General features: G+C 37.3%; 1 long non-coding RNA gene across 1 annotated transcript; it reads right to left on the bottom strand.

The window, feature by feature from the left end:
- Positions 1-16150: 16150 nt before the first annotated feature.
- On the bottom strand, positions 16151-65131 carry LOC128640201 (uncharacterized). Its single transcript, XR_008399306.1, has 2 exons — positions 65025-65131; positions 16151-16871 (listed from the first exon to the last, which is right to left on the bottom strand). It is a non-coding gene; the product is annotated as an uncharacterized LOC128640201 (long non-coding RNA).
- Positions 65132-126077: the final 60946 nt, after the last annotated feature.

Here is a 126077-nt window from a genome sequence, read left to right as displayed (position 1 = left end):
AGGGGGGGAGAGAGAGCGCAAAAGAGAGGGGGGAGAGCCCAAAAGAGAGGGGGGAGAGAGAGAGTGCAAAAGAGGGGGGAGAGAGTGCAAAAGAGAGGAGGAAGAGCGCAAAAGAGAGGGGGAAGAGCGCAAAAGAGAGTGGGGGAGATAGAGCCCAAAAGAGAGGGGGAGAGAGAGAGCAAAAGAGAGGGGGGGAGAGAGCGCAAAAGAGAGGGGCATGAGAGAGCATAAAAGAGAGGGGGAGAGAGAGTTCAAAAGAGAGGGGAGAGAGAGAGCGCAAAAGAGATGGGGGAGAGAGCTCAAAATAGATGGGGGAGAGAGAGAGCGCAAAAGAGAGGGGGAGAGAGAGCGTGCAAAAGAGAGGGGGGAGAGAGAGAGCGCAAAAGAACTAGACTGACTTTGTTAAGTGGGATCAAACTGATATACTTCAGCAAAGTTCTTCTCTTTGAAAAGCATTATTGGGCTAAAAAAATCTGCACCCAGGTGGTAAATCACCATAGAGCAAGCTAAGAAGTTATTAAAGGGACACTGAATCCAAATTTTTTCTTTTGTGATTCAGATAGTGCATGTAATTTTAAGCAACTTTCTAATTTACTCTTATTATTAATTGTTCTACATTCTCTTGCTATTTTTATTTGAAAAAAGGCATCTAAACTTTTTTTTTTTTGGTTTAGAAATCTGGACAGCACTTTTTTATTGGTGGATAAATTTATCCACCAATCAGCAAGAACAACCCAGGTTGTTCACCAAAAATGGGCCGTCATCTAAACTTACAGTCTTGCATTTCAAATAAAGATACCAAGAGAATGAAGAAAAAATTATAATAGGAGTAAATTAGAAAGTTGCTTAAAATGTCATGCTTTATCTGAATCACGAAAAAAAGAATTTGGGTTCAGTGTCCCTTTAAGCTGTTTTTCATTCCTGATAGAGGGCTTATCTCTCTGTATGTATAAAAGTAAAGATAAAATAGTTGAAGCCTTTGATTTTATCTCTGATATTTATTGATAATTATCTTATAATCTTTAGCTACATTTGTCTCTAATTTACTTAAGGTAAGCGATGCACAAATTCTTAAATTGTATTTTGATTTATTTCTGTTTACGTTATAAAGTCTTGAAATAATTTGATGTCCTCAGTTGGGAAGAATTCCAACTTTTCCCATCCCTAATGACCACTGGTGCTCTATATTTTCTCAATTATTGCATTTCAGTGACTTGAAAAATGATTTCCTAAACTGCATTAAACTTGCTATTTAAATTTACTTTTCTGTTAGAGTAATCTCTAATTGTCTTTTTCCCTCTTTTTCTTTAGCCTTAATGTAACCTATGTAAGAATGTGCATTGCATATAGAATACTGTATGGATACACATATGGAAACACACACACACTCATAGACACACTCATAGTCATAGACACACACACACACATACATACATACAAATATAACACACATATACATACACACACATAGACAAATATATACTGTATATATTCACGCACACGCCCCCCACATACATAAACACACACATATACATACACAATAAAACACGTACTACCTATACACTCACACATAGACAAATACATATACATACACTCATGAGCACACACCCACTTTCGTATAGAACCACAAACAAACACACATATACATAGACACATGTACATACATAGTTGCATTTAAGTAGATTAGTATATTAAGTAAGGAGCCCTGACTCATTGGCTCATGGAACTTGTGAATCTTTGTGCAAGATCATTTATTTTGATGGAGTTTTACAACACCAACCCAGGTTATTTGTAAATGACTGTTGACGTTTCCTTCCCTCCTAGCTTAACACATAACTAAAAAAAAATGAATGACATAGAATTACTTCACTCACACAGAAATTAACAAAATTTGGCAGTTACTTGTCAAATTAGCAGATGTTTGAAATACCCTAAGTAACTGAACCACTTGGAATTTCTAATAACCAAAAGTTCTGATTCAATGAATTGTGACAATGTTCAGCTATTTAGTAATACACATGATTGTAATAACACAGCCTTGTAATATAACCCCCTTAATGTTCCTTTATGACATATGCCTGTTATCAAAATCTAATAAAACATACAAGAAAGGTAGAAGAGGTTTCTCAGTGGACCTGTTGAATAATTCACGCTGTGCTTCATGCTGTTTCCACCTGTATTCATATTAACACAGTGCCCGTTCATCTGTATTAAAATGAACATGTACATAATATATCCTGTAGTCCTAGTAATAATAATCACATTCAGATGCATTATTGGGCTAAAGTGTCAATGTTGAGGGTTTAGTGACACTCTTATGTTAAAGGGACATGAAACCCAATTTTTTTTATTTCATGTTTTAGAAAGAACTTGCAATTTTAAACAGCTTTCTAATTAACTTCTATTATCTAATTTGCTTCATTCCCTTGATATATTTTGTTGAAAAACATATCTTGATAGGCTCAGTAGCTGCTGATTGGTGGGGCACACGCCTCATGTGATTGGCTCATCCATGTGCATGCTATTTCTTCAACAAAGGATATCTGAAGAATTAAGCAAATTAGATAATAGAAATAAATTGTAATTTGGTTTAAAATCGTATTCTCTACCTGAATAATGAAAGACAATTTTTGGTTTAGTGTCCCTTAAATGCTGTAGAATCTCACAAGCTTTATACTATTATATATATCCAGCCCTGCACACTGTGACTGTGTATCTCACTAAACTGTTCATTAAACTAACCACTTTGGAAAACAGAGCCTGCAGTTCCTCGTTTTTCTTTTCTTCCAATACTATATATATATATATATATATACACAGTGGGGGAAAAAGTATTTAGTCAGCCACAAATTGTGCAAGTTCTTCCACTTAAGAAGATGAGAGAGGCCTGTAATTTTCATCATAGGTATACCTCAACTATGAGAGACAAAATGTGGAAACAAATCCAGACAATCACATTGTCTGATTTGGAAATAATTTATTTGCTTATTATGGTGGAAAATAAGTATTTGGTCAATATCAAAAGTTCATCTCAATACTTTGTTGTATATCCTTTGTTGGCAATGACAGAGGTCAAAGTTTTTTGTAAGTCTTCACAAGGTTGTCACACACTGTTGCTGGTATGTTGGCCCATTCCTGCATGCAGATCTCCTCTAGAGCAGTGATGTTTTGGGGCTGTCGCTGGGCAACACGGACTTTCAACTCCCTCCAAAGGTTTTCTATGGGGTTGAGATCTGGAGACTGGCTAGGCCACTCCAGGACCTTGAAATGCTTCTTACAAAGCCACTCCTTCATTGCCCGGGTGGTGTGTTTGGGATCATTGTCATGCTGAAAGACCCAGCCACATTTCATCTTCAATGCCCTTGCTGATGGAAGAAGGTTTGCACTCAAAATCTCACGATACATGGCCCCATTCATTCCTTCATGTACACGGATCAGTCGTCCTGTTCCCTTGGCAGAGAAACAGCCCCAAAGCATGACGTTGCCACCCCCATGCTTCATAGTAGGTATGGTGTTCTCTCTCCTCCAAACACGACAAGTTGTGTTTCTACCAAACAGTTCTACTTTGGTTTCATCTGACCATATAACATTCTCTCAATCCGCTTCTGGATCATCCAAATGCTCTCTAGCATACGTCAGACCGGCCTGGACATGTACTGGCTTAAGCAGGGGGACACGTCTGGCACTGCAGGATCTGAGTCCCTGGCAGCGTAGTGTGTTACTGATGGTAGTCTTTGTTACGTTGGTCCAGCTCTCTGCAGGTCATTCACTAGGTCCCCCCGTGTGGTTCTGGGATGTTTGCTCACCGTTCTTGTGATCATTTTGACCCCACGGGGTGAGATCTTGCGTGGAGCCCCAGATCGAGGAAGATTATCAGTGGTCTTGTGTTTCTTTCATTTTCTAATTATTGCTCCCACAGTTGATTTCTTCACACCAAGCTGCTTGCCTATTGCAGATTCAGTCTTCCCAGCCTGGTGCAGGTCTACAATTTTGTTTCTGGTGTCCTTCGATAGCTCTTTGGTCTTCACCATAGTGGAGTTTGGAGTGTGACTGTTTGAGGTTGTGGACAGGTGTCTTTTATACTGATAACAAGTTCAAACAGGTGCCATTAATACAGGTAATGAGTGGAGGACAGAGGAGCCTCTTAAAGAAGAAGATACAGTTATGTGAGAGCCAGAAATCTTGCTTGTTTGTAGGTGACCAAATACTTATTTTCCACCATAATATGCAAATAAATTCTTTCCAAATCGGACAATGTGATTGTCTGGATTTGTTTCCACATTTTGTCTCTCATAGTTGAGGTATACCTATGATGAAAATTACAGGCCTCTCTCATCTTCTTAAGTGGGAGAACTTGCACAATTGGTGGCTGACTAAATACTTTTTTTCCCCACTGTATATATATACAACTCCAATAGGTAAGTCCAGCACCTTTCTTTCTTTGTTATTTCAGCATATATTTCAACATATTTATCCTTTCTTGACTAGTGCACGTACGCTTAGTGAGGTCTGCCAGCCTCACATATACATATATTGAAACAAATGGGTAGCGTCAGCACTTTTTAGTAAAAGTATCCATGCTTTATTGAGGTAACAAACAAAATAAAAACAGCAACGTTTCGAGTCAACACAGACCCTTAGTCATGCTATGGATTATGGGAAATCACATTCTTATATAGAACCTGTATGTTAATTGACCTTAATTGCTAGAACCATTCTTAGTTTCCATTTTGGATTTTTTGTTCCCTAACAGGTCAGAATATTCAACAGTAATCCTTATACAAAACCATAGTTTTTTTTATATATAATTGCTATATAACTTAGCTATATTATATATCTAGTGAACTTAACCCCAAGACTATACATCTGCAAGAGTAGTTTTTAAAAAAATTACAAAATTACAAAAATCCAATTAATTAAAAACAACATTATAAAAACAGGTGAAGATCATAGTCTTTGTTTAGACCATTCGGACTGAGGGTTTTTAGATGCTGTATCCACCATACGTCCCTTTTTTTCAAAAGTAACTCTCTGTTACCCCCTCTCATTTGCTTAGGTATGTGGTCAATTATTTGGAATCTTAGCTGACTGACAGAGTGTCCTGCATTTAAAAAATGGGATGATACAGGGAGTGTCATATCCTTACATCTGATGGAAGATTTATGGGCACTAATCCTGTCTTTGATGGGGTTAATGGTCTCACCCACATAGCCCCGCCCACATGGACACTTAAGGATGTATACCACATGATCTGTGTTACATGTATAGAGACATTTAATTTCACGTTTTTTATTATTGTTTATCTGAGCTATGTATTTCCCTCTAATCATAGAGTTACACAGCACACAATTAAGGCAGGAGTTTGATACTTTATTGGCTGTAGTGAGATAATTTATGGTTTCTTTTTTATTTGTTCCCACATATGATTTCACCACTAGGTCTCTAATATTTTTGACCCTTTTATAGGAGTTAATGGGTGGCTTACAAAATTCCTCAATCTGTGGGTTAGTTTTGCTCAATATATACCAATGTTTTTTGATGATTTTTGAAATTTCATTGCTAAATTGGTTATATACTGAGGAAAAGATGAGTTGTTTTTTGTCGCTCTGATTTTTGTTGGAATGTGTAGTATCTATTAGATCTTGTTGGATACTCTGTGTCTCACTGATTTTAGATTTAACTATTTGTTCACAAGTAGTTATGATAGTTTGTGGGTAGCCTCTATCTATGAATTTTTTACCCATTTGCTTTAATCTTACTTCCTGTAGATCCTTCTCCTTTACATTATGCATAGTTCTGAAACACTGGCTCTCAGGAATAGCATTAAACACCCTATCTGGGTGATAGCTCTCAAAATGAAGTAGTGTATTACGGTCTGTTGGTTTACAATATAAATCTGTTACTAGAAGTCCATCTTTTTTATATACTAGAGTGTCAAGGTAACTCACTTTTACCTGTGAGTGACTAACAGTAAACTGTAAACTACTAATGCTATTGTTGAGCTCATTTACAAAATTTTCTAAGGTCTCCAATGAGCCCCCCCATACGCCAAATATATCATCTATTTACCGTAGCCATACTTTACAATTTCCTTGATAGTTACTATTTGAATAAGCATATCTGTTTTCAAATTGGCTTACGAATATGTTGGCGTATGAGGGGACTACATTGGAGCCCATGGCCGTACCCTTCTTCTGTATGTAGTAAGAATCTTGAAATAGAAAATAGTTAAGATGTAAGATAATATTGAGCATCAGTTCTATGAAATCACATTGCATATTAGTATACCCCTGATCTTTCTTAATGAGGTCTAATACAGATTGAACTCCTGACTCATGTGGGATTGATGTGTATAGACTCACTATATCAAGTGAGAATAGTATATCATTTTCACTAACTGCCACTTTATCTATTTTAGTCAAAAAATCCCCTGTATCCTTTAAAAAGGATTTCTGGCTTGCAGCTATGGGATTAAGAATCTTGTCAAGGAAGATAGCAATATTAGCAAAGATGGATTCAGTACTAGCCACTATGGGTCTACCTGGTGGCTCTTTCAAATTTTTGTGAATTTTAGGGGTAGTGTAAAATACAGGTGTAATCGGATCTTTCTTTACTAAAAATGTAGCTAGGTCTTTGGTAATAACTTTGTTGGCCTGGGCTTTATTAACTACTGCAGCTATCTCTTTTTGGATGTCAGGTAGTGGGTCCTGATCTTCCATTAAGTATACTCCACCATCTGATAGTTTGGCTAAGATTTCCTGTATGTAGTACTCTCTATCTAGCAGTAGCACTACTACAGCTCCACCCTTGTCGGAATTCTTATTCTCAATTAAATCGTTATTAGACAGATCTTTCAGGGCCTTAGGTTCTGCTGTAGTAATATTTGTACTCATTCCACATTTTGATGTTGTATGCAATTTATTAATATCAGCTTGAATAAATGTTATATATGTTTCTACCCCGAGTTAGACGTACTGGGTACAAACCTAGACTTGTTTCTCAATCCTAAAGGCTGAGTATCAAATATCCCTCTCTCATCCAGTGTATTATTAGGTCTATTACAAATACCAGTTTCAAGTAGATTACCAAAATGTGCTTTCAACCTCAAATTTCTAAAGAAACGATATAGATCTTTTTCAAGGGTGAATTGGTTTGCATATATTGTGGGACAAAATGATAGCCCTTTATTAAGAACACTTAATTCATCTTTGGTCAGTTCATATTTAGAGATATTAATAACTAATGTCTCTGTTACATTTTCCTTCAAAGCTGACATATTATGATGGCTAGTGTCAATAGGTAATGCAAAGTCTATAGAAACTGGTGTTGTAATTTGTACGTTACCATCATCTTCACTTTCTATAGTTTGCAGTAATGGATGAGAAGTCCCATTTATTTCTTGCGGCCCCTTGGAAAACGCCTGTTCCTTAACCTGTTGGATTGTCGGTGGTAAGTGTCTCTGGCACTTGTGCTTCCATCCTCCCCTCCGGTATCGGCGTCTGTCCCCATGTACAAAAAATCCTCTGATGAGGATGAGTCGCTATTCGCTGTTGTGATTTTCTCCATTGTGTGTCTTGCTCCTCGCCATGCGCCGCGTCCTCTTCCTGGTCGCCTCCTTCCGACGTCATAGGCTTCTCCCTCATTGGTCCAGCGTTACAAGTGATTTGCTTTGTAGTCCTCGTCGTCCCGGCTGAATTTCTGCCTCTTGATGTCCTTTAACTCTTTCTGGTAATCGTCCAGGATTTTATCAATCTCCTTCTTTGTTTTGGCCAATTCATCTGCAGTAAAGTGAGTGTTTATTTTGTTTTCACTTTCGGACACAGTAACTTTTTATGTCTCAATTTCTTCCTGGAGGGATTCAACCGTCCATACAATAATGTCGAATGGGCATTTATTTAAAATGCATTTGAATCTCTTCTTGTATTTGTCATTGTTAGTCATTATTGTAGGTCTTAGTTTTATTCTTAGGCCTCTTGGAATTCGTCTCACCCGAAAATATTCAGCCAAAGTGACACTATGCAATTCATATGACAGTAGTTTTTTCCTTGCCTTTTCCCAGTTTCTAACGATATTGGTGTTTGATGCACCTTTTAGAAAGTCCCTTGGACCTCTTGCCAGAGCTGTGATTCTTGAAGCATCTATGTCCGAATATGAGAAAACATCCATGTCTTCATCTGTTACCTCCATATTATCCTCAGGTGCACGTAACTTGCAGCAGGTAAGTCCAGCACCTTTCTTTCTTTGTTATTTCAGCATATATTTCAACATATTTATCCTTATAAATAAAAAAGAAACCATAAATTATCTCACTCCAGCCAATAAAGGATCATGCCCCTGCCTTAACTGTGCGCAGTGCCACTCTATGATTAGAGGGAAATACATAGCTCAGATAAACGATAATAAAAAACGTGAAATTAAAGGTCTCTATACATGTAACACAGATCATGTGGTATGCATACTTAAGTGTCCATGTGGGTGGGGCTATGTGGGTGAGACCATTAACCCTATCAAAGACAGGATTAGTGCCCATAAATCTTCCATCAGATGTAAGGATATGACACTCCCTGTATCATCCCATTTTTTAAATGCAGGACACTCTGTCAGTCAGTTAAGATTCCAAATAATTGACCACATACCTAAGCAAAGGATAGGGGGTAACAGAGAGTTACTTTTGAAAAAAAGGGAGGTATGGTGGATACAGCATCTAAAAACCCTCAGTCCGAATGGTCTAAACAAAGACTATGATCTTCACCTGTTTTTATAATGTTGTTTTTAATTAATTGGATTTTTGTAATTTTGTAATTTTTTTAAAAACTACTCTTGCAGATGTATAGTCTTGGGGTTAAGTTCACTAGATATATAATATAGCTAAGTTATATAGCAATTATATATAAAAAAAACTATGGTTTTGTATAAGGAGTACTGCTGAATATTCTGACCTGTTAGGGGACAAAAAAAATCCAAAATGGAAACTAAGAATGGTTCTAGCAATTAAGGTCAATTAACATACAGATGCTATATAAGAAGGTGATTTCCCATAATCCATAGCATGACTAAGGGTCTGTGTTGACTCGAAACGTTTGTTATGTTCCTGTCCCTTTAAATCAGGGTGTTCAGGTATTGACATCCCTATTTAAGGCCCCTCCTCCTGTCTACCTATGCTTGGTAATTTGTACTCACTTAGCTATATGCTGAGCAACAACGAAGACACCTTGCTGATATTCCTAACCAAGGAATTTACTCCTAACAACTACAGCTGCTGTGTGCTTTCCAACTTTGGATCGTCATATACCAGGTCTCTCTGTTTTGTCCGGAATCTCTAAAGTATCTCTTACTTGTTAATTCAGTTTCTTCCGGCTTCTACATTGAAGCTGTGAATCGGCGTCTGACGTCATCGCAAGTCTCCGGATCCTCTCTCACTCTGGGTGCTAACAAACAACTCCTGTGCTTAACAGCAACTCACCTTGAAGCTGCGGTAACCGTTACTATTCCTTACTCTCTGAAGTTGGTAACGTATTATACCTTAATTCACTTACTACTTTGAAGGACTATCCTGCTTGTTTTAAAGTGTGACGCTTATGCAAATGCCGCTACCGTTTACTATCTGATTGCCTGTAACATCTAACGATTCAGCTTGATGAACTGTGCTTAACTATTCTATGTGCATTATCAAATAATCATACTATTGTCTGTGAAAAGACTGTCTGCTGTTTATATGAATACTAACAACGTTATAGACTAACTAAGGACTGCCTGTTGCCTAAAAAACATCATTAACTGTTATAGAGCTCTCCTGCTTACTATATTAAAGAAACACCTCCTGGTTGCAACCTGTGTTTCTTGAGGCTGACATTTACCTACTCATTCTTAATCTTGTCCTTATCTAATTCTTTCTATTTATCTGCTATCTCTGTAATTATCTGCATATTGCAACCTGGTATTGCAATCGGGATAATATACCTTTTAATCTTATTTCTTTCACTCTGCATCCATGCAGCAGTGACCCTCAGATCTATGAGCAAAAACTAGGTTCCTGATTACATCTAATGAACCTAAAGGTTTGGTGTGAGACTGAGTGGTCCTGCAGTTAAGGATATAATATACTTACACATAACATATTACCAAGCCTATATATATCCTACAGCATGGATATCACTGAACTTACAAACCGTGTGGGTTCCCTTGCACAAAGCATGGACCATATGCTATAAGGCCTCAGAGAAATTAAAATTGAAAATGATCACATTAGGAAGTTCATTAATGAACACTTATCTAATAAACCTGCTCCTATTGAATTAACACCTGAACCAATTGTATCCCCACCTGAAAAATTCTTTGGTGACAGGACTCAGTTTAGAGAATTTAAAAACTCCTGCACTCTGTACTTTTCTTTAAAACCCCGAACCTATACATCTGATCGGGTCAAAGTTCTAACGGTCATTTCATACCTAAGAGGAGAGGCTAAATCCTGGGCAAACGCCTTCTATGAGAACAATGACCCCATATTAGACTCCTTAGATGCCTTTTTCTCTGCCATGTCTCTATTATATGAAGACCATCATAAGCAGAATACTGCTGAGACTGCCCTTAGGAGCCTACAACAAGGTAAAAGAGCAGTAGAAGAATATATCACGGACTTTAAAAGATGGGCACCAGACACCCAATGGAATGAACCTGCTCTCAGAAATCAGTTCAGAACAGGTCTTTCTGAAACATTAAAAGATGAATTAGCCCGTGGTGCAGTTCCTGTGGATTTGGAGAATCTCATGACCTTATGTATCACTATTGATAGAAGGATGAGAGAACGTAGATCTGAAAGGGCAGTATCTGATCCTATTGTCAAGAAAATCCCGGTATACCATCCTGTGGTCCCTGCGCCATCTAAATCAAATGACGAACCTATGGAAGTTGCTGTTATGAGGGGTCCTCTAAAACCAGAGGAAAAAGCCAGAAGGAAGCTACATAACTTGTGTTTATATTGCACAGCAAAGGACCATGGCGTTAGAGACTGTCCTGCTCTTATCAGACAGAAGAGGGGTAAGAATCTTCAGCACCAAAATTGCCTTAACAAATTGTCTGCTCTTACCACTCATTTACCAATTTCTGTTTTCTTGCAGTGGCGTCTACAGAAGACAAAGACCCAGGCCGTTATTGACTCTGGCGCATCTGGGAATTTCATTGACCAAGCATTTGTTACAAAACATAAAATACCCACAATAAAAAAAGATAGTGCACAAGCCATAAGATTGGTTGATGGATTTTTTATGAATACAGGGCCTATCACGCATCACACTACCCCCTTGCAAGTTACCACACAGACAGGCCATACTGAGACATGTACATTTGACGTTTTGCCTTCTAGTTTATACCCGTTAATTTTTGGTATCAATTGGTTGATAAAGCATGATCCTGATATATCTTGGAAGCAAGGTGTTGTGAGTTTTAATTCCACTTACTGTATGGAAGTCTGTTTTCCCAAAGCTTCTGTGTGTTGTATGACTGATCATGTCTTACCTGAATGTTATCAAGAATATTCCGATGTGTTTGACAAAGTAGAAGCTCAGAACCTACCCCCCCCATAGGTCTTATGACTGTCCGATAGACTTACTACCGGGCAGTTCTATTCCTTTTGGTCATATATACCCTATGTCACAACCTGAATTGGTTCACTTGAAACAGTATTTAGAGGATAACCTTAAGAAGGGATTTATAAGACCTTCCACCTCTCCAGCGGGTGCTGCAATGTTTTTTGTTAAAAACAAGGACGGATCACTTCGTCCTATTATCGACTACAGACAACTTAACAAATGTACCAAGAAAAACAGGTACCCACTCCCACTCATCCCTGAACTTATAGAACGGTTGCAAGGAGCTAAAATTTACACAAAATTAGATCTTAGAGGAGCTTATAATTTGATAAGAATGAGGAAGGGGGATGAGTGGCTAACAGCTTTTCGCACACGTTATGGACTGTATGAATATACAGTAATGCCTTTCGGTCTGTGCAACGCTCCTGCAACGTTCCAGTGTTTTATAAATGACGTATTTCATGACTTACTTGATGTCTGTATGGTCATTTATTTAGATGACATTTTGATCTATTCTGACAATATAACAAACCATCACACCCATGTCAAGCTTGTTTTGTCCAGACTCCGTACACACCATCTCTATGCTAAGTTAGAGAAATGCATTTTTAATACCACTACTATTTCCTTCTTAGGATACCATGTTTCCCCTTCTGGTATCGCCATGGAAGCAAACAAAGTGGAAGCTATTACTAACTGGAGCACCCCCAGTACAAAAAAAGATGTCCAGAGATTCCTTGGGTTTGCAAACTTTTACAGGAAGTTTATCAAGGGCTTTTCTGAGATTGCTAGACCCTTGACTAAATTAACTCAGAAAAAACCTGGTTTCTCTTGGAATATTCATGCTGAGAACGCCTTTAATGTTTTAAAGGAGAGGTTTGTAACAGCACAGATACTCAAATTCCCAGATCCCAGTTTGCAGTACACGCTTGAGGTCGATGCTTCTGAATACGCTCTTGGAGCTGTACTCTCACAAAGAGTTTCACCCAAGGAAGCACTGCATCCAATATCATATTACTCTAGGGTAATGAGCTCAGCCGAGCTAAATTATGCTATTGGTGAAAAAGAGCTTCTCGCAATAAAATCAGCACTAGAGTTTTGGAGGCACCTCCTTGAGGGTACTAAACATACTATTCTTATACTTACGGATCATAGAAACCTTGAATATTTAAAAACCAGCAAAACGTTAACTTCTAGACAAGTTAGATGGAGCCTCTTCTTTTCAAGATTTGATTTTACCATCACTTACCGCCCGGGTTCCAAAAATACAAAAGCAGATGCTCTTTCAAGGAAAGATCCAAAACCTCAACATTATATACCTCCAGATTCTATCATTCTACAAAATAAATTCATTGGATTAACTTCAATCACTGAAACCTCTATAAAAGAATATCAGGGAGCAGATCCAACACTCCCATTAGCAGATCTACAAAAACACCGTAGCAATCTGTATTACCATGGAAACCAGATATACATACCAGAACCTCTACGTAATGAATTAATGCATTGAAAACATGATTCTCTTTTATCAGGACATCCCGGACTTCATAAAACACTACGCATACTTCAAAGAGACTATTGGTGGCCCAATATGAAAATTTCTGTCTTGTCTTATATCCGGTCCTGCTCTGTCTGTGCTACTTGCAAACATACTAGAACTCGCCCTTATGGTCTCCTTCTCTCGTTACCAGTTCCCGATAGACCCTGGAAGGACATAGCAATGGACTATATAGTGGAACTACCCCCATCCTCTAACCATAATACAATCCTAGTCATTGTTGATCTGTTTTCTAAAATGGCTCATTTTATTCCACATATCGGTTTGCCAACTGCCTCCGAAACAGCCTTACTGTTTCTAAATCATGTTGTAAAGTTACATGGACTACCCGACTCTATCACGTCTGATAGAGGATCTCAATTCACCTCTAAGTTCTGGACTCAGTTATGTTCTATCCTCAAGATTACTAGGAGATTAAGTACTGCTTATCATTCCCAGACTAATGGTCAATGCGAAAGGACTAACCAGTCCCTTGAACAGTATTTGAGATGCTATTGTACCAACCAACAGGATAACTGGTTTGCTCTGCTGCCTACTGCAGAATTCGCACATAATAACATGACCAACGCATCCACAAAGACTTCGCCATTCTATATTAATTATGGTTTTCACCCTTCATATCATCTTTTCCACAGAACTGATTCCTTGCTACCTACTGTTGATCAGACTGTTAACACTATTGCTGAGGGCTTCTCTGTTCTCAAAACAACCTTGCAAGAAGCTCAAGCTTCACAGAAACACCATTATGATTTAAGGCGCTCAAAACCCCCTCTTTATAAACCTGGGGATAAGGTTTGGCTCAGTACTAGACACCTGAAACTTTGTATTCCAAGTAAAAATCTTGGAAGTCTTTTCATAGGTCCTTATGACATAGTTAAGGTTGTCAATCCAAATTCTGTGACTCTTCAGCTGCCTCCTTCTCTCAGGATACATCCTACATTCCATGTGTCCCTCCTGAAACCTTTCTCTCCGATAAGAGATCCCCCTCATCCTTCGTTGACTAACCCTCCAGTTGTGGATGATGTTGAGTATGAGGTGGATTCTATTTTGGACTCTCGCTTATATCGCAATCAACTCCAGTACCTGGTACGATGGTAAGGTTTTGGGGCTGATGAGGACTCCTGGGAACCGTATTCTAATTTGTCGGCACCTCGTCTTCTTTCAATTTTTCATCGGAGACATCCGGACAGACCCAAGCCTTGATCCGCGGAGCGGCTCTTTTTAGGGGGGTGTCCTGTTATGTTCCTGTCCCTTTAAATCAGGATGTTCAGGTATTGACATCCCTATTTAAGGCCCCTCCTCCTGTCTACCTATGCTTGGTAATTTGTACTCACTTAGCTATATGCTGAGCAACAACGAAGACACCTTGCTGATATTCCTAACCAAGGAATTTACTCCTAACAACTACAGCTGCTGTGTGCTTTCCAACTTTGGATCGTCATATACCAGGTCTCTCTGTTTTGTCCGGAATCTCTAAAGTATCTCTTACTTGTTAATTCAGTTTCATCCGGCTTCTACATTGAAGCCGTGAATCGGCGTCTGACGTCATCACAAGTCTCCGGATCCTCTCTCACTCTGGGTGCTAACAAACAACTCCTGTGCTTAACAGCAACTCACCTTGAAGCTGCGGTAACCGTTACTATTCCTTACTCTCTGAAGTTGGTAACGTATTATACCTTAATTCACTTACTACTTTGAAGGACTATCCTGCTTGTTTTAAAGTGTGACGCTTATGCAAATGCCGCTACCGTTTACTATCTGATTGCCTGTAACATCTAACGATTCAGCTTGATGAACTGTGCTTAACTATTCTATGTGCATTATCAAATAATCATACTATTGTCTGTGAAAAGACTGTCTGCTGTTTATATGAATACTAACAACGTTATAGACTAACTAAGGACTGCCTGTTGCCTAAAAAACATCATTAACTGTTATAGAGCTCTCCTGCTTACTATATTAAAGAAACACCTCCTGGTTGCAACCTGTGTTTCTTGAGGCTGACATTTACCTACTCATTCTTAATCTTGTCCTTATCTAATTCTTTCTATTTATCTGCTATCTCTGTAATTATCTGCATATTGCAACCTGGTATTGCAATCGGGATAATATACCTTTTAATCTTATTTCTTTCACTCTGCATCCATGCAGCAGTGACCCTCAGATCTATGAGCAAAAACTAGGTTCTTGATTACATCTAATGAACCTAAAGGTGAGACTGAGTGGTCCTGCAGTTAAGGATATAATATACTTACACATAACAACGTTGCTGTTTTTATTTTGTTTGTTACCTCAATAAAGCATGGATATTTTTACTAAAAAGTGCTGATGCTACCCATTTGTTTCACTATATATATATATATATATATATATATATATATATATATATATATATATATATATATATATATATATATATATATATAATATATATATATATATATATATACACAGTATATATATATATATATATAATATATATATATATATATATATATATACACAGTATATATATATATATATATATATATATATATATATATATATATATATATATATATATATATATATATATATATATAAAAGAGAAAGTGTACTATAAAATATTTTCCTCTTTGCTGTGTTCCAAATTATACATTTTACCTATTGGAGTGTATTAATTTTTTTTTTAAATCCTTTTCCTTTATTTTGTCATTTAAAATATCTAATTTCTCCTGTTGCATCCCTTCAATAATGAGCATTTCAGTACTGCAGTATTGGTATAGAAAAGTTGTGCAAACAAGAAGCCGCAAAATAAATCACACTCACGGGTGGGATAGGAAAGACATGCTAAAATATTCATTTTCAATTGCTATCTCTAATTGTTGGCTTTTGTTTATAGAGACATAATTGTATATATAGGGATAAGATAAACATCTGCTCTCCCTGCAAGTCCAGCCTATTGTAATGATTGTAATTTTAACAAGCAAAAACAGCTAATTCATATAAAAAATAAACATAAAGGGACAATTTCATGTACATTTTATACTCTGCAGCTGGTATAACAAGTAATTTGAAAAACATCTAGGGGAAACAGTTTTACAGTAAGTTCTCTGATTTACTGTTGTACTATTTACACTATGGGTCGATTTATCATGCCCCTTATGCACCTTAAGCTTACTCAAAGTAGGTGATGCACAAATGAATACACAACAAAAACTACTACATCTATTATTTTGTATGACCTCTATGATTTGTATGGACAGCACCAAGTCTTCTAGGCATGGAATAAACAAGTTGGCGACATATTGCAACATCTATCTTTTTCCAATTTTCAAGAACGACCTCTTTAAGAGCCTGGATGCTGGATGGAGAGTGATGCTCAACTTGTCTCTTCAACTTGTCTCTTCAGAATTCCCCATAGGTGTTCGATTGGGTTCAGATCAGGAGACATACGTAGCCACTGCATCACTTTAACCCTGTTCTTCTTCAGAAATGGTGAAACAGTGGCCTTAGATGTGTGTTTTGGATCATTGTCACGTTAGGAAACTGTATGATGACCAAGGGCATGGAGTGATGGTAGCATCTTCTCTTTCAATATAGAGCAGTACATCTGTGAATCTATAATACCATAAAAGAAATGCAGCTCCCCAACTAGCAGCGCTCATGTAACCCCACAGAAGGACACTGTCTGCCACCACCATGTTTCACTGTAGAAACCATGCATTTTTCATTGTTCTCCTCACCTTTGCGATGCCATACAGTTTTGAAGGAGGGAGAGAGAAAAGAGAGAGAGAGAGAGAGAGAGAGAGAGAGAAGAGAGATACATTATACTAAAAAACATCAGATATATTTATAAATATTTATTTATAAATAGAGCATATTCTTCTGTGTGAAGAATACTCAAATGTGAAATATTCATATTTTCATGTCGGGTTACGGCATTTGAAAATATGCAATCATTTAGCACGAGTAGGGTGTTAGTTTTTTCATTAATATTCATATTAATAATTTTTATTAGATAGTGTATACATGAATGTAACACTTTATTTAATGTATTTATGTGGTGTTTGGTGCACTTTTTTTAAACTCTTTTCCCATTATGCTAGGTCTCCACTCCTACAAACCTGACGCACACTAAATTTGCTTGTACTCGAGAGAACACTTTACTTTCAACTTGTAATATGTGTGCAAGTAAGAGCGGCCACGATATTACTTATCGTGACTCGCACTAACAATAGCATGCCACTTGTAATCTGCCCCTGAGTGTATTTACATTTTTATTTTCAGGTTTTATAATGATTGACAATTTCAATTAAATCACCAAAGTCCTGCAAATTGATACCTGGAAATTAACTAAAGCATTTTCAAAACTATGGCATCATTAACCATAGCTAAATAACAATGGGTTTTAAGCGTCATTTTTTAGATGGCTAGTGTTCTAAATTGGAGCGACACATTTGCCAAAAGTTTACATTTGGCAGACAATACAAACCCTGAAACTTTGAAGTAAATTATGTTGTAGTTTCAGTTTTTGATACATTGAAATGCTTTGATTTTTTTTTAAAAAATGTTTTGGTCTCCCAAGGCACAGAGCCAAAAGACTTTTATTACCTTTAGAAAAAAAAGATGTTCTTAGATCCTTAGGCCTAGATTTAGAGTTCGGCGGTAAAAGGGCTGTTAAAGCTCCGCAGGCTTTTTTCTGGCCGCACCATAAATTTAACTCTGGTATCGAGAGTTAAAACAAATGCTGCGTTAGGCTCCAAAAAAGGAGCGTAGGGCATTTTTACCGCAAATGCAACTCTCGATACCAGAGTTGCTTACGGACGCGGCCGGCATCAAAAACGTGCTCGTGCACGATTCCCCCATAGGAAACAATGGGACTGTTTGAGCTGAAAAAAAACCTAACACCTGCAAAAAAGCAGCGTTCAGCTCCTAACGCAGCCCCATTGTTTCCTATGGGGAAACACTTCCTACGTCTGCACCTAACACTCTAACATGTACCCCGAGTCTAAGCACCCCTAACCTTACACTTATTAACCCCTAATCTGCCACTCCCGCTATCGCTGACCCCTGCATATTATTATTAACCCCTAATCTTCCGCTCCGTAAACCGCCGCAACCTACGTTATCCCTATGTACCCCTAATCTGCTGCCCTAACATCGCCGACCCCTATGTTATATTTATTAACCCCTAATCTGCCCCCCACAACGTCGCCGACACCTACCTACACTTATTAACCCCTAATCTGCCGAGCGGACCTGAGCGCTACTATAATAAAGTTATTAACCCCGAATCCGCCTCACTAACCCTATCATAAATAGTATTAACCCCTAATCTGCCCTCCGCCGACACCTACCTTCAATTATTAACCCCTAATCTGACGACCGGAGCTCACCGCTATTCTAATAAATGTATTAACCCCTAAAGCTAAGTCTAACCCTAACACTAACACCCCCCTAACTTAAATATAATTTTAATCTAACGAAATAAATTAACTCTTATTAAATAAATTAATCCTATTTAAAGCTAAATACTTACCTGTAAAATAAACCCTAATATAGCTACAATATAAATTATAATTATATTATAGCTATTTTAGGATTAATATTTATTTTACAGGTAACTTTGTATTTATTTTAACTAGGTACAATAGCTATTAAATAGTTAAGAACTATTTAATAGTTACCTAGTTAAAATAATAACAAATTTACCTGTAAAATAAATCCTAACCTAGGATATAATTAAACCTAACACTACCCTATCAATAAAATAATTAAATAAACTACCTACAATTACCTACAATTAACCTAACACTACACTATCAATAAATTAAATAAACACAATTGCTACAAATAAATACAATTAAATAAACTAGCTAAAGTACAAAAAATAAAAAAGAACTAAGTTACAGAAAATAAAAAAATATTTACAAACATAAGAAAAATATTACAACAATTTTAAACTAATTACACCTACTCTAAGCCCCCTAATAAAATAACAAAGCCCCCCAAAATAATAAATTCCCTACCCTATTCTAAATTAAAAAAGTTACAAGCTCTTTTACCTTACCAGCCCTGAACAGGGCCCTTTGCGGGGCATGCCCCAAGAAGTTCAGCTCTTTTGCCTGTAAAAAAAAACATACAATACCCCCCCCCCCAACATTACAACCCACCACCCACATACCCCTAATCTAACCCAAACCCCCCTTAAATAAACCTAACACTAATCCCCTGAAGATCTTCCTACCTTGTCTTCACCATCCAGGTATCACCGATCCGTCCTGGTTCCAAGATCTTCATCCAACCCAAGCGGGGGTTGGCGATCCATAATCCAGTGCTGAAGAGGTCCAGAAGAGGCTCCAAAGTCTTCATCCTATCCGGGAAGAAGAGGCGATCCGGACCGGCAACCATCTTGATCCAAGCGGCATCTTCTATCTTCATCCGATGACGACCGGCTCCATCCTGAAGACCTCCACCGCGGACCCATCTTCTTCCGGTGACGTCCAACTGCAGAATGACGGTTCCTTTAAGAGACGTCATCCAAGATGGCGTCCCTCGAATTCCGATTGGCTGATAGGATTCTATCAGCCAATCGGAATTAAGGTAGGAATATTCTGATTGGCTGATGGAATCAGCCAATCAGAATCAAGTTCAATCCGATTGGCTGATCCAATCAGCCAATCAGATTGAGCTCGCATTCTATTGGCTGTTCCGATCAGCCAATAGAATGCGAGCTCAATCTGATTGGCTGATTGGATCAGCCAATCGGATTGAACTTGATTCTGATTGGCTGATTCCATCAGCCAATCAGAATATTCCTACCTTAATTCCGATTGGCTGATAGAATCCTATCAGCCAATCGGAATTCGAGGGACGCCATCTTGGATGACGTCCCTTAAAGGAACCGTCATTCTGCAGTTGGACGTCGCCGGAAGAAGATGGGTCCGCGGTGGAGGTCTTCAGGATGGAGCCGGTCGTCATCGGATGAAGATAGAAGATGCCGCTTGGATCAAGATGGTTGCCGGTCCGGATCGCCTCTTCTTCCCGGATAGGATGAAGACTTTGGAGCCTCTTCTGGACCTCTTCAGCACTGGATTATGGATCGCCAACCCCCGCTTGGGTTGGATGAAGATCTTGGAACCAGGACGGATCGGTGATACCTGGATGGTGAAGACAAGGTAGGAAGATCTTCAGGGGATTAGTGTTAGGTTTATTTAAGGGGGGTTTGGGTTAGATTAGGGGTATGTGGGTGGTGGGTTGTAATGTTGGGGGGGGGGTATTGTATGTTTTTTTTTACAGGCAAAAGAGCTGAACTTCTTGGGGCATGCCCCGCAAAGGGCCCTGTTCAGGGCTGGTAAGGTAAAAGAGCTTGTAACTTTTTTAATTTAGAATAGGGTAGGGAATTTATTATTTTGGGGGGCTTTGTTATTTTATTAGGGGGCTTAGAGTAGGTGTAATTAGTTTAAAATTGTTGTAATATTTTTCTTATGTTTGTAAATATTTTTTTATTTTCTGTAACTTAGTTCTTTTTTATTTTTTGTACTTTAGCTAGTTTATTTAATTGTATTTATTTGTAGCAATTGTGTTTATTTAATTTATTGATAGTGTAGTGTTAGGTTAATTGTAGGTAATTGTAGGTAGTTTATTTAATTATTTTATTGATAGGGTAGTGTTAGGTTTAATTATATCCTAGGTTAGGATTTATTTTACAGGTAAATTTGTTATTATTTTAACTAGGTAACTATTAAATAGTTCTTAACTATTTAATAGCTATTGTACCTAGTTAAAATAAATACAAAGTTACCTGTAAAATAAATATTAATCCTAAAATAGCTATAATATAATTATAATTTATATTGTAGCTATATTAGGGTTTATTTTACAGGTAAGTATTTAGCTTTAAATAGGATTAATTTATTTAATAAGAGTTAATTTATTTCGTTAGATTAAAATTATATTTAAGTTAGGGGGGTGTTAGTGTTAGGGTTAGACTTAGCTTTAGGGGTTAATACATTTATTAGAATAGCGGTGAGCTCCGGTCGTCAGATTAGGGGTTAATAATTGAAGGTAGGTGTCGGCGATGTTAGGGAGGGCAGATTAGGGGTTAATACTATTTATGGTAGGGTTAGTGAGGCGGATTCGGGGTTAATAACTTTATTATAGTAGCGCTCAGGTCCGCTCGGCAGATTAGGGGTTAATAAGTGTAGGTAGGTGTCGGCGACGTTGAGGGGGGCAGATTAGGGGTTAATAAATATAATATAGGGGTCGGCGGTGTTAGGGGCAGCAGATTAGGGGTACATAGGGATAACGTAGGTGGCGGCGCTTTGCGGTCGGAAGATTAGGGGTTAATTATTGTAAGTAGCTGGCGGTGATGTTGTGGGGGGCAGATTAGGGGTTAATAAATGTAATATAGGGGTCGGCGGGGTTAGGGGCAGCAGATTAGGGGTACATAAGTATAACGTAGGTGGCGGTTGGAAGATTAGGGGTTAAAATTTTTAATCGAGTGGCGGCGATGTGGGGGGAGCTCGGTTTAGGGGTACATAGGTAGTTTATGGGTGTTAGTGTACTTTAGGGTACAGTAGTTAAGAGCTTTATAAACCGGCGTTAGCCAGAAAGCTCTTAACTCCTGCTTTTTTCAGGCGGCTGGAATCTTGTCGTTAGAGCTCTAACGCTCACTGCAGAAACGACTCTAAATACCGGCGTTAGAAAGATCCCATTAAAAAGATAGGATACGCAAATGGCGTAGGGGGATCTGCGGTATGGAAAAGTCGCGGCTGCAAAGTGAGCGTTAGACCCTTTAATCATTGACTCCAAATACCAGCGGGCGGCCAAAACCAGCGTTAGGAGCCTCTAACGCTGGTTTTGACGGCTACCGCCGAACTCTAAATCTAGGCCTTAATATAGTTGTTAATTTTTTTTTGTAATTGCAATTTAGAACTGAAGTATATAATCAGTAATAACATACAAATTGAGTGTGCCTACACAGCACAGGTTTTCTCTTTTTTTAAGGAGAACTTGAGAAGTCATAATTTTATTTTTATAAAGAAACACCTGTTTGTATTAAAAAATAATATACCATTTGTAATAATCACTTTGTAAATACTAATTTTAACAGATATGATTTTGTTTTTTAAATATATATTTTCACAGTGCAAGACAGTAAGATAGCCCTCATTAGCAATGTAAACTATGAAACTGGTGGTAACATAAAATGCCTTTCAAAGACTTTAATAGAGATACGTTTGTTAGCTTCCGTTTACAAAGTTTACAACAATAATGGAAACTAGATCTAAGTTTGTAAGATTACTTATTGGCCAATTGAGGAGACTCATGTGCCTCTCAATGGTACAGGTATATGATAACATGGTTTGTGCTGGTTTTATATGAAGGGTTATTGGTGTGCTAAAAGAGCTTTAATTGAAAAACAAAATCACACAAATATACACAAAGCTCTTTATTTGAAATAGGCAGACTTCCTCTTTGAAATCATTGCTCACAGTTCCCTCTAAACTAAAATTGATTACCAGAACTTGATTTATTAGTATCTATCATTATATGATATGACACCTTAGCCAGCCAGATAATATATGTCAAAATTTATTAGCTATGTATCATGCCAATCATTTATGTAATGCGTAGAAGGATAACTGGAAAAAAATATTTCATTGCTCTTGTAGCTTTAATGCTTATACCGTTTTGAACATATTAGCTGCAATTGTATTGTTGTGAATATTATAATTATTATTATTATTATTATTATTATTTCAGAAGTGTACCCGCAAAGGGTATTATGTGTTTAGACACAATACATATTATGAAACCTCTATATCATTCTGTTAATGTAACTCAATATATTTATATATAATAGTGGTTACCAACTTTTCAGGGGCAAAGTGTGCAATTTAATAACACTCCGAATTATATCATTTGCAAAGGATAATATATATAAAACCCTAATCCTTTTTGTTCGCATTTGTCTATTAATTAAACTGAGACCAGATCAATAAAAAACAGTTTACTAAAAGAATTATTAGAAATAATAAGCAATATTTGAATAAAACAAATTTAATAAACATACATCATTACAATGATTTAATGATTATCAGGTTAAAACTAGTGAAAATTATCACTAAATTATTTTAATTGCAGTAGCTTGCATGTATAATAGAGAAACAGAAATGTTATTTAAATTCTCAGCATAGCTGGAAAGAATCAGGTAAGCTAAAAATAGAGAATAAAGAAAATTATATTATTACCAGATTCCTGATTGACCCAGTGTTATTGTGGACAGATAAGACCAGGTTAACAGGAATTACCTAATAGTTGTGACTATAAAGGGCAACCAGCATTAACTCACCTGATTCAATAAGAAAACTTTAAATATAAATGTAAAGAGCATAAATCATTTTTACAAAACTGTTTCATGTGGGTTTATTTCATATCCAACATTGTTGGATCCTTCACTGGGGTTCAGTGTAAAAGACCCTCTTAGGTTACCCCTGGTCCATTATCCTGACTTATTTATCTGGTCAGCTTAGGCTCCGATCTCCACTGTACAGGGTGTGGTCATCATGCATGCTCAGTGTGGCCCCTTGTGCTGTCTGTTTGTGTCCCTTTTTGTGGTTGAGTGTATTTTTGGAAAACTTTTAACTCCACCCCAACTAATAAAGTTAGGATCACTTAAATGATTGACTAACACTAATTACACATTAAATAACATTTTTGTTATTGAGCAAAGATTTAGCAGTCAGAATATTTTTCTGTGGGAAGATGGCCCTATTCACTAAACTATAATAGGCAAATATGTATTTTGTAAATATGTTCTGAAAAACAACTCAGTATCTCTAGTTGACTGTTAATCAAGGTCAAACCCCACTAATGCTTAGACATAGGGGCATATTTATCAAGCTCCATATGGAGATTGATACCCTGTGTTTCCGATGAGCCTTTACTCAATATTGTTGGATCCTTCACTGGGGTTCAGGGTGAAAAGAACCTCTTAGGTTTTTCCTGACTTAATGTTTAATGCATGTGTTTTCCTTACAATGCACACTGAGACAATCCTGTTTCAAAAAAACAAGTACCTATGACCTGATCTTGAAATTAATCACTGCATTAAAACTTACATAATTGGTCTATAGGGAGGGTGGAGGTTCCATTTGTTGCTTCTTTCCCTTTATAGTGGGCATGTCCTATAAATTTAATCATGCATAGCCTCAGTTCACTATTAGGGATGTGTTTTTATGTCTGCCAGGTGACATCAATAGCTAATAATTACTTTAACGTCTTCACACAGTAATAGGGGTTGGATGACTCCAAAGAATACTCCTTATTTGAAAGAGGAGATTTTAATTTTTCAAGTTCTTGTAAGTTCGACAGTATTAGTGGTCACCTGACAGTGATTGTTAGCACCAGTTTTGTATCAGTGTTCATGCATAATGCATCAATAATAAATACACAAAGATAGATTAAAAGGACGCTTAACTCAAAATTAAGCTTTCATGATTCAGATAGAGCAGCAATTTTAATCAACTTTCTAATTTACTTCCATTAACAAAACGTGCACTGTCTTTTTATATTTATACTTTTGAGTCACCAGCTTCTACTGAGCATGTGCAAGAATTCATAGAATATACGTATATGCATTTATGATTGGCTGATGGCTGTCACATGATATAGGAGTAGTGGAAATATACGTAACTTTGAAATTTGTCAGAAAAAAAATCTACTAATCATTTGAAAATCAGACTAAGTGCTATCACAGTTTCTTTTTTCATACATTTGTTGATTATTCAAATCTACTGTATTTACTGGTCCTTTAAATATAGTGAAGTATATAGTGTCTGTTAGATTATGTGCCTCCCTGATAGAGAATACTGTTTTAGGCTTATATTACAAGTGGAGCACAATTGTTAAGGAATGGAGCATTATATTGCATTTAGTCTCAAGCAATCAAAAACTTATTACAAGTTGCTAGTTAAACATTTTAACCTAAGCATTTTAATGAATCCAATACCTATAAAGCCCGCCCTGTGCTTTTAATGGATAGAGCAAAGCTGATGGAACATGCTCATTTCTCTTGTATTACAAGTTAACGGATACGTTTTGCACTTGTGCGCAATCCAGCAGGGCTTCAGTGAGCTGTCAGAAGGGATTGGTATTCAAACCTCTCCATCTCAGCTCCCTTAACCACTAAAAAAACCCAAGACCCACCGTTTGAAAGCTAATCAAATTCTTTTTCAAATGATTTGTATCCCTTAAATAGTGCCCATTTTTAATGCACTAAACATATTAGTACCCTTCTAACAGGCCATCACAAAGGCTTAGAGACCCCCAAGCCCCATTTTTAAGCCCCCTGAGCTCCTCTTAAAAATAATGCCCTTTTATAAGTTTTAATATTCAGTTCACTGTGGTAATAGTGATCACCTAGTGTGAATAAATGTCAATTTCTTTGCCTAGAGCAGACATCCTCAAACTTGGTCATCCAGAGGTTTTGGAACTACATTTATGCTCAGCCAGCATATCAACTGGCTGAGCATCATGGGAAATGTAGTTCCAAAACCTCTGTAGGGTCAAGTTTGAGGATGACTGGCCTAGAGGCTCATGGGAGCCTCTATGTACAGATCAAAGTTATATTACTATACAAAACGGCCCTTATTTATATGAGTATAATTACTTCTTTTTACTATAGAGTTTAGGAAAAAATATAAACACTTTATTTTTTTATAAGCTTGTTTATTAAAAATTTAATTAAAAAATGCATTTTTAACACTTTTTGTTGCAGGTTTCTTACACGTCATAAAGAGAAAGAACAGCCAGAAAAGAAGTATCCCCTAAGCACTCCAAGGAGAAAAACATCCCCAATTTACACAATTAGGCAGTCCCCAAATTTATCATACAGCAATACTCATAAATGGTAAAAAAACATTTAAAAATGAAAAGTACTGATGAGTCCAGGGCCAAGCAAAAAAGAAAAAGTAAGAGAAAAATAAATAAATATTCAAAAAGGGAAAAAGCACAATAGGGTAACTAAAGATCCCTCACATAAATCTATTAGTGACTATTATGTACTCCGCACTAGAGATATAAAGGGATGGCAATCTACTAATACTATCATGTCCCCCCACCGCAATTATTTAAAAAGTACTGGGTGTTCCCGTGCTACTATCTCTCAAGACACAAGCACAAATAAGGCACAATCAGAAAAATATTAATAAACTGGCCGAACATGGCTCTGAACCCACCAGAAAAACCTGACGCAAGTTGCGCATACAGCTTTTTCAAAGGCCACACGTTATGATACTGTATAGACATACAATAATGGTATAGTTCGAATCTGCTGGGTCTCATTAAATATATATATATATATATATATATATATATATATATATATATATATATATAAAATATGTGTGCTTTTCTCACTGAACAATGTCCTATACTAGGGCCTAAAATGTGAGCTGCATCTAAAAACTGCAAACCAGCTCAGCACAGGGGTGGAAATGGATCAGAAATACTTATGTAGACCAGCACCTCTATTTTTTTAACTACATTAATAAAAATAAATGTCATATTTTTTTTAATTGCAAGAAGGTTTTTTTGCAATGTATTTTACTTTATATTTCATGACATTCAATACATCATAAATATAATAACACTCAAAACACCCTCATAGAGTATCTTATAAAACTAAATGAAATGAGCGTTTATTCATTTCACATCACGTTTATTTTTTTGTTATTATTGCATAGAATTGTTTTATTTCCATAGCATAGAATTATTATTGAATACAATTTTTTTTGTTTCCATATTATTAACTGTTTAAACAAAAGTTTTTTTTTAAAACAGAAATAAAAACCTACTTTGTATATAGTTGTATAGTTCTGTTCCCACCAGAAATCTAGCAAACAGAAAATGCAATGAAATTTTATTTTTTATGACTCACTAAGGGACCATTGAACACTGGTGAATGAAGCATTTATAGAATGCGTTAAAAACAAGTATTAAAGGGACACATAATAAATGTCATGCACCTTCTTCTAATCATGAGTGCTGCCATTTTGGAACCTAGGATACAGTGAATGTATCTGGAGAAGAGTTGCTGCACTGAAATGTAGTGAAAATAAATATTTCAACATGGTGGCACCTGTGACTAAAGGGAGGCAGATAATAACCTCAATACTATACTTATAAAATGTATTTAGTGTTTAATGTCCCTTTAAGAAATCTATCCCACTGCCTAAGGCTAGGAACTTATTGTTCCATATTACACATCCCCATTCAACCGTGGCCGGACTGTTATTCGATGGACATTTGTCTGACTGACATTTGTGTGACGGATAATATTCCATCAGATAATAGTCCAGCCACGAGATAGATAGATAGATAAAGATAAATACAGATCGATGGATAGATTAGATAGAACCACAAGAAGGGACACAGTACTAACGCATTCTGTACGTGCGTTAAAAGCACGTCATGGGGGGTGGGACCCATGGTTTGGTTCTCAGAGGTTTTTGCGGCCTGCTGAGACTATAATTAGAACAGAGCACTCCGGAGCGTATCCTAATTTGGCCGTCTCTCGGACATACAGTATGTGTGATGGACAAATGTGCCTCCGCATTCTGTCCATTCGCATTCTGTCCGAAAACCCCATTCAAGATCAAAATATCAAAAATCTCTATTTTACATAAAATAGAATATGAAATCAAATTGACATTGGAGCATTCCTTTCACAAAATAATCTCTGTTTAAATATCAACATTTTCATTCTAACTTTAATATTGTCAAATTCAGTTTCTTCTATATAAAACCCCCACATACACACATAAACTGATCAATTTAATATGAAAATGAACTTAATAATATCTATACTCTGTATTTCAAAACAGCGAAAGATAAACCATTTTTATTTACAATTAATATATTAAAATTCCCTAGTTAAGGTCAATATTGGCATAACATAAACACAGCAAAAAATAACTTTGTGTTTATCATCCAATATGGTGGTGGGTAATTTTAGTGGGTTTTGCCCATTAATAAACAAATGTTACTTTAAAAAAAAAAACTTTCAGGTTACTCAATAGTTTGAAAAGTGTTGTCCTGGGTTTATCGAGTCCTCTCACAGTGTTTGTATAACTTTACCCTGTTAAATGAGTCAATAAGTATTGTGAATATGAATTGTGATCAGAAAAACATGACTGGTGTATGTTAAAATTTAATGGAAAAAGTGCTGTAGATAAACAGTAAAAACAGCCAATTGTGATTTTGTGGACATAGAAAACAGCTAATCAGCAGCTATTAACATATCAATATTTATTAAACATTAGATTATTATTAACCCCATACTTTTTCATATCTGAGACCATTATTTTTGATCCTCCTGTCAGACCCTAAGTGTTGCTGGAGCTGCGTGGCACTTACAGTCTGGTGGTCATAGGAGCCATGTTGTTCTGAAGTCTGGGCCGGGTGGCATGCTAAAAGAGGAAGGGCTACTGCAGCAAGAAACTAGGGCCACTCTTAAAACGCTGCTCCATTTCCTGTCCGCCTGCTCTGAGGCGGCGGACAGAAATAATCAGAAATCAACCCGATCATATTCGATCGGGTTGATTGACACCTCTTGCTAGTGGCTAATTGGCCGCGAATCTGCAGGTGGTGGTATTGCACCAGCAGTTCACCAGAACGGCTGGTCTAATGATAAATGCCGAGAGCATATGCTGTTAGCATTTATTGATGTGCAGCGGACATGATCCGCAGTATCGGATCTTGTCCGCTCACACAATAATAAATAGGCCCCTTAAATAGTGTCAGATTAGCGTGACCAGCAGTCTGGCTGTTTTTCTACCTTGCTTGAATACTTTTGATATCAGATGGATCTTCTGGTTCTGACTCCTGGCCTGTCCACGGATCATTCTTCGCACAATCTTATCATATGCCATAATTATGACAAAATATACAACCCAATTCCCAAAAATTGTGAGAGTATGGAAAATGCAAAAAAAAGAAAAAAAAAAGAAAAAAAGTAATTTGAAAGTTCAATTCACCCTGTACTATATTAAAAACACATTATTAACACATTATTTTATGTTTTACTTTGTGAATTTAATGCATTTTGAAAATATACACTTGTTTCAAATCTGATGACTGCAACACATTACAAAAAATTTGGGACAGGGGAAATTTAGGACTATTAGTGATGTGACAAGTTGAAATAAGAAGGTGATGTGAAACAGGTGAGGCAATTGTGTAATCACAGTATATAAGGAGCCTCCAAAAAAGGCCTAGTCCTTCAAGAGCAAGGATGGGTCAAGGCTCGCCAATCTGCCAACAGATGCATCAGCAAATAATCCAACACTTTGAGAAAAACATTGCCCAAGACAAAATCGGTAGGATCTTGGGCATTTCACCTTCTACAGTTCACAATATAATTAAAAGATTTGAGGAATCCGGTCAAATCTCGGTGTGTAAAGGGCAAGGCTGAAAGCCACCTCTGAATGCGCGTGATATCTGATCCCTCAAACATCACTGTTTCAAAAACCGTCATGAGTCTGTAATGGATATCCTGACATGGGATTGGGAATACTTTGGTAAGCCTTTGTCAGTCAAGACAATTCATGCTGCATCCACAGATGCAATGTAAGGCTTTACTATGCAGAAGCCATACATCAACGCTGTCCAGAAGCACCACCAACTTCTCTGGGCTCGGTCTTATCTGGAATGGACAGTAGCATAGTGTAATCATGTTTTGGGGTCCGAAGAGTCAACCATTTAAACAGTTTTTGGAAAAAAAAGCCGTTGTATTCTCCGGGCCAAAGAGCAAAAGGACTATCCAAGCTGTTATCAGCATCAGGTCCAAAAGCCCTCGTATGTCATGGTATGGGGGTGTGCCAGTGCCCATAGTATGCTTGCACATCTGTGAGGGCACCATTAATGCAGAAAGATATGTATATATTTGGAGCAACATATGCTGCCATCCAGACGTCATCTTTTCCAGGGATGTCCCTGCATTTTCAAGCAGGACAACTCCAAGCCACATTCTGCCCAGATTACAAACGCATCGTTGCGTAAGCAGAGAGTGCAGGTGCTAGCATGGCCTGCCAGCAGTCCTGACCTGTTTCCGATTGAGAATGTGTGGTGCATTATGAAGCGCAAAATAAGGCAACTGTCAGGGTGCCAGGAATCAGACTGAGACGAGAAGAGCAAAAATAATCACACCTTTATTAATAGCAAAAAATAATAAAAAGTCCACAAGTCAAATAACAAGCCAGAAATCAAAACCAGAACTGGTAGTCAGACGAGCCGAGTCAGGAGCCAAAGCAAATAGTCAGACGAGCTGGAATCAGGAACAAGGAAAACAGCAGAGTCGGGAACAAGTCAGGGATCAGGAACCAGGAAGGACATCAGGCAGCCAGGTAATACACAGGAACTCTCACAAACAGGTCTCAGACAACGCAAAGGCAAAGCATACTGAACAGAGGCCCTTTAAATAATAAGTGATGACATCACAATTCTGAGACTGCATCCTGTCTCACATGGATGATGCACAGCAGTTTGGCCATAAAAGGAAGTGCAGGAATTGAGCAGCATCCCCCACAATGCACCAAGTCAGGAAGAGAGGTGAGTAAAATGGCAAACACAACAGGGAAAAAACCCTGACAGAACCCTCCCCTCAACGACCCCTCCCCCGCAGGACGACAAAAGGCTTATTGGGGAAACGGGCATGGAAGGCACAGAGGAGGGCGGGAGCATGAACATCAGAGGAGGGAACCCAAGAACGCTCCTCCGGACCGTAACCTCTCCAGTGAACCAAATACTGTACACGGCCCCTGGACATACGAGAGTCAATAATGCTGCTGACCTCATACTCCTCATGGTTGTCAACAAAGATAGGATAGGGATGAGGCAACACAGTGGTAAACCGATTACAAACCAATGGTTTCAAGAGGGAGACATGAAAAACATTGGAGATGCGCATAGCAGGAGGAAGGTCAAGAGCGTAGGCCACAGGATTAACCCGTCGGAGTATTCGAAAAGGACCAACAGGAGGACAGCCAAACTCTCTCACCAACCTGGTAGGAAGGTGCGGGCAGACGCCTACGATCAGCCTGGAACTTTTGGCGCTGCATAGAACGATGAAGACAATCCTGAATCTGCACCCACGTGGAACGGAGTTGCCGTAGATGCTCCTCCAAAGTCGGAATACCCTGAGACATGAATGAATCTGGCAACAAGGATGGTTGAAACCCATAATTCGCCATGAACGGGGATATCATGGAGGAAGCATTAATAGCACTATTACGAGCAAACTCTGCCCAAGGTAACAGTTCAGACCAATTATTGTGGTGATCTGAGACATAGCAATGGAGGAACTGTTCCAGAGCTTGATTAGACCGTTCCGCAGCCCCATTGGATTGAGGGTGATATGCCGAAGAGAAGGAAAGCTGGATCCCCATTTGAGCACAAAAGGAACGCCAAAATCTGGAGACAAACTTGCTACCCCAGTCCAACACTATCTCCTTGGGTAACCCATGTAAAAGGAAGACCTCCAGGGCAAAAATTGAAGCAAGCTCCTGAGTGGTAGGCAGCTTCATCAAGGGAATGCAATGTGACATTTTAGAAAAACGGTCAACCACCATAAGGATAACAGTATTGCCATTGGAAACAGTAAGCTCGACAATGAAGTCCATGGAAAGATGTATCCAAGGACGCTCACCATTAGCAATAGGTTGAAGAAGACCCACAGGAAGACATCGAGGAGTCTTATTCTGTGCACAAACTGAGCAGGAGGCAACATACGCAGCAACATCAGAACGAAGACCTGGCCACCAGGTTCTTGCCTGGGTGACCTGCGGCTTTAGGATAGTGGTAAGTGTGCAAAAGATTAGTTAGAAAATTCTCAGGAACAAAACACTTACCACTAGGTTTCTCAGGAGGTGCATTGGTTTGTGCAGCCAGGATCTCCTCCCCCAAAGGAGAAGTCAAATTAGTACGTATGGTAGCCAAAATATGGTCAGGAGGTATAACAGGAGTAGGTACAGACTCCTCCTTGGACAGAGGCGAAAATTGTCGAGAGAGGGCATCAGCCCTAACATTTTTACTACCAGGCAGGTAGGAGACCACATAATTAAACCGAGACAAAAATAGCGCCCATCTGGCCTGTCGGGGCAACAAACGTTTTGCTTCAGATAGATAAGTTAAATTCTTGTGATCAGTAAGAATGAGCACTGGCACGCTAGTACCCTCGAGAAGATGCCTCCATTCCTTAAGTGCAAAAATTATGGCCAGTAATTCCCTGTTGCCAATTTCATAATTGCACTCCGCTGGAGACAATTTCTTAGAGAAGAAACCACACGGATGCAAGGAACCGTCATGCGTAGGACATTGAGACAAGAGGGCACCTACTCCAGTCTCAGACGCATCGACCTCAAGAACGAAAGGCAGGACAGGGTTAGGATGAGCCAGAACTGGAGCAGCAGCAAAGGCAGTCTTAAGACTATCAAAGGCCTTAATGGCAGTAGGTGACCAATGGAGTGGATCATTCTCTTTACGGGTCATGTCTGTGATAGGTTTGACCAAGGAAGAAAAGTTTTTAATAAACTTTCTATAGTAATTGGCGAACCCCAAAAAACGTTGAATAGACCGAAGACCAACTGGGCGAGGCCACTGCAGAACTGCAGATAACTTGTCAGGATCCATGGAGAACCCTGAAACGGAGATAACATTAACCTAGGAAGGTTACTTGAGTCTGATGGAACTCCCATTTATCGAGTTTACAAAACAGGCCGTTCTCACGTAGTCTCTGAAGAACCCGTCTAACATCAGAACGATGAGCCTCAAGTGTGGGTGAGTGTATGAGGATGTCGTCTAAGTACACCACAACACACTGTTGCAACATATCTCGTAGGACATCATTAATAAATTCCTGAAAAACAGCAGGAGCATTACATAGGCCAAAGGACATAATGCCCACTCCTGATGTCAAATGCTGTTTTCCATTCATGGCCCTCCTTAATCCTAACGAGATTGTACGCTCCTCTCAAATCAAGTTTAGTAAAGACCGTAGCTCCCTTGAGGCGGTCAAAGAGTTTCGTAATAAGCGGAATAGGGTAAGCATTCTTAATGGTAAGATGATTAAGACCCCTATAATCGATACATGGTCTTAACTCGCCACCTTTTTTCTTCACAAAGAAGAAGCACAGCCCCTGCAGTAGAGCAGGATTTGCAGATAATCCCCCGCGACAGAGCATCGGCAACATACTCCTCCATAGCACAATTCTCTGCAACAGACAGAGGGTACACCCGGCCCCGAGGAGGAATGGCTCCGGGTTGCAGGTCTATGGCACAATCGTAGGACCGGTGAGGATGCAACGTACCAGCACGCACCTTGTCAAACACGTCTAGGAACTCCTCTGGCAATTGAGACACCGAAGAAGTTCACAAGACTTTAACTGGTTTCTGAAGACAAGAGGAAATACATTGCGGGGACCACGACAAAATTTCGGACCTGCGCCAGTCGAGACTGGGATTGTGCTTTTGGAGCCAGGGATAACCCAGAACAACCCGAAAATGGGGAGAGTTTATCACCTGGTACTGGAGGGTTTCAAAATGGAGAGCCTCAACAGCCATGGACAACGGAGCAGTTTCGTGAGTAACAAGTGCGGGCTGAAGGGGCCTACCATCAATGGCCTCAATAGCAAGCGGAACGGACCAAGGCAAAACAGGAATGGAGTGCTTTGATACAAAAGCACTGTCAATGAAATAGCCCACAGCACCGGAGTCAACAAGATCCTGGGTGACTATGGAGGAGTCCACCCAGGAAAGGACAACCGTGACCAAAGGTTTCTCCTTAAGCGGTTCTGGGGACAAGGATAAACCACCCAAGGTTTGCCCCCAATAGGACCTTAGGTGTGAGCGTTTCCCGGCCGTGTAGGACAAGACTTCAAAAGGTGGCCCTGTAACCCATAATAGAGGCAGAGCCCCTCCCTCCTCCTAAAGGCCCTCTCCGCCGCAGAGAGGCACGTGAATCTCAGCTGCATCGGCTCAGCAGTACCTGGTGACTCAGGACCAGGAGGCATGGGAGGAGAGGGAGGTATGGGTGGGAACGAATACGAAGGAGACAGTGGAACAGGAGGCTTCCGCAAGCGCTCCTTGAAAGAGGGCCTCTCTCTGAGTCTGATGTCAATTTGGATTAAAAAAGACACCAATGCCTTGAGATCCTCTGGTAAATCTCTGGCAGCAACTTCATCTTTAATCGCATCAGAGAGCCCATGAAAGAAGGCAGCAACAAGGGCTTCATTGTTCCAACCTACCTCTGCGGCAAGCGTACGGAACTCAATAGCATACTGAGCAACAGATCTTGTACCTTGCTGAATGGACATGAGTTGTTTAGCAGCAGAGGATGAGCGACCCGGAACATCAAATACCCTTAGAAAGGAGGCCACAAATTCAGGGTAATTTGAAATCACAGGTTTATTAGTCTCCCACAAGGGATTAGCCCAGGCAAGAGCTGTGTCAGAGAGTAACGAGATGAGAAATCCCACCTTAGCTCTGTCAGAGGGAAACGCCTGAGGTAACATCTCAAAATAAATGCCCACCTGGTTCAAAAACCCTCTGCACTGAATAGGATCGCCTCCATATCGCTGAGGTAGAGGTGCAGAACCGGACATGCTCCTGGTAGGCATAGGTGCAGCAGCGGAAACAGGATCAGCCATAACTTGCGGGACACTTTGGTCCAAATGTGCAGTGCGAGTCAGCAGGGTTTGCAGGGCTAGTGCAAATTGATCCAAGCGGTGATCCTGTACATCTATCCTGGAAATTATGGCAGGTAAAGGTGGATTATTAGCACTATCAGGATTCATGGCCTTTGCGTAATGTCAGGGTGCCAGGAATCAGACTGAGACGAGAAGTGCAAAAATAATCACACCTTTATTAATAGCAAAAAATAATAAAAAGTCCACAAGTCAAATAACAAGCCAGGAATCAAAACCAGAACTGGTAGTCAGACAAGCCGAGTCAGGAGCCAAAGCGAATAGTCAGACGAGCCGGAATCAGGAACAAGGAAAACAGCAGAGTCAGGAACAAGCCAGGGATCAGGAACCAGGAAGGACGTCAGGCAGCCAGGTAATACACAGGAACTCTCATAAACAGGTCTCAGACAATGCAAAGGCAAAGCATATTGAACAGAGGCCCTTTAAATAATAAGTGATGACATCACAATTCTGAGTCTGCATCCTGTCTCACATGGATGATGCACAGCAGTTTGGCCATAAAAGGAAGTGCAGGAATTGAGCAGCATCCCCCACAATGCACCAAGTCAGGAAGAGAGGTGAGTAAAATGGCTGCCAGCAGCACATGGCAAAGACAACAGGGAAAAAACCCTTACAGCAACGAAGGCCCTATACCGTTGCAAAGCTGAAGACATGCATAATGGATAAATGGGGGAAAATTCTGCTTGCTAAACTTAACCCACTAGTGTCTTCAGTGCCCAAAAGCGTAATAAGTGTTATTAAAAAGAAAAGGGGATGTTACACTGTGTTGAATAGTCGATTGTTGCTGTCATCAGATTTGAAATTAGTATATAAAGGGAGTGCAGAATTACTAGGAATGTTGTATTTTTGAGGATTAATTTTATTATTGAACAACAACCATGTTCTCAATGAACCCAAAAAACTCATTAATATCAAAGCTGAATAGTTTTGGATGTAGTTTTTAATTTGTTTTTAGTTATAGCTATTTTAGGGGGATATCTGTGTGTGCAGGTGACTATTACTGTGCATAATTATTAGGCAACTTAACAAAAAACAAATATATACCCATTTCAATTATTTTTTTTTACTAGTGAAACCAATATAACATCTCAACATTCACAAATATACATTTCTGACATTCAAAAACAAAACAAAAACAAATCAGTGACCAATATAGCCACCTTTCTTTGCAAGGACACTCAAAAGCCTGCCATCCATGGATTCTGTCAGTGTTTTGATCTGTTCACCATCAACATTGCGTGCAGCAGCAACCACAGCCTCCCAGACACTGTTCAGAGAGGTGTACTGTTTTCCTTCCTTGTAAATCTCACATTTGATGATGGACCACAGGTTCTCAATGGGGTTCAGATCAGGTGAACAAGGAGGCCATGTCATTAGATTTTCTTCTTTTATACCCTTTCTTGCCAGCCACGCTGTGGAGTACTTGGATGCGTGTGATGGAGCATTGTCCTGCATGAAAATCATGTTTTTCTTGAAGGATGCAGGCTTCTTCCTGTACCACTGCTTGAAGAAGGTACCTTCCAGAAACTGGCAGTAGGACTGGGAGTTGAGCTTGACTCCATCCTCAACCCAAAAAGGCCCCACAAGCTCATCTTTGATGATACCAGCCCAAACCAGTACTCCACCTCCACCTTGCTGGCGAGAGTCGGACTGGGGCTCTCTGCCCTTTACCAATCCAGCCACGGGCCCATCCATCTGGCCCATCAAGACTCACTCTCATTTCATCAGTCCATAAAACCTTAGAAAAATCAGTCTTGAGATATTTCTTGGCCCAGTCTTGACGTTTCAGCTTGTGTGTCTTGTTCAGTGGTGGTCGTCTTTCAGCCTTTCTTACCTTGGCCATGTCTCTGAGTATTGCACACCTTGTGCTTTTGGGCACTCCAGTGATGTTGCAGCTCTGAAATATGGCCAAACTGGTGGCAAGTGGCATCTTGGGAGCTGCACGCTTGACTTTTCTCAGTTCATGGGCAGTTATTTTGCGCCTTGGTTTTTCCACACGCTTCTTGCGACCCTGTTGACTATTTTGAATGAAACGCTTGATTGTTCGATGATCACGCTTCAGAAGCTTTGCAATTTTAAGAGTGCTGCATCCCTCTGCAAGATATCTCACTATTTTTGACTTTTCTGAGCCTGTCAAGTCCTTCTTTTGACCCATTTTGCCAAAGGAAAGGAAGTTGCCTAATAATTATGCACACCCAATATAGGGTGTTGATGTCATTAGACCACACCCCTTCTCATTACAGAGATGCACATCACCTAATATGCTTAATTGGCAGTAGGCTTTCAAGCCTATACAGCTTGGAGTAAGACAACATGCATAAAGAGGATGATTTGGTCAAAATACTCATTTGCCTAATAATTCTGCACACAGTGTATTTTCAAAAATACATTAAATTCACAAAGTAAAACATCAAATAATGTGTTAATAATGTGTTTTTAATATAGCACAGGGTGAATAGAATTTTTAAATTACTCTTTTTGTTAGTTTTTTTGCATTTTCCATACTGTCCCAACTTTTTCGTAATTGGGGTTGTAAGTACATAGTGATTACTTTTATTTTTTTCATTAATTGCATATTGGTTTTCACAGTCCATCATGAAAGAAAACAATATTCAAACAAAGCAAAGTAAAATAAAGCAGCAAATTAATTAAATATTTTTATGTTTTATCCATTTATTGCATAGTTATTCATATTACAGCTGTATTATAGACAGTGATTTGTTTGTACCAATATCATGATTCGGGAACTCTGCCCAGTCTTCATCTTACAGCACTTAATAAAAGCCCTAGTTTGATCAAGACAGACGTGTCCCATTCTACACCCTACCCACCCATCTCTCCCACCAGACTCACCCTCCAGAATAGTCTCAGGGAAATGTTGGGGAATATGCTATACAACTCATAATGTATTGTGACTAAAAAATCCTTAGAGATCCTGTATTTTCAAAATGTAAACAAAATATTAATACAGTATAACAAATGCAATAGTCTTGTATTTTTATAAAGTAAAAAATGTGAAATAATTTACATTTACTGTAAATTTAGTTTCACCTGTGATTTTATCTTGTGTAAAAATAAAAAAAGGAAAGAAATAAAGAAAGAAAGAAATGTGAACTGATCTGTATTACTAATGCAATGTAAGGTACCAGCTGAAAGGTACTCCCTCCACTAGTTCCTGGCCACTAGTCGACATCATGTGGAGAGGTGCCCAAGCTTTTGGTAAAGTCAGTAATGGAGCTAAGGTATAAGGCAAATATGTGGTCAGGTAAGCAAAGTCAGCAACAATCAAGCAGTGTGGCACAAAATCAGAATCCAGAAGAATAGTCAATGAGAGTTAGGGGTCTAGACAATCTTGCAACATAATTAGGAATCAGCAGGCAGGAGAGTAGTCAGGAATCAGGCATAAAGTCACAATTAAAATCCAGCAATAAACACAGTAACAGCACACTTAGGAAATCAATCCAATAAATTGGTAAGAATACAGGAAGTGCTGGGTATTAATGCACTGGCAGGCAGGTGGAACCACAGAGTCCAAAAAAACAGAAAACTGGTTTGAAAATATCTAACAAAAAAGCAAAAGCCTACCTGTGGCTAAATGGTAAAGCTTCAGCGTTAGTAACTGGAAAACCCAGGTTCAAAACCCACTTAGCTATTTTTAATACGCAAGGATGTGACAGTGCAATTTAATTTACTAGATATTGTATCTTATGCTAAACAAAATAAATGGAAATAAAAATAAAACAATCATTTTTAAATATAGTAAAATATTGATTAATAATTTTTCATGTAGAAAGCAAATCCATCCTACAGCTATATATCTACCTTTGGGAAGAATGATATATATATATATATATATATATATATATATATATATATATATATATATATATATATATATATATATATATAAAGTGTTCCGGAGCTCTGCACTCACTGTTCCAGTAAAGAATAGATGTGCCCGGGGTGCATCAGAGATAAGCATACATCGTAAAGAAGGACGCACTCACCGGGACTTAGCAAAATATTGTAATTTAATACAAATCTTATACAGTGACGTTTCGGGGTGATAAGCCCCGTCCTCAGACCTCTGAGGACGGGGCTTATTACCCCGAAACGTCACTGTATAAGATTTGTATTAAATTGCAATATTTTGCTAAGTCCCGGTGAGTGCGTCCTTCTTTGCGATATATATATATATATATATGGTATTTTACATTACAGTGCATTTAATTTTATATTTTAAAACATATTAGGTTTATAAATCATACCTTTATAATAAAGCACACATCTCTGGGTCTATATTAGCTTCCCACCTCCTATAAGATGTTGCAAATTAATGAAAAAAGTGGAAGAATTTTGAACCCAGAGAATCAAAAATGAAAAAGAACAACATTAACAGGACAAATAAACCAGTATTACAGCACAAGGCAAAACAATACTTTGTTGTATGTAACTACACAATATTAGTATATACTGTATAAGGGTCAATCAAAATCTTTCAAATATTGGATCCTAATAGTGAGGTTTCAGTTTCAGATTATATGGGAAGAATGTTTTTCAGGTGATCATAATTAAAAAGGGATTCAGTAAAACCTAACAGCCATGAATAAGTTTTAACTGGAAAAGTTGCCAAAAATATATTTATTTATTTGTTATCAGACTTGAAACCCAACAGAAACTGATATATAGAACAACTATTTCACAACTCTTGAGGTTACATTACAGTTGTTACAGTGTGTAAGTGAAATCATCATTTCGAGGTGTGAGATTACCCAATTGTAATCCAAATCTATCATGAGAAAAGGTAAACAACCTTGATTTATAATATCCAGAAAGTTGTGTTGACATTTTCTTACACTATTACTCAGTTTTTATGACATTTTTGCAGCCACATTATAGCAATGGAGGAAACCTTGTCCCTTAGCGGTTTCAGGATTTACAGCGTAAGAACGATTAAAATCCCATTCTAGAATATAAGATCCGTTTTGGTCCATTTCTCCTAATAAAAACTAATTCTCTGCAGTGTTCTTCTTGATTTCTGATGTAAATCTCTCCAAACCGGAAAATGTTGCTTTCTCAATCAATGATTGGATTTTTTTTTAAATATTAAAAGTGACAATATAATCATTTAGCAAACACATCCGATTTTTAAACATTGTCGTGCCTTTCAATTTTTTTTTTTAAAAAGAGTGTGATCTTGTCACCAACAAACGGCAAACAGTGAAATCCCAGTAATAAAGATGGGATTGCTGATTGAAATCCCATTTATGAAGACAACAGTAATGAAACTGGCAATTATGACAATGAGAGTGTGAATTGGGGATGGGCGAATGTTTCGCAACATTCGAAAAATGAAACAAATTTTAACACATTTTTTAATTCAAATCATATTTCGAATGTTTACATAGCATCGATTTTTGAATGGTCGGTTTTGAATTTTACGATTACATTTAAAAATATACTTTTCGAAAAATTAAAATTGATATATTTGTAATAGTATTTCTATAATGCTTTATTTAAATGTAATATTCAAACTAAGCAATATTCGAATTCTAAAAATTTGAATTTATATGTTTGTAATAGTATTTCTAATGCTTTCTTTAAATGTAATATTCGAATTATGCAATATTCGATCGAAATAGAAACATTTGAATTGATATATTTGTATCAATTATGTATCAATTTACTAGATTTCCTACCACTTGAACTATTGAACTTCTGAATAGTATTTGTTAAATAGAATGTTAAATTCGAAATTTCGAATGAGGACATTCAATCTAATTATAAACATTCAAATTCGAAAGTGACATTCGAAAACTGTAAATAGCATTCGATTATAGAATTTTTAAGAATATTTGTTCATATCAACATTCGGATTTGCAATTCGAATTTCGGTAATAACATTCGTTCTAACATTCAAATTCGGAAATTGACACATTCGCCCATCTTTAGTGTGAATTAGAAACAAACATTTACAGACCGTCCATTTCTTGATGTTACGGTTGTAATTTCCATTCTTATATCGCTTTTCCTGCAGATCCCGTTAGCTATACGAGATTTTATATATAAAATACATACCTTATATTAATGCGTATCCTGCCCACTGCAGACTGACTATACAATAGCATTGAATAGAGCTTTAATGAATCTAGATCATATATACAAATACACCTTGTTTATGTCATCTGTTGCCATTGTGGAGTGTTTGGCACACGTGCAACATAATGTAGTTATTACAAATAGTCTTGGAACATTTGCAAGTTTGCTTTAAAAAGACCATTTTGGATTCTATCAAGTGCCTTTACGTGTTGATTTTGATAAGGGTAAAATGGCCTTGAAAACCTGTTGTATCGTGAAAGTGAATTGTGATTGCAGAGAGAATTTAATAGGCTGTACACATTGGTAGAAACAGAACAAAAGGCATATATGTCCAACGGCCAATCAGCAGCCAATCAGCAGCTAGCTCCCATTAGTGCATTATTGCTCCAGAACCTACCTATGTATGGTTTTCAATAACCGATACCAAAAGATTAAAATTAAATTTATAAAGGAAGTGAACTGGTAAGTTGTTTAAAATCACATGATCTATGAGAATCATAAAAGCTTAAAGGTATATGAAACTCAGCATTTTTCTTTCGTGTTTCAGATACAGCATGTAATTTTAAACAATGTTCTATTTTACCTCTTTTATACATTTTTCTTTCTTCACTTTGTTTCATTTGTTGAAAAATGGGAAATTCTTTTTTTTTAAGTTAACAAAGTGATCACAATCTTTCAGAGCTTAAAAACAACAGAGATTTATACCTGCCATAAGATTCCATCTCCATTTTCCCCACAACAGCATCTTGAACTATCAATAACGGATGCTGATCAGCAAACACTGGAACAGATACACCAATCAAAACAGCCGATAAAATCTAAAATAGCAGGGGCTATTTTTACTTTAAATCAGAAACAACATGACCAGCATGCAACATGGATCCAATCAGCGAGTTATTACTTTTATAGGGAGTTAATTGAGCATGCTTGTGTGTTTTTTTTTATTATTATTTTGTTATTAAAATACATTTTTAATGTTACTTAAAGGGAAATGAAACCCATTTTTTTCTTTAATGATTCAGATAGAGCATGCAATTTTAAGCAACTTTCTTAATTCCTTCTATTATCATTTTTTCTTCATTCTCTTGTTACCTTTTGTTGAAAAGCAGCACTATTTGGCAGCAGTTTTGCAGGAATGTTATCCATTTACAAGATCACTAGATGGTAGCACTGTTTCCTGCCATGTAGTGCTCCAGATGCCTACCTAGGTATCTCTTCAACACAGAATATCATGGGAACAAAGCAAATTTGATAATAGAAGTTAACTGGAAACATTTTTAAAATGGTATGCTCTGTCTGAATCTCAAAATACATGTTTTGGTTTTCGTATCCCTTTAATTCTGATATTAGTGTCCCTTTAAAAAAATGTCAAAGATTCTCACAGGCTCAACTAATTATTGTGTAAAAATACCTTTATCATGAGGCAAGAATTTATGTTTTTGACAATTGTTTTATATAAGAATGAAACAAAACTGTATCACTGGTGCCGTCATATTTTTTTTTTAATGTTTTCCCCAAGGGTATATATACACACATACACATATAAATAAAAAAATGATATATATATATATATATATATATATATATATATATATATATATATATATATATATATACATATACAGTATATATATATATATATATATATATATATATACATACATACACACACACATACACATATACAGACATATATATATATATATATAGATAGATAGATAGATAGATATAAATAGATAGATAGATAGATAGATAGATAAGTGCATTGGAGCCCTTTGCCGTTAAGTAGATGTAAACATGTAAAATCATATTTATACAATATTCATATTTAATAACGTTTTTAACTATGTATTTACTGTAAATATATCACATTCCTATGTCCTGCACATAGCAAAAAATGTTCTATGTATTTCTAAATAGATATTCCTATACATATATATATATAGGGAGTGCAGAATTATTAGGCAAATTAGTATTTTGACCACATCATCCTCTTTATGCATGTTGTCTTACTCCAAGCTGTATAGGCTCGAAAGCCTACTACCAATTAAGCATATTAGGTGATGTGCATCTCTGTAATGAGAAGGGGTGTGGTCTAATGACATCAACACCCTATATCAGGTGTGCATAATTATTAGGCAACTTCCTTTCCTTTGGCAAAATTGGTCAAAAGAAGGACTTGACAGGCTCAGAAAAGTAAAAAATAGTGAGATATCTTGCAGAGGGATTCAGCACTCTTAAAATTGCAAAGCTTCTGAAGCGTGATCATCGAACAATCAAGCGTTTCATTCAAAATAGTCAACAGGGTCGCAAGAAGTGTGTGGAAAAACCAAGGCGCAAAATAACTGCCCATGAACTGAGAAAACTCAAGCGTGCAGCTGCCAAGATGCCACTTGCCACCAGTTTGGCCATATTTCAGAGCTGCAACATCACTGGAGTGCCCAAAAGCCCAAGGTGTGCAATACTCAGAGACATGGCCAAGGTAAGAAAGGCTGAAAGACGACCACCACTGAACAAGACACACAAGCTGAAACGTCAAGACTGGGCCAAGAAATATCTCAAGACTGATTTTTCTAAGGTTTTATGGACTGATGAAATGAGAGTGAGTCTTGATGGGCCAGATGGATGGGCCCGTGGCTGGATTGGTAAAGGGCAGAGAGCTCCAGTCCGACTCAGACGCCAGCAAGGTGGAGGTGGAGTACTGGTTTGTGCTGGTATCATCAAAGATGAGCTTCTGGGGCCTTTTCGGGTTGAGGATGGAGTCAAGCTCAACTCCCAGTCCTACTGCCAGTTTCTGGAAGACACCTTCTTCAAGCAGTGGTACAGGAAGACGTCTGCATCCTTCAAGAAAAACATGATTTTCATGCAGGACAATGCTCCATCACACGCGTCCAAGTACTCCACAGCGTGGCTGGCAAGAAAGGGTATAAAAGAAGAAAATCTAATGACATGGCCTCCTTGTTCACCTGATCTGAACCCCATTGAGAACCTGTGGTCCATCATCAAATGTGAGATTTACAAGGAGGGAAAACAGTACACCTCTCTGTCTGAGTGTCTGGGAGGCTGTGGTTGCTGCTGCACGCAATGTTGATGGTGAACAGATCAAAACACTGACAGAATCCATGGATGGCAGGCTTTTGAGTGTCCTTGCAAAGAAAGGTGGCTATATTGGTCACTGTTTTGTTTTTGAATGTCAGAAATGTATATTTGTGAATGTTGAGATGTTATATTGGTTTCACTGGTAAAAATAAATAATTGAAATGGGTATATATTTGTTTTTTGTTAAGTTGCCTAATAATTATGCACAGTAATAGTCACCTGCACACACAGATATCCCCCTAAAATAGCTATAACTAAAAACAAACTAAAAACTACTTCCAAAACTATTCAGCTTTGATATTAATGAGTTTTTTGGGTTCATTGAGAACATGGTTGTTGTTCAATAATAAAATTAATCCTCAAAAATACAACTTGCCTAATAATTCTGCACTCCCTATATATATATATATATATATATATATATATATATATACAGTATATATAATCATGTGTGTGTCTATATATGACCAAAATACCATCAGATATATGTAGAAGTATGTATTTATGAAATAGAACATATTCTTGTATGTGCAGAACATGGAAATTGAAATATTCATATTTTCATGTCGGGTTAGTGCAAATGAGAATATCCAATCATCTTTGCGTGATAGTGGGTGTTGGGTTTTTCTCCACCTTTTTCTCAATTCACTTCCATAGGGGAATACGTGAACACGTATGTAATATTCTAACTTTGGATTTTTGTTCTTGTCGGTTAGTGCGAGAGTGAAAACAGTTTACTGTGAACGAATAACATCAGGGCAACCCTAAGAGCACACAAATCTTACTTCTAGCGCAATTAACGCTCAATTGGCGCTCCACTCATAATCTGGCCCATAATTGTTTAAAAGTTTAATTTATTATCATTTCTTTTTTATTATTATAATTTATTTGTATAACACCTCATAATTCCGTAGAGCTGGATTTGAACATTATTTTTAACTTTTTATTATACCAAGAAAACTTAAAAAAAAGAAAGAAGAAAAATGCAGTGAAAACAGCTAGGTCATATTACTTGAAATAGGCCAAACATACTTTTTCAAGAGACCAAAGGGTCAAGTTTATTAAGGTGCGGACGGACATGATACCCTGTATCGTATCATGTCCGCCGCACATCGATAAATAAATATGCTGTTGGCAGGGGGTGTCAATCAACCCGATCGTATCCGATCGGGCTGATTGCTGTCCGCCACCTCAGAGGTGGCGGACGAGTCAAGGAGCAGCGGTCTTAGGGCCGCTGCTTCTTAACTTCCGCTTCAGGCAACTTAAAAATATAACACCAACATGTCAGGCAAAAATAAAGACAATTCAAAAACAGAATCACTGAGTTTGAAAAAAAAACAAACCCCCTTGTGTCAGTATTTTGTTGAAACATCTTTTGCTTTAATTACATCCTTTAGTATGTTGGGATATGTCTCTACTAACTTTGCACATCTAGACTGTGCAATATTTGCCCACTCTTCTTTTCAGAACTGCTCCAGTTGTGCTACATTTGATGGTGACTGTTAGTGGACTGCAGTCTTCAAGTCATGCCACAGATATTCAATGGGGTTTAAGTCTGGGCTCTAACTAGGCCATGCAAGGACATTCACATTTTTCTCCTTCAACCACTGTGTGGTAATTTTTGCTGTGTGCTTTGGGTCATTGCAATGTTGGAAGATAAACTTTCTTCCCATTGACAACTTCCTGGCAGAGGGCAGCATATTTTCCTCAAGAATTTGACGGTATTTTTCCCCATCCATTATTCCTTCTATCCTGACAAGTGCCCCAGTACCTGCTGCAGAGAAACACCCCCATAAAATGATATTAACACCTCCATGCTTTACTGTAGGTATGGTGTTATTTGGATGGTTAGCTTATTGGATTTCCTCCAGACATATTGTTTAGTGTAGAGGCCAAATAATTAAATCTTAGACTCATCTGACCATAACATCTTTTTCCATGTGACCTCAGAATCTCAAAGGTGTGTTATGGCAAAGCTCATTCGTGACTGCATGTGGCCTTTCTTGAGGAGTGTTTTTTTTCTTGCATCCCTCCCATACAAGCCACATATGTGGAGAATTTATGATACTGTTGCCACATGCACACAATGACCACTCTTTGTCATAAATTCCTGCAACTGCTTTAGAGTTGCTGTGGGTCTCTTGGTAGCCTCTCTGACCAGTTTCCTCCTGGCTCTTACATCCAGTTTGAAGCAATGTCCTGATCCAGAGAGGGTCTGTGTTGTACCAAATACCTTCCACTTCTTAATTATAGACTTCATTGCGCTTCTAGGCATTGATAAAGCATTTGATATTTTCTTGTATCCATTTCCTGGCTTGTGCCTATCCACAACATTATCCCGGGGATCTTTTGACAGTGCCTTGCCACCCATAGTTGATTGTTTGCTTGAGTTGCACTATTAGGGACTAAGATGCTCCAGGAAAGCTTTTTTCATGCTGAGCTAATCAATATGCCCACATCTGATCACAGTTGAATGTCAAATGGCTTTGTGTGTGCCATTGAGAAGGTGATTAGCTACACCTGATTGAGTTTACAAGTAATTTTAGGAGAGGGTGATCTTTTTTCCAACTCAGTTATTCTGTTTTTGATTGCCTTTATTTTTGCCTGACATGTTGGTGTTATATCGTTCACTTGGATGTTATAAGTTGAGTAATTACAACTGGATAAACAAAAGCTGTGTCTGTCTTTATTTCAGTCTGCAAAGCAACAAACTGTGATTATTTTTAAGTGGGGGTGATTCTTTTCAATACCCATTGTTTGAGAAAGATTACAAATATTGAAATATGTCTTTTCTGAGCGTGCTATGGTCTTTTCTCAAGCAAATTTACACAACAATCCTTTCCGAAATCGAAAAGCTGTAATTTCCACAACATGAGAGAAAAAAAGAGAGAAAAAAAAGGGAAAGAGAGAGAGAGAAAGAGAGAGAGAGAAAGAAAGAGAGAGATTTAACTATGGAGGTAATGAAAGTGCAGGGAGCCTGTATCCAGAAACAAAATTAAAGGCCTGCTCCTCTGCAGACATGTAAGCCTAGGAGGGTTTGCAACAATGTTGCAGGTTAAGGGGATGAGTCAGCCTTATCTTACTTAAGTGAGAGGAGTATCCATCTCTGCCTCTTTCTTCTTCCTGGAGACCTTGTAGAATCTTGTCCCTCCCTCCTTCCCCTTGCTTTGTGCTAAGTAAAAAAAAAAAAAGAGACAGAGTTTAAAGTGAGTTTTAGCCCTGACAAGACCTTTGAGAGGTTGAGGGGTAGCGGCAAAGTGAGGGTGATGGCTTCCATAGGGTTGTTGACTTGGGATAGGGTTAGTTGGCTTAGTCTTGGTAAGCCCTTACCTGTTTGTGTAGCTTTGACTCTACCCTGGAGTATAGTGCTGTATTGCTTTATACCCGGGTGCCTTATTGGTTGGAGTAGTCCGAAAAAATGTGTATCTCCTAATGGTGAGAGGTCATGGCCCAAGTTACAGTAAAGGGTCCGCAGGGGTGACAGTCGGGCTAATGGGCGGGGTGATGTCCCCAGGTCATGCCGTGGGAGTGACCCTGCCCCACGGGCCTGCTGGTTTAAGATCCTCTAGGGCGTTTGGTACCATCTGCTAGGGGGTCCACCCACATTCCAAGAGCGGGCCATGACCTCTGATCATATGGGGTTTTCAACAGCCTTGTATGCCGCTACCTATGCTTTATTGTTTATTAGTTATTTATTTATGATAAACGCTGCCAGGATTGGTCTTTAACCCAGCTCTGTGTGTCTGTATTTATTTATTAGAGTTATAAGTTAGAAATTTATTTAAGTAGGGTAAAATGTCTAGTAGGAGCTAAGCCCTTTTGAAAAGATTTTACATTACAATCTTATGCACATTAAACAATATCTCAGATGGATTTTCAAAGAGTTATTCACATATAGATCTCGAGATATCTAGACAAATATATATATATATATATATATATATATATTCATATACATATCTTGCCATAAATAGAAATATCTGTCCAAAAATCATCACATATATAGAGAAATATTTATTTACAAAAAAAAAGAACATATACCATTAACAAAACATTTTTGCAATATGAAGTATTCGGATTTTCATGTACAGTTTTCACAACAGATTAGGGTGGGTTTTTTTATTGTTTGTCTTCTCCATTGACTTCAATAGGGGAATACGTGATATGGCTTTTTGGACTACGTGGGTTAACGCGCACGCAAAATAAGTTATTTTGCAACTTATAATACCTGAGCAATCCCAAATGCGCAAAAACCATAATGCCCTAGGTGTTTTCGCAAATGCGAAAAACAGATTTGCTGTAACAACTTGTAATCTTGTCCTTTGTGTTTTCTAGTCACTAAAATGTTTTAAAGGACAGTCAACACCAGAATGTTTGTTATTTTAAAAGATAGATCATCCCTTAATTACCCATTCCCCATTTTTGCATAACCAACAGTTATAATAATACCTCTGTAATTACCTTGTATCTAAGCCGTTGCAGACTGCCCCCCTTATTTCAGTTCTTTTGACAGACTTGCATTTTAACCAATCAGTGCTCACTCCTCCGTAAATATAGTGCATGAGCTCAATGTTATATTTATAAAACACATGAAATAAAAACCTCTAGTGGTGAAAAACTGTCAAAACGCATTTAGATTAGATGCAGCCTTCAAGGTCTAAGAAATATGCATATGAACCTCCTAGGTTTAGCTTTCAACTAAGAATACCAAGAGAATAAAGCAAAATTGGTGATAAAAGTAAATTGGAAAGTTGTTTAAAATGACTTGCCATATCTGAATCATAAAAGTTTTTTTTGGACTTGACTGTCCCTTTAATTATTATCTATATTTTTTTATTTTTTTGTACTTCATTTTAATGGGCAACTTCAAAATCTGTTGAAAACTCCTGGTTGCTGCTTCTAATACCTGTAGTGTAAATTCCTTTTTTTCACCAAATAAAATATTAATATTTATGATTTAAATGCTTATTTCTACTTACATTAAAGTCCACAAGAATCAAAACTTTAGTAATAATATATGAATATGCAATAGTGACATTCAGTATGCAAATGTTACATTTAATGCAGGAACATAATATTTATTTGTAAAAAAAAATAAAAATAATAATTTTGAACATTCTGCATTTATATATAAATACCTTATTTATAATTGATATGTCCAAACATTCACTTATCATTAGTATGAAGAAATGTGGGAATAAGACAGGATATTTCCTCACAATTCTGATGTACTATAATTACTCTTAAAACATATTCATGTTTTAATTTTTTGGCACTTAAAAAAAAATCTACATACCAATACATTTACAACTGTCACTTGGTTGCAGAACTCTGCACATTGTGCTAACAAACTACTTTAAAACACTGGTGAGTATATTTATCCTGTCCCTTGATTGTGACAAATTAAGTCTAGCTGTAAATGAGTCTGTGCACTAAACTAAGCAATCACTGTTTAGTTGGTAGCTGAGTCAAGCAATTTGCAGCATTTTGTAACATAACTTCCAGAATTTAACAACGCACACAGGGGTCTGTTCTTTAAGAGGCCAATGGCAGGTGAATTGAAACATTTCAATTCCTGCCACCAAAGGGATATGAAACCTCCCAAAAATATTTTCAAATTAAAGGGACAGTCTAGGCCAAAATAAACTTTCATGATTCAGATAGAGCATGTAATTTTAAACAATTTTCCAATTTACTTTTATCACCAATTTTGCTTTGTTGTCTTGGTATTCTTAGTTGAAAGCTTTACCTAGGAGGTTCATATGCTAATTTCTTAGACCTTGAAGGCCACCTCTTTTCAGAATGCATTTTAACAGTTTTTCACCACTAGAGGGTGTTAGTTCATATGTTTCATATAGATAACACTGTGCTCGTGCACGTGAAGTTATCTGGGAGCAGGCACTGATTGGCTAAACTGCAAGTCTGTCAAAAGAACTGAAATGAAAGGGCAGTTTGCAGAGGCTTAGATACAAGATAATCACAGAGGTTAAAAGTATATTATTATAACTGTGTTGGTTATGCAAAACTGGGGAATGGGTAATAATAAAGGGATTATCTATATTTTAAAACAATAAAAATTCTGATGTAGATTGTCCCTTTTATTTTTGAAAAGTTTCCAATTGACTTCTAATATCAAATTTGCTGTCTTTCCATGTTTCTTTTGCTGAAGAGATACCTAGGTATGTGTCTGTAGTACTGCATGGCAGGAAATAGTGTTGCTTTCTAGTGCTCTGCAAATGGATATCATTCCTGCAAAGCTGCTAACATATAGTGCGCAAAAAATGGGCAGGCTCCTAACCTTGCGTTCTTGCTTTTCAACCAAAGACACTAAAAATGTTTTTTATAATAGAAGTAAATTAGAAAGCTGCTTAAAATTGCCTGCTCTTTCTTAATCATGAAAGAAAAAAATGTAGGTTTCATATCCCTTTAACTATTCATTATGAAGGGCTAAACCCAGTGAGTATCTCCTGCAAGAAGAGGTGAGTAAGCCCTGCACAAAGCATTGTTAATCCTTGGGAGGGAGGGGAAAAAACAGGAGTCCTCAACCAGCGCAGTGGGAAAAAAAGAGAAACCTGCTACTTCCTGCTGCCTTCTTTTAAAGGTAAGTCCAGGACTTCCCAATACCCTGCAACATTGTTGCCAGCACTGCAGCACACTCCCATTCCGCCTTAACCCTTAAGGCTGCTTCAAGCCCATGCTGGGCTCTACACTAACCTAAGGGATTAAAGGCCCACATTGTCATTAACTGTGCAGCCAACACTTAACTTAAAAACTAATATAACTTAACATGCAAGCGGTCGCGTTTATTCAACATGACAACAGGTACCGACTGTGGGATGGCGGCGTATTGAGTCACTATTCTACTCAAGTTAAACAAGAGGTCAAGGCCCTGACCGGAAAGTGCAACGGAGCCCTTGGAGCTCCGCCCACTGCAATGACACTAAGGGACTTGCAGGGAGCTCACGTGACCTTGCCTATTTGAGAAGGACACCATAGGCACACACCTAGAGTTCATAGGCTGTTCCTTTCAGCGTTGTCATCCACCCAGTTAGTTGTCGTAAGGTGTAACCCAGGGGCCACGACCTCCCACCACAAGAGGCACAATGACAAAAATGACTCTTGCTGCCACCCTCTGAATTCAAACACTACTGCCTTAAAGGTGGGCCGCCAAAGCGAGGCTTAAATGATTTAAAAACAAATCCATACCTACATCGTTCAGATGAACTCCGTCAGGTCTGAATACATTTTTCTTGTCGGCCGTAATATTGTCATGTCGAATCACAAAGCCATTTGACTCGCTAACCAATCTTCCCACCACACTATTTACCTTCTTGCATACTCTGAAGGCTGCCCCTAAGGAAGACATGTGTCTCCAATAAAGACGTGTGACTACATTGGACCACCCTATCCTTACCCCTGGGACCCAGGCTCTAAGCCATGCTATATCTGACTGCATAATTTCCATCAGCTCCAGAGCAGGAATAGCCCCTAAATCATTCCCACCAAGATGAAACACTATGATATGTGGGACACACCATCTCCTATGTTCCTCCTGTAGCAAGGCAGGAAGATTCTTCCAGCCAAGTCCCCTCTTACTCAACCATCTCAGTAATGCCCTTGCAGGAGAAAAAAACAGGTTTTGCCCTATGGAGGAATTAAGTGCTCTGATAGAGACCCAGTGGATGTACGAATGTCCTATCATCCACACTCAAACCTCTCTGGAACTGCCTGAAATAAAGACACATAAATTAGATTTGTACAACAAAATGCGTCCCCAAACAACTATTACAACAGCTCAACAACTCTTACAGCCCCTATTAAGAAAGAGGCTTAATATACAACTTAAATTTAGATTAAATCTCCATCTACCCAACCTGCAAGTGTTGTTACCAGAAGCCCTGCAAGCTGCAGCAGATGTGGCCGCACCTATACAAAAGGAGTGTGGCGCGATTCGAGCATGTACTAGCCCCACATTGATCACTGCTTCATGCAACACCGTGCTAAACTGAAAACGAGACAATGATGTTCCGTCTTTGTGCACAAAAAATTAAACACTCCCTGCCAGTCGAACTTTGAGATATTCTGACAGCAGTTCCACCGGACAGCACTCCTTTGTGAGCTACACACACAGCGACAGCCAAACCCCGTGATTCCTGGTCAACTTTGGACCTTGGTATAAACAACACCGCAACCTTTTCAGATAATCTGACATGGTTAAACTGCATGCCTCTCCCCATGCTGAGAAACAAATTCCCCAACCCTTAGAGCCATGAAAAACGCCACCGCAAAGGCCACCTTGAAAAGAGAAACTTCTTAATTCAACGTACAAACTGTCGACAAGACTTGTAAAAGCTTTTACAACCTCTTGAACGTAATGGGTTCCCTCCTATCAACCCTGCTAATCTCTACACGTCCCCAGCCATGCAGTATTTTGTGAATCAAAAAGGAACCAGCAGGGTTTGTCAAACCCAACGGCCAGTAGAAAAACCCCAGTGCTTTGCACTGACCCTTTCTTCATCTCCCTTGCTCTCAAGAATGTTAACCATTCCAACACCATTACCTGACCCACAGTAAATACATCACCCTCATGTTAACGACAGAAAAGCTGCCACTCTTCCAAATGTCTTACATATGTAGACCAAGTTTTTGGAGCCAGGGAAAAGTTCCCTAAAGACCCCCCAGTGAAAGCGAGACAGCGCATCAGCAATTACATTTTCCACCCCTGGCACGTGCTTCGCCCTAAACTGAATATTAGCTTTTAAGCATCTTAGCAATAAGAACCTCAAGTACCTGACTACCAAGGGTGAGGAAGCGGACAAACTGTTGATGGCATGCACAATACTCAAGTTGTCAGACCAGAAAATCACAGAGCGATTGCGTAACCTGTCTGTCCAAAGCTCGACCGCCACCACAATGGGGAAGAGCTCCAATAGTGTCAAGTATTGGGTAAAGTTGCATGTGTGCCCACTCCCGGGCCATGCCCCCACACAACACTCTACCCTAAAGTATGCACCAAAGCCAATAGCTCCCAATGCATCAGTGAAAAGATCAAGGTCATCATTAGACACAACCCGGTCGTGCCAGAGTCGCACATTATTAAAGACCCTCAAAAATCTCTCCCAGACCGCCAGATCCTCTGCCATGTCCCAGGATACTTAATCTTATCCTGTGGATCCTTACTCATAGCCCATGGGTACCTATGCCTCTGAAGAAGTGCCTCCAGCCATCTATTGAAGACCCGACCCATGGGAATTACCCTGCATGCAAAATTAAGCAATCCCAACAAGGGTTGCAAATCCCTCAACAACAAAAACTGCATGGTGGTGGTCGTCCAAACCGCCGCCAGCAGATTGCTTAGCTTATCTTCTGGAAGACGATAAAGCTGAGCTTCAGTATCAAACTCAATCCCTAAAAAATTAACCTCGTGCAGGGGCCCTGAGTCTTGTCTTCTGCCAGCGGCACCCCAAATTTTTCCATCAGAAGCCTCATCACCTTCATTAACCTAGCACATTCACTGCACTCACTGCCTGCAGCCCAATGCAGAAATGAGCTGAAAGCTTTAAATAGGAAGCAAGACAATGCACACCCCATTGGTAAGCCCCTATCAACAAAGTAACACCCCTCCACTTTACAGCCCATCAGCCAAAAGACCGATGGGTGTAGAGGAAGTAGCACTATACCCACTGCCGAATCAAACGATTGGTAATGCACCAAACTCAGAGTGGGGTCAATTGCATCATTGACCGATCGGACCTTAGGGTAGGACAGATGTTGAATCAGATGGAACTTACCTGATTTCTTTTTAGGTACGACCCCCCCCCTAGGGGGACACCACCAGATCAGGTAACGGCATCTCACAGAAAAGACATACTATCCTCCCCAAACTCACCTCTTTGCCCAACTTTTCATGCACAGCATCTGGAAACTGGTAAGCTGACTTTAGGTTCCTGTGCGAGGGGAACCCAAAACTGCTTGCAAAACCAGAATAAAAAAACCAACCCTAATACCTGATAAAAGCAGGTGGGCCGCTTGCCAGTCCGGGTATAACTGCAACCACGGCTCAAGGGAATACGCCCTCAATGGCGTGGGTGCCCTTACCTAGAGCTGCTCCTTTAGGACCAATTCTGTCACCAGACTGCTCCTTTTTACAGGTAACAGGTGGCTAAGACCCTGAAGCAGCGCTACCATTTCTCAAAGGTATCGGGGCGCTTCACCTTCTTAGGGCCAGTCCCATCCTCACTCTTTTCTTTTGTGTGATAGGCTTCAACTGATAATTCAAAAATATTCATGTACCTACCCTCATGAATTTTCTTAACAACCTTAGGCTTTAAGTGCCCATGCAGAGAATGGATGGTGTAGTGGTATGTGTCCCCCTGTACCGCTGCCATGAAACTCAGTGCATTACCCTCTTGGGCTGTAGTTGTGGTCGCTAGTGACGACACCCCCATCAAAGATCCCAGCACCCCTCTGCTCAACTGAACTTGGCTTGCCACCAACTGCTTCAGCATCCTAAACATATGTTTCTGCCCCTTTCTCTCCAACCCCAGGGCACTCTCACTCTCAGACCCTGAGTCATCAGAAGAATCAGGAAAAACAGAATGTACATGTGAAAAAGCAGACATCTTACCTGCACTGCACCCAGAAACTGGGACCACCACTCCCTCCTGAAGACCCTTAGCAGACATCGTTGCCAGGGATGATGAAAGAGGACCCACCCCAACTTAAGTTTCTATAACCAGAATGTTTATTTTTTTTTATTAACATGCGATACTTAAAGGGATAGAAAGGTCTAAATTAAATTGTGCAGGGGGGGGCATTACAGTTTTAAATAGAAGCAATTTTGAAATATACTTCCATTATCAAAAAATGTGTCTAGTATAAATTATTACTGTTTTTCAAAAGCATATGCACATATGCGGTGAAGGTAGTGCACCAGCTTTCAACGTCAGAGAGCTGGCGGTGGTGTGTATTGCTTCTGTAAAGACTTAATTTGTGCCATACAAGCCACTGCTGACTTTAAGAGGTGTGGTGTTTAAATACTGTGGGACCGGCACCAGTGGAGGCTCCTCCATAGGAGCACAGGCGCATGTGAACGCCTTTGAGAAAAAAAAAAAGAAAGAAAATAATTTTTTTGCTGAATAAATATAATTTTTCCAATAGCCCCCCCTATTGGAAAAATTATATTTATTCAGCCAAAAAACGTTCCAGTCTAGACTCTAGTTTAAAAAAAAAAAAATCCCTTTTTTTACCGCATGTGTGATAGAGAAGTTTAGCCTGCCATAGCCCTTTGCACATTTTTTTTAAGTGCCTGCTGCACCGCCCATAACATAGCCTATACCTTTGCTAATCGCACAATTTTCAGTGTGTGAACTGGGCCATTTCTATGTGCGGACAGCAGGGGGAGCACTTTTTTTTTAAAGTTTCCTTCTTTTTTTTTTAGTTGAGTGCGTTAGCGATGCTCAGATTTACCAAGACCATAGAGGATGACTTTGTGGGGTAAGTACCGGCATGGATTGCACAGCCCACAGGGTATTTTTATTACAACCCAGGTTACAGCACGTTGGCTCACAAAACTACAGGGGCTTAGCTAGCTACTACTGGGGACAACACAGAACAGCAGCAGCCTTAAGTATGTGTCAGTCTGCATAGGAACTGACAGAATGGGCCTTCATTTTTGTGTAGTTTGTTTGTGCACAAGCCTAATATATTGCAAATGGCCATACTCCTCAGATGCATGGTTTGCTAATGTCCTTATGGGGGTTGTGAAGTTTTGCACTTGGCACTCTGGAGAATGGGATAAAATGTTCCCGCTTTCAGCACTTTGCGCACATTCTCCACCTTTACCTCTCACTGCCTCTGAGCTCACATCATGCAGCAGGTCTTAGTTTCTTCTCTGCACCTGCTTCTAGTACTGGAGGGGAGTAAGACCTGTAATGGGAGCGCTTTGTTAGTTTTATTGGGATTACCATGACCCTCAGGCTAATTTTTTGGGAAAAGATATGTATTGTTCTTTCTTTCCTATCTTTGGCTCCATCAACACTAAGGTCTCTGCAGCCTATACTTGACAAATAGTCTTATGTGAGTTTACCCTGTATCTCACTTTTCAAGCTTTCATTTTATGCTGCACCTATATGGACCCTAACTTAAAAAACAATCCTAGTCTTATTTTTATTAACCCCTTAATGACCAAGGACATACGCCACACGTCCTCAAAAAAAATACAGTTAATGACCGAGGACGTGTGGCGTACGTCCTTGGTCTGGAAAGCAGCTGGAAGCGATCCTGCTCGCTTCCAGCTGCTTTCCGGTTATTGCAGTGATGCCTCGATATCGAGGCATCCTGCAATAACCCCCCTTGGCCACCCGATGCAGAGAGAGCCACTCTGTGGCCCTCTCTGCACCGGACATAGGTGGCCGGTATCGGTGGGTGGGAGCAAGTCTGGGAGGCGGGTGGGCGGCCATCGATGTGCCGAGTGGAGTGGAGGGGGCGGGATCAGAACAAAGGGGATCCCAGAGAAACATTTACAACCATTTGTGCCATAATTGCACAAGCTGTTTGTAAATGATTTCAGTGAGAAACCTAAAATTGAGAAAAATTTAACGTTTTTTTTTAATTTGATCGCATTTGGCGGTGAAATGGTGGCATGAAATATACCAAAATTGGCCTAGATCAATACTTGGGGTTGTTTACTACACTACACTAAAGCTAAAATTATCCCTAAAAGCTCCCTACATGCTCCATAATTAACCCCTTCACTGCTGGGTATAATACACGTGTAATGCGCAGTGGCATTTAGAAGCCTTCTAATTACTAAAAAGCAATGCCAAAGCCATATATGTCTGCTATTTCTGAACAAAGGGGATCCCAGAGAAGAATTTACAACCATTTAAGCCATAATTGCACAAGCTGTTTGTAAATAATTTCAGTGAGAAACCAAAAGTTTGTGAAAAAATTAGTAAAAAAGTGAACGATTTTTTGTATTTAATCGCATTTGGCGGTGAAATGGTGGCATGAAATATACCAAAATGGGCCTAGATGAATACTTTGGGATGTCTACTAAAAAAAAATATATACATGTCAATGGATATTCAGAGATTCCTGAAAGATATTAGTGTTCTAATGTAACTAGCGCTAATTTTGAAAAATAATGGTTTGGAAATAGCAAAGTGCTACTTGTATTTATGGCCCTATAACTTACAAAAAAAGCAAAGAAAATGTAAACATTGGGTATTTCTAAACTCAGGACAAAATTTAGAAACTATTTAGCATGGGTGTTTTTTGGTGGTTGTAGATGTGTAACAGATTGTGGGGGTCAAAGTTAGAAAAAGTGTGTTTTTTTCAATTTTTTCCTCATATTTTATAATTTTTTTATAGTAAATTATAAGATATGATGAAAATAATGGTATCTTTAGAAAGTCCATTTAATGGCGAGAAAAACGGTATATAATATGTGTGGGTACAGTAAATGAGTAAGAGGAAAATTACAGCTAAACACAAACACAGCAGAAATGTAAAAATAGCCTTGGTCCCAAACGGACAGAAAACGGAAAAGTGCTGTGGTCATTAAGGGGTTAAGGTTGTTGGTACATTTGGTACTACAGTAATTTGCATAGCTAATAATACAATTAATATTTTGCTGTACAATAGAATATATCTACTTGTGAATATATACTACAGTATTTTGCACAACTGGTACTACAATTTATGTATTGCTGTGCAATAGACTACATTTGCTTGTGAGGGAATGCTACAGTATTTTGCATATCTGATACTACAATTTATATATTGCGGTGCAATAGAATACATTTGCTTGTGACAGAATACTACAGTATTTTACATAACTGGTTCGTGAACCTAAATTTGAATAACCCACGAGCCACCACTGACCGGCATTAACAGCATATGTGCATATGCCGCTGAAAAACATGAATAACCATTATTAGAAGCATTTTTGCTAATTGAAGTATATCGCAAAAATGCTTCTATTTAAAACTGAAATGCACTCATGCACTTTTCATGTTTGACATTTCTATCCCTTTAAATAGCACTTTAGCATTATTAGGAGAAGGCTTTATCTTAGTACAAACATCATAAACATAGCACCAATATTACTTTTTACATTGAAAAGTATATATATTGTCTTTCAGTAGATCTTAGCAGAAATAAAATAGATGAAACTTTACAAATGCAGTTTTGCTTTAAGATCCTTTTGTTTCTACTACAAATAAAGATATTGTTTTATCCATTACAAATTTAGGACCTATAATACAAAAATACTAATTTTAGATACAGCTAATGTTTTATAAAGCATTATGCAGTTTTACAGTCCTGTGTAAATCAGTGTACAAGTGTCACCTTAAAAATTACCCAGGCGGTATCCCTCTGGGACATTACAATTAACGTATCACTCCTATAGTTAGTGACAGCTCTGGATTATTTTAAGTGCATTTTAGAGAAAACCCATCTTTACTGAAGTGTAAAGATTGTAATAAAGACAATACAATGTTATGAAACTGTTTAAAATCCTTCACTGAACCTTGCTCCTACAGACTTAACATGTGGGGAATCTAATCTCGCGGCTGTTAATTAGGGGCTTAGTGTAATTGTACCAATGGGGTACTTGGCATAATAATTACCATTGAGGGATGCATGCAGAGTTCAAACATTCCCACAAAATGCAGATATGTCTGATACTGTACTGTAATCACCTTTATATGTTGACTCCTATCCTGGAATTTACCCAAATTTTTTTTTTTTTTTTTTTATATAGCATTTTTTTTAGAAAGATTAAAGGGTTAGCTATACATAGCAATACACACTGACATTAAAATTAAATGGAACGACTAAAAACTATAACACCTTTTCAGCAACAAATCTAACATCTTTTTCTCCATTTTTAAAGACTTTGTGTGTGTGTGCGCGTTTATAACAGCAATATCTATTATACAACCAGCTTTTTACATTATCTATAATGATTTTAGTTATTTGGACAGATGTTTTTAAACAATCTGCCTTTTAAAATATTTTTAAATCCAAAAGATTATAAAGTGGTAATTTATATTCTGTTATTTTCACATACATTGTTATGCATATGTTCATGCACAGTGTGTTAAAGCAAATTGACATTGTTACTTTTCTATATTATAGTTGATGTGGTTTGATGCCGGTAATGATAGATAGATAGATAGATAGATAGATAGATAGATAGATAGATAGATAGATAGATAGATAGATAGATAGATGATAGATAGATAGATAGATAGATAGATAGATAGATAGATAGATATATAGATAGATAGAAGGGTGAGCAGATGGATGGACAGACTGACAGACAGACAGACAGACAGATAGATAGATGATAGATAGATAGATAGATAGATAGATAGATAGATAGAAGGGGCGAGTGGGCGGTCAGACAGATAGAGATAGAGGTAGAGATAGATAGATAGATAGATAGATAGATAGATAGATAGACAGACAGACAGATAGAGGAAGATGTAGATAGATAGATGATAGATGGAAGGATGAGCGGACAGACAGATAGAAGAAGAGATAGATAGATACAGAGATAGATGAACACAGATCAGTCTTCACAGGTCTCTCATAAATAAATATATATATATGTATATGTGCGTGTGTGTGTGTATGTTGTGTTTAGATATGTGTATTATTTCTGGATATGTCCTGCTACCATTCTTAAATACTGGTCCACAAGGAAACAGGAAAGAATCTTAGTTACAGGGAGAGAGTCTGGCAGCAAATAGGAAAATATATGTACAAAAAAGATTACATTAATGCCATTGATACTAAGAAGAACTAGGTCCAGTGATATATAAAAAAGAATATTGTGAATGTATAGAAGATACAGATGGTTTAGGACCAGTAGAAAGAAAGGAATAAAAAAAGTATAATTTCACATGTCACTAATATTTATCTTGTGTTTGTGTTTATCCTTTTGAAAGGGACCTCTATTTTGTAATTCTAAAACATTTTCAGTCCAATTAGCCATATGCATGTCGTTCAACATCTGGAGTGTAGGAAAACATTTAAATTATAATCTCCTCTATGAATTCTATGTTTGTCATTGACAGTCATCATTAATCAACAATTCACATCCCCCCCCCCCACACACACACACACATACATTTTTAGGGGTCAAAACTATTGGTTTAGAACTGGAAATGATAACATATGACTGTGTCTGGGAAATGGGATAACTATCAATGTTCTGCTTTATCTTTTATAATGAAAATCAAGTTCAATATGTATGACAGCTTGGATAATCACATATAAAAAGTGCCTTTTAGTCTTTTATTTCTACAGTTATTTGATAACCTATTCCACGAAGAATAGGAAGACAAGTCAGTGTGACTTAAGATTCCTTTTGATGTTCTTTTTTTTTTTTTTTTTTTTAAGCTTTTAAGATAATCTTAGGGAATCATCAAACTATAAAAAGAAATCAATAAAACAGAAAATGTTCCCATCACCCCTAAGAAAATCCATAACTTCTGCATTTTAATAGAGAGGATGCACTAGCCATTTTCACTCATATGTGCTGCTTTGATTTGGTTCTTTTCTCTTAGGGAATTTTGACTTCCTTGAGAAAGAGATTATTGAATTGTGTGTCTCAGATAGGTTCCTTGATCACTCCAATGCCGTATGTTTAAAACGTTCTAGTCAACTCAGCTGTTCAACGCTTGTAAAACCATTAGGGAATGCCATGTTAATATTAATTAGTTGGGTTTTTTTGTACAGGAATTTCAGTTGCGGCTATGAAGACAGCGTGTAGAAAGTAGATTATACCCAACGTCAGACATTAAGACAAACATATTTAGAACAACAATTATGATAATTGCAAAAACACTAGCACAGAGAAATAAGTAAATCTGATTAACAGCACTTCTGCATGATCAAATATAAATCTTGTGTCTTTGCTGTAACCTGGTTTAAAACATAAGAGGCTTAAATATGTATTATCAGATCAGTACAAGCTGAACGTATTGTACCTAATAATATGGGGCATTTCAGGGTGTGTTGTAAAAGGATCGTACAAGAAACATAATCCACTTAAATTAAAAATAGACCCAGAAAGATCCTAAAGGTAGATGGGGAATCTGTAAAGATGTAGCATTATCAAGCAGTGATGCAACAAATTGTACACTTGAGTAGGAATAATACAGAAAACTATAATTAATTGCATATTACTTGTAATAAAATATGCTTAAAATAATTGCATATCCAATGTGCCTACCTATGTTTTAGATCACACCTATATATATATATATACACACACACACACACACATATATATATATATATATATATATATATATATAGTTATTTAATTGTTTACACCTTTATGCTAAGAATGACATGGGCAAATATTACCATCAATTAATTGTTGATTACCAAAATGATTTTCTGACATTGCTGTAATTCTATTTAGCTTTTGTAAATGAATATAATTGAATACTAGGATAATATAATATATAAAATATATATGATCAGATTATTTATTATGTGTACTGTCATATTCTATATTAAAAACTCATTTTGTTTGGTCTTGGTTCTTGGATGCTTTAAGTAAAAAGAAAATATTATTATAAATTTAAATTTGAAACAGATTCAAACTGATAATATAGCAAATAACTTGGCAATTAAAAATTTAAGAAATGTTCAATACTGTAAGCAAATTACTTTTTTTTTTTTTACATATGAACATAAAATAATTTTTAGACCCTTGCATGCAAATATGAATTTCTTTCTTTTATATAAGTAAATATAGATATGGTATTAAGAATAGATACAAAAGTTATGGCTTTATATATTCAATGTTGTTGCATGTCTTGACATTTGACTAAGGTTATCTAATAAACTGGGCATAAACAGTGCCACATAAGGCAATGCATGAATATATATATATATATATTATTATTATTTTTTTTTAAATGTACTTTTTAATTAGTAAATATATTTTGACTTTTTTATTATCATTTTAGTTTTATTATGATCAAAAAGATATCAATATATTTTTACTTCAAACTGTACCATGCGTGTTATAGTACTTCATGGGATATTACTTGTTTTTAAATTGCTCTGGAGTTTAAAAATAAGGAAAACCATTGAGAAGCGTTGATGTTGAGTATGTCTGTTTTACACTGCAGTAATAAAGCCCGCCACTTTTAAATGATCCAGTGATAATTAATTAACAGGGTATCTGGCTACAAATTGTGTGATTCTAAACTAAGCTGACATGGTGTGTGTGACATTTAACTTTTCAGAGGCCCCAGAAGCGCGTTTCAGGCCCCTCTGATGGTGAATGGGCGAACAACTTAATTTCCTTATGAAAAGTACCTCTTTCAGCAGTTAAATTTGACATTGCTAGGGAGCAATTGATTTTCCTGCTTTCACAGTGCTGTCAGGAAATCAGGCTTGTAAATGCATTGTTTGTAGGTTTGCAACATGCCATAATTAAAATAGAGATGCTTCAATTTACTCTATAGATTGCAAGCTCATGAGGACAGGATCTGCAGCGGCCATTTATTTGTATCTACTGGCTTCTTGTATGTTGTCTGTTGAGTATAGTAATAAACTTCTATAGTATATTTACTGTACAATTATTATATTATTTGATACAGGGCACTGTGTTTTACAGTACATTCAAGATTACTTAAAATTATTCTTTTTTTTTTTATAAAATAGGAGCTGAAAATGTAAAGTTATCAGATAAAATAAATGCACTGGTAATATGTGATACAATTACGGTGTTCAAAGATAAGTATAGCAAAGTCAAATAACATGCAAATGTCTACTCATTTGATTGGCAGTTTCACTTTAAAATTTTACATTTTCTTCAAATTTCAGGAGTGCATTGCAAATTTAGGTATATGTCATATTCTGAATTAACATGTATGTTTTGTCTTATCTGCTAAATGTGTGGCAGAAAATTAAGTTTAGACTTTGTAGATTGTGTGACAATTTGACAGTACTGATTATTTCCCCATGAACCATAAATCATTTTACATTTATATTTTATATATTTTTGTGGGACTTTGCTCTCTCCCTCTAAATAGTGATCTCTCTATCTATCATCTATCTATCTACATACATAAAATGTGTGTGTATATATATATATACTCTATATATATATATATATATATATATATATATATATATATATATATATATATATATATATATATATATATATATATATATATATATATATATATTATACATTATAAATAAATCACCAAACTTACAGAACTGACACTGTTTAAAAAAAAAAATGTATACTATTAAGTAGGTTTTGTAAAAATGGATTTCCTTTTTATTTATTTTTCCTTCTAGAATAAAACATATATTTATCTTTTCTGTTTTATTATCAATATATTTTTTATATGAAATGAGGAGTTTAATTTACTTCCTAATAAAATATGTTTCCTAGAGAAACTACAGCCATCTTACAAACTCCATTCATATATCAAAGAAAAAATAAAGACATTACAAATGAGTATAATACACAAAACATTAAACATTTTGCTATGTAAAAAAAAAATATTCTTGAGTAGTGTTTTGATTCACCCTTTAAACTGTCGTGTAAAAAAAAAACCCACTTAAAATTAACATCTTGTTTACATCCTTTAACCCAAGCCAGCATAATTTAATTGCAGTTAAAGTGAACAGTTTTTTTTTTTTAATTAGAACAGTTTACATTTAATTGTTTTAACAGCATTTATATTTTCGTGTGTTTAAGGTAGTCCACATATGTAGCATTATATTTTCTTTCTTAAATTGAATTATATTGTTAAAATTTAAATATAATACTCCTTGATATAATTCTTTTTTCTTTTTTTTTCTAAAGCTAAGATCAGAATTAAAGCAGAAATCTTGTTAAAATACCTGTGCTTAAGTTAAATAGTCTCTGCTTTCCTTGATCAATGTATTTGTTGTCCATTAAATAATTGAAAGCAGACGTCTCAGACAGACTCTAATTTGACTTAGGAAGGCAGACAATAGCATTGAAAACGTACTATTCCACGAAGAAAAAAAAATACACCAGATGTTTTCATTTTTTATGTAGTAGAATATACCACATCTGTACAAATAAGATAGTTTATCTGTGGCACACTGTGATGTTTGTTTGTGGTTTTTTCTTTTTTTTCTTTTGCCCCTTAATTTAAAAAGAAAGCTGAAGTTAATTCGTGTTTCAATCCAGATCAGTAACACTAGGCTCTCTCATTTAATTAAGATCCATTGCAAAACATCTGACTGTTTAATGAGAACTAATAGCATGCTTATTTTAATCATACAAGGGGCATTATTAGAATTTAAACTCTGATTTGGCAGATTATGCATTTAGGGGGGAAAAAAAGATAATTTTTAAAGAGATGTATTAGAAAAAAAAAATTAGATTTTACTTAAAGAAAGACACAGTTATATGTATTTTAAATGACACATCACAACATTCTGGATAGCTTTAAACTGAATTAGAAATGGGTAATCTGCAGCCATTAACAAATTGCACAATAAAATATTAGTTTTAATAACAATCAATATTAGGATGTACATTAACAGTCATACCTAATTAATATTATTAGTATTGGGCTATATTTCTAATCACAGTGCATGTTAGAATTTGGTCTGTCAGTGTTGCATGGTAAATGTACAAATCTGTCCCATTGTTACGCATAATCTATTCATCACAAACCTTTGATTAACTCCTTGCAAGACTAGATTTCCTATTCAAATTTACTATATCTGATCAGACTGCAAAAGACATTATGCACGATTTATTTAGGAGACGTGTTGATAGTTTTATGGCTTTTCTGTGTTCACTCAAGCTTAGATTTCTAATATTTGTAACAGGCGGTGAAAATTCACAAAATTATTTATTGTAGTTAGGTATAAAGGCTGTAGAATTATACTTACATTTTCTCAGGTTCTCTCTGTCCTCTCTAGGATTTTGAAAACTTAAAAGGTATGTGTTACAAACCTTAAAGCAACATGCAAACAGTTAAATGGTGAGCGTAGGAGGGTTTTTATGGTTGAATGTGGTTGGGGTACTTGTTGGCAGACTGAAAACACAGCCTGTAAACCAACTGGCGACATAAGGAAATCAGGACTTTAATTCTACAAACATTTGTTTCAGTTCAAGATCTGCAGCAGTAACTTTTAGCTGTTGATAACATTCTTCTGATATTTACTAGCGATAAGATGCTGCACAGCGCCATCTGCTGGTTTCCATGATTTATTTTCTTTCTTTAACACATATGTTACTTCCATTTAACTCATTACAGTCAGGTGTCTTAGTCAAACATAAAAAAAAATAAAAGATGTGCAAGTACAATGCAATCATTTTGTGAAAATAATTGCCCCTACTTTTCAGAGGATCAATATTTCCACACCGTATCTATTGGTTCATATTGGTAAAGTAAAAATGACACCTTAAATATTTATCTCTCTGACTCTGTTGTGCTATTGCATTAACATACATTTGCCAGTTTGCAGCAATCTGGTTGTTTACAGCCTTGGCTAGAAATGTAAAAACTAGGTTTAGTTTCAATAATGTAGAAAAAAAATGCTCTGTTTTTTTTATGTTAATTACTAGGAAGTGTTAGATCATTGAGGTTATATGCAGTCTAGTGTCATACTTATTGCTTTGACCTAGTTTAATGCTTATTATTGAGGCCTGCCTCTTATTGTCCAAAAAAAAAATACCCATCAAACTACACATAATGGACTATATTACAAGTGTAGCACATTTGTTTGCGCCCTATCCATAAGGGGTATATTGCAAGGGTTTTCACTCATCGGACCTACCGCTCGTAATACAAGTTGAAAGTAAATGTGATTGCGTCAGTTCAATCACAATTTTTGCTAAAATAACTGTTTTACAAAAAATGTTGCACAAAACGCATCATAATACATTTCAAAGTACACTTACTCTCATAACACTGTCTAATAAAGATTATTAAAAAAAAATATTGCACAAAAAAGTTATAAGGGCAAAAAGATATAAAATATTGGGTGTTAGAAAAAATAAGCTGGCAAAGGACTTTAACAGAGATTCATACATATACATGTCTAAAGATGCCTATGTATATATACACACACAGTATATATATGTAAATATGTGTACATAGGCATTTATATGTGTATATATGTATTTATAGACATATATACACAAATAAACACATAAATACATATGTATCCATATATAGACATATATATAAGTGCATTGGAGCCCTTTGCCATGAAGTAGATGAAAATATGTAAAAACATATTTATGCAATATTAACTTTTAATAAAGGTTTCACTATCTATGTATTTACTGTAAATGTTTCACATTCCAATGTTCTGCACACAGCAAAATATGTTCTAATTATTTATAAATAGATATTCCTATATTTATCTGCATATATATCTTTACCTATATATAGCACCAAAATATCAGGCAATTCCTCTCTGAACAAGGAACATAGCAACCCCAGACAATCGTTTCGGCCTTCATTGGACCTCGTCAGTGAGGTGTAGCCATATTCCTCTAAGCACACTGAGCAAGGAGTCCACATCTGGTTGCCCCTTTTTTTCCCATAGGGAGACTAAATACATACAAAGAGAAGTGCACTCACAGGAACGAACAACCAGCTCAATACCATTGTTAGACTGTTCTAATGTGATTTATCACCTGGGTGTAACTTCTTTTAGCCCAGTAATGCTTCTCACATAATAGAACTTTCCTGTAGTATATCAGTCTGATCCCGCCTATAATGGTCAGTCCAGAGCCGAAATACCAAGCAATTCCTCTCTGACCAAGGAACACAGCAACCCCAGACAATCATTTCAGCCTTCATTGGGCCTCGTCAGTGAGATGTAGCCATATTCCTCTAAGCACACTGAGCAAGGAGTCCATGTCTGGATTCCCCTTTTTTTCCCATAGGGAGACTAAATACACACAGAGAGAAGCACACTCACAGGAACGAACAACCAGCTCAACACCATTGTTAGACTGTTCTTTGGCAATTTACCACCTGGGTGCATCTTCGTTTAGCCCAGTATGCTTTTCACAGAGTAGAACTTTCCTGTAGTATATCAATCTGATCCCGCCTATTACTGTCAGTCCAGCACCAAAATACCAGGCAATTCCTCTCTGAACAAGGAACACAGCAACCCCAGATGATCACTTCGGCCTTCATTGGGCCTCGTCAGTGAGGTGTAGCCATATTCCTCTAAGCACACTGAACAAGAAGTCCATGGTTGCCCCTTTGTTCCCGTAGTGAGACTAAATACATACAAAGAGAAGTGCACTCACAGTAATGAACAACCAGCTAAATACCATTGTTAGCCTGTTCTAATGCGATTTACCACCTGGGTGCAACTTCTTTTAGCCCAGTAATGCTTTTCGTAGAGTAGAACTTTCCTGTAGTATATCAGTCTGATCCCGCCTCTTATGGTCAGTCTAGCACCAAAATACCAGGCAATTCCTCTCTGAACAAGGAACATAGCAACCCCAGACGATCGTTTCGGCCTTCATTGGGCCTCGTTAGTGAGGTGTAGCCATATTCCTCTAAGCACATTGAGCAAGGAGTCCACGTCTGGTTGCCCCTTTTTTCCCCATAGGGAGACACACACAGAGAAAAGCACACTCACAGGAACAAACAACAAGCTCAATACCATGGTTAGCCTGTTCTAATGCGATTTAAAACCTGGGTGCAACTTATTTTAGCCCAGTAATGCTTTTCACAGAGTAGAACTTTCCTGCCTGATCCCGCCTGTTTCTACCTATCTACTTTTGTATAAATATATATTGTACCAAAAAAAATCTGATATTTGTAGAAATATTTAGTTATAAATAAATGGAACATATATTCAGTTATATAAAGAACATAAGAATATGAAATATCCATATTTTTATGTCGGGTTAGTGGCAATGAGAATATGTGATCTTGTTAGGTTTTTTCCACTAGGTTTTGTTCCACTTTTTTCTCCATTGACTTCTATGGGGGAATACATGAATGCGCATGTGATACTCTAAGTTTGGATGTTTGCGCTAGTCGGGTTACTGCAAAATACAGATCCACCTGTAATCAAGCCCAATATCTGTTTCTACCTATCAAAAGTCACGAAAAATATATTATTTATACTAATAGACATGACACTGAATGTTATAATTCTGGCCTGTGCTTTGTCAAAAGCCTTGCAACTCAATAAATAATAATAACTAGTAAAAGTATAAAATATAAAAATAGTATTATATAATTACATTGCATTATGTGTTTTTCTTTTAAATGGCTGTCTTCTTCTTTTTAATTTTTCTTACTTGACATATTTACAGAAGATGAGATGATGAGAAGATGGATTGAGTTTAGAATGTGAGTGCAAGTTAAATGGTGCTCGTATTACAAGTTGAAAGTAAACCGATTTATGCTAGATTGATTACCTCAACCTCAGAGCTCTGGCTAACTGTTTTGCAAAACTAAAAAGTGTCACAAAACACATACAAATAAATTACAAAGTATAGTTACACTAATAATAACACCATCTAATAAAAATTGTAAAAAAAGAGAGAGGTAGAAAATAAATATGTATGCATGAATAAATAGAACACATTCTGCTATGTGCAGAACATTGGAATGTGAAATATTCATATTTTCATGTTGAGTTAGTGCAATTGAGAATATGCGTTCTGTTTTGTGCGAGATTTCAGTTATTAGGTTTTATCCACTTTTTTTTCTCCATTGCACAACCAACACATATATATATATATATATATATATATATATATATATATATATATATATATATATATATATATATATATTATTATACTTTATAACATGTAAACATCAAATTTTCTGCCTGTTTCTAAGCCACTATAGACAGCTTGACACTGTACTAGTTGGCTAAAATGCAAGTCAATAGATAATAAATAAATAGCTATGAGATAAAGGGGCAGTCTGCGAAGATTTAGATACAAGGTAATCATAGATTTAAAAAGTATATTAATATAACAGTAATAAGTATGCAAAAGTGGGGAATGAAAGTAACATACAATTTAGAGGTATCCCTGAATCTGTGTCACCCTCAGAACTTTAAGACTATCTCTCAGATCTGTTCCAGGAGCTACTCGGATCATTTGACATGTCCCCCAACACAGTGAAGAGATGCCACAGAGCTCTCAGATTTAGATCAATATCACCTGAAAAACTAAGAGACGTTATAGTTTGTTTCCACAGCTATAGCCTTAAAAACCGGATCCTGCAGGTGGCTTTCTGTAAGCCTCCTCTAACTGAAAAATTTCGGGATATTCAAATGTTACATGACCTTTCTCAACACACTCTCCAGCAAAGAAGATTGTTTTCTCCCATAACTGAAGTACTAAGACGAGATAACATTAAATACAGATGGGGGTTCCCAACTAATATAGTCATCACAAAGGACAATCAGACACACAATGTTACCAATCTAAGTCAGGGCTTTACACTAATGGAGACCTGGGGCTTACACCCACCTGCAGGCAATACCCAACCACCTCCCCTAACCAAGCACGACTTAGAGCCTCAGCTCCAGAATGATAGGTAAAAGAGCAGAGACCAAAACGACAAAAACACCAGATTCCTCTACAGGACAAAGTCCCTTGATTGTTTCTATCTCTGAACTTTGCTACTACAGCACTTTATGACTAAAGAGACAATAGAGCCTATATTGTTTTATATTTGTCCTCTATGTCTTAGTAAATTTTCATATGTTTACAGATGTTGAATTTAATAATGTTATGCATGCATTACAGTTGCTGTTATTTATTCTTCTTATTTATTGAATGTATATACTTTGTGGGGGTATACCACTCTGGCCTTATGGTTAAATCTAGGCAACTGCCCCCATACAGCCCATGTGTCAGGCTCCATTTGGTGGACTATTTTCACCACATTAGTTTTTGTTTTATTTCTTTTCTTTTTTTTTCTCTCTGTTTATGCTGCATGTTACAATGATGTATATGCTCTTTACCTACCCTATCCCCTCCCTCCCCCTCCCTTTCCACAGGCTCCTGTTATACTCATACCCTAACTCTCAAGTATATGGCTAGTGGGAATAATATAAAGTTCCTCACACACAATGCTAGAGGCTTAAATTCTCCAGGTAAAAGAAACATCTTTCTCAGATCATTATCACACTCAAACCCAGACGTAGTCCTCCTACAGGAGACACACTGGATGGACAATGACACCCCTAAACTTCTCACTAAACACTATACTAATGATCAGAAAGACCCACTCCTAGAGATAACTGAAATGATAATCTTTCCTCTAAATTTAGATCCCTTATGCTTAAATTCAGATTATATGATACGTGGCGGGCCTTCGACGCATTAGATAGAGACTTCACACACTTCTCGCACCCACACTCAGTTAACACCAGTCTGGATTATATTTTCAGTCAGGCCCAAACCCTAGACCATATTAAAGTGGTCGATATACACATTTGTCCATGGTCAGTCCATGATCAGGTTTCTTTCACACTATGTGAATCCCAAGACAAACCACACCCTGCAGCATGGACCATGCCACATAATATTCTATCAGATATCTCTTTTCATGAGGAGTTGAGGAAGAATTTGCGGGAGCTCATTCATTTAAATGACAACCAAATGGTTGCCAATGATACCCTTTGGGGAGCCCTTAAAGCCTCAATCCGAGGCCTAATTATTAAAAAGCAAGCCAGCATTAGGAAGGCTCTCGGGTTACCCCTATCACAGGCTTTTAGTGAGTTTAAAAACCTAGAGAGGCAGAATCGGACATCCCCCTCCACAACGCTTACTAACGCAATTAGAGATTTAAAAACCCATATTTGTAACTAAGAACTAAAGCGTACACAACACCAACTATTAAAGACCAGACATCTTTTCTACTACAAGGGGAATAAGGCCGACACTCTGCTCGCAAATAGAATTAGACACAAAGAAAGTATATCTCGTATACAATCACTGAAACATAAAGGCAAAAACTACTAGCCTACCCAGTCAAATAGGCTCCCTTACGAGGCATTATATAATATACAAACATCAGAACACCCTACCCCTATTCCTAGGACTAATATCCAAAAAACCCTTAAAAGACTTAAACTTCCCATCTTATCTGTGGAGCAGCAAGATTCCTTTAGGGAACCCATATCCTTAAATGAGATCAAGCGAGTTATCAAATACCTTAAACCGCTCAAGGTGTCGGGCCCAGATGGATAACCATCACTCTTTTATAAAACCTATATTACAGAACCCTCCCCTAAACTCCAACGCCTATCTCATTTCTCTGGCACACAGGGCTCCTTTTGCAAGGAGTTCCTGGAGGCCACCATTATCCCTATTCCAAAACCAAATAAGGACCCTGCCTTGTACCCCAGTTATAGGCCCATTCCCCTCATAAATACAGACATTAAAATTATAGCTAACCGTATCTCAAATCTACTCCCTACCCTAATTAACAAGGACCAGGTGGGCTTCATTTCTAATCAGGAAGGACCTGACAATACCAGGCACCTGCTCAATATAATCATGGAGGCTACTAGACTCAACAAACCCTTCTCAGTTATCTCATTGGATGCTTAGAAGGCATTTGACTGTGTCCGAAAGGATTATTTATGGGAGGTCCTTGAGGTTTTTCATTTTCCAGAAGAAACACAATCTCACTCTGCTCAGCTCCCTTCTTGCTCTCCAATGGCACAAAGCAGGAATGCCCACTGTCACCCCTCTTGTTCGCTCTCACTATAAAACCCCTAGCCGAGCCCACTTTACAGGGAATCACCTTACATGGTACTTCACATAAAATTGCACTCTTCACAGATGACATTACAATCTTCACCTCCTCTCCCAAATATACTATTCCAGCCCTATTATCCCTACTAAAATTATTTGGAGATATGTCCTACTATAAATTGAATCCATCAAAGACGCAACTATACTCCTGGGGCTTTTCCCCAGACTACATACATGACTTAGTAAAAACATACGATTTTAATTGGAAACAAGAAAACATCAAGCATCTAGGGATCTATAGTTCTAACACTAATGCACAACTGATTCATGACAATTATATTCGTCTCCTGACTGAATTGCGTTTCTTAGTGACTAAATGAAATTTTCAAGCTTTTTCATGGTTGTGCAGGATTACTGCTCTTAAAATGTCATTTTTGACAAAATTAACTTACCTTTACCGGTCCCTTCCCATTAGGCTCCCGAGGTATTTGTTGCTGCAATTTCAAAGTGGTTTTACCAAATATATCTGGCAAGGGAAACCAGCCAAAGTCGCTCACAAAATTCTTCAATTTCCTAAATCACATGGGGCATTGCCTCACCTCGCCATCAGTTATCAGATATTATGAAGCCGCCATGTTGACTCACATATCTCAATGGGGCAACAAGAAACTCACTAGCAAATGGAGCATGATAGAGCAGGCATCTCTCCCCAACCATCTCAAACTACGAGACCTAATATGGATTCCCCCTCATTGCTGACAAAATCTAAATATAGATAACAACATTATCCTTGAATGCTTATATTTACGGGACAAAATCAGACATTATCCAGGTGTTGCCCCACATCCATCTCCCATCCACTCCACTGCAGGTCTTCTTCTGGGTCTGCCTGACTCCCACCCTAATTAATGGTCCAACCAGGTCTCTCTCAAGTATCTGACTTGATGGTTAATCATACCCAAAACACTTACTCCACCCTTACCCAAATAGGTGGTTCCCAAGCTGTCCCTCCTCAACTACACTTCGAGAATTCTAGATTCAAAAGCATCCTTAGATCCTGGGGCTTTTGCCCATCTCTCCCCTGTCCTCTGACCACTTGGGAAGCCATGTGGCAAAGATGCGGGAGACTATACAAACCTATATCACAACACTATCTGCTCATGGAAGGGTCAATCCCTGACAACAAAGCAACCCATCTAGCTAGATGGGAAGACATTTTAAATACTTCTAGCCCACCACAAACTTGATCCAAGTCCTTTTGACCTCACTGCTAAGGCATTGCACAACTGAAATATTTTACAAACTGTTCACTCACTGGTATTTTATACCTTTGAGATTGTTTAAATGAACTTAATTCCTACACCCCATTGCTGGAGGTTATGTGGACAACCAGGATATTCCCTACACATTTTGTGGAGCTGCCCCAAACTCAAGACGCTATGGAATATGACTTTTATAACTCTAGCTAGACTAGGTATCCATATACCAAGATCGCCAGAAACAGCTCTACTGTTTACGGTTACACCCCCTTCCCAAACACCAGAGCTACCTCTGTATTTACCTGTTATCTGCCACAAAATTAGCTATCGCAAGATCTTGGAAAAAGGACACCCCTCCGAGCTGGAACTCTATTCTAGACATTATGGCATATATTAACTCTATGGAAAGAAATATTTTCTTTACTTTGAACAGCATAGACCTATTTGAACAAATATGGGAGGATTGGGCTGCCTTATACAAAGCAAATTGGTATCCCAAGGTAATTATGTAGTATAAACTAGAACCTATCTATATATTGTCATATACTAATGGATAGGAGCCTATAACCCCTACTCCCTTTCCCACCCTTTTCCCATTTCCCCTTTTTAAAACCTTGATGTGTTCCTTATATGTACCTGTATTTTTTTTTTGCTTACTTTGTTGCTGAGCCAAGCAGAAATATCTGCGACAAGCGAAAATTGTGAAAATCTTTGGTATGACTTTGTCTGTTCCTTATTACTGTACCACATTTTTCATTGTTCATTTGAATTATATGTATTTTACCTTTTCAAGCCACCTTCACTACCGGGAATTTCAGAGAAAAAAATGCCCAAAAATATTTTTAGCATTTTTCCTATCACTCCATTTAAAGAGAAATGAAGCTTTTTTTATTTTTTTTATCTACCTATCAAAACTATATATTTATTTTAAGTAAGTTTTAAGGTGTTGATCTAGGTCCATTTTGGTATATTTCATGCCACCGTTTTGCCGTCAAAATGAAATGGTGTTAAAAATATTCCACTAATTGCAACTGTGCACGACACTCCTGAAAGGGGTTAATTAGCTAGAAGGGGAATAGTATTTTAATGCAGAAATTTCCCTCCCACCTGACACTTCCCACCTCGCTGCCCCTTAAAGTATTTTTCATAAAAATAGCAATACCAGAACATGGGACCATGAGCCTAAATTACAGACTAGTAATGATTTGCAAAAGCAATTATTTAAAGAATGTGTGATTGTATCATGCTCTACAGAACAGGTTCAGGGGTTTGGAGCTTGTCATGCAGTACTTTTTCTATCGTACCACATGCCGTATATATACGTTGGCGCTGCAGGAAGCTCCATCATTCTCAGCTGTTAAGTTACAGCCAAAAGCTGGAGTTCCTGAGCTGCAGGCATCCGTCTTCATTTGGAACCGGAGCACGATTAAAGTGTTATGAAACTAGAGGAGTGTTAAAGAGCAAGTCCTTCACTATCGGAGGCCTTCCTGCTGTCTTTGGATGCAGAGAAGGCCTTCCATAGAGTCGAATGGTCTCACATACTAACCACACAAGGTAGATTTAATTTTATTGGATCTTTTTTGAATTTTATAAAAAAATTATATTCTAAAGCAGAGACTTATATAATTATTAATGGCAAGATATCTAAACCAATCCCTCTATACTGAGGCACCCACCAAGGGTGCCAGATGTCACCTATATTATTTAACCTGTCACTATAACCTCTACTCCACCTATTGAAACAAATACCAATTGGTATTAAAATAGAGAATTTTGAAATTAAATCAGCTTTATACGCAGACGATTTATTGTTATTCGCTGCAAAGCCACAAAACCCCATAAAGGACATAACAGCAAACAATGAAATGTTTGGAAATGTATCAGGATATAAAATTAATATTGCATAAAGAAATGCATAAAGAAAATGAAGGGTTTGAATATCCATTTGAAGTAGAAGAAGAACATATAACACATTTAGGCATAAAGATAACTAATAACCCAACTAGAATGTATAAATTGAATTACCATCCTATAAAAAGACAAATCGATAGAGATTTGAAGATTTGAAGTAAATTATATTTAAATCTAACGGGTAGGATTTAATTAATAAAAATAATGGTACTATCCAAATTGTTATATCTAATGCAGTTGCTACCTTTTCTGCTAAATAAAATAGACCTATATTATATTAAAAAAATAATTAGGAGCTTTATTTGGAGGAAAAAAAAACAAGAATAAAATTAAGCAAACTGCAAGTTTCCCATGAACAGGGTGGCTTAGGACTGCCGAACATTCAATATTACAATTGGGCACTATTAACACGTTATATAGTGGATCACAGGAAAAGGACTGGTAATATGGTAAGAATTAGTACAGGAAATGGCAGATCAAGTAGCTTTGTTATACCTACCATATACAGATAAAAAGGAGTTAACGATAACTCAAAAAACAATGTCCTTATAAGGGACTCAATATGGACCTGGAAAAAAGTAAATAGTTAGGTTCAGAACTTAAGCTCTATATACCTATACAAGGCAATCCTAATTTGACGCCATTAAATCAATTTCCTTTTCTCTTAGGAGAAGGAAACTCAATAATAAAATTCATAAAAGACATAATGGCTATGGGAAAAGCAAAAATAAAATCAAACACAGATCTATCCAGTTAGTACAAAACGTTTTAAGGACAAATTCTACCATATCTACAGATTGAACATTATATCCAATCAGAAAACAATTATAGACAGACGAAACTAAAAATATACAATGCTAACTATATGCCAGAAAGGGACATATACATTAGGACTACTATATAAACAACTATTAAAGAAAGAGTCAAAAATTTGTTTAAAGGGAATAACAGAAGGCTGGGAAAAAGTTACAGATATACAAATAACTGAACACATGATCCTTAGCAGTATCAAAAATGTAAGATACACAATATTAGATATGGGATTAAAGGAATCTAATATGAGACTTCTTCATCTTGACTATATAACTTCCACCAGAAGGGCAAAAAGGGATAACAGCATAAACCAATATGCTCGAAATGCAGCAAACCAGATCCTGACATAACACACTATCGGCTAGATTTAGAGTTTGGCATTAGCCGTCAAAACCGGCGTTAGGGGCTCCTAACGCTGGTTTTGGGCTACCGCTGGTATTTAGAGTCAGTCAGGAAAGGGTCTAATGCTCACTTTGCAGCCAAGACTTTTCCATACCGCAGATCCCCTTATGTCAATTGCGTATCCTATCTTTTCAATGGGATCTTTCTAACGCTGGTATTTAAAGTCGTGGCTGAAGTGAGCGTTAGAAATCTAACAACAAAACTCCAGCCGCAGAGAAAAGCCAGGAGTTAAGAGCTTTCTGGGCTAACGCCGGTTCATAAAACTCTTAACTACTGTGCTCTAAAGTACACTAACACCCATAAACTACCTATGTACCCCTAAACCGAGGTCCCCCCACATCGGCGCCACTCTATTAAAATTTTTTAACTCCTAATCTGCCGACCGCACACCGCCGCCACCTACGTTATTCCTATGAACCCCTAATCTGCTGCCCCTAACACTGCCGCCCCCTATATTATATTTATTAACCCCTAATCTGCCGCCCCCAACGTCGCCTCCACCTACCTACAATTATTAACCCCTAATCTGCCGACCGGACCTCACCGCTACTCTAATAAATGTATTAACCCCTAAAGCTAAGTCTAACCCTAACACTAACACCCCCCTAAGTTAAATATAATTTAAATCTAACAAAATAAATTAACTCTTATTAAATAAATTATTCTTATTTAAAGCTAAATACTTACCTGTAAAATAAATCCTAATATAGCTACAATATAAATTATAATTATATTGTAGCTATTTTAGGATTAATATTTATTTTACAGGCAACTTTGTATTTATTTTAACCAGGTACAATAGCTATTAAATAGTTAATAACTATTTAATAGTTACTTAGTTAAAATAATTACAAAATTACCTGTAAAATAAATCCTAACCTAAGTTACAATTAAACCTAACACTACACTATCAATAAATTAATTAAATAAAATACCTACAATTATCTACAATTAAACCTAACACTACACTATCAATAAATTAATTATATACAATACCTACAAATAAATACAATTAAATAAACTAACTAAAGTACAAAAAATAAAAAAAGAACTAAGTTACAAAAAATAAAAAAATATATTTACAAACATTATAAAAATATTACGACAATTTTAAGCTAATTACACCTACTCTAAGCTCCCTAATAAAATAACAAAGCCCCCCAAAATAAAAAAATGCCCTACCCTATTCTAAAATAAAAATTGAAAAGCTCTTTTACCTTACCAGCCCTTAAAAGGGCCTTTTGCGGGGCATGCCCCAAAGAATTCAACATTACAACCCAACACCCACATACCCCTAATCTAACCCAAACCCCCCTTAAATAAACCTAACACTAAGCGCATGAAGATCTTCCTACCTTATCTTCACCACGCCGGGTATCACCGATCGGTCCAGGCTCCGAAGTCTTCATCCAAGCCCAAGCAGGGGCTGAAGACGTCCATCCTCGGGCAGAAGTCTTCATCCTATCCGGGCGTAAGAGGAGATCCGGACCGGTAGAAATCTTCATCCAAGCGGCATCTTCTATCTTCTTCCATCCAACGACGAGCGGCTCCATCTTCAAGACCTCCGGCGCGGATCCATCCTCTTCTTCCGACGTCCTAACACAGAATGAAGGTTCCTTTAAGGGACGTCATCCACGATGGTGTCCCTCGAATTCCGATTGGCTTATAGGATTCTATCAGCCAATCGGAATTAAGGTAGGAAAATTCTGATTGGCTGATGGAATCAGCCAATCAGATTCAAGTTCAATCCGATTGGTTGATCCAATCAGCCAATCAGATTGAGCTCGCATTCTATTGGCTGTTCCGATCAGCCAATAGAATGCAAGCTCAATCTGATTGGCTGATGGACCTCTTCAGCCGCCGCTTGGATCAAGACTTCAGCCGGAGGATGGACGTCTTCAGCCCCCACTTGGGCTTGGATGAAGACTTCGGAGCCTGGACCGATCGGTGATACCCGGCGTGGTGAAGAAAAGGTAGGAAGATCTTCAGGGGCTTAGGGGGCTTAGAGTAGGTGTAATTAGCTTAAAATTGTTGTAATATTTTTATAATGTTTGTAAATATTTTTTATTTTTTGTAACTTAGTTCTTTTTTTATTTTTTGTACTTCAGTTAGTTTATTTAATTGTATTTATTTGTAGGTATTGTATTTAATTAATTTATTGATAGTGTAGTGTTAGGTTTAATTGTAGATAATTGTAGGTATTTTATTTAATTAATTTATTGATAGTGTAGTGTTAGGTTTAATTGTAACTTAGGTTAGGATTTATTTTACAGGTAATTTTGTAATTATTTTAACTAGGTAACTATTAAATAGTTATTAACTATTTAATAGCTATTGTACCTGGTTAAAATAAATACAAAGTTGCCTGTAAAATAAATATTAATCCTAAAATAGCTACAATATAATTATAATTTATGTAGCTATATTAGGGTTTATTTTACAGGTAAGTATTTAGCTTTAAATTGGAATAATTTATTTAATAAGAGTTAATTTATTTAGTTAGATTTAAATTATATTTAACTTAGGGGGGTGTTAGTGTTAGGGTTAGACTTAGCTTTAGGGGTTAATACATTTATTAGCGTAGCGGTGAGGTCCGGTCGGCAGATTAGGGGTTAATAATTGTAGGTAGGTGGAAGCGACCTTGGGGGCGGCAGATTAGGGGTTAATAAATATAATATAGGTGTCGGCGGTGTTAGGGGCAGCAGATTAGGGGTACCTAGGGATAATGTAAGTTGCGGCGGTGTACGGAGCGGCAGATTAGGGGTTAAAAAAAATATTCAGGTGTCAGCGATAGTGGGGGCGGCAGATTAGAGGTTAATAAGTGTAAGGTTAGGGGTGTTTAGACCCGGGGTACATGTTATGGTGCTAGGTACAGACTTAGGAAGTGTTTCCCCATAGGAAACAATGGGGCTGTGTTAGGAGCTGAACGCTGCTTTTTTGCAGGTGTTAGATTTTTTTTCAGCTCAAACTGCCCCATTGTTTCCTATGGGGGAATCATGCACAAGCACGTTTTTGAAGCTGGCCGCGTCCGTAAGCACCGCTGGTATTGAGAGTTGCAGTGGCGGTAAATATGCCTGCACGCTCCCTTTTTGGATCCTAACGCAGCCCTTCTGTGAACTCTAAATACCAGCGGTATTTAAAAGGTGCGGGGGGAAAAAGCCAGCGTTAGCTACGCGGGTCGTTACCGACTCTATCTAAATCTAGCCGTATATTTGGCTCTGCCAAAAAATATGCCAATTCTGGTGCCAGCTATCATCTCTACTTGCAAAACCTACAATGTTAAAATTACATTTAGACTTTAATAATATCATGTTTTTCGATTTATCAAGCAAAATAACAAAAAAAGAGAAAAGGATCACTATTATGATTATTCTATTACCTAAAAATCTTAAATATTTAAATTATGGACGGAAATAAAAAAAGCCGACAATTAATGTAATATATGGCGCCAGATAAATATAGAGAAAATGGATACTTTAATGGATATTAATAATAGAACAGAAGTTTTCTTGGACAAATGGTCTCTATATATAAAAACCCTGCCTGAAGCCAATCAAAAAACAAAGAATATTTTAAAGAATTACAAATTTTGGGAGAGTGGAGCAACATCACTTAAGCCATATTCATGGCACGAATTAGGCCTAAAGGCAGAAAGATTAGATTCCTAATAACATACACTCCTTACCTCTCTTGGAAAACTGTAACAATATTGAATTGTTACTTATGTGCATGCTTTAATACTGTAATACAATTGTAACAAGTAAAAATTATATTATGTATCATTGTTTTTAAAGGGACACTGAACCCAAATTTTTTCTTTCATGATTCAGATAAAGCATGCCATTTTAAGTAACTTTCTAATTTACTTCTATTATCAATTTTGCTTCGTTCTCTTGCTATCTTTATTTTAAAAGCAGGAATGTAAATCTTAGCAGCTAGCCCATTTTAGGTTCAGCACCATGGATAGCGCTTGCTTATTGGAGGATTACATTTACCCACCAATAAGCAAGCATAACCCAGGTTCTCAACCAAAAATGGGCCGGCTCCTATGCCTCACATTCCTGCTTTGTAAATAAACTGCTAGATTACGAGTTTTGCGTTATGAGTGAAAAAGCAGCGTTATGACTCTTTTTCACTACCGCTGGTATTATGAGTCTTGCAGGTATATCTGTACCGCACACTTTTTTGGCCGTAATGCATTGTAACTACCGCAGCTTTCAAAAAGTCCTTTTTCAATGGGACTTCCATAGCGCCGGTATTACGAATTTGCCTGTACGGCCAAAAAGTGAGCGGTACAGCCTATACTGTCAAGATCCATACCGTAAACTGATAGTCAGTAGTTATGGGTTTTATGTTACAAAGCAGTAACATAAAACTCAAAACTAAAGTGCTAAAAAGTACACTAACACCCATAAACTACCTATTAACCCCTAAACCGAGGCCCTCCCACATTGCAAACACTAAAATAAAATGATTAACCCCTAATCTGCCGCTCCGGACATCGCTGCCACTATAATAAACATATTAACACCTAAACCGCTGTACTCCCGCAAACACTAGTTAAATATTATTAATCCCTAATCTGCTGTCACCTACATTACTGTTATTAACCCCTAATCTGCTATCTCTAACATCGCCACCACTATACTAAAGTTATTCACCCCTAAACTTAACCCTATATCTAACCCTAACACCCACTAACTTTAATATAATTAAAATAAATCTAAATAAAAATTACTATCATTAACTAAATAATTCCTATTTAAAACTAAATACTTACCTGTAAAATAAACCCTAAGCTAGCTACACTATAACTAATAGTTAAATTGTATCTATCTTAGGTTTTTATTTCACAGCTAAGTATTTTATTTTTTATTTTAACTAGGTAGACTAGTTACTAAATAGCTATTAACTATTTACTAGCTACCTAGCTAAAATAAATACAAATTCACCTGTAAAATAAAACCTAACACCTAACTTTACACTACAATTAAATAAATTACATTAATTAAATAAAATTAACTAAATTACAAAAAAAAACTAACACTAAATTACACAAAATAAAAAAAAATTCAAATATTTATACTAATTACATCTAATCTAATAGTCCTATCAAAATAAAAAGGCCCCCCCAAAATAAACCCCCCCAGCCTACAATAAAATACCAATTGCCCTTAAAAGGGCCTTTTGCGGGGCATTGCCCCAAAGAAATCAGCTCTTTTACCTGTATAAAAATAATACAAACAACTCCCCAACAGTTAAACCCACCACCCACACAACCAAACCCCCCAAATAAAATCCTATCTAAAAAAACCTAAGCTCCCCATTGCCCCAAAAAGGGCATTTGTATGGGCATTTCCCTTAAAAGGGCATTTAGCTCTTTTTCTGCCCAAACCCTAAGCTAAAAATAAAACCCACCCAATAAACCCTTAAAAAAACCTTACACTAACCCCCAAAAATCCACTTACAGTTTTTGAAGACCGGACATCCATCCTCAATGAAGCCGGGAGAAGTCTTCATCCAAGCGGCAAGAAGTGGTCCTCCAGACGGGCAGAAGTATTCATCCAGATAGCATCTTCTATCTTCATCCTTCCAAAGCAGAGCGGCTCCATCTTCAAGACATCCGGCGAGGAGCATCCTCTCCTACTGACGGCTCTTCCGGAAGGAATTCTCCTTTAAATTACGTCATCAGAGATGGCGTCCCTTGAATTCCGATTGGCTGATAGATTTCTATCAGCCAATCAGAATTAAAGGTGAAAAAATCCTATTGGCTGATGAAATCAGCCAATAGAATTGAGCTTCAATCCTATTGGCTGATCCAATCAGCCAATAGGATTGAGCTCACTTTCTATTGACTGTTCCAATCAGCCAATAGTATGCAAGCTTAATCCTATTGGCTGATTGCATCAGCCAATATGATTTTTTTTCACCTTTATCAGCCAATTAGAATTCAAGGGACGCCATCTTGGATGACGTCATTTCAAGGAGAATTCATTCTGGAAGAGCCGTCGGAAGAAGAGGATACTCCGTGCCGGATGTCTTGAAGGTGGAGCCGTTAATTGATGGAACCATCAATAAAAAGAAATATTAAAAAAATGAGTCAAAATAATAAGTCATTCACTCCACTAAAAAAAACTTGAAATTAGGGACAGATTAAACATGTTTGGTTAGATTATGGGGTAAAAGGTAACCAAACACATTTGAACCTTCAACAATAATATATAGAATATATAGAATATAATTGTTCACTGTTACATACTTACTCAGGTTGAAGTCTTATATAAAATGGATAACATATAATAAGTATTAAGGAGCATTGTCTGATATAAACGATCTGAGGCTTGTAGTATATGTGTACCTTAACCTACTCTGGATCTTTGGAACCCATTTGAATTCACATATTTTTTCTTTCTGAGGTTTAAAAAAAGGCCCGCATTTGTAGACTTTTTATCTTCTGAGTAATACCATGGCGTAGCTTTTGTGTATCAGGAAGAGATAACGTCTCCAAGCATATATGTGGACCCCAGTACTCGTAAGCTATTTCAGTCGGTAGGATAGTGTCTAGTCTGTCCCAAACAGAGTAGTGCTGAAGATTATTTTGATTACACAGCTGGGAGCTGTCTTCCCGTTCTCTGTAGAAATGTCCAGTGTTGGATCGTAGCCTCCGTATCGGTTCAAATGCTGGTTTGCCGTTTCGGTCTAGCAGGGAGTATACTTTAATCTCTGCCATGTTTTTGACAAAGTCCTCACTTTTATAAGTCAGGGAATCGGTCAAAGTAGGTACTCCTCGATTTGTCAAAAATATCCTAGGACAAAGCTTCCTCAAGGGATTCTGAATTGATCATTATAATAGAGCAAAGAGTGATTAAAAATCCCAAAATCTAGATTCAGAGAAGGAGCTCCTGCAAAGTACGTCCTGGCGCTCCATTGATCAGCTCCATCCCCATGACAAAAATATTTTAATATTTTTAACTGCAGCACTTTTATATATATGATAAAAAAAATTGAGCACCTTGTCCCTTTAAGATGCCTAACTTATGTATGAGATATGAAAACCTAACTAATTAAAAGACTGATTTGCTAATAGATAACCATTAAAAAACAATTTTTTTTTTGATGGATTAGAATTTCAAAAACCCTGTGATAAACCACGCAAAACACTTCTTCAGATCATACAGATCTTCTAATGGTTTGAAACTGACCCCTTAAATATCCCAAAATCTACTAGGGTGATTCACTTCAAAATGTTTAAAATTAAAAACCAAAATGTCAAACAGACATCCCAAACATTAGGAATGGACGAATGTGTCTAAAGTACAATTTGTTTGGTTGAACGAATAGTCCTGTAGACAAACGAATGTTGATAAGGACAAAAACCACTTACAATTTGTTAAACAAATGTTATTTCCGATTTTCAAATGCTACTTTAGTTTTTGAATGTTCATAATTAGATTAAATATCCAAATTGGACATTTCAAATGTAACACTCGATTTAACAAATACTATTCAGAAGTTAAATAGATAATGTGGTAGGGAATTTAGTAAATTTATACATAATAGATACAGTATATTGATTCAAATTTTTCTAATTCGAATATTGCATAATTTATCATTTTTTATTTAAAAATAGCATTAGAGATATATATTGCTTTAGGTTTTTCTAACTCGAATGTTGCATAATCCAAATACTAAATTTAAGGATAGCATTAAAATACTATTACATTAAATTAATGTTAGAATGTTGTACAAGCATTCAAAATTCAAACGAATGAACAAATGAGTTAAAATGCGTTTCATTTTTTCAGTGTTGCTATACATTTGCCCATCCCTACAAACTATCTTGCATGATTGTCACAGGTTAAGAGGTTTGCCCTCTGTCCCAACCACACCTCCTATCCTCTGCGCAAATGTACCAGGTTCTAGGGACTTCCCCAGCTCTGTCTATGCCATGTCCTGACTCCAATCAAACATGACAATATAATCTAAAAATGTGCATTGTTTATATTGTTACACATTTGCAATAAGGCTTCAAACTAATGTTTTCAGCCACCCTTCAATACAGCATCACTTGCAGAAAAAAGGAAAAAACAGAATGGAAAAAGCTCTAATTATATTTGTGTAGTTAAATAATGCTTAAAGGGACAGTCAAGTCAAAATTAACTTTTATGATTCAGATAGGCCATGCTATTCCCCATGAGTTATTTATGAGTCAGCACTGATTGGCTAAAATTCAAATGTGTCAAAAGAACTGAAATAAGGGGGCAGTCTGCAGAGGCTTGGCTACAAGGTAATCACAGAGATAAAAAGTGTATTAATATAACAGTGTTGGTTATGCACAACTGGGGAATGGGTAATAAAGGGATTATCTATCTTTTTAAAAAATAAAAATGTTCTATTAGACTGTCCCTTTAACCTTTATTGCATATGTTATAATAACTTATCACAAAAGGGACAGAGAAAAATAAAAAAGGGGACTCAATTCCTTTAACAATTCCTGGGAAAAGCCTTAATATCACTCATCGATATTCCTGGCCAATAACAGGAAGCTCAGTATTAGTTAGGGGTATGAATTCGGCAGTAAAATGTGAAAGTTAACAACTGGAAAAATCTATAAAATGTAACAAACACTTTTTGTCTCTGGGAAATGTTGGGAAGTTTGGAGGACATGGCTTCTAAGCATTTGAAACATGAAAAATAAAGTGTTCTTCTAGTTAACATTACCATAAACATACATTATATATATATATATATATATAGAACTGGCTATCGTATAATAATTATGGAAACATTTTTACTAGAAAATTACTTTTTTAAAATAAATAACTTGAAAATTACAGTTTGGTTTCACACGGTTTTTTTTTTTTAGAAAAACTCAAAGTAGACATTTTTCAGTAAGCAGTGGTGATTGTCTGTAGGTGCTGGGGGTGATAATTCACATGTAACACCCCCCCTGTTGAGCTTTGAATGGGAGGGCATGCTCTGCCAAGCAGATCCATATATTGTGTTCTGTGTCTTTTATCTTTTTCCCCACCTGTGTTAGCACTCCAAATTTATATTTCCGGAACCGCCACTGTCTCTAGGCAATTACAAACATTCTAATGATGACGTCACAAAAAGTGGATTTTTTTTAAGCTAAAACATTTCAAAAACTACTTTGTAAATTTATTTATCCAGTAGATCCAAACATTCATACATTTAAGCCAATTATGTTAAACAAACAGTAAATAATTGTTATTATCAGTTATTTGTAGCGTGCCAACAGATTCCGCAGCGCTATAAACCTCGGAATAATATGCAAAAGTAGCATTTATAGGGTAGAGGGCCCTGCAAAGAGTTGCACAGTTGTAAATCACCTCTCCTGAATGTGACCTTACAAACAGCAGTGCTTGTAGTTTACATGCTATGGGGGTTCAAGTAGGCTGACCATATTGCCGCTTTAAAAAGGGACACATATGAAAAATACATATGTCAGGGCGGTTTTCAGGGCTGTTTAAAGAAACAGTTTTGTATAAGAACCCTCACATATGTATTTTTCATATGTGTTCCTTCTTAAAGCGGCAATATGGTCAGCCTAGGTTCAAGGGAACAACAAAGAAGGAGGAGAGGAACTGAGGTTAAAAAGGTTATCTTATATTGTATGCACCCTTGAACAGTAGAGTGTTTAAGGAGCACGTGAAACTATAAAAACTCGGGGGGAGTCTTGTAGAGATGTGCATTCATTTTCAGACAAATGCACATTTGTCATGAAAATTGAATATTTGTTTTGTTTTAGCAAAACAGATACCCAAATGGATGTACCAAAAAAAAAATAAAGAAAATGAAAAAATACTGATGATAATGATCAGTATTCATTAGTTTACTTAAAGGGCCATTATACACTCATTTTTTCTTTGCATAAATGTTTTGTAGATGATCTATTTATATAGCCCATAAAGTTTTTTTTTTTTTTTTAAATGTATAGTTTTGCTTATTTTTAACTAGCATTGCTCTGATTTTCAGACACCTAACCAAGCCCCAAAGTTTAATTTGAATACCGTCAGCTACCTTCTCCAGCTTACTCCTGTTTGTGTAAAGGGTCTTTTCATATGCAAAAGAAGGAGGAGGGGGGGGAGTATCTTATTTCCCACTTTCAGTGGGCTTTCCAACTGCCTTTTCAACAGAGCTAAACTGAAAGCTTCTAAGTACATTTTTAAACCATTTTATACTGGATTTTTATATCAGTATCTGTGCATCTTTTTCTTTATAGTAGTGCCTATTACATGCAGTTATATGAAAATGAGTGTATACTGTCCCTTTAAGAGGTTAATACATTAGCACACTTTCCATGCTCTCCAGAGCACATTAGGGTAAGTATTGTAGCTAAAATTTCCCTGAATAATCAGAAAACAAATTTCATCTGAAAAGAAAATTTCTCGGCTGCACATCTCTAGAGTCTTGTGGAGCGAAGCATAAAGTTCAACAAAATAGAGTCCATTCTGGAAATCTAGATGGCAATGCTAGAAGGTAGCAAGATAGGAGGAGAGCAGGAGGCCATGAGTAGATAATTGTTTTTTAATGGAGTGGTTCATCATATGTTCTTGCATCTTAAACTCTAATGTTCCATAACATATATAATTACTTAAAGGGACAGTAAAGTCCAAAATAAACTTTCATGATTCAAAGAGGGCTTGTAATTTTAAACAACTTTCCAATTTACTTTTATCACAAACCTAGAAGGCTCATATGCATTTTGACAGTTTTTTACCACTAGAGGGCATTAGCTCATGTGTGTCATATAGATAACATTGAGCTGAAGCACATGAAGTTACCTAGGAGTCAGCACTGATTGGCTAAAATGCAAGTCTGTCAAAAGAACTGAAATAAGGGGGCAGTTTTCAGAGGCATAGATAAAAGGTAATTACAGAGTTAAAACATGTATTATTATAACTGTGTTGGTTGTGCAAAACTAGGCTGACCATATTGCCGCTTTAAAAAGGGACACATATGAAAAATACATATGTCAGGGCGGTTTTCAGGGCTGTTTAAAGAAACGGTTTTGTATAAGAACCCTCACATATGTATTTTTCATATGTGTTCCTTCTTAAAGCGGCAATATGGTCAGCCTATGCAAAACTGGGGAATGGTTAATAAAGGGATTATCAATCTTTTTAACAACAAAATTCTGGTGTTGACTGTCCCTTTAACTAAGTTAATTTAGCATTATACGTTCATTATTTATTTTGCCTGGTTTGCCACAGAATACTTGTGAAAATTTGCTTATTATACTTACGTAGAAGAAATTCAACCAACCCTTTAATATTGTACAAAGAGATTGGTTAAATTAGAGCACAAGCATGTTTTAATTTGTTTCTTATTGGATACTAATTTACCAGAAATGTGAATTAATCTATTAATGTGGTGTTTCTCTGAGCTGTTCTTGATTTGCAAAAATGACAGTGTTAAATTATTTTAAAACATATTTTGTACCCATATTTTTGTATAATTAAATTTAATGTTTTATTAGTAAGATTTTATTTTTAATCAAGAATATTGAATCCATAACTAAACATTTTGACATATCTTGAAAAGTAATGATATATGAAGTGCAAAAAAAAAAATAATCTTATTTTTCTACGTTTTACAGCTCAGTTACACAGAACATATTTGCAAAGCATTTCACAGACAAAGTGAAACATTCTCAACTGCTATCTGTCACGTCTGTGAAACTAGAAGCTGGTTTAGAGCAATTTAATTAGAAATACTGCCACAGAAACAGAATGTAATGAATTACTTATATGTAAGTGAAGATATCAATATTTTATAAGTAGTACAAATGCCACTTAGGATTTGATTGCAGGCTATGTGGATTCACAAACTGGCCTCATTTATGGTAATAAAGTAACCTTTACTATTAGTATAATATAGCATATTAATTCTAGAAATATTTGCAAGATATTTAAAGAGACAGATGTCTGCTTAAATATGCATGCTATATATCTGCAAGTACAACAACATTGGATTATGTCTAACTTAATGGTCAATCAACAATGAAACTATTTTATCTTTTTTTTATAATGTTTAAAACAATTTTTTTATACATTTTCATATGTGATGTGAGCAATTATATAATTGCCATGTGTTGGGTATGTGATGACATTAAATATATTGGTGATGATGTGAGATATCTTAATTGATTACATTTACCATGCTGTTGATGATATTATGTGTGAGGTATTTAGTGATGTCATTGATGATGTCACTATGGAATGCATTGTGTATTTATACATCCTAAACTTGCATTTGTAGTTTTAAATATATTCTTTTACTTACTTATTCTGTAGCCTCCATGTTAACACCTTAAAGGGACATGAAACCCAACATTTTTCTTCCATGATTCAGATAGAGAATAACATTTTAAACAATTTTCCAATTTACTTATATTATTTAATTTGCTTCCTTCTCTTGTTATCCTTTGATGAAAGGTTTATCTAGGAAAGCTCAGGAGCAGCAGAGAACCTAGGTTCTAGCTGTTGATTGGTGGCTGCATATATATATCGATTGTGATTGGCTCACCCATGTGTTCAGTTAGAAACCATTAGTGCATTGATGCTCCTTCAATAAATTATACCAAGAGAATGAAACAAATTAGAAAATAGAAGTAAATTAGGAAGTTGTTTAAAATTGTATCCTCTATCTGAATCATGAAAGACATTTTTTGGGTTTCATGTCCCTTTAAGTGACTGCTCTTCCAAGTTTTCTGTACAAATATACTTGTTTTTTTTTTGCAATGGGGGTTGCACTGTGCTCTACTATGAGGTACAACCATTGCTCTATAGCAGGCAATTGACATGAACCCTTGGAGAATGCATAAGAGGTAATTAAACAAATCAATACACTTGCAAAAATACTACAAATGTTACTTTAAGATTTATTGGCCCAATTTAAATATTTAACATGTAATATATTGCTGACTCATTTATATTCAAGTGTCCCTTGAAGCACTGCATTGGAATAAATCTGCAGAGAAAAAGAAATGATTAAGCATAATTTAAAACTGTAATGCTGTTATCAAATTCCTATAACTGTTGTTTTCATGTTTGGTAAGCTGCAATGTTTCCAAAGTCCCTATTTTTGTAGTTGTCGTACAGCAGAATCTAGGCAGATAAAACATAAGGAGGAGGATCAAACATAAATCATCTTCAATTAAATAATTCTATTTTAACTACACCTCACCAAGCCCTTTGACTACTGTTAACCTTAAAGGGACACCGAACCCAAATTTTTTCTTTCATGATTCAGATAGAGCAGGCAATTTTAAGCAACTTTCTAGTTTACTCCTATTATCAATTTTTCTTCGTTCTCTTGCTATCTTTATTTGAAAAAGAAGGCATCTAAGCTTTTTTATTAGTTCAGGACTTTATCCACCAATCAGCAAGAACAACCCAGGTTGTTCACCAAAAATGGGCCGGCATCTAAACTTGCATTCTTGCATTTTAAATAAAGATACCAAGAGAATGAAGAACATTTGATAATAGGAGTAAATTAGAAAGTGGCTTAAAATTTCATTCTCTATCTGAATCATGAAAGAAAAAATTTGGGTTCAGTGTCCCTTTAAGCATGACGTGGTCTCCAGTGATATTAACCCTAGGGATGGGCAAATGTGTCAAACGTACAATTTGGTTGAATAAATAGTCCAGTGGACATTCGTTTTGGACAAACAAATGTCAATAAGAACAAAAACAAATTGTTAAATGAATGTATTTTCCGATTATCAAATCTTACTTTAGTTTTCAAATGTTCATAATTAGATCAAATATCCACATTCGAAATTTCAAAGGTAACATTCAATTTAACAAATATTATTCAGAAGTTCAATTGTTCATGTGGGAGGGAATTAAGTAAATTCATACATAATAGTTACAAATATATTGATTCAAATTTTTCTAATTCGATTATTGCATAATTCAAATAATAATTGGATATACATGTTTAAACATTAAAAGATCCATGTAAAAATCAATATTATGCCATGTGAAAAAAAAAAATGTTTTCAAATGTCCCAAGGCTGAATATTCAACATATCCAACTCTGGGCTAGATTACAAGTGGATCGCTATATATCACGCTTCCATAGGCTCCTATGGGAGCCTCGTTCTGATGCTATCACAGACTAAGGGGTAAGTAGCGCACATACACATTTTATCACATCAGCATACACATATATACAGTATCCCACAAAAGTGAGTACACCCTTCACATTTTTGTAAATATTTTATTGTATCTTTTCATGTGACAACACTGAAGAAATGACACTACAATGTTAAGTAGTGCGTGTACAGCCTGTATAACAGTGTAAATTTGCTGTCCCCTCAAAATAACTCAACACACAGTCATTAATGTCTAAACCGTTGGCAACAAAAATGAGTACACCCCTAAGTGGAAATGTCCAAATTGGGCCCAAAGTGTCAATATTTTGTGCGACATCATGGATCTGGTGGATGTAAGAGACCTTGCATTCCCCCACCTTCCGTTTGAGGATGACCCACAGATGCTCAAAAGGGTTTAGGTCTGGAGACATGCTTGGTCAGTCCATCACCTTTACCCTCAGATTCTTAAGCAAAGCAGTGGTTAGCTTGGAAGTGTGTTTGTGGTCATTATCATGTTGGAATATTGCCCTGTGGCCCAGTCTCTGAAGGGAGGGGATCTTGCTCTGCTTTAGTATGTCACAGTACATGTTGGCAATCATGGTTCCCTCAATGAACTGTCGCTCCCCAGTGCCGGCACTGTAGGCAAGACATACTTGTCTTTGTACTCCTCACCTGGTTGCTGCCACACACGCTTGACACCATCTGAATCAAATAATTTTATCTTGGTCTCATCGGACCGAATGACATGGTTCCAGTAATCCATATCCTTAGTCTGCTTGTCTTCAGCAAACTGTTTGCAGGCTTTCTTGTGGATCATCTTTAGAAGAGGCTTCCTTCTGGGACGATAGCCATGCAGAGCAATTTGATGCAGTTTGCGGCGTATGATCTGAGTACTGACAGGTTGACCCCTCACACCTCACCCCTTCAACCTCTGCAGCAATGCTGGCAGCACTCAAACATCTATTTCCCAAAGACAACCTCTGGATGTGCCGCTGAGCACGTGCACTCAACTTCTTTGGTCGACCATGGCAAGGCCTGTTCTGAGTGCAACCTGTCCTGTGAAACCACTGTATGGTCTTGCCCACCGTACTGCAGCTCAGTTTCAGGGTCTTAGTAATCTTCTTATAGCCTAGGCCATCTTTATGTAGAGCAACAATTATTTTTTTCAGATCCTCAGAGAGTTCTTTGCTATGAGGTGCCATGTTGAACTTCTAGTGACCAGTATGAGAGAGTATGAGAGCGATAACACCAAATTTAACACACCACCTGCTCCCCATTCACACCTGAGACCTTGTAACACTAATGAGTCACATGACACCGGAGAGGTAAAATGGCTTATTGGGCCCAATTTGGACATTTCCACTTAGGGATGTACTCACTTTTGTTGCCAATGGTTTAGACATTAATGGCTGTGTGTTGACTTATTTTGAGGGAACAGCAATTTTACACTGTTATATAGGCTCTACACTCACTACTTTACATTGTAGTTTCATTTCTTCACTGTTGTCGCATGAAAATATATAATAAAATATTTATAAAAATGTGAGGGGTGTACTCTCTTTTTTTATTTGATACTGTATTTATAACAGAATCCCCATAGACCGCAATATAAAGGCACTTTTCAGTGCCAATATTTTTCAAACACCACACTCCCACCAACTTTAACCCAAAAATACTGCCTAGTGCCGTAATTTTATAAAAAAATTAAGATACTGTCATCTTTATTTTTTTAATAAACTACACTGGACAGTATTTTAGAGGCAATTCGGGGCAGATTTATAAAATTAACCAGAGATCCAATCTCTGCTTAATTTTATAAGTGCTAATTGCTACCGTGAGCTTGCGGTAGAAATAACCAGCCACTTGTATTGGCTGGTTAATTATTGCACTCCCACAAAGGGGCAAATTTGGCCAATTGCTTGAGCGCAATAATTAAGAGCTCCACTTTTAATCTAGCCCTCTATATTTTCCATAGTTTGAGTTAGAATAAAATAATTACACTATATATAAAATGAACGAAGCAGGTGATATTGCATTGTTAGCTGCTAAAGTGGGACACTGGTTGCACTATAATTAAAAGTACAAAGTGTCCCAAAACAGATAGCCAGTGAAAAACCAGGTGCTGGTAACCACACGCTGCACACATTACATTCTAGAAACCACACACTGCACACGTTACCAGCACCTGGTTTTTCACTGGAATATCTGTTCTGGGACACTTTGTAATTATTTATGAATAGCTGTTTGTATGTAGTTTGGTGTGGCTTTTTATCCCTAAGTTAAAAAAATAATAAAAATGTATCATTATTTTTGTAGTTTAGTGCAGCCAGTGTTATTCTTTAGCAGCTGACAATGTAGTATCACCTATGTCTTTATTTTTATATGGTGCATTTATTTTTTAGTGAGTGCCAGCACATAGCATTTGAGTCTATGGGGGGTAGTTATCAACGTGTCTATTTTACCTGTCTTCGCCGGCCCAATACGCCCGCCTAAGCTTGCCTCACATCGCCGCCGCGGACCTGCAAAAATTCACCTAAGTTATCAAAAAAGCTGTCAAAAAGCCACGCACCAAGTACGGGGCGATGAGCAGCGGACTGTGATAGTTATCACTCATCCGATCTCGCTGCTCTTGCTAGCCTGTCACTAAGCACCCACACTAAACTACACTGTTCTACCCCCTATACCGGCGCCCCTGGAGCCCCCCGCAACTCAATAAAGTTAGTACCCCCTAAACCGCTGCTCCCGGAGCCCACCGCCACTATAATAAATATGTTAACCCCTAAAACCGCCGCTCTCGGAGCCCACCGCAAGCTACTCTATACATATTAACCCCTAAACCGCCGCTCCCTGACCCTACCGCAACTATAATAAATGTATAAACCCCTAAACCGCCGCTCCCGGACCCTGTCCTGCCCCCCACTACACCGCCGCAACTGTAATAAAATTATTAACCCCTAAACCTAAGTCTAACACTAACCCTAACACCCCCCTAACTTAAATATTAATTAAATAAATCTAAATAATATTTCTATTATGAACTAAATTAATCCTATTTAAAACGAAATACTTACCTTTAAAATAAACCCTAATATAGCTACAATATAAATAATAATTATATTGTAGCTATGTTAGGATTTATTTTTATTTTACAGGTAACTTTCAATTTATTTTAACTAGGTACAATAGCTATTAAATAGTTATTAACTATTTAATAGCTTACCTAGCTAAAATAAAGAGAAATTTACCTGTAAAATAAAAACTAACCTAAGTTACAATTACACCTAACACTACACTATACTTTAATAAATTATTCCTATTTAAAAATAAATACTTACCTGTAAAATAAACCCTAAGATAGCTACAATATAATTAATAATTATATTGTAGCTATCTTAGGATTTATATTTATTTTACAGGTAACTTTGTATTTATTTTAGCTAGTTAGAATAGTTATTAAATAGTTATTAACTATTTAATAACTCCCTCGCTAAAAGAAATACAAAATTACCTGTAAAATAAATCCTAACCTAAGTTACAATTAAACCTAACACTACACTATCATTAAATAAATTAAATAAATTAAATACAAATAACTACAATTAAATACAATTACATAAACTAACTAAAGTACAACAAATAAAAAAAGCTAAGTTACAAAAAATAAAAAAATAGGTTACAAACATTTAAAAAATATTACAACAAGTTTAAGCTAATTACACCTAATCTAAGCCCCCTAATAAAATAACAAAGCCCCCCAAAATACAAAAATTCCCTACCCTATTCTACATTATGTCATCTTCCAAACGGGGTTATTGTCTTTTTTCTAGCTACAATGACAGAACTGAGTAATTCAAGAGAGATCTATGCAGCACTCTAATCACTTTGCACTTGGTACACTGCATTATACATTGACACAATATTTCCAAATCAAAAGGGAGACAATAGTCATAAAAATTTGAAAATTTGAAATGTTATCTCATCATAGAAGAATTTCCTTATGAAAATAAAAAATTAAAATGTGGTTGCAACCAAATAAATTTTCTGAGTGGTTCATTAGTCTTAGTAATACTAACAAACTCCACTTGAATTAGCAGTTTGTTTTGTTGATCACAGCTCATTTAAATACTAACCAATTCAGCAGTGATCATATGAATTACATTAGAGAATAGTGTAGAACAAAAACTATATGTACCTTTTCTGCCCCAGTTATTTTGCTAGACTGACACACATCTTTGTCTTACATTCTGTCAACATCTCAGCATCCTCTAAACGTCAACTTGCATGTACAGCACTATACCAAGAGTGAGTGGTACCACAGTTTCTCAATATTATAGCTTAAAGGGACACTAAACCCAATTTTTTTCTTTTGTGATTTAGACAGAGCATGCAATTTTAAGCAACTTTGTCATGTACTCCTATTATCAATTTTTCTTCGTTCTCTTGCTATCTTTATTTGAAAAAGAAGGCATCTAAGCTTTTTTTTTTGCTTCAGTACTCTGGACAGCACTTTTTAGGTGTTCTATTTGATAAGGGTAAGAGCGACCAACCAGTCGCAAGACATTTTCTTGAATACGGCCACACTATGACTGATTTGAGATTTATGCTCATAGATCATATCCCACCTCTACTTAGAGGTGGTGATAGGGACAAACTTTTTTTTACTAAGGGAGGCTGAATGGATCCACAAACTGGACACGATCCATCCCAAAGGATTTAACATGGGCATTGACTGGCACTGTTTTCTGTAGTAATTGTATATTGTCCATCACTATTTTCTACAATTAAGGATTACTGGTATGTGTTTTTCTAGATTATCGTTAGATTAGGGCTGTCCGGGAATAATCAGTGGGGGCTTGTCCTCCTCCCCCTATCAGGAGCCTCATACCCGGTTCCATTGTGTTAGATACTTGGGATATTATACCGGCACTTGATATAAGTGCGCATGCGTGTGTTAGAACACATTCAGGCTGCTACTACTAGCCATTCAGGCTGCTACTACTAGCCCTCTTTTTGTTACAGTTATGGCAATTGCAAGCGACACTCAATTGTAATGTTCATAGGTATTGCGCTTTATGCGGCTTACACCTCCTAATTGAGGATTACTGGTATGTGTTTCTAGGTTAAGGTTAGATTGGAGCTGTCCATGCTTACTCAGTTGGGGCTTGTCCTCCTCCCTCTATCAGAAGCCACATCCCCTGGTCCATTGTGTTAGATACTTGTGTTATCAGACCGGCTTTTGGTATTAGTGCACATATGCATGTTAGTACACATTCAGGCTGCAGCTACTAGCGTTTTTTCAGTTATGGCCCTGGCGATCGAATGTTATACTCAATTATAATGTTCATACAGTCTGCTCTGCGATGTCGATTGGGGTATGATGTTCTCTTTTGCAGCGTTATAGATGCATTCATTAATACAGTGTTATGTATTCACATTTTATTCTAGTTGTCAGCCGCTATTCAGACTTGTTAGTGTGTATCAGGCGGTGTACATCTGCTTGCCCGGTATGCCTTTTTCACAGTTATGGTTGGCAGATAGTTACATCTGGTATTATCAGTATTAGCAGTTTAAGGATTGTTATTTCACATGTATGTATATTAGACATATGCATTTCGATTCGTTCCGAATCCAAATTCGGACAAATTTGTTAAATTCGGAGATTTGGATCGATTCGAATTTCCGAATTACAGTAGTACCGAATCTACCGAATAAACCCGAATTAGTTCGGATTTATTCGGTAGATTCGGATGGCCATGGATTACACTAGTATTGTACAGTATATTAGGTTATATCACTCTGCTATGAGTTACATCTAATATACAGTACATAATACTAGTCTAATACACAGCACATCCTACCTAACACATACCGAAATTCTGAATTTCCGAATTGAACCGTATTGAACCGAATCCAGCCGAATTTATTAGAATCCGAATGAATCCGAAACTAATCCGAAACTAATTCATTCAAATTTTTCCGAATCCGAATCGATCCGAACCGAAATTTGAAAAAATCTGAATCGATCCGAACCAAACCGAAACAAATTTTTCGACCATGCACAAGTCTAATGTATATACAGTATATATATATATATATATGTATATATATATATATATATATATATATACTGTATCTATCAAGAAGTGTAGGTATATCTGCCCTGCATTGCTCCATTTATTTCACTGTTTTCTTTCACTATTGTCTTTTTATATTATTGTATCACTGTAATGTGTATTGTTTAGTTTTTAGTTGTCCTAGCAACCACTTTGGAAGCTTTTCATAGGGGGAGGGTCTTATATGGGTATAAATGTATTGTATTCACTCTGTAACTTTGGTCTGATGAAGGGGAAGCCTTCCCCAAAACGTCACTAATTAAAAGTAAGTTTTTGCCTTTATCAAGCCCAGTGAGTGCTGTCCTATTTGCTGTACTTTACCTCATTCAGCACCCTGGTATTTGAGGATTGTTTGTGAGAGTGCATCTGTCTCAACCTTTGATCCCTTTTCTTTACATTTTTAAACATCTTTTACTGTAAATTATAATTTAAACTATAATTTAAAAGAGTACTTATATAATTTGTTGCTATATATATATATATATATATATATATATATATATATATATATATATATATAATGTATTAAAGCCAAAAGATTAGGAATATTTAAACATAGTGCCAGAAGTCAGATACTCATCAAGAACTGTGAATAACTACTAATTACTTAAGGTAATCAAAATAATGCATTATAGCTGTAATTAATCAACTGATCATACATTTGGAATAGAATAATACATTTGTCTGGTATAATTCTGCACATCAAACTTCAATTAAACTATTAAATGGCTTGAGCTTTTTGCAATGTTTGACAATGGCCTAGAATTATAGACACTGAATGAGGTAGCCATTGTACAGGTGACATCATGTCTGAAATGTATTGGGCATTACTTCACCTACATTTTCGATGGTTTTGTAAGTGTACATTACTGAGATTAACCTCTATACAGGCCTGGACTGAACATAGGGCATACAGGGCATTTGCCCAGTGGGCCGGTGCCAGTTGCAGTCCAGGGCCTGTTGCCTTAGCCCTCCCCAGGTGCAAGTATTATTGTTTTTTCATGATTTAGAGTTTGGGTTGGGCCCACCATGCTCAGGTGTCTACACAGGCTAATGAGCAACATATGTTTTTCTTGATTTATATGTAAATTTCAATAGCTTTTTTTTTTCTTTCCAATATTTTACTGTTTAATTGCAATTTACACAATACAGTCAAAATCATGCAAACCTTTTTACTTGTTTTTACTTGTTTTTACTGCTCTTGAAAAAGACGCTTGAGCGTTGAAACGCGTAGAGCTAAAATAAATATGTTTTATTTCTTATATTGGGAATCATTCTTTCCTGTGACGAGCCGGACTTACTATATTGGATAAATAAGTTACTACATGATTTATAACAAAAGTTATTACCTTACTGCTGATGGGGTTTTTAATCCATTTCTAGCCCAGCTGATAACACCTTTGAGAATTACCTTTTGATCTTTTGGAGAGAGACACACCTTAGAAGCTGAACTCACATTACTAAAGGAGTGAGTATACTGCACATTATCTTGTTGGATTTAACTTGCACATCAAGTCCATTTCTATCTATCATTAGAAATTAACTACACACCAAGACCAGCGCCATCCATTTCGTTTTGCCTTTTGTAAGTGTACATTACTGAGATTAACCTCTATACAGGCCTGGACTGAACATAGGGCATACAGGGCATTTGCCCAGTGGGCCGGTGCCAGTTGCAGTCCAGGGCCTGTTGCCTTAGCCCTCCCCAGGTGCAAGTATTATTGTTTTTTCATGATTTAGAGTTTGGGTTGGGCTCACCATGCTCAGGTGTCTACACAGGCTAATGAGCAACATATGTTTTTCTTGATTTATATGTAAATTTCAATAGCTTTTTTTTTCTTTCCAATATTTTACTGTTTAATTGCAATTTACACAATACAGTAACAGAAGGATGAAGCTTTTGTAAATCAAACTAACTAAGGTTAACTAAGAAAAGGAGGTAGGAGTAGGCTGCTTGCCCAGGCCTTTTTTGGGCCCTGTCTTTTGGGCTCTGGTCCTGCATCTATCGTTTTGTGAGGTACCGATAGATGATATCATGTAAATTAAACATGAACTGTAAGCAACTTTGAAAAACAATAATTACAACAGCAACATTTTGAAAACACACTTGCAAAACAGTTTATGTCCCTGATGAAGTGGCATGGTATAGGCAAGAAACGTGTAGGATTTTTTTTGTGTATGTTGGTCCATTACATATATTTTTATACTTGTATCAATCAACATTATTTTACTTTGCTTTCTTAATTTCCAGCATTTTTTTTTGTATATGGGATCAGGAAGTGATGTCATGTAGAGCATCACTATCAGAATTAAGTATCACAGTTAAAGGTATAATTTTTTATTTCATATCACCCAAGTGTGCAATTCAATGTGTGCCCTTTGTTAAGGCAATTAAACTTATGAGGAGCTTGTTGACTGGAGCTACTTTTGATTCATCTTTGTCAAAGATACGCACAATAAATATTAAATGAACAGTTGCCTGGTACTTTAATTGCACTTACACTTATTTATTTACATTATAACTGCATTTCTAATACATTATCACAGTGCAGCAATTATACAACAATATTAGGGTATAACTTAAATCAGTTTATGTAAATGTGTGTTATTGTATGCTTTTGTATAGTTCTCTCTCTGGATGAAAAGACATTCTCTGGGCTGTTTTAGAGTCCCGGTCACTTACATTTAGGGGCCGATTTATCATGGGCCGAATGGGGCCGAATACCCCTGTTTCTGTGCGAGCCTTAAGAACACTGCTCCTTAACTTGTCCTCTGCCTCTGTGGACATCTATTCGCCCGATCGCATACGATCGGGTTGATTAACACCTTTCTGCTAGCGGCCGATTGGCCACGAATCTGCAGGGCGTGGCATTGCACAAGCAGTTCACTAGAACTGCTTGAGAAATGTTAAATGCCAACAGCGTATGCTGTCGGCATTTAGCGTTGTCTGGCGGACATCCGCCAGACATTGATATATTGGCCCCTTAGGCCTCACATGCAAAATACATAAAGCATCGATTGTCCTATTTTTTTTTTTTTTTTTGCTTTTATTTGTCATAAACTGTTTCAAGTATTTTTTTTTTGCATACATTAGAGTGGATTGTTTTCTAGAGGGTATATTTGTTTTTCATTTTAAAACTGTTTATTTCAAAGGTGTTATTGAACAGCCACCTCTTCTATGAGCTGATTGGTAACTGGATACAAAATAGATGCTGCTCTACTAATTATAAATGTGAGTGACAGCATTTTTCTCTGAAAACCTATGTTATAGCAGCAGCCAAAACCAGTTAAGTTTTGCATGAAATTTGGTGGTGAGCTGCATCTATATGTGTAGGGGATAGATAACTGGTAATTCCTTACACAACATATATACAGTCAGCATACATATAAAGTTAACACACATATGCCTTTAAGAGTATTGTTTTCAAGAAATAAGTTGCTCTGCTTCACTATACCTCTCTGTTCTTATCTTGAAAAAAGGTTCCCACATTCTAATGAGAGGCACTAGTGTGAGAATATTTGTTTGTTCTGAGAGCACTTGCTACAAAATAATATGACTGACATAACATTGGACACGTCTGCTAAACTGTACTTTAATTAGTAGAATTGCTGTGAGTGAAGCAGAGGAGACTTAGGGCTCGATGATATATTATTCGCCAGCTCAAGCCTTCTTTTTCTCGCTGACACTCGCAGGGCTGCCCCGGTGCAATGATCGTAAAAAAGGGGCAGTCCCTGCGAGTAATGGAGCTCGCTGGATAGGGAAACTTTGCTCCTTAGTGCGAAGTTAGCAGGGAACAGGGGGAGCACTTTAAAATGAAAATCCTGCAGCCAATATAACTCACATTACGCTGCTTTCTGCTTATAGCATCTTACATTCGCCTATATGTTCGTATGCATTTGTTTTTCTATTGGGGTTATAAGTGTTCGTATTGTTTTGACAAAAGCTCGCCACCTTTTAGTTGGCGAGAAAAAACTGTGATATCTGCAGTGCGAAAATCTTTATAGAATTACGCTGGGATTAGTGAGACATTGTCATATACGCCCATGAAACGCCCGTGTTCAGCCCATTTTACGAAAAAACAACAATTACGCTTTGCATTTTGTATTTATAAATTCAAATTTCTGTGTGATTTTTGCACATTCAGTGTACTACAATTACGATTTACGCTGTGAATATTTAATTTGATTTATTCCTGTGTAAATTAGATACTAATTTTACGTTTTTGTTAACATACGATTTTTGGTGAAGAATTTTGTTACGATTTTTGATGCACCTTAACAATACAATTTTCCCCTGCTTAATTTTGTGTGAATGATTCAAATATTTGTTTTGTATAATGTTTAAAATACGAATTTTGTTGTGCACATTTCATATGAAAATGCAGTATACGCCCCTTAGCGAGACACCCTGTTTTCAGGGTAAAAAATGGCTTTAGATCATTCCTCAAGGGAAATAGAAGGACTGGCGAGCATTCTTTAATAATCTCGCCAGCCCAGAGAGCTTTCAATCATCGAGCCCTTAGAAAAGGTCTCAGACAATAGCACCTGTGAAATCTTCTGCATGTGTCCCACTGAATGAAGATGCTGGCTTTAATTGCACTACTCTACCTGACTCATGAATGCTGAAATGAATGCTTTATTTGAAACCCAAATATAAGGAATGTATTTATAGTTTAAATACTGCCTTGTATTAAAAGCTGTTTACGTTACTGCAATAAGTTCATAATAAATACTGTTATTATTATACTGCATCCTTATGTGCTGAATATTATTGTGGGACCTCATTTGCGCCAGGACATCATAACAATATGGCTGTTATGCACTTTTCATGATTTTTAATGAGTGTATAATTTTAAATAACTATCCAGTTGAGTTCTTTTTACATATTTGCTTAGTTTTCTTTGAATCCTTTGTTGAAATAGCAACAATGTGCTACTGGAAGCTAGATTAATATTTTGGTGAGCCAATGACATGAACCACATACTGTATGTGCAGCCACCAATATGCAGCTAGCTCCCAGTAGTGCATTGCTGCTCCTGAGCCCACCTAAGTATGCTTTTTAACAAAGGATACCAAAATAACAGAGCAAATTAGATAAAAGAAGTCAATTGGAAAGCTGTTTAAAAATGCATCTTCCTTCTGAATCATGAAAGAACAAATTAGAATTCACTGTCCCTTTAAAGATTTTCACAGAGGAAATATTTATTCAATATTTTTGCAAATGTACTTTTTAGATCAATACTGCATTAGATCAATACAAGTTAATGAATTGTTCTATAAAGTGGTTAAAATGTTATTTCAGTTTTATAGAAAGGTATGTTATTACTGTAAGGATGTGTTTGATTTAATTGTTTTATTGTTTAAATATTTTTAAAACTGACATTTTTTAATACAGAGTTTTATTAAAACAGATTTTGTCATTGTTAATTTTTTGCCCTGTTTTCTATGGGTGTTGATTGTTTTAAATTGATACAAATCACAATAGTTTTTGTCTAGTCATATACTCATCTGAAATAGAATGTTTGGGCCGAATGGGGCCAACTCGCCCTGTTTCTGCTCGAGCCTTCAAGCTCACCGGAAACAGCAGTTAAGAAGCAGCGGTCTTAAGACCACATGCTCCTTAACTGATCTGCCTGTTCTAAGGCTGCGGACATCAATACACCTGATCCTATACGATCGGGTTGATTGACACCCCCTGCTAGCGGCCGATTAGATGCAAATCTGCAGGGGGCGACATTGCACAAGCAGTTTACTAGAACTGTTTGTGCAATATTAAATGCAGACAGTGTATGCTATCGGCATTTATCAATGTCTGTTGGACATAATCTGCTGAGCGGATCATGTCGGCCAGACCGATGATAAATCAACCCCTTTGATCCTTTTGAGTTAAAAAAGGTAATGTGTTTACAATAAAGTGCTTTAATGGAATAGAATATTTTAGTTTTACATTAAATATCCATTTAACCACTACCAAGGACGTGTCGAGAATAAGTCATCATGCAGATCTCTAACTGTGAACACAGGACAACCCATTCTCATCATGCAGGGGGATCACTGATGTTACCAGTGATCCCCCTCACACTACATGGGAGTGCTAATGATGTAACTATAACCATGTGTGGTGACATCACAGAGGGGGATGGACTAGGAATTGACAAACCACTGAATCTCATCTCCTTTACTAGCCACAGATCTCCAAGACCCCTCATCTGCAATAGAATTGCATTCTCTTTCAAATGATTGTCTTTAAAAGCCACAAGCCCCCAAACATTTTTTTAAAATATAAAAACACAAAAAATGAGGAATGGGACTTTGTAGGTTCAAGAAAAACTGTAAAGTCTAGAAACCCCTGATAAAGATTATTTTATGCTAGACAAGTCCATCTCTTAAATAAATATATTAGTTTTGTCTATATAATCAGGTGATCACTGTGGTAACCATCTTGCAAGAAAAAAAGTGATTTTATGTCTGTACTGGCACAAATGGATCCCTATAGTTTATATGGGACTATATGCCACATTTGTCTACCCTTGATGACCTTTTAGTAAGGTGATCAAAGTAAAAATAGTGGTCACGTGGCCCTTTTCAATATTATTTACAAAACATTTAATAAAAATATTTTAAAAAATTCACATTTTGTTTGCAGCTTTCTTAGATGCCATAACAAATACAATAATGGTATATCCTGGTTATATATTCTTTCACATACATTTTGAATTTGTAACAATTTTCAACAGAGTTTAAATGTTAAATTTGGCTTTTGTACTTGTAACTCACAGTTTGGGGTTGTTGCAAATCAGTGGGCCATGTAAACCGCATCTGACCCGAAATCTGAATTGAGTTAGATCACTCAAAAGTAGCAAAAAAGAAACAAAACGTTGTCGTGGCAACACAACACAACGACTCAACAAGAGGCACTGGCGTCACTTCAGTTGCACTAAGATACCTATAATCATCCCATTACATACTCAAAAACATTAGTTACATAATGAAACACTAGAGGGTGTAGACACATAGACATTTCATACTGCCGCAGTGTGATATGGAATTCTAATAAAGCTCTACTAATAATTATTACTAACAATATATCACAATGAAACATAAACACCTGCGTAATCCCAGGTCACCCTCCAGCGTAGGATTCACTATCTTTTGCCAAGGATGCAAGAAGTGTTGCCTGCTTATTCAGACCATTAGGAGACGAAGTCCCTAGCTTGTAGATCCATTACATCTCGCTCTGAAGGAGTAACTTCTTCACATCACCTCCTCTTGGTGGCCTTATTATCCTGTCAATTGGCATACATCTCAAGTCTGCCTTTGTGTGTCTTAATCTCAGAAAATGTAGTGCAACAGGGTGTTCACTATTGCCCTCCTTCAGGGCTGCTCTTATTGTTGAGTGAGGATTCGCTATCCTCTCTTTGACATAGTTAAGTCCACATAAACATTTGAAAATGTAAACCACCATGTCCAATGTACATGTAAGTCTATGCTTCAGAGTTACATTTTAGCCAGTGTGAGGGTGACTCAACAATGGACCAATAATCAGGGAGTTACAGGCTGTACATCCATCTGAGCGGTAACAGCCAGGTCTCACTGGCCAGCTCCTTAAAGTATAGCTATCTATTGGATCAACCCTTTTAGATTCTTGCCTCTTCAGAATGCCACTAGGGTTGACCTGAACAGGCATTCCCTAAAGAATTATCAGATGAGATAATGGGGTAGATTTATTATGCTGCATATTAAAAAAAGTTAAGAAGCAGCGGTCGTAAGCTGCTCCTTAACTCATCCGCCACCTCTGAGGTGGCGGACTGCAATCTTCCCGATTGGATAGGATCGGGATGATTGATTAACAACCCCTTCTAGCATCCGATTTTCCGCAAATGTGCAGGGTGCGGCATTGCACAAGCATTTCACCAGAAATGCTTGTGCAATATTAAATGCCGACAGTGTATACTGTTGGCATTTAGTGATGTTCGGCGGACATGATCCCCAAAGTCCCAATTTGTAAACACATACTTTTTAAGCTGCAAAGTCTGTAAATTGTAAACCGGGGTAAAGATACAGGACGGTGCTTTATTTGGAGTTTAACCTTTCATTTTGCCCTCAGAAGTCCTATCACAGGCTTCCTTAATAATTGACAGTTTATACCCTCTAACTGCAAACCTTTCAAAAACGTCCTGCTCCTTTTTCTTTTTTACAGAGTCCTAAGTAGCGATCCTTATTACCCCAGCAAATTGACTAACAGGTAAACTATCTAATAAACATCTCGGATGGAAGCTAGAGGCCAAAAGTAGGGTATTTCTATCAGTGGACTTTTTAAATGGGTCTGTAACAAGACCATTGTAACTTTTAATAACCATCAAATCAAGAAAGCTAATGTGTGTATAATCTGCATGCATGGTAAATATAATTTTAAATTCCAAATTGTTCAATTTATTCACAAACAAATTTAGTTGTTTCATGGCTACTCTCTCCATCCATCCAAGATGACTTAAAGGGCGCACCGCACAATTCTCAATGAGGTAAAATAGAACCCCAGAGTGACAGCTAAAAACTTTTGTCATGTGTCTACTATACAGAAAACACTGAAGAGGCATTGTGCCCATGGCAGCACACCACAAAGAAAGCTGCTTCTTTTGTAAAAAAAAACCCATTGCTGTGCACCTGCAATTTGCCAAAGACCACCTTGACACTCCACAACGCTACTGGGAAATGTTTTGTGGACTGCTGAAACTAAGGTTGAGTTATTTGGGAAAAACATGCAGCACTATATGTATGGTAAAAAAAGGGGACCGCATACCAACATGATCATCATCCCAATGGTTAAGTGCAGTGGATGGAGCATCAGGATTTTGGGCTGCTTTGCTGCTTTGAGGACCACTCATCATTGAGAGAAAAAATTATTCCCAAGTTTATCAAAATATCCTACAGGGTAATATTAGGGTGACTGTGTGCTAGCTGATGCTCAGTAGAAGTTGAGGGATGTCTCAGGACAATTATTTTAAACATTTAAGTAAATCCACTGCAGAATGGCTTTAAAAATAAAATGGGCCTTTTGTAGGGGCCCAGACCTTAATCCCATAGAGATGCTGTGGAATGACTTCAAGAGAGCTGTTCACACCAGAAATCCTAAGAATATAGCTGAGCTGACATTGCCTGTTTTTGCTCTTGTTTAATATCTCAGCAGGGTATCCTCTTTTAGAGAACTTCTCTCCCATTGCCTCAACTGCAGGTTCAATCTCCTCTAATCTCAGAGGCTAGTTTTTTCGCCCCCAACATCTGTGCTCGGGGAAATGACCTCAATAGATGTGTAGGGTGGAATTTCTCAACCCTATACTCTTGGGGTCTCATTAAGGCACAAATTTAATAGGGCCTGGCAAAGTGGTATGCCCTTACACAAATTATTTTAAAATATCATCACTACCATACCAAAAGGAAGAATACATCATCTAAAACATTCATATATTTCTCACCAAATTCCCTAAATCTAGTATCTGAAATAATATATTCTTGCTCAAAGAAATGCATATAAATGTTGGCATAACTAGGTGCTACACGAGAACCCATGGCAGCACCAATTTGTTCCAAGTACACTATTTTTCAAATTTCTTTTTTTTTTTTTGGTGTAAATCAGAATGCAACAAAAAAGCAAGGTGTTCTGTTGGTGGTCCTTTAAATTTAGTTTCCCTTAAAGCAGACTTTTAGACCACCTGTATTACCTCCTCACCAATTAGACATAACCATGCTTATAAAAAATACATCTTCTTCACAATTTCCTACATTTTGCAGTGTATCAATAATGTGACTTGAGTCCATAATATGAGGGTATTTTTTTAACATAATCTTTTAGGTGATCATCTACAAATTTAGCCACTGACTGATTTAAGTAATCAAAAGCTGAGATGATCAGTCTCACCTGTGTGTCCGGCAAAGATTTGTGGAGAATATAAAAGACAGGTGTTTTAGGGTACTCAGTACACATACAGTTCCTTCTATCTTCAGTCATTCCTTTTGCAACCCCAGTTACTGAAATCTGTTGTTTTTCAGATTTCTCAATGTATCCCATTCTCCTTTGCTGTGATTTGGCTGGCCCTTTGATAGTACTCTTTTCTTTTCCTCTAAATCTTTTTTACAATCATTTAAAAAAAAGTGGAGATATTGAAGTTATGGGGTGGGAGATTGAAATTGCTAAGTAGCTTGTATTCTCTTTTTTGACCCCTGTACAATATTCCCTTTGTCCACAAAGTAATCTTTTAACCTCAGATTGCGCCCAAATTTGTATATATCAATCTTCATTCAAAACAAAGTGCCTTGAGTTTTACGTACAAAATTTAAGGCACCGTTAAAGATACAGTTTGCTCCAGAATTTTTATTATTTAAAAAGATAGATAATAACAATTACCCATACCCCAGTTTTGTATAACTAAAACTGTTATATTATTAAATTTTTTACCTCTGTGATTACCTTGTATCTAAGACTCTGCAGACTACCTCTTATCTCAGTTCTTTTGACAGACTTGCATTTTTGCCAATCGGTGCTGACTCTACAGGAGTGAGCACAATGTAATCTATATGGCACACATGAACTAGCGTTGTCTAGCTGTGAAAAACTGTCAAAATGCTGTTAAGAGATAAGAGGCGGCCTTCAAGGGTTTAGAAATTAACATATGAGCCTACCTAGGTTTAGCTTTCATTAAAGAATACCAAGAAAACAAAGCAAATTTGATAATAAAAATAATTTGGAAAGTTGTTTTAAATTGCATGCCCTATCTAAATCATGAAATTTTACTTTTGACTAGACTGTTCCTTTAAGTAGCCTCTCCTCTTACCTTCTAGAGATATTAAAGATTACCTCTTCTTTACCATTCTATCTTGCTGCGGGTCACCCTTTGTTGTTCTTCATCTCCCTCTCCCTGTCCTCCCGGGTTATCCTCGGATATAATGTTGCCCTCTTCCAAAAAAGGCTCCTTTACAGCTGTTGCTTCGTATTTACTACCAGGGGATCCCTGGAACGAAGATCCAATATTGCCACAGTAAATTCAATTTAGAAGGTAATCCTCAGTGACACGTCAGCATTGGCTTCACTAATAGGCTGCACAATCTTCTTTGTATTTTTTCCACCTGATTTTCCAATTGTCAGCCAATATTCTGTTTTATCAGTTGTGAGTATAATGTGGTGCTCTGTTTCAAATTTAACCCTCTCCTGTTCCTTTAGGTTTAACAATTTTCTTATTTATTCCACCACTAGCAGCTGTATTTATTAAGTACGCTGCACCAACATTCACAAAACTCTGAGCTACTTCTCCAGATTGTGGTGATTTTTTTATGTGAACCCTTTGGAATTAGTTGGTTTTCTGCATGAATTGGTCATAAATGTCATCTCATCTTTAAAAAAGACACAAGTATAAACAAGCACAATGGCCTAGATTACGAGTGGAGCGCAACATTTGCACTCCAATCAGTAATACCAGCACACGTAAATGTGCGCTGGTATTACATGTTAGTAGCAATGTGAATGCGACCTCGTGTTCGCATAGTCTGGAAGACTTGCACTCACAAGGGCCACTTCCATAGGCTCCAATGGTAGCCTCGTTCTCATGCTGTGAGACACAGCAAAGCACCTAGTGCAGCGACAGCGCAGGGGGTAATTCGCACTGCGTTGGGCAGCAAATTAAAAATATAAATGTATATGAATATATACATATATATTTATGTGTTTATATGTGTATCATTAGCCTAGGGTTTCGCATACTTTTCCAACCTATACTGTGACTATTTGAATGGTATATTTAATTTGTAGAAGAACAATTCAATAATTTGTGTGTTATTAGTTAAAATAGATTGTGTTTGTTTACTGTAACTTAGATGAACATCAAACCAGATTTTAAGACAAATTTATACATAAATGCATTTTATAAGGGGTTCACATACCTTTTCTTGCTACTGTATCTCTGGGTTTCTCTTTGATATTGAGTTCTTCCAACTTGTGAAAAATAATATTCTTTTAGCCGCCAAATTAATTTTATAGAAAATGAGATTCATGTGATGATGATTATAAGGTTCTTTAAAAATGTGTACTAAATGAGAACTTCATTTACAGCAAAATTTTAAAAGATCCAATGATTGAGTTCATGCATATCCTGTCATAATACATTTCTATACAGGTCACAAATTAGAGCATGTAATGTTTGACTACAATGTCCCTTTTAACATTTAAGAAAATGGGAGAAAGCAAAAAGTAGTTTATTGATTTTAGATTTCTTTGGAATTCCCGCTTATACACTGAAATCACTGATTCCATGTGGTGTTTACAATGTGTATATTGAAATTTCCACACTAGCAGTAGTATTTTTTGTTCAACCTTTGAGATATGGAATTACTCTTGTAAAGACACATTCATCATTTAAGTATATATATATATATATGTATTGAATAGTACTATATAGTTTTATATATTTTATACTGAAGATTACTTTTGAAGACATACATAAATACTCGCAGTAACTGTTACAGAATATTCTCACATACAGATTGTTTTAATAGATTATTTTAATTCAAAAGATGTAAAGCTGTCCTCACTTTCACAAGCATTAGACCTTTCTATTGAAAGCAATTGACAGAGAAACCCTTCAAAGGTTTTCTGTGTGATTTTCAAAGGCAATCTCCAGACAGATATCAAACAATAACATAATCCACAGCGACTAGGCTCTCAGAAATTTGTTGGGAAAATAGAGCAAATCAATAGTGTCAAGAAGCCTGAAATGGAAAATATTGAATATTCATTTTCTTGGTTTCACTAAAGGATTTAAAATAAAACCATTAGCTTGTGAGATTCATCTTAGACAATGTTTACTCTGTGTTTTGAATAGGTTTAACCCTTAACACATCATAATCCAATAGGAAAGAACCTGACAACGAATAGAAATTAAATGTAATTGTTTTATCTGTTTAGAGATGGTTTATCAGCAGTTTCTTGATCCACTCTAAACTTCACCTACAATGGGTATATAAAAACACTATAAAATAGAATCCATTTCATATATTAAATGAGAAAGAAAGAAATACCTTGATACATTTAATATAACTCTTGTATCTAGTAAACACTATGGGGTCAATTTATCAAGCTCTGTGCTTCCGGCAAGCCTTCAGGTCTAAAGACCGCTGCTCCATAACCTGTCCATCTGCTCTGAGGCGGCAGACTGCTGGTACAATAATAAATGCCGACAGCGTATGGTGTCGGCATTTATCGATATGCGGTGGACATGGTCCGTTCGCACTTTAATAAATATACCTCTATAGGTCTATTGACCAACATAAAGTCCTACATCCCACATAAAATTTATACTATGTATTTTTGTAACCCACTGTAAATATCCAAAATTACTCTTTTTTTCTGATTAAATATCTTACTTTTATCACCAACCATAATTAGTTTTGGAATTTTATCTGTTAGGGTAATGGAAAACGGTTTCAATGAATTCCCATGTAATGTAAGGGCAAATGTTTTGACACATGTGTACCTGTTCCATGGATAGCAGATGCTCCCTGATTCTGGGTGCTAACAGTTACGAGCGAGCGATATCGGGTTCATATACGTATTACAAGTTGAAAGTTAACGCAATCGCTTGAGCGCAATTGAAGTTAACACGCATCGGGACTGAGCTTCCTAAGAGCTCTGTTTAACTGTTTCACAAAACAAAAAAGTGACACAAAACACATCAAAATACATTGAAAAGTACAGTTGCACTCATAATAACACTATCTAATAAAGATTATTTAAAAATTGCTATATATATGTTTATATGTGTGTACGTATGTATTTATGTATTTAATGTGTATATATGTATTTACAGACATATATATACACATATTAACACATTGGGCAAGATTACAAGTTGCGTGTTTTCTGCTTCTGATATGGTCTTTTCACAATCAATTTCCATTGCGGAGGCATTACAAGTCTTGAAAAATCGCGATTGGGCACGCACTTTTGCCTTTTACGCAAAAATGCTTTCCGCGCTTGAAGAGCTGTAGTTAACAGTTTTTGCGCAACATAAAAGTTTCAGGAAACTCTTCAAAAATATATTGAGAAGTACGGTTACACTCATATTAACACTGTCTAATAATAATTATTTGCAAAAAAATATTGCACACAAAAGTTATAAGGGTTCAAAGATATGAGATCTCGGGTGTTAGAAAAAAAAAGCAGATGCAGGGATTTTACATTGACATACATACACATACATAGAGAAACATGGATTTATATGCATAGAGATATAAGAGGTTTAGTGCCAATGGGGACACAGAAGTCACCAGGGCACTAATAAGAGGCGCCTAGACTATAATAGCGATAAATAAAAAATAAATACAGATGAATGGTATTATTAAACTTGGGATAAATGATCCCTTCAAGATGGTGGTAAATATAGGGGGGATAAATCTGTCAACAATAATTAGTAATGGGACAAAATCCTAACTTATAATAATGGTGATGGATAAATATACAAATACTAGAGACCCATTTAACAATAAAGATATGTAAAGATAATGAAATATAAAAAAATATATATAAAAAGAAAGAATATTAATAATATAAAATAACACAAGAACAAATAATATGGATATATAGGAAAGTGGATATAAGTCCAAACAAAGAGGTGACTTATCAAGTCCAGCAGAGTCCAAAGATAAGGGCCCAGATGGTGCGAGGGTGGGCAAAAATCCAGAGAGATGATGGAATATAGGCTGCTCCTCCAGAGTGTTATGCCAGGAACACAGATGGAAAATCTAGAAGGAATTGGATAGAGGGCGACACATAGTGCAGATCAATGAGATAATGACAAACACAGAATGATCACAAGAATCCTACTCACAATTGGAAGCGCACAATATAGTGCAGAAATAGCAGTCCGGAACTACACGTCGTCCGGTCGACCACAGTGGATGGAGCACACAGATGGAGATCCTCATCTCACCAGGGAGAGTCCAGGGATGTCCAAAAGGGAGTACAAGTGGAGCTAAACAGAAGATATCCAGCCAGATCCTAGTGACCAGGGATCAAGCGAAATCCTGGTAATGGAGGCCAGAGGAAGTTCACCAGGCTCAGCCCAGGGAGAGAAAAATGATAAGGCAGCAACCGGAGAATTTAAAAATATATTAAAAGGGGGGGCGGAGCCAGCAGCCAAAGAGACCAGACGTGCTTCTTAGTAGCTCTTGGCTTCTCTGAATAAATTTTAGTAAAAATACGTTAATTATAGCTCTTCAACTATCCTCATATGATCAAACTTAAAGCAAATGTGAGACCACTGATCAAGTCTGTGAGTTTGCATTGAGATTACGCTACTGACCCACTTTTTTCTGGCTGCTTTGCAAGGGTGGTGGACTCCCTTGTGCACTTATGGCGGCATTCACACTAGCGCTGAGGTGCCTGCAGACTAAAATGGAGGAACAGCTCGGGGACTTCAGACGGGAGATATCATATTTATTCCCGCTGACACAGACAGCAGCTGAACAACTCCCTATGAAAGATATCTCTAATCCGGAGCAGATACATCTACTGATATCCCCTGCTGAGAGCATCCAATGGCGGGAAACGGCTCAGACAGCCGTTCTGGTCGCCTCCGGAATTCAGGGTACAGTTGAGTCTCAGACCGCTCTTAGCCCACTGATCTCAATAGCCAACGTAGACAGTTTGGAGACCCGGTCTGTCACTAGGAAGCCCCAGCCAGACTCAGTGAAACGTCCACCGGAGTTCAGTGGAATCTACACTAAATCACTGGCCCATGCAACCTCAGGCCGAATGCCCACTACCGACTCAGACATCTACACACTTGATGCACTTAGCCTCTCATCGTTTGACATGTTACCTGTATATTATGAAATGGACAGAGCGTTCATGGCTACAGGCAGAACATCTCCTCACCTAGATGGAGGATTGCGATCGACAGGCGGAGGTTGGCTGCAATCCAGAAGAGCCTACAATCTCCCTCAGACAGACCCCATGCAGCGCGGCAGCAGATCAGCCTCCCTTAGGAACGGAGTTGCAGAGGACCGGCATACACAAATCTGGCTACAAAGCTATACCGATGCACGGAGCGAATACCTGAGATCTCTTAGGTCATTTTTCTGCACCGGAAATCCAATGCCTCATACTCTTTCATGTAGGCTGAAATGTGAACTGTTTCTGCTGGACTCTATGCAACGCCAGAGACGCTTGAGAGTAGATCTAGTCAGAGATGGTATAGGCTAGTCGCAACAACGTCCCAAAGATGTATATTACTTCTGCACCTGAGTGGGAACTTTTGATAATATATACATCTCTCCCCTGGACCTGTTGCTAATAATTAGATGAGTATTATACAATATGCAATGTCAATATAGTTCCTTTTTTCTTCATACTGTGTTTTTGCCTATGTCTTGCCCTAGGTAGTTACAGTTATATCCAGTTCCCGACTTATGAGATTATACATGTATAGGAGACACATATACAGCCTCCCAACATATACCTTAGACTTAAAGTTCAGTGTTTCCAGTTACTAGCATAACTATATTATTTACTTAACACTAGTTGCTGGCCCTAACAGCAGTTATAATCTCACCTAGAGCCAGAGGGCAGTATGTTAGTATGATTATACTCATTATTTGTTATAGTTAGTATCATTCCCTCATAACCTATTATCTTTGTATGCCTTATATATACCTCTGTGATACCGCACTTAAATTACTGAGCCAAAAGGTTCATATTGTACTTACTACTATCTAGTGCCTACTACAGCACAGAAGGTTCCTTCAGACAGACACTACAATATGGAAATATGCTGTGTCAATAGGTTCATGGTGTTTGCATGTGAATAGCTGATAATCTTATACCTTAAAGAGCGTTAGTACACGCTCGATAATTCTAGATTTTAAGTAGTTAGTCTGTGACACTGTTTAGTCTCACCTACTTAGATACATCATAGCGGCTCTAGATGTCAAACAATTTCTTAATTGGCTGAGCATGTTTTATTTTAACCGTTAGCCTGTATTGCCAAGCTAGACACAGACTCCTCCTAAACGCAGTTTAACTATAAGCCAGATTACTGCTATTGCTTAAACCGCTCAAGTTAGATAGAGTCTAGCTTAAAAGTTCCTTGATTCTAACTTAATCCTACTCTGTACCATCTTGATATAGTGACTGCATAACATATGAAACCTATACTTAACTAATGTCTGTTTGTTTAACATTTGCCTCTCTAGAGATTTGACCATTGTTGAATATGCATATTACCCCTTATTTATAAGTCTCTACAAATCCACCACAGATGAGATTGGAGAATATTTAGCTATCTACCAGCAAGTTTAACCTCTCCCGCTCCTTATATTCCAAACAAATGTCCAGAGTATCTACCAGGCTTATCATCCCCCTCTCCACACCAGCTACATCTAATGTGGAGAGACCTACTGCGGCTCCGCCTCCCATATCCCCTCCCCTGGGTCCTATACCCATTTTTCTTTAATCCAAGCGGCTCTAGTCCGCTGTAATCTTTCTCCTCTCTCATCATATTCTTGTTAGTTATATCCCCCCATATACACAGATACCTTGTATACTCCAAAAGTCCCGGCCAGCTATTTGATAAATACTTTCCTCACCACAAACGGACTTGTAGATCTTTTAATATATTATCACTTTGTATCCATTCCAGCTCACAGGGAGTGGTCTCTCTGACCTATCCCTTCTTGAAACAGGGACATAACTTGGTCAACTTATATCTATAACACCTCTTATACCACTAAAAAGAGACTCTATATCCACTCCTGAGCAATTCTACCTCTATACGCACCAGCAAATGAAATACTATGTATGTGTTAAGTACAAGATAATAATTATTATTCCATTGTCTAAGATTTATTGTTTGCCTTCGTATATTTGTAATTTCTCTGCGCATACCCATGTAGAGTTGTATTATTTTATTTCCTTTTGTTTGTCTCAATAAAAATATTAAAAAAAAAAAAAAATATTAAAAGGTTTAATAACAATAAAAACAGCAACGCGTTTCTCAGTGGTACACACTGTTTCATCAGGTAGCCTGATGAAACAGTGTGTACCACTGAGAAACGCGTTGCTGTTTTTATTGTTATTAAACCTTTTAATATATTTTTAAATTCTCCGGTTGCTGCCTTATCATTTTTCTCTCCCTGGGCTGAGCCTGGTGAACTTCCTCTGGCCTCCATTACCAGGATTTCGCTTGATCCCTGGTCACTAGGATCTGGCTGGATATCTGCTGTTTAGCTCCACTTGTACTCCCTTTTGGACATCCCTGGACTCTCCCTGGTGAGACGAGGATCTCCATCTGTGTGCTCCATCCACTGTGGTCGACCGGACGACGTGTAGTTCCGGACTGCTATTTCTGCACTATATTGTGCGCTTCCAATTGTGAGTAGGATTCTTGTGATCATTCTGTGTTTGTCATTATCTCATTGATCTGCACTATGTGGCGCCCTCTATCCAATTCCTTCTAGATGCATAGATATATGTTTAATAGTGATGTCGCAAACCTAAAATTTTGCGTTCGCGAACGGCGAACGCAAACTTCCGCAACTGTTCGTGAACGGTCGAACCGGTCAAACCGCCATTGACTTCAATAGGCAGGCGAATTTTAAAACCCACAGGGACTCTTTCTGGCCACAATAGTGATGGAAAAGTTGTTTCAAGGAGACTAACACCTGGACTTTGGCATGACGGAGGGGGATCCATGGCAAAACTCCCATGGAAAATTACATAGTTGATGCAGAGTCTGGTTTTAATCCATAAAGGGCATAAATTACCTAACATTCCTAAATTGTTTGGAAAAACGTGCTTTAAAACATCAGGTATGATTTTGTATCGATCAGGTAGTGTAAGGGTTACGCCCGCTTCCCAGTGACAGACCAAACTCCCCGTTTAAAGGGAAAGTCTACACCAGAATTTTTATTGTTTTAAAAGATAGATAATCCCTTTATTACCCATTTCCCAGTGTTGCATAACTAACACATTTATAATAATATACTTTTAACCTATGTGATTATCTTGTATCTAAGCCTCTGCAAACTGCCCCTTTTTTCAGTTCTTTTGACAGACTTGCAGTCTAGCCAATCAGTGCCTGCTCCCAGATAACTTCTTGTGCACGAGCACAGTGTTATCTATATGAAATACGTGAACTAACACCCTCTAGTGGTGAAAAACTGTTAAAATGCAATCTGAAAGAGGTGGGATTCAAGGTCTAAGAAATTAGCATATGAACCTCCTAGGTTAAGCTTTCAACTAAGAATACCAAGAGAACAAAGCAAAATTGGTGATAAAAGTAAATTGGAAAATTGCTTAAAATTACATGCTGTATCTGAATCATGAAAGTTTATTTTGGCCTAGACTGTCCCTTTAACGCACCGCAAACAACCGCAAACAGTCCATTTGCACAACCGCAAACTCCCCATTTTTTTAAATCTACACTACTGTTACACCAGATATGAGTTGCACTGGGGTGACACGGTGCCCTGGCAGGCAGGCACTGAAACGCACACGTGTGAAGGAAACTGACTGCTATTATTTAACACAGTCAAAAAAGTGTTTTGTTTTTTTAAATATACACTACCGTTACACCAGATATGAGTTGCACTGGGGTGACACTGTGCCCTGGCAGGCAGGCACTGAAACGCACACGTGTGAAGGAAACTGACTGCTATTATTTAACACAGTCAAAAAGTGTTGTTGTTTTTTAAATGTACACTACTGTTACACCAGATATGAGTGATGGCACTGGGCAAGTGGGCACAGTATACACTGTGAGCCTGACACACACGCTGGCAGGCAGGCAACTGCAATTAGATTACACATGAAAAAAAAAAGCAGACTGATGTTCTAGCCCTAAAAAGGGCTTTTTGGGGTGCTGTCCTTACAGCAGAGATCAGATGAGTCCTTCAGGACTGTAGTGGACACTGAATACACTAGCCTAGCTATCGATTTCCCTATTAAATCAGCAGCAGCTACACTGTCCCTCCTCTCACTAAGAATGCAGCTTCCAAATGAATCTAAAATGGATGCTGTCCAGGAGGTAGGAGGGTCTGGGAGGGAGGGTCTGCTGCTGATTGGCTGGAATGTGTCTTCTGACTGTGAGGTACAGGGTCAAAGTATTACTAAATGATGATGAATAGGGGGCGGATCGAACATCACATATGTTCGCCCGCCGCGGTGAACGCGAACAAGCTATGTTCGCTGGCGAACAATTCGCGACATCACTAATGTTTAACTGTGGAGATAAAGAAAAGATTTTACATTACAATCTTTTGCAAATTAAATAATATCTCAGATGGATTTTCAAAGAGATGTTCGCATATAAAACTCGAGATATCTAGACATATATATATATATATTCATATAAATATCACGCAATAGATATATCAGTCCAAAAATCCTCACATATATAGAGAAATATTTCTTTATAAATAGAACATATTCCGTTGCGAAAACATTTTCGCAATATGAAATATTCGCATTGTCATGTACACTTTTCAAGGAAAATGTTTTTTTTGTGTTTTTTTTTTTTTTTATTTGTCTTCTCCATTGACTTCTATAGTGAATAAGTGAATGCGCACACAATTTGGCTATTTCTCCACTTGTAATAGCTGCTCAACCCCAAATGTGAAAAAGTCTGAACACGTGGAGTTATCGCAACTGACTTGTAATTTTGCCCACTATATAGTGCTTTGGAGACCATTGTAGTAAAGTAGATGAAAATATGTTAAAACATATTTATGTAATATTCATATTTAATAAAGTGTATACTATGGCCCCTATTTAAGAAAGTCTGGCGGACCTGATCCGACAGTGCGGATCAAGTCCGCCAGACCTCGCTGAATACGGTGAGCAATACGCTCGCTGTATTCAGCATTGCACCAGCAGCTCACAAGAGCTTCTGGTGCAACGTTGCCCCCTGCAGACTCGCAGCCAATGGGCCGCCAGCAGGGGGTGTCAATCAATCGATTGTACTCGATCGGGTTGATTTCCGGCGATGTCTGTCCACCTGCTCAGAGCAGGCGGACAGGGTTATGGAGCAGCGGTGTTTGTGACCGCTGCTTCATAACTGCTGTTTCTGGCGAGCCTGAAGGCTCGCCAGAAACACGGAGCATCAAGCTCCATTCGGAGCTTGATAGATAGGCCCCTGTGTATTAACTTTAAATATTTTACATTCCAATGTTCTGCACATAGCAGAATATGTTATATATATTTATAAATAGATATTCCTATATATATTGTTATATATTTATACCTACAGGGAGTGCAGAATTATTAGGCAAATTACTATTTTGACCACATCATCCTCTTTATGCATGTTGTCTTAATCCAAGCTGTATAGGCTCGAAAGCCTACTACCAATTATGCATATTAGGTGATGTGCATCTCTGTAATGAGAAGGGGTGTGGTCTAATGACATCAACACCCTATATCAGGTGTGCATAATTATTAGGCAACTTCCTTTCCTTTGGCAAAATGGGTCAAAAGAAGGACTTGACAGGCTCAGAAAAGTCAAAAATAGTGAGATATCTTGCAGAGGGATGCAGCACTCTTAAAATTGCAAAGCTTCTGAAGCGTGATCATCGAACAATCAAGCGTTTCATTCAAAATAGTCAACAGGGTCGCAAGAAGCGTTTGGAAAAACCAAGGCGCAAAATAACTGCCCATAAACTGAGAAAAGTCAAGCGTGCAGCTGCCAAGATGCCACTTGCCACCAGTTTGGCCATATTTCAGAGCTGCAACATCACTGGAGTGCCCAAAAGCACAAGGTGTGCAATACTCAGAGACATGGCCAAGGTAAGAAAGGCTGAAAGACGACCACCACTGAACAAGACACACAAGCTGAAACGTCAAGACTGGGCCAAGAAATATCTTAAGACTGATTTTTCTAAGGTTTTATGGACTGATGAAATGAGAGTGAGTCTTGATGGGCCAGATGGATGGGCCTGTGGCTGGATTGGTAAAGGGCAGAGAGCTCCAGTCCGACTCAGACGCCAGCAAGGTGGAGGTGGAGTACTGGTTTGGGCTGGTATCATCAAAGATGAGCTTGTGGGGCCTTTTCGGGTTGAGGATGGAGTCAAGCTCAACTCCCAGTCCTACTGCCAGTCTCTGGAAGACACCTTCTTCAAGCAGTGGTACAAGAAGAAGTCTGCATCCTTCAAGAAAAACATGATTTTCATGCAGAACCATGCTCCTTCACACGCGTCAAAGTACTCCACAGCGTGGCTGGCAAGAAAGGGTATAAAAGAAGAAAATCTAATGACATGGCCTCCTTGTTCACCTGATCTGAACCCCATTGAGAACCTGTGGTCCATCATCAAATGTGATATTTACAAGGAGGGAAAACAGTACACCTCTCTGAACAGTGTCTGGGAGGCTGTAGTTGCTGATGCATGCAATGTTGATGGTGAACAGATCAAAACACTGACAGAATCCATGGATGGCAGGCTTTTGAGTGTCCTTGCAAATAAAGGTGGCTATATTGGTCACTGATTTGTTTTTGTTTTGTTTTTGAATGTCAGAAATGTATATTTGTGAATGTTGAGATGTTATATTGGTTTCACTGGTAAAAATAAATAATTGAAATGGGTATATATTTGTTTTTTGTTAAGTTGCCTAATAATTATGCACAGTAATAGTCACCTGCACACACAGATATCCCCCTAAAATAGCTAAAACTAAAAACAAACTAAAAACTACTTCCAAAAATATTCAGCTTTGATATTAATGAGTTTTTTGGGTTCATTGAGAACATGGTTGTTGTTCAATAATAAAATTAATCCTCAAAAATACAACTTGCCTAATAATTCTGCACTCCCTGTATATATAATCATCTATATATTTAGGTATACAGGGAGTGCAGAATTATTAGGCAAATTAGTATTTTGACCACATCATCCTCTTTATGCATGTTGTCTTACTCCAAGCTGTATAGGCTCGAAAGCCTACTACCAATTAAGCATATTAGGTGATGTGGATCTCTGTAATGAGAAGGGGTATTTTCTAATGACATCAACACCCTATATCAGGTGTGCATAATTATTAGGCAACTTCCTTTCCTTTGGCAAAATGGGTCAAAAGAAGGACTTGACAGGCTCAGAAAAGTCAAAAATAGTGAGATATCTTGCAGAGGGATGCAGCACTCTTAAAATTGCAAAGCTTCTGAAGCGTGATCATCGAACAATCAAGCGTTTCATTCAAAATAGTCAATAGGGTCGCAAGAAGCGTGTGGAAAAACCAAGGCGCAAAATAACTGCCCATGAACTGAGAAAAGTCAAGCGTGCAGCTGCCAAGATGCCACTTGCCACCAGTTTGGCCATATTTCAGAGCTGCAACATCACTGGAGTGCCCAAAAGCACAAGGTGTGCAATACTCAGAGACATGGCCAAGGTAAGAAAGGCTGAAAGACGACCACCACTGAACAAGACACACAAGCTGAAACGTCAAGACTGGGCCAAGAAATATCTTAAGACTGATTTTTCTAAGGTTTTATGGACTGATGAAATGAGAGTGAGTCTTGATGGGCCAGATGGATGGGCCTGTGGCTGGATTGGTAAAGGGCAGAGAGCTCCAGTTCGACTCAGACGCCAGCAAGGTGGAGGTGGAGTACTGGTTTGGGCTGGTATCATCAAAGATGAGCTTGTGGGGCCTTTTCGGGTAGAGGATGGAGTCAAGCTCAACTCCCAGTCCTACTGCCAGTCTCTGGAAGACACCTTCTTCAAGCAGTGGTACAAGAAGAAGTCTGCATCCTTCAAGAAAAACATGATTTTCATGCAGAACAATGCTCCATCACACGCGTCCAAGTACTCCACAGCGTGGCTGGCAAGAAAGGGTATAAAAGAAGAAAATCTAATGACATGGCCTCCTTGTTCACCTGATCTGAACCCCATTGAGAACCTGTGGTCCATCATCAAATGTGAGATTTACAAGGAGGGAAAACAGTACACCTCTCTGAACACTGTCTGGGAGGCTGTGGTTGCTGCTGCACGCAATGTTGATGGTGAACAGATCAAAACACTGACAGAATCCATGGATGGTAGGCTTTTGAGTGTAAAAGTCTGTAGAAGCAGAAAAAAGAGAGGCGCCTTATGGGACAGTATCGTAGTACAGTGGTAAGGGCAGGAGACAGCACACACAACGAGTCAGGATAATCACAAAAATGATGGCATAAACGTATGCCTCACTAGACAGGACGGGACCTTAGTCGCCCGCCAGACGGACCAATGGAAAGATAGATCCGGAACTCCAGGGTCCAATCTGCAGCTACAGGAGGTAGAATCGTCAGAGGAACGGGTAGCCCGTGATAGGACCAATTGCTGTTAGCTCTTAGCATGAGTGGTGGTAACCGGACCAACCAAAAAACGGTATACACAAGAGCGGGGATATCATAAAAGCTAATTTATTAAAATCACTGTTAAAACATATAGTTTATATGAAATGACAACAGCAACGCGTTTCTCGACCTTCCGGTCGTTTCATCAGGCTGATGTTACATTTGATATCCCAGCTCTATTTAACATAAAAGTTACCCAATCACAGACCAGTCTGTGTCCACACCCTTCATGGAGCCAATCATAGATTGTGATTGACAACTGCAGTGACAATTGCACCTGTTCAGTAGTGAATATATGATGATGAATGTGGAAACATTACCGACCGTAATATGCGAACATACATAACAAAATAAAATAAAACATTTTAAAAAATTACTCAAAAAATTAATAAAATATATAGGGCATATAAAGCATCAAATCAAAGTACGCAGTCACAAACAGTTCATATATATTTCGTAAGATTGAATAAGGTGCCTATATTGGTATATATGACTGTAAAATAAGTTCTAACATCATAGGTTAAAACTAAAACCCTGAGAACTGGTCACAAGCGGGGTTGTGTCTGCACTTCTCACATTGACAGTCAGAAATCTAAAGTAACAATGAGGGATGAGGATCTACTGGAAAATATATCATAATATTTATAATAAATATGATATACAGAGGCAGCACCAACTAAATAAGGCACGATTATGTGCTCATAATATAGATAGGTGCCCAAAATAAAGCCTCTAGCAAAAAATCAAAAGTAATATACTGTGGTGGTTTAATATACCTAGTGACTATATGCTTAGAATGGGAATTCCACAGCCAAACGGCATGATTAAATTGAGTTTGTAGCAATAGATATTTAGAGATTATACAAGGCTACACACATTGGAGGGGGGACATATATTCTGAAAGAGAAATGTCAATGAATATCTGAAAGTGGATAATCTTATATCTGAATTTAGAACCTATAAATCAAAAACTGACAGAACAATCTATCAGACTAATAGGAATCACAAGATTAGTATATATGGGACCATTGAATCAGAGATATAAACCAGTATAGAGGACCAAGCTCAGACAGAGGGACACCAGGATCAGACCTTTAGGAAAAGGCTGCCAGATCGACACACAAATTAAGACCATCTGGATGCATGCTTTTCAGCAAATGGATCCAAAAGGTCTCCCTTTGTCTGAGTCTGAAAAAACGATTGTATAAATGGGATTTGGGAACAAATTCAATGGGAACCACAGAATAGCAGTTAAGGTCTCCCTTATGTACATCATTACAATGTCTTGAAACACTATGGAGTCTGAAGTTTTTCTTCATATTCCGATAGTGTTCAGACCATCTAGTACTAAGATGTCTACAGGTACACCCTACATATTGGGCCCCACAAACACAAGTGAGTAGATAGACCACATAAGTAGAAGCGCAAGAGGCATGACCAATAATAGTATAGGACTTTTTTGTGACATTAGACCTAAAGGTTTTCCGCTGATCATCAATAAAAGTGCACATCTTGCAGCGGGCTCGTCTACATTTGAATGACCCATGTCGCAAGTTACTACTGTTGGTGCCAGGATATGATTGTCTATGTTTAACGATCTTACTTGGAGCCAACATTGTTTTGAGGGTTGGGGCCCTTCTATATGTCCTTGCAAAGAAAGGTGGCTATATTGGTCACTGATTTGTTTTTGTTTTGTTTTTGAATGTCAGAAATGTATATTTGTGAATGTTGAGATGTTATATTGGTTTCACTGGTAAAAATAAATAATTTAAATGGGTATATATTTGTTTTTTGTTAAGTTGCCTAATAATTATGCACAGTAATAGTCACCTGCACACACAGATATCCCCCTAAAATAGCTATAACTAAAAACAAACTAAAAACTACTTCCAAAAATATTCAGCTTTGATATTAATGAGTTTTTTGGGTTCATTGAGAACATGGTTGTTGTTCAATAATAAAATTAATCCTCAAAAATACAACTTGCCTAATAATTCTGCACTCCCTGTATATTAATGTGTTAATATGTACAAACAACTTCTAACTTCTCTTGCACAAACGGACAAGCAAGTTCTGGATGATTTGGATTTAGATATATTTATTATAGATATTTATTTTCCCACTGTGAAAGTGAATCATAGATAAGATTGTGTTCTAAGGTGCCTGAATTAGAAAATTTATTTTCATTAAAAACTAATATAGTTTTATTATGAAACAAAATATTGGGGGTGAGACTATTCCACTAAGCTGCATAAATAAAATGCGGCTTATATATCCTATGTACAATAAAGGGCTGACCTTCAATATTTCCCAGGATTCTTTTTTCCCCAGTCCGGCCCTGAGCCCTATTGTGCATTAACCATGTTCGATTGCAATCGATAGCACTCATATCCCTAAAGTCCAGAATTATTTTGTATCTGCATGTTGTATAGAGAAGGTGTGCTAAATCTCTCATATTAATAGACTATTATGTGGGGGCAGTAAAATTAATGTCGGATATAGATAGATTTCTAACCCAATAGTGCGCAGAGCCAAGTGTGCAATAAGTCAATAGAGAGCAACAGATGTGTTCTTCATATAGTTCCATGCAATACAATTAATAATAATGCTTTACTTCAGGTCTATGAGAAGCACTACATTTTACAGCTGTGCTTTGGATTTCGATTGAGCGCAACATTTAACTCACCACTTGTAATAAGAGCATAATGAGTTCACTAATAGGACTCCCTGAACTGTCAATTAAAGGGATATTCCAGCCAAAACTTGAATCCACATGGATGCATTTCAGTTTTGAATAGCAGCAGTTTTGTAATATACATGTATTATCAAAAATGCTTCTAATAAAAGCAATCACTATTTTTAAGTATGCACCAGATCCTAAAGTGCTGGTAATGACTAGCGGCTAGATTACGAGTTTTGCGTTAGGCTTAAAAAGTAGCGTTGGCCAGTTCCAACGCTGCTTTTTAACGCCCGCTGGTATTACGAGTCTTGCAGGTACAGGTGTACCGCTCACTTTTTTGGTAAGACTCGGAAATACCGCAAATCCACTTACGTCAATTGTGTATCCTATTTTTTCAATGGGACTTGCATAGCGCCGGTATTACGAGTCTGCCAAAAAGTGACCGGTACACCCTCTTCAGTTAAGAGTGGTACCGCATTTTAAAGTCAGTAGTTAAGAGTTTTACACTACAACGCCGTAGCATAAAACTCTTAACTAAAGTGCTAAAAAGTACACTAACGCCCATAAACTACATATTAACCCCTAAACCGAGGCCCCCCCACATCGCTAACAATAAAATAAATATTTTAACCCCTAATCTGCTGAACCAGACATCGCCACTACTATAAAAAATATATTAACCCCTAAACTGCCGCACTCCCACCTCGCAAACACTAGTTAAATTTTATTAACCTCTAATCTGCCATTCCTTACATCGCTGCAACCTACCTACATTTATTAACCCCTAATCTGCCGCCCCCAACGTCGCCGCCACTACATTAAATTTATCAACCCCTAAATCAAAATCTAACCCTAACCCTAACACCCCCTAACTTAAATATAATTTAAATAAATTGAAATAAAATTACTACAATTAACTAAATAATTCCTATTTAAAACTAAATACTTACCTATAAAATAAACCCTAAGCTAGCTACAATATATCTAATAATTACATTGTATCTATCTTAGGGTTTATTTTTATTTTACAGGCAAGTTTGTATTTATTTATTATTTTAACTAGGTAGAATAGTTACTAAATAGTTATTAACTATTTAATAACTACCTAGTTAAAATAAATACAAAAGTAGCTGTAAAATAAAATCAAACCTAAGTTACAATTACACTTAACACTACACTATAATTAAATAAATTAAATACAATTAAATACATTTAAAAATGATCTAAAGTACAAAACAAACAAACAAACACTAAATTACAGAAAATAATAAACAAATTACAAGAATTTTAAACTAATTACACCTAATCTAATCCCCCTAGCAAAATAAAAGCCCCCCCAAAATAAAAAAAGCCCTACCCTACACTAAATTACAAATAGCCCTTAAAAGGGCCATTTTCGGGGCATTGCCCCAAAGTAATCAGCTCTTTTACCTATAAAAAAAATTACAAATCCCCCCCCAACATTAAAACCCACCACCCACTCAACCCACCCTACTCTAAAACCCACCCAATACCCCTTTAAAAAAAACTAACACTAACTCCTTGAAGATCACCTTACTGGGAGACGTCTTCACCCAACCGGGCCGAATTCCTCAACGAAGCCGGGAAAAGTCTTCATCAAATCCGGGCGAAGTGGTCCTCCAGATGGGCAGAAGTCTGCATCCAGACGGCATCTTCTATCTTCATCCATCTGGCGCGGAGCAGGTCCATCTTCAAGACATCCGACGCAGAGCATCCTCTTCCTTCCGACGGCTAATACTGAATGAAGGTTCCTTTAAATGACGTCATCCAAGATGGCGTCCCTTCAATTACGATTGGCTGATAGAATTCTATCAGCCAATCGGAATTAAGGTAGAAAAAATCCTGTTGGCTGATGCAATCAGCCAATAAGATTGAAGTTCAATCCTATTGGCTGATCCAATCAGCCAATAGGATTGAGCTGGCATTCTATTGGCTGTTCCAATCAGCCAATAGAATGCCAGCTCAATCCTATTGGCTGATTGTATCAGCCAATAGGATTTTTTCTACCTTAATTCCGATTGGCTGATAGAATTCTATCAGCCAATTGGAATTGAAGGGACGCCATCTTGGATGACGTCATTTAAAGGAACCTTCATTCAGTGTTAGTCATTGGAAGAAGAGGATGCTCCATGTCGGATGTCTTGAAGATGGACCCGCTCCGCGCCGGATGGATGGATAAAGATAGAAGATGCCGTCTGGATGAAGACTTCTGCCCATCTGGAGGACCACTTCGCCTGGCTTGGATGAAGACTTCTCCCGGCTTCGTTGAGGACTTCGGCCCGGTTGGGTGAAGACGTCTCCCAGTAAGGTGATCTTCAAGGGGTTAGTGTTAGGTTTTTTTAAGGGGGTATTGGGTGGGTTTTAGAGTAGGATTGGTTGTGTGGGTGGAGGGTTTTAATGTTAGGGGGGATTTGTAATTTTTTTTACAGGTAAAAGAGCTGATTACTTTGGCCCCGCTAATTATAGTGTAGTGTTAAGTGTAATTGTAACTTAGGTTTGGTTTTATTTTACAGGTACTTTTGTATTTATTTTAACTAGGTAGTTATT

This window comes from Bombina bombina, chromosome 1 (assembly GCF_027579735.1).
Source record: "Bombina bombina isolate aBomBom1 chromosome 1, aBomBom1.pri, whole genome shotgun sequence".
NCBI lineage: Eukaryota > Metazoa > Chordata > Amphibia > Anura > Bombinatoridae > Bombina > Bombina bombina.
Note: the sequence above shows the minus strand (reverse complement) of the source record. Positions and strands in the feature narration are given on the sequence as shown.